This window comes from Malaya genurostris, chromosome 2 (genome assembly GCF_030247185.1).
Source record: "Malaya genurostris strain Urasoe2022 chromosome 2, Malgen_1.1, whole genome shotgun sequence".
In the NCBI taxonomy this organism is placed as follows: Eukaryota; Metazoa; Arthropoda; class Insecta; order Diptera; family Culicidae; genus Malaya; species Malaya genurostris.
This window is the reverse complement of record NC_080571.1, coordinates 125,477,755-125,617,269: the sequence shown is the minus strand read 5'-3', so window position 1 is coordinate 125,617,269 and position 139,515 is coordinate 125,477,755. Positions and strand designations below refer to the sequence as shown.

General features: G+C 35.7%; 2 protein-coding genes across 2 annotated transcripts in view; one reads left to right on the top strand and one right to left on the bottom strand.

Moving 5' to 3' along the window:
- The first annotated feature begins 22,008 nt into the window (after positions 1-22,008).
- Positions 22,009-129,717, top strand: LOC131432533 (homeobox protein SIX3). The gene is made up of 5 exons (XM_058598867.1): positions 22,009-22,958; positions 32,986-33,104; positions 35,198-35,447; positions 127,350-127,630; positions 127,748-129,717. Exons 1-5 carry the CDS (start codon positions 22,672-22,674, stop codon positions 128,209-128,211), a joined length of 1,401 nt encoding a protein of 466 aa, XP_058454850.1. The 5' UTR covers positions 22,009-22,671; the 3' UTR covers positions 128,212-129,717.
- Positions 129,718-133,963: 4,246 nt separating this feature from the next.
- LOC131432537 (uncharacterized) overlaps positions 133,964-139,515 on the bottom strand; it is a 6,398-nt gene continuing 846 nt past the window's right edge. The window contains exon 3 of the mRNA XM_058598873.1: positions 133,964-134,283. Coding sequence (XP_058454856.1) covers positions 134,098-134,283 — 186 coding nt within the window. The 3' untranslated portion in view covers positions 133,964-134,097. The remainder of the gene's footprint in view (positions 134,284-139,515) is intronic.

Below are 139,515 nucleotides of genomic sequence, written 5' to 3'. Positions count from 1 at the left end.
ATTTTCAGTTTTTTTACAGTATCTGTCACAATTGACCTTGAAAACAGAATATATTTTCAGACTTAGATTCCGCACGGTAATACCTATCCAACAAGCAATAGATTGTTGAAATCCGTCCATTTTCAACGGAGATATCGACATTTTTGTATAAGCGACTTTTCCCCCTATTCCAGCAGTAGAAGTTTTGAGCGCTGTATGACAAAGCAATGCTTGGGAGCAAACGTGAAACACATACAATTGTTTCTAAGTATCAAAAAGACTGTGTACAGCATCCTTTTTCATGACAATTTGCCTCGGACCGTTTTTAGCACGGTTCGTTTTTGGCAACATAATCGTTCTAATATGGCATATGTAAACCAGATGATATCAGCATTTTCGAGTTGAAAATAATTCCATAATTATATTGATTTAAATTACTTACAGCAATAAATGCTGGAAGAAAATAACTTCCATATACCATACGACTCAGTTCGTCGAGATCAGCAAATGCGTGTGTGACAAATAATTTCACTCAATTTTCTCGGAGATGGCTAAACCGTTTTCTACAAACTCAGATTCATATGAAAAGTAGTATGCTCCCAAACAAGGTTCCTGAATTACGTTTGGATCCGACTTCTGATTGCGGATCCACAGGATGATATGTGGAACGAAATTAAAATAATGCAATTCATATTTCTCGTAGATGGCTGAACCGATGTAAGATTCGAACGAAATCTAAGAATCACATATGATTCAAATGAGAGGTCTTAAAATCCTATGAAACGTCGTACTTTTTAGTCAGATCCGACTTCTGGTTTAGGAGATACAGGGTGATTAGTATAAAAATGTCCATTTCATATAAATTGGATTCGGAATGTACTCCCAAATTTTAATTCGCACTACAATTTCTCAAAGATGTCTACACTGATTTTCAAACAGTTTGAATCAAATGTAAAATATTCAGCTCCTGGGGTGGATCGGCAACACCGATTATAGAATTCCGGTTCCAGTATCGAATCGTTTCTCAAAGCTCAATCATTTTCTCAAAACGGCCAAATCGAGCTTTAAAAACAAAAATTCAAATTAAAGGACTTAAGGTCCCATACAAAATTAGCGAATTTTATCCGATTCTGGAATTACAGGATGATGAGTTTTTGAAATTCATACCGATATAGAAGATGTAAATTGTTTGGCGTATTAATTTATGGTCATTCGAATCATTTTGGGTTATGCTAGTTCCTGAATACTGGCTCTGGAAGTAACATAAATAATGACGAAAAACTCTAAAGTGGAACTTACTTCGACAAATCATGGAATGTTCAATCGATTGTCACACGTTAAGATTGAAATTCGATACGATTTGCAGTTTCGACATTACAGGGTAATGAGTGATTAAAATCTCAATTTGCCGTTTAAAACGACGATAAATCAAATGATGTCATGAGAACTAAACACCTAAGAATATCCATGCAAAAAACACATGCGGATTGATAAAAAAAAGGTATCATCTCACTGCTAGGTGGATTAATCACGTTTTTTATTATTATTTTCATTATTATATTTATTGTTATTATTATTATTAATTTGTCATCAATAATAATAACATATATTATTTTTATAGATGTGGATATTATTATTGTTATTAAAAGAGAAATATTCTTCTTCCTGCAGTATTGCGAAGATAGAAGAGCATAACTGACACTCTACATTAACTGTTATTTTATATATTGTTTTATAATATATTATATTATATTGTATGGCATTGTATTATATTATATTAAATTAAAATATATTATATTATAGTATGTTATGTTATATTATTTTGTGATCTATTATATCATTTTATGTTATATTAATTTCATTACACTATGTTTCATTGTATTTATCAATATAAAACATTTTGCACGAGGGCGTAAAGGAGAGGGAGCAACAGGGCTTTGGACGATTCGATGACTGGACGAGGGATTGTGGATAGCCAGCCCAAGTCACTTGAAGGAAACTTGTTTCCTTCTGAAGGTTTGAAATGAGTCTGACGCGCCCTTCTCAAACAAACCATCAGGCGGGTTCAAGCATGTATAGCGATATGCTTCATCCATGCACTGGATATTATGGTTGGAAGAGCATCTTTTATTCCCGCGGAATACGAGTAAGTGACTCTACTTACATATCCGCCCAACCCTTTTTGTTCGCTTTTCGGTAACAGCTATAGTAAGAAGATGAATGGATAAGTCATATCGGAGCTACTGTGAGTCTACCCGCATCCACTGGCAAGTCCTTGAACTGATGGTGGCTTCACTTCACATCATATCACATCACGACGCAAAGCCTCCTATGCCGAACAAGAAAATGACGTCAATTTGGTCAGCTGGGATTGGTGGATGAAAACATAGGTCAATTCAAACCATTTTTTCAATAGTATGCTATTAAAATACTGAAACGACGTTACCACACATATTTAAGTTAAAAGTTTCCGAATCGATTGGTTGTTAAATTATATTAATCCATCAACAAATGACTGAGGTATTAACGTTCAAAATTATGACAGAAAAAGATTACGCGGCTACTTTTTATTTAAACTTTTAATTTACACCCGGCCCCGTATATCGAAGAGTAAGGCATTTTAAATGCCAAAACTTTTACAAAACACAAGGGGTGTACCGATAATAAATAGTTCGCGCTGTTCAATATAGGTGGAACTAGTGCCCCACGAAAATTTATTTTTAGAAGAATTTACTCATAGTGTCATGTCTGTTAGTCTGTGGTTCAAGCATGACAACGCAAAAAACGGGAAAAAATCTTTCAAATTTGGCGAAAAGATTATGCTATTTAATGCCCAAATGAATTTTCTTGCTTTTATTCAAGATTGAATGAAACGTTTTTTAAAGAATCCCTTAGTAATATTTATGAAAATTTGATCAACATATAAAAAAGCATAATAACACCACTAGCTGAATCAACCTTCATGTTTTTAAGATCGAATTGGCCTCTGCTGTTTCGAATACCAGAGGTGCCACAAATTTATGAAATTATTTTTGCAATTTGAACCGAATTGCAATTTATCACTAAACCGGCTCATTTTTACCTGAAATAATATGAGAATTTCTTGATACAGCATGAAATAAATAATACTTTAGTTAACCCATTTCATGACCTCCAGAAATAAATTTTTATTATAATTCTCACGTTACCTACACTCTTGGTTTCAAATTTCGGAATATTTTCCTTCACATCCGAAAAGCAGTCAAAAGACAGTGTGTCTCATTTTCCGCTACCGAGATGAGAGTGACAGGCCATAAACTCGTTCTTGCCACAGCATGCCCGTTGTTAGACAGAGCGACAATTTCTGTTCTACAGTGTCAACTTCATTTGACTTGAAACATCTGCCTTTGAAAGAAACGAATCGAAAATTGTCTCAACAAATGGTGTAGCTAACTCACTGCCGTCAATTCTTACAGATAAGATGAGATGAGAAGCGAAGTTTCATAATATAGATTAAAGTAAGTATGATCGGCGCGGTAAGGGACCTGTATTGTTGACCGCATGGGTGAAAACTTTGCCGAGAAGTTTGCCAGTATCAAACGAAGCCGATCACACGATTCCATGAACTACTCGACACACACTTTCTTGTAAAGGTTTATGTTAATTTTTCAGTTACTGAAGTAGTTGCCAGCAAAGAAGTGTTCTCCATTTCCATTGCGCCATGCGAACTTATGTGCTGCGCTGAGCGTGAGTGGGCTATATTTTAATATCTGACGAGCTCATCGAAAACCTCTTCACTCTGTATACATACTGAATTATCCATTTTTAACTACTGTTTCAAAGAGTTCATTCTCACTACTTATAAGTGAATATTCAGTATACGGATATTTGAACAGGTAATGCGGCTTCTCAGATGTTTTGGGACTTGGTGTGTAGCTCAATGGGATGTCGGCTTGAAACATATGATGGAGTACAATAGAGGAAATATAACATTTATGTTGTTGATTCTTTGGATGCTTCAATGTTAAAATTATGGTCTGTTGTTTTGTGTTAATCTTCAGGTACACAAGAACATCTTGTTCTATATTACGCATTAGTAATACAACCTAATTTCAATGACCGTAGTAAATTTGTCGTTAAAGCAAGTACTCGTTTATGATGTTTTGTAGAAATGAATAGTCCATTTTACTTGATTGATTGTTAACTTTTCTTGTTAAGATGGTGGTATTTTAATTTAAAAAAAAAGGAATTATCATTTGAACTTACATTTTTAGGATTTCTGTTGAGTGTTGACTTAACTTCAAAGTGAACCGTAGTAATTCAAAGATCGCTTCGATTTATTTCGGAATTAGATTATAATACTAGAGTTGTAATATTTGTACTTTTGTGTAATCCAATTGCAATGGGATGACGTATCAATGTAAGCTTGGCTTATCTCAGAACTTGCTTAGCAATTTTTATTTGTGTTAAAGCTTAGAATCTCTAACTTAAAAGTTATTATTATTATTTTTATTTGATATATTATCAATCTTAATTTAGATTAATTACATATGCTCCTTGAATGTGAGATTTTCGCTTGATTCCTCTACCCAAGTTATGTATAATGTTGAAGTCAAGGTATACACAAAAAATTTGCTGGTCTCATATCATGTTGAAAACGCACGTACAATTTGAGACGGTAGCCGATTGATGTAGAAAGTAAGATAAGACGATACTCATCATTTCCCACTTTAAATTTTTTTTCTTGAACCCATCAACGCTCTGTCCAGTATAGAGATCCGTTCCTTTTATTTATTTCGCTGCGAACGGATGAGACCTGACTGACGAGCTTCTTTTACGGGTTGCTACATTGGGTTATGCTCCACCAGCTAGCGCAGCAGAAGAAGAACATAATAATAATGCTATCATTAATGTTATGAATTGAACGGTAGCTGATTTATAAGAAAAAGCATCTGTCAAAACAAAATAATAATAACGATAATATTCATCAACACACATTTATACAGCAAAGTTTTTCTTTTCTCCTTTTTCCTTATAGTACTGATCCTTGAACATCTGCAGACGTTATTTATTTATCTTGGGTGCTTGGTTAAGTGAATGAACAAAAGAGATGTTATCATCGCTTCCATTAGTGTCGCACAAAGCGATACACATTGTCTAACATATTGATTGAGGGTATTTTTCTATAGATGAACTGTGCTATACAGTTGGTCTTAATTTAAATATTTCATATCGTTTTTCTCTTTTTTCACTGAAAGGCTTGACAATTATAGCGATTTTTTTAACCGATGGCTTTAATTAAATTAAAACATCTCATGCAAATTATAAATCATGGTTCGAGGGGACGTCTGACATCGAAACATAAGTTCTGTTTTTGGAATTTCAGCGTGAAAAGTGGGACATTTCTAAAGATGCCAAAGCCTTTAGCAACAATTGCTTTGCGAAATTCGATGGTCATCATTTCCCAGACAACCCATTGATATTTATCTCATCTCACCTAGTGGCCTCCCTACAAGCCCGAAGAAGATCCCCATCAATCGAGACATTCTAGATTGTCGGGATATCCATTACATGAGCCTATTGTTTTCTGAAAGACGTCACAAGCTTTAATTCAAATTTAAAGAATATACACTTAGTATTCTAAACTTTAAATGTTAAATGATGTACATCAACAATTTGAGCTGTAAAAAAAATTAAGAAACGTTATATTATATACATTCTATCTGCCGATATACATTAAACAAATATACATACATGGTTGAAAATGAAGAGATAAAATATGTCGCCTCATTTGAAACATTCGCGATGATAAATAACCTAACTTTTTTTTTTAAAATAACTATTTATTGGAATATGAGTTTAAATTAAATTATTAAGATTTAAATTGGGTGTTCAGCCACAAGTGGTGACTTTTCAGCCCTGTTATATATATATGATTTGGTTATTACCATGAAGACATCATTTGCTTCCGCAATTCTGAGATTTTTGTGTAGGGAAAATTCTAAACCTACTTGTATTGTGTAATGGGAAAAAGGAACTTATATACTAACTTACTAACTAATACAGAGAGCGAATCGATTCAATTGAAGATTGCATCGATTTTTGTCGGAATTTGCTTATAATATTATGTGACATTACATCTAATGGTTCTATATTTGTGAGTCTGTCTAACTCATTTGTACTAAACCAGGGAGGACGCTTCAGAATCATTTTCAGAATTTTATTCTGAATCCTTTGAAGCGTTTTCTTCCTGGTGGAACAACAGCTTGACCAAATTGGTACCGCATAAAGCATGGCTGGTCTGAAAATTTGTTTATAAATTAACAATTTGTTTTTTAGACAGAGCTTAGAATTTCTGTTTATAAGAGGATATAAACATTTAATATTTTTATTACACTTTGCCTGGATTCCTTCAATGTGATCCTTGAAAGTGAGTTTTTTGTCATACGTTAAACCTAAGTATTTAGCTTGATCAGACCATGTCAATTCCAAGCCATTCAATTTGAGAATGTGATTATTGTTTGGTTTACGAAAAGAAGCTCTTGGCTTGTGAGGAAAGATAATTAATTGCGTTTTTGCTGCATTTGGTTTAATTTACCATTTTGACAGATAATCACTGAAAATATTTAAACTTCTTTGTAGGCGACTGCAGATCACTCTTAGATTTCTACCTGTGGCTAACAGACTTGTGTCGTCACAGAATAGCGATTTCTGACAACCAACGGGTAGATTTGGAAGATCAGAAGTGAAAATATTATACAAGATTGGAGCTACACTCGAACACTGCGGAACACCGGCTCGTACGGGTAGCAATTCAGATTTACAATTCTGATAGCTAACCTGAAGAGTACGATCAGTTAAATAATTTTGAATCATTTTGATCAAATAAATAGGAAACTGGAAATCAGACATTTTTGCTATTAAACCTTTGTGCCAAACACTGTCGAATGCTTTTTCTATGTCTAGAAGAGCAACTCCAGTGGATAACCCAGAAGATTTATTTGCTTTTATCATGTTCGTTACTCTGACAAGTTGATGAGTAGTTGAATGTTCATGACGAAATCCAAACTGCTCTGGTAAAAAAATTGAATTCTCATTTATATGAGTCATCATTCTTAACAAGATAATTTTTTCAAAAAGTTTACTGATAGAAGAAAGTAAGCTAATTGGTCGATAACTTGATGTTTCTGCTGGGTTTTTATCAGGTTTTAGGATAGGAATTACTTTAGCGTTTTTCCATCTTTTTGGGAAGTAAGCTAATGAAAAACACTTGTTGAAAATTTTAACCAGGAGTCTCAAGGCAACATCGGGAAGATTTTTAATAATAATATTAAAAATTCCATCATTACCAGGAGCCTTCATGTTTTTGAGTTTCCTAATAATTGATTTAATTTCATCAAAATTCGTCTCAATAATGTCATCGTGTGATAACACTTGGGTTGAAATATGATCATATTTCAGTGAGACTTCATTTTCAATAGGACTCACAACGTTTAAATTAAAATTGTGGACACTCTCGAACTGCTGAGCTAGTTTTTGAGCTTTTTCACCATTTGTAAGAAGTATTTGATTTCCTTCCTTGAGAGCAGGAATTGGTTTCTGAGGTTTCTTAAGAACCTTAGAAAGTTTCCAGAAAGGTTTAGAATATGGTTTAATTTGTTCAACTTCTTTAGCAAAATTTTCATTTCGCAAAAGAGTAAATCTATGTTTAATTTCTTTTTGTAAATCCTTAACTATGTTTTTCATAGCAGGATCACGAGAACGTTGATATTGTCGTCGACGAACATTCTTCAACCGAATGAGCAGTTGAAGATTGTCATCGATGATAGGAGAATTTAATTTAGTTTGAGCTTTGGGAACTGAAAGATTTCTAGCTTCGATAATATAATGATTCAAATTATCAATTGCTGTGTCGATGTCCGCAGAATTTTCTAAAATAGTTTCATGATCCACATGATTTTCAATGTGAGATCTGTAATCCAACCAATTAGCTCCATGATAGTTGAATATATAACTAATTGGATTAATTATAGCTTCGTTGAAAAGTCTGAATGTTACAGGAAGATGATCTGAGTCAAAGTCAGCATGAGTAATCGGTTCACTACAAATGTGACTTTGATCTGTTAGAACCAGATCAATTGTAGACGGGTTTTTCACGGAAGAGAAACAAGTAGGATTACTGGGATGAAGAACTGTGAAGTAACCAGCTGAGAGTTGATTATGAAGTATTTTACCATTACTGTTATTTTGCCTACAATTCCACTGGACATGCTTAGCATTTAAGTCCCCTATTACGAAAAATTTCGATCGATATCTTGTAAGTTTTTGCAAATCGCCTTTAAAGAAATTTAATTGTTCGCCGGTGCATTGGAATGGCAAATATGCTCCAGCGATGAAATAAATTCCATGAATGGTTTCAACTTCGATTCCCAAGCTTTCAATAACTTTAGTATTGAAAGAAGGTAAAATTCGATGTTTAATTTGCCGTTGGACAAAAATGGCAACTCCACCACCCATTCCAGTAAACCTGTCAAATCGATGAACCACATAATGTGGATTACTTTTCAATTTTACATTTGGTTTAAGAAAAGTTTCTGTCACAATGGCAATATGAATTTTGTGAACTTTGAGAAAATTATAAAATTCATCTTCACTCGATTTCAAAGATCGAGCATTCCAATTTAAAATATTCAAATAATTATTTAACATCACTGTTAAATTTTAAATTCATTATAATATTATTTGCAAATTTCCATCCGATTTGAAATGCTTCAAAAAGTGATGAAGTCGAATTCATTTGGATGATCATTTGAAAAAGTTGATCTTGTAGGTAGATCATTTTATTTTCAGTTATATCGCCTAAATCGACTTCATTTAAAGAAGCGAATGGTATTGAAGGAATATTTGTAGGTAGACTGCCATTAGAAGAAGATGATTTGGCCGGTCTACCTATTAATAAATTGTTTTCGTTAGAAGAAGAACTGCAAGGCGGTCCTGTGTTTTGATTATTTACATTAGAAGAAATAGGTGATAGATTTCTACCTAATATACCAGCATAACTGACATTAGAAGAAGATGATGACGAGGTCGATCTACCTGTCAATAAATTGTTTTCGTTAGAAGACGAATTGGCAGGCGTACCTGTTTTTTGTTTCGAAGAAATCAGTGCCTTAAAAGAATTAGGCGTGGCACCTGTAACGGTTTTCTGATTTTCAGGTATGTTCTGTAAATTTAAGGTCGTTGATTTGACTTGTTGTCGAAGCGAACGAGCGTTTAAAATTTTTTCCCTGACAGGACATTTCAAAAAATTGGATTTATGATTGCCATTGCAATTTGAACATGAAAATTCATCAGTGGTTTCATTCATTGGACAAACGTCTTTCGAATGCGATTTACCACAATTCAAACACCGTATATCCATATGACAATTTTTGGTTCCATGACCGAAGCCTTGGCAACGACGACATTGCGTTAAGTTTGCAATACGATTATGCCGTTTATAATGTTCCCAATGAATTTTAATGTGGGAAATGAAACGTACTTTTTCTAAAATTTTCAAATTGTTTACATCACTTCGATTGAAGTGTATTAGGTAAAGTTCGTGGGAAATTCCAGAGCGTGGTTTAGAAGTACCATTCGCTCTTTTTTTCATAAGTATTACTTGGGAAGGGGCAAAACCAAGCAATTCTTTTAGTTCATTTTTAATTTCATCAATACTTTGATCATTTGATAATCCTTTCAAGACAGCCTTGAAGGGTCTGTCTGATTTTATATCATATGAATAAAATTTATGAAGTTTCTCGGACAAATATCGAATAAGACGTTCGTAATCTTCCAATCCATCCACCAAGACTCGACATTCTCCTCTTCGTCCGATTTGAAATGAGACTTTTACTTCCGGGAGAAAAGTAGAAAGCTCAGTAGGAATGCTTTGAAGTCGGAAATTATCACCGTCACTGGTGGCATAGATTGATGTTTCTTCCCAGAACGACAAGCGTCCATTTTGGGAATTTTTGAAGAACTTTCTTCTATGTCGCTACAATCGGATTCAGGAAGAATCTCGTAAATATTGTTAGACGGCATAGGATCAACGGAAGGGAAATCCGTCCGTTGTCTTTTATTTTTACATTCAGATTCTATAAGATCGTGAATGTTATTAGATAAATGTTGAATAACGGATTGTGATTTATTCCGTATTGAATTATTTTTAGCCTTAGGCTTGTTGCCTTTCCGGTTGGACGCAGGCATTTTTGAAATTTTTAAATTAAATTAACTAGGCCAAATTAGTCTTCGATTAGACTCCTAGCTAGCCTTAAAAAAGGCTGATTAATTTCTTAGTCACTCTAATATCACTCTTTGTATCACTTAGTCACTCTAATATCACTCTTTGTATCACTTAGTCACTTAGTTAGTGATTCAGGTAGCCTTGAAAAAGACTGAAGCCTTGAATCAATGAAACTCTAGGTAGCCAGAAAAAAAATTCCAGGAGCCAAGAGCTATACGCGTGCGGTGCGAACGACTGTTCAACACCGACTCGAATAACCTAACTTAAACTTCTACTGCAGAAGACGTAAAGTAATGTAACCAAAAGTTTTTACTTGTTCATATGATCTTTAGATTGCCCGGTATTTTAGAGTTTATTTTAAATAAGTGATTTATAAACTTGTTTTTTACTTCCTAATAAAAATATTTTGAAAGAAAATCTACTTTTGGAATCTGGTGTAGTTTAAAATCCAATATTGATTATAACATATAGTAAGATTGTCCAGATGTACTATACTATATTATTTTATATTGGAGCTCGATAGTTCAATTGTTAATAGTAAATGGGCATGGGCTGAAAAGTCTCGGGCCTAATACATAGATGGCGCTAGTTTTATTGCAGTTTTCAGTTAATACTAACCTTTAAAAGACAACTGATAAAATTTCATGATATTCTATTCATTATAATGTGAGTTATTGTGCTAAGAGTGACGCTACTTTTGTTATTTTCAGAGCAATGGATCAAAAACAATTACGTATTTTAATTTTACACTGCTTCATGATGGACAAAAATACTGTTCAAGCGAAGCAATGGCTTGAAAAGTGTCATGGAGACTCCGGTCCATCAGAAACAACAAGAAAACGTTTGTTTACTGACTTCAAACGTGGTCGTAGAGACACCGATGATGTAGAAAGCAAATGAGGCGGTAACACCAGAAAACATTAAAAAATCCACAAAGTCGTTTTGAATGATCGAAAGTGAAGTTGCATGATTTAGGTGACATCGTAAAGATATAAAAAAGAAACGTGTTGGCTTTTTTAACAATTTTTATTCAGACCAATTTGCGTATATACAAGCTTTACGTGGCCGATTGACCCATGTTTTTGTTACACAATATTATTTTTTATTGTTGGATCTCGTTGTTACCCTTCTTCTAGGGGGAGAAGAGCTTCCATTTCCTTCTAGCGAAGATTGGAGGTCACTTTGTCCGTGGCTCATAACATCCATTGCTACATCGTTGGACTTGTGAGTAGTTTCCGTTTCCTTGTTTTCATTATTGATCGCAGTCTTGGGTTCATTGGTAGTTGCTGTAGATGCGCTTTATACATTGATTGCAGTTGATAGTTGGTTAGATGGTGAAGGTGTTTTTGAAACAGGAGAACTGCATTCACTAGTTTCCGTTGTTGAGCGGTTGACCTTGTTTTTGTTTAAAGATGTCCTTTTCGCAGTTTCAGTACAAGGTTTGCCGTAGTGTGCAGGTTGTTCACAAAACTGACATGTAACCAGTTGATTTTCATACGTAATCAGCGTTTTACACGGATGTATCCCGTCTTGATCACAAATGATGTAAGATATAATGGCTTTACGTAGTGGCATACGTACCACTCGCACGCCATTCCGGATACCCGGGAGAAAATTCCGCCATACTTTCCTTTCGATGGAAAGAACTTCACCATACTGCGACATACTTTCCCGAACGAACTGATCGCTGGTCTGCGGGGGAAGGTCATGCACGCGTACTTCTATGGCTTTGTCCACCATGTACACAGGGATTTTATATTTAACATTGTCATGATCAACACTGCGCACCCCGTTATTAACCGAAGCAAATGCAATTGCATCTGAACATAATGTACACACAGTTAGACGCCTTGTTGAATTGAATCTCACTTGCATCATTAACGTTTAGATGCATTCGTTCCTTAAGCAAGATTTCAATTTCGGTTGCTACTGGTCTAACTATTCAGGGCTTGAAATCAATACAAATTTAATTTGGTCTTGTAGGCTAAGTTTCAGGCTTTGTAAAATCGTATTTGCCCAGTTCGTACACTCTATTGTTCACTGCACTGTATTGTCTTTGTTTCTGTCGTCTCGACCGTAAGAAATTTTCGACTGTTTCGGATGAGATGCGAGCACGAACTGAAACGTGTTGGCTTTATATGATCATTTGACTACGAGGAAGCTCTTTTCAAAGTGGATGCCGCGTTTGCAATATGTTGAGCAAAAACGAGAACGTGTTGATGATTCTGAGCAGTGTTTGGCCATGTATAAACGTATTAAACCGGAATTTTGCATCGATATATGACAATGGATGAAACATGGATTCATCACTTCAATCCGGAATCAAAACGAGCGTCATCTGAGTGGACAGCAACTGATAAACCTCGTCCAAAGCGCCTGAAAGCACAACAATCAGTTGGAAAGGATATGGCCTCGGTATTTTGGTATGTGCGTGGTGTAATATTCATCGACTATCTTGAGAAAGGAAATACCATTAACAGTGAATATTATATAACGTGATTGGAGTGTTTGAAGGATGAAATTGCAAAGAAACGACCGCATATGGTGGAGGAAAAAAATTGTTTCATCAAGACAACGCACAGTGTCACAAGTCAATCAAAACAATGGCAAAACTATATGAATTGAATTTCGAATTGCTCTCACCTTCACCGTATTCGCCAGATTTGGCTCCCAGCGACTACTGCCTGTTCGCAGAGTTGAAAAAAATGTTCGCCGGTTGAAAATTTCGCACGAATGAAGAGGTTATTGCTGAACCTGGGGCTTATTTTTAGGCAAACGCTAAATCGTTCTACAAAAGTGGTATTGAAATGTTAGAGCGGCGCTGGAATGGTTGCGTTGCTCTTGATGGAGGTTACGTTCATACATTTCATTTCAATTTCATCCGGATCCCACTTCCGATTCCGGAATTACAGGATGAAGAGTTCAAACAGTTATACAGAGCGGTGATGCAGAACATGAAAATATATTTCAAAATTGGGCTCAAATCAATTTCAATGTGTGCCTTGTCAGTTGACTGCCAGTCCACGACTTCCGGTTTCGGATTTGTTCACAACCTTTAAAATCGAACTCAATTTTATCAGCGATGGCTTGACCTATTTTCACAAAATTAGTTTCAAATGAAAGATCTAATGATTCCATACGAAATTTTTGAATATCATCCCGATTCGACTTCCGGTTCCGAAATTACAAGTGTCATGAGTGTCGAAAATTTAAAACCTTTATATAAAGCGAAACGTTTACGCACTGGTACGGAAGAAGAAAACACAACACCGTCTCTACGAACGAAGCATAGAGCGTTCAGATATTCGGATGCGTCTCAAGAGACTGAAGTTTTTTTGAAAAGACATGCATCGGACTTCCATGCTTCGTGATGTATAGGAAATTTTTGCAGTCGGTATAATAGAAATCCAATCACAAAGCATATTATATTTTTCAGGTTCAAAAGTGTTACCCTATATTGCATATACAAAACTAACACGAGCACAGGATTTCACTCGTTTAATTTGTTTAATCGAAATAGTGCATCAGATGTAAATTAATATTCAGAATGGAATATTATTGCCTTTTTTATAGGTTATGCAATCATTTGAAAAATCAAGTAGTGAAAATTGACTCGGAGGGTTATGTGTCCTATACTGTTCGACACAGTTCGTCGAGCTAAGTGAAGAATGTGTGTGTGTCTTGAAGCTTCAAAGCAAAAAAACTCAAAAATATAAACTTGCCTCAAAGCTATTCCAATTGGTAGTCATTATCAGTAGACGGCCAAACAAACCAATTTCGACTCTCCTGGTTCTTGGTTTTCGATTAACGAGCGGAGATTGTAGTCATATACTCAAAAATGAACCTCACTCACATTTATCGAACCGACTTCGATTATATCGGTTCCCGGATTCCAGTTTTTTTGGTTTTTCAAGCATCAAAGAAAACTATTTAAAGAATACCATACATTTATATATGAGAATATGAGAGATATGAGAAAGGGCTTACATTGCACCGATACGATTTTGATATTAAAGCATCTCTTTGCTAAGCTTGTGTTCAAGTTTTGTATGCAAGCAGTAATTTTTTTAGCGTTAAGTTTCTCTACCATTCTGCGATTTCGGTTGAAGAGATAAACTTTTTCTCATTATCAATCGAGTTCATCTTATATAAGTTAGAAATTAATCGCACTCAAATCTTATCCTGGGGTAGTTGTCAATTTCTCAGGCGAAACGACATAACATGGAATTTCATTCGAGCTAGCATGACACAAGATCAGAGCGAAAAGTTGATCCAGATCTGACTTTCGGTTCCGGTATTACAGTGTGATTAGTAAAAATTTTCAATTTCGTGAGTATTTTTTCACAAGCGATGGCGATACGAGGTGCACATTTTTATAAAATTTATTAGTAAATTCATCTAGTTGGCAGATCTTGTTAGTTGGTGGATATATAAATCTACTCTGCCCGGTTTCCGCTTCCGAACGCACCGGTAATAGTGAAGAAAAGCTCCAAAAACGGAACTTACTTCGATTTCTCAGCAACGGTTTTCACGAATCATGATTCGAATTAAATCTCTCAGTGTCTTTAAAGACGCTGTGCAATTTCATCTAGATCCGACTTCCGGGTCCGAAATTATAGGGCGATGAGTATCAAAACTTATTCAAACTGTCATACAAAATGATGCAAAATCGGTACGCATCGGTACGTGCTGGTACGGAAGAAGAAGAAAACGCACCCACTTAGCATGCTTAGTTCAATTTTGTATAGCGTGCAGGGTTGTCACATTTAAATCTATATTAACTTGACATAACTGTTTACAAATTGGAAAGATGATGGTAGTTTACACCAAAGAAATTTTTTGATTTTATTCAAATTTGAAAAAGAAAATCTTGACAGAATCGTCTAGTGATAAAAAGCATAAGTAATATGAGAAAGGCAATAGGTGGATTAAAAAGCTAAGTTATGAAGATACTTTGCTCAATTGGTGTCTTGATTGTTAGTATGCAATATACTGGCAAAACATTGAAGAAGCTAAGAGTTAAAGACGTTCTCGCAAACTGAGCGTCTGATGATTCAGATAGAAAAATAACATTCTTATATTACTACGCGGTAATTTAGAATATGTTTGAAACTTTCCATTGTCTTGTCAACTGACAATAAATGAATGATTGAACGCACGCCCGTACCCAGGATTTCGTTTCGGGAGGGACCCAGATCAAAAATAAAACAACTAACTTCTTCGTGTATCTAATTCTCGGTACGCCTTTAGTACCTCTTGCTTCTTGGATGCGTGAGAGCAAACTCATAAGTTATTAACCAATTAAGAAGAATGTTCGTATTCGCACAGAAAATTACTAGCCACTTAAGTAAATAACTATTCATATATTCTATGTGTTAAAAGGGAAAAAATTGATTTTAACTTTCCAGTATCATACAGTCCCCTAGTGCGGATTCGACTTCCGGTTCCGGAATTACAGAGTATTGAGTGTGTAAATGTAAAAAGAGCTTCTTCTAGTCTGGAAATTTTGCTGGTTACGATTCGAATATAGCGGTTGCGGAAGCACGGGAAAGAGCGTTCAAAAATCTCGATATAGGTATAACTCCTATCGGTTTCTCAAACAATCTTCTTAGCAACTGTCAAAAACTTCAAAATAAAGCCCACGAAGATTTCTCAAAGATCTTGGACGATTTTCGGAAGAATGGTTTCATAGATTTCTATAAAATTTCAGCTAAATCCGACTTCTGGTTCCGGAAAAAACAGGATATGGTTATTTAGGGGTTAACCAATTTTGGTGTCTAGGGCACATAACCGTTTCCATATACTTTATGTTAACTGATGTTATCATTCGATGAATTGAAAACGAAAAACCGCTGAAGAAATGTCCATCTATTTCACAGAATGTGTTGGTTGATGAGAGCTCAGAGATTCTCGAAACGTAACATAGTTGTTGAAGTCGATTCAGCCAAGGTAGTCTTCGAAGAGCAAATAGGACGAAACACTTTTGACTTTCGTACGCTTTCGATCCGTTCTATGTGAACATTGTGATACAAGGCGTATCCAGAATACTAGTTACTAGTACAATGTAAACATTCTAGAGAAAATACACATAATTGAAATCTTGAGTGTGGCGTTTAATGAGCACCAAAATTGCATAAGTTTACGCAGCAACAAAAACAATCTGGGTGTCGTTTCGATTACACGTGTCTTTGAATTCGCTGCAAAGATCATTTATGAATAGCATAAAAATGAGTGGTCCGAGGTGGCTCCAATTTGTTAGTCACATTAGTTGAAAGCCATACAAACTTATTTCGACGGTTCCCAATTTAAGGTTCCGGAAGTAGCGGTTGAAAACTCCAAAATGAAACACACATCGATTTCTTAATAGTTTGAAACAAATAAGCGCAACGAGATCCTGATAGAAACCAAGTTGGCTGAATAATGTGGATGAGGAAGTAATTGCACGGAACCACCCGCGATCCCATTTCAACCAGAATATTAGTTGATTTTCTGAATTCGATTGGTTAAAATTTGGTACAACTAATCGATTGTTGTTTTAACTAAACTGTCATTTTTGTTTTTCGATTAGTAGAAACGATGGTTGAAACAACTAATTCAACTGTTTGAAAAAAAATGCTGTCAATTAGTGAGGACACATACCTTTCAATTTCAACAAATATTTTAGTTGAAATAACTGGTGTTGTTATTGAAACAAAATTCTGTTAGTTGAAAAATAAAACGGTTTTATTTGTTTGTTTGTTTGTAGACGAGTAAAGATCTAAATTCTAAAAAAATACTTCTGATTCGATCGGAAATGATTGATGTAGAAAAAGGTTTTTAATCAGCAATAGTACCCGGAGGGACGAGTAAATTAGCGAAATTATTAAATTTACCTAAAATGATGCCTTCAAACGGTTTAACTAAAGTTATGCACTGATAATTTTAGACAATTTATATGAGCTTGGGTGCATCAACCGCTGGGAATTGGAATTTTGCGACGGCAATTCAAACGCGCCATTCAATCGCAGCGCGTTCTGTGCGTTTGAAACCCTTCGCTCCTGTTACTTTTATAAATTAAATTCATGACAAAAAGCGTTTTATTGCTAATGCATGAACATCATCATCGGTAACAAACAGTTGGAAATGAAACAGTCTGCTGGAAGTAAATAATGATCGAATTTGAAGCATAAAATGTTTGCGCATACCTGAAAGATTGCGAGATGATCATTCATTAACATTTGTCACCAAATCTTTTTCATCTCAAACGAGGTTAACTTTATCACAACACCGCTGTTAGATAAACACTTGTTATCATAAAATTCTCAAATCGAATGAACACAATTTCATTAAACGCTTTAACCATCGATGTTGTTTTCATTGACATTTTGAAGCGACGCGAACAGATTTCAACTAAAAAAGTTGTTGATTTTGCATTGCGATTATTGTTTTGCTTTCAACTGTCTCCGGCATTTGACAGCATTCAAAACAACATATTTTTCAACTACTTGAATATATGCAAATCAAAAACCATTTTGGTTGAATCAAAAAGAAATTAGTTAAATCAACTATCGCAAAAATCAAAAACTGCGATATCGCAATTTTATGATCGAAGGGTTCTCCGTGTGGAATCCTAAATTGTTGATGGTAGCGTTCCTCCTATGTACAGGCACATTGTATTCAATCGCTCCAATAATGCACACTAACATTCACTGTCAATGGTTTATTGTTCCTTTTCAAGGCAGTATGTCATACCGATCCCAGATAATTGACGTCATGTCGACGGCGTGTACCAGGCGCGTAGCCAGAGAAAATTTTCGGGGGGGGGTTTTAGAACATGGTGATAAATCAACACATGTACAATTTATATCACAATGTTTCCCATGGGTTATAATTTTTTGTTTCGGGGGGGGGGGGGTTTGAACCCCTAAACCCCCCCCCCCCCCCCTGTGTACGCGCCTGGCGTGTACTAATGGATTCGGGTTTCGTCAACAGTTACCAACGTACACAAAAAGTCTAACAGAACAATATAGCCTAACATGTTTCCAAAGTGCGCTCGTGTTTTTTAGTCCTGAATTTGCATCCGCGACATCTACCAGATATCTTTATCATCTGCAGAATCTTACTCAAACTATGGTAAGTACGCTCAGTACTATTCCTTCCATTTCGTACAGTTTTGACATTGTCCTTTGTAAGCGCAAAGAAGGACCTGCCGCTGGGGGCTTCATCGGAAGTGAAGTTTCAATCACCATGAAATTCCCTAAACCACACTTTCTCGGTGCAATACAAAGGAGCACTAGACTCATGATATCATATCATAACTCATGTTTGGCTTCCTCGCCGTTTTGACTCTCATATTTTTTTTTCTTTAACCAAAAAGTTTTCTATGTATAAAAAGTAAATGTGTGAATAGCAGCAATGCTTTTACGAATTGATGGGACCGTGGAAAAAATTAGTTTTGTGCCCCTAGCTAACTGAATGATCCTTTTTCTACTCGGTGGGTCTCGTCAAGGGCCCTCTACCTTCTGTAAAAGCGGCCTTGGTGAATAGTATGTAAAAATCAATCTATAATTTCCGATTTCGGGAGAGGCCAGAGTTGAGAGGCCCCTCTGGGTACGTGCTGGATTGAATCCGAATTTCACTCGAGAAGTACTTGTACTCACATCACGATCAATGCGTGATTGTCCAAATTCCTCAAAATCTCACTTCAATTGGCCAGTCGAAAATGTGGTAGCATTCTGTGGAGTGATGAGATCAAAGAGATATTATTTGACTTAGATGGCAAGCGTCGGATGGCCTCGAAAATCTTCAATTTCACTACGATTATTATTGAGAACGGTTAAATACTGAATCTCAGGCACCGTGGATGCAGGAAATTGCGTGGGACTACTAGAGAATGTTATGTTGTCTTTTTAAAAAAAGACACGTCCTTGAAATAATACTTTCAACTAGATAATTATTCGAAGTCAGTGGAGTTTTTGAACTCTATACCTCGGTGAGGTCCAGCTGTGACCTAATATTATGGATAATTTTCAGAGTTCTATCGAAAACTAATAATTTCTAATAGAAAAATTAATAACTTATACATTATCATTTGTTTCATGCTGCATGCTAAACACTCCTATTTTTAAACTTTTCAATTTTAAATTTGTTACATTTTCTTACAAACTGTCATCATTGTTTTATAAATGTACTAGTCTAAAACCGTTAAAAAAATACGTATGTTAACACATGGATCAATAAGTCCCGAGACTAACAATGGAAACAACATTTTTTTTGCAAAATTTTTTTTATTCATCAACATAATCACCTTTTAGGGTGATACAATGGTTCCAACGTATTTCCAATTTTTCAATACCATGTTTATAAAAAAGATTATCTTTCGCTTCAAAATAAGCTTCAGCTTTATCGATGACCTTCTCATTTGAGCCAAATCTTTTTCCCTGGAGCATTTTTTTAAGATCAGCAAAGAGCCAGTAGTCACTGGGGGCTAAATCTGGCGAGTATGGGGGGTGGGGAAGCAGATCAAAGCCCAATTTGTTCAATTTCGACATTGTTTTCATCAACTTGTGGCAGGGTGACTCGTTGCTGTTTTTGTTCCATCGAAAGCAATCGCGGCACCCACTTGGAGAAAACCTTCTTCATGCTCAATTTTTCATGAAGGATAGTAAATACACTTCCCTATGATATCTGTGTCATCTCAGCAATCTCACGGAGCTTCACTTTGCGATCTTTCTTTATAATTTCTGTCACTTCACTCACATTTTCCGGTGTAACGGCTTCCGCAGGTCTACCCGAGCGTTTCGCGTCATTTGTGTCGGTACGATCACGTTTAAACTTGACGAACCACCGACAAATCGTTGCTTTTGATGGACAAGAGTCCGGATAACATTTTTCAATCCATTGTTTCGCTTGCACGGTGTTTTTACCCATTAAAAACAATGTTTTATCAAAACACAAAACTAGTTTTTTTTCCATTTTTTAAACAAACTACAAAACGACTTTACTCCAGCCTCGATAACTCAGCTGTTTCTGGTCGGATCGACTTAAAATTTTGACCCGTTTCAAGCAAAGGTTAGTACTCTAGAAAGGCGTGGTTACTGGTTTACTACGAGCGCCATCTCTGCTTTAGTTTCGGGACTTATTGATCCATGTGTTAGTTTACGACGCAACTCACGAAAAGAAAAATTGCGCTGCTATTATTTGAAATAGAACTGTGGTACTCTTTATATTTCATATAAAATTCATGTTTTACTATATATTACTAGTTTCGAAAGTTTCCTTCACAGAAGTCTGAAAATTTTTGCTTGAATTCAAATTACACGTAGTGTTGGCGTTGGATAGTTATAGTAAACATCTTAGCATTCCTACAGCTATTGTATTCGTATGAATGAATTCTCACTACCCTTATATATATGATGTATTATAAATTTTCGATTGAAAAAATATTGGATCGTCGAATATGCTTCTAATTCATACAATATTGCACCTCGCTTGAACAAGTGTAATAAATAGCATTTCTCGAACTTATCAGATGTCACTGAAACGAATACGTATACCGATTTTATGAAGCAAGAGATGGGTATGGCTAAAATAATATCGATAATTACACTTCTGTTAGAGCGAGATACTCACTTCTATTGAGCTACAAGCTCTATACAATAATATCATTTCATTCCGACGGTAAAATAGAAACCACGATTTGCGAACGCTCGTGATTCGAGATGGAGCGAGCAAACGGTGACATCCTGGCAAATAAAGCCACAGACGTGTTTTCGATACGTGAAACATGTAATTGGATCCCTGTGGTGTGGTCACGGCTCGGAGTGTGTGGGTGAGAGGGAAAATTCAACCCATCTTCAGCGAGCCGGCTCATATGCTACGAATCATGGCTTATTCCGTTGCCTGTACACCTAATAACGTGCATGCCTACGTACACACGGTTCATCCCACCAGACAACAAAACGGCTTAGGATTGGGAGTGGGTGTTGTACAATTTTCAGAGTGGGGGGCTTCGACAGTCAGCCATCGCTATCGCTCACTTGCTAGCACTGTGGGGGCACAACACTCCACCAAATCGTGTCCAACACTACACCCCTTCTAGGGCACCCGTGATCGAAACAACGGGCACATATCTCATACTATACGTACGCTTGTGTATATGGATACAGCTGAGCTTCTGGCTTCTCATATAGCTTCTCAATGGCAGAATTCCTCTACAGTTGAAATATATACGCGTACAAATAGAAATTATACACTTTTTTGTTGGAAAAGGTTAGAAAAAGAGAAAATTATCCGTTTCACATGTATTCATATTATTTCCCTTCGTATAATGCCAAACAGAAGTAGGAAAACTTATGTACAGAAAATGATCATCGCAGACAAAGAGAGAATGGGATACATAAACGAAACAGAAGGGCACATGATACTTTTACTTTGCACTGAAAACCAGTTTGAAATACATACACAGTATCGATACAAACACATCGTACCTTTTCTTACTACAAACTTTACTTCAACTTTATCAGGGAAACAACACATACACTGCCATCGATCGAAAGGTTGCCGTGCGTCTTTATCCCCTCTTACTATAATGCTAGTAGTGGTAGTAGTGAAATCGATGCGCATGACGTTCAAAATAAAAATCGTAAAAAAGATCAACGCCCCTTTTTTACGATGATTGGTGTTCTCTTAGCTAATCAGAAACAACCGGGGAACGCGCCTTGCTCATTGTAACGAGAGGGATTATGTATTGAAAATCAAATAAGATATCAGTAGCTTTACAAAATCCATACGCGATAGATGATACACGCTGCTGCTGAGACGTGTCAAAATAAATACGCGCTATTAGAGGTTCTCGCGTGAGGAACTCGGAGATTTTTTTCGAATGTTGGCGCAACTGTTGCAGGGGAAAATAAGTTACTTGTCAGTGCCGGTTTTGACCGTGGGTTTTCTTGCGATTTAGACTTTCACCGTCGCACAAAGCGAAAAGATTTTCTCGTTTGCCGTCGTTTGCTCACAGTTTCGCGGTGAGTTGGAAAATATGGCGCGCATCATATCGTCTTGGAAATTAACTATCGAGTGCTTTTAGTGATGTAAATAAACTGAAGTGATGGTCAATTTTCAGTGATTGTGAATCAACGGAAGAATGATTTGTTAGTTTGTTCAGTTTACGAAAAATACACCGGTGAGCCGGTTATTGTGATCACTAGATTGGATTAACACACTCTATTGAATTGTATTTTCTGCTTCCCTTAATAAAATAGAGTGAAACTGTAAACAGTGCCAACTTCAACAGATCGAATGTAGTATGTGTTATTGATAGTGTGGCTCGTGTAGTTCAAGATTGCTGGTCTTAGAGTTTGCTCTCGCACAAGTTGCAGTGAAGGCGCCACCATTGGTTCAAAATTGCACCTAATACAAACAATCTGGCGGTGGTTAGACAACCATCAATGGCCGTTGGGCCACCGACGGGAGGATCAGGAAATCCTCCGCAAGCACCAGTTCAACCACATCCGATTCTAGCACCGAGCCCACTGTTTGCCTTACCGACACTGAACTTTACTGCGTCGCAGGTAGCGACTGTTTGCGAAACACTGGAGGAGTCCGGGGACATCGAGCGGCTGGCGCGGTTCCTATGGAGCCTCCCGGTAGCTCATCCGAATGTCTCAGAATTGGACCGTTCCGAGGCAGTATTACGAGCGAGGGCTATAGTAGCCTACCATACGGGACACTTTAGGTGGGTTCTCGTTCGATCGCTTTGTTTTTTTATTAGGGTAAACCGGGAAGAAATGTTGCATCGACTCATTATCACATTTTTAAAATATTTCTGCAGTGGAAATCTTCTAAACTTCTGCATTTAAGTCAAGTGCAAAGTTTAAACTAAAATTTAAGAGTTTCTAGTGATTTGATAACAACGGAAATTGCATTATAATGCTAAAAATAATTTCAGTAAAGTTAGTGTCCTAGTTAGTGTAGATTTTTTTTTTAGTATTTTAAATTCATCTACCTGGGATTTTATAAAGTTTCTTTAGTGTTTTTGCTATCGGAATGCTACGGAAAATGAAAATGAGTGAAACTTAAAATATTATTTGCTTCAAAATACACTGAGGTTTTGTTACACGTTTTATTCTTTTTCTTATCACGTGCATTTCCGAAGTTACGCGGCGTTTTTCTACGCGGATCTTCGAAGTTGCGCGTGTTTATTCCTACGTTGATTTCCGAGCTTACGCGGTTTTTTACGAGGATTACTTTTTTCTTAGTATTTTAAATTCATTTACCTTAAGCATTAGAACACTGGGATTATATAAAGTTTCTTTAGTATTTTTGCTATCGGAATGCTACGGAAAATGAAAATGAGTGAAACTTAAAATATTATTTGCTTCAAAATACACTGAGGTTTGTTACACGTTTTATTCTTTTTCTTATCACGCGCATTTCCGAAGTTACGCGGCGTTTTTCTACGCGGACCTCCGAAGTTGCGCGTGTTTATTCCTACGTTGACTTCCGAGCTTACGCGGTTTTTTACGAGGATTTCTGAAGTTACTTGTTTTTTACGAGGTTATTCGAAGTTGCGCGGTTTTCATGCGAATTTACGAAGTTCATTTAATTGTCCTGCGGTATATTTAGCTTACACAAATATTTTTCTACACATTTAGTTGAAAGATGTGCACATAAGGTACCCATTCTTGGGCGAGTTTAGCTATTCACTTTGAACAGGTTAGAACTCGTGGTATTCAAGCAGAGCAAACTTCTATGTTTGCTTAGCGGTTCGACAAATAGGGTAACAGTGTCCCCATTCATCAATACAAACAAGTCAAACCTTCTAGATAACTGACTAAAGCATAAGAAGTATCATGAAATTCATAGTCCTTATTCCAGAAAAATACGTTTGTCACATTCGGTTTTAGTCTTTATCAAATCGTTGAGTTGTTTCAAGACCGTAGTTTTTATGTCCGCATGAATTAGTCTTTGCTAGCTAATAGTAGAAAAAAAATCAAAATGTGGACACAATTGTTGTTAGAAAATTAGTAAATTAAAAATATACCGTGTCATGAGATCTGCTGCCTCTGTTCGATAGATTTAAGAGTGAAATCACTTTTTTAAGATTCGATAGATTTAAGAGTAAATTCTCAGGTTCTTTAAGAGTAAAATCGCTATTCGTTCATTGGCAGTCGAGTATTCGACAAAATAACATGGTGACTCTACTAATAAGATGACTATTGGTATAATAGCTTTATATACTTTTATGTTTATAGTATAATGTATATAATATAATTTAATATAAATTGTTTTTGCACTCTATTTTATTCAAGGTGATGATGAGAACATCATATGTGAATTCAATACTCGATCTAATGTAGCTGGTAAATTTTTATTTTTTCTTGTGTATTTCGCAATGAACATGATATTTTCATGTATTCCTAAGAAAAACGAGTTTGATGTTTTGATCTATGATGTATATTTGATTTGGTGTACTTAGGACACGGTATATTTTTAATTTACTAATTTTCTAACAACAATTGTGACCACATTTTAATTTTTTCTACTATTAGCAAGCAAAGACTAATTCATGCGGACATAAAAACTACGGTCTTGAAACAACTCAACGATTTGATAAAGACTAAAACCGTATTTTTCTGGAATAAGGACTATGAATTTCATGATACTTCTCATACTTTAGTCAATTATCTAGAAGGTTTGACTTGTTTATATTGACTTTTACAAATCTTAGCATTAAAATGAGAAGTAATTCTTAAACCAACTGTACAAAAATTAAACAATGCATATTGTCTGCTTTGTTTGATCACTGTTGATCATATTCCGAGTGTTTTCATGAAAAGAAATAACACCTTTGAGAGTAGCCAATGCTGAATGCTGAGTGTTATTTGGTTAAATTAAATTACGCATCCGAGTTAATGGTTAAATACTGTGGTTGTAGCCTAAAAAGGTCGTAATTTTTTGTTATTCCTTCAAACGGACAGCATTGCCACATACTAGAATAGCCTGTTTTAATCCATCTAGTCGTGTTATGATCCATTTGTCATATAACTCATGTTTTCATTAATATTACTAAGGAATGAAAAAAAATTTGGCATGCATTAGCATAACCTTTCCAATTTTTAACAGTTTTGACCCAAGTTAATAAAAAATCTTCGTTTTTTTTTTGCATTTTCGCTTCAAATGACGATTTAAAATTTAAACACATCTCACCTTGTTGTTCAGGAACCGGAAGTGAGAAAACATCAAAAACAGTATATTTTTATAGACGTTGACTCTTTTATTTGAGTCTAAGTTTATGAAAATCGAGTTTCGTTTTTCGTTCGTTCGGGCAGTAATAGCTTTGAACCAAAATTAGAAGAATTCAATCTTAGTTTGCGAAGATAGGTCTGGTCGTTTCTGACCAAATTTGAGTAATATTTTCCGGTTCATCTAGAACCAGGAACGATGTTCCGTTATAGCCAAAATCTACGTATTCATTCATTAACTAATCGTACCTGCCTGGTTGAAGAATCATACTGCTATTTGAATGTATTTGGCTTGATTGTCATATATGACGTGTCATGTGTGCTCCGGAAAATGGAATTTTTATACTTACAAGCCTGTAACTCCGGAGCCGGAAGTCGTATCCGAGTTTTAAGACCTTCCATTTGAATCTAAGCTTATGAAAATTAGATGAGTGGTCTTTTTTAGTTCATTTTGCATATTTTACCCCGTAACTCCGGAGCCGGAAGTTGGGTCTAGATGAAATTCAACAGGAGCCTATGGAGCTTTAAGGCCTTTGATTTGAGTTTAGGTTGAAGAAAATCGGTTCAGCGGTCTCCGAGAAAATCGAGTACACTTTTTCTTCATATTTTACACATTTTACACCGTTAAGGGGCTGGGGTCCACTAGGAGATTGATAGTACCTATTAGCTCTCTCCGGACTGTACCAGCCTAGATGCCGTGAGGAAACCGGCGGAAAAAAATGAACCAAGAATAGATCCACTGGGTTCCTGCTTCCATGTCGTAAAAGGCGACAATTGCAGGAGTTTCTTTTTCCTTTCAGTTATCAGATATTTTCAATGTTTTACTTCTGATTACTCTATTTTACTAAATCATCTCTTTATTCAACCTATCAATTTCAGTTTAGCTTCGTAGAAAAGTTTTATTAGGAATGATTTCTTCTTCCATGTTATTGATTGTCTTTCAGGATTATAAAATGAATGATAAAAATCAACAATTGCGCAAATCCGTTTATATTACAAAGTTAATAACAGAGATGACATGTATCGGTATATTGAATACATAGTAAAAAACACTTGATATTAATATTTCAAACAGTAAATTAATATTTTTCTCGGTAGCCGGCTGCCCAGATCAACTAATATAACCAATTAATAATTTTAATAAATAATTAAAATAATAAAGCGGAAATAATAATGAATCAAGACGCGTGTGAAATCTGTTGACCTTTGTTTGGTGATTTAAAATGATTTTATAATAACTGTTTAGAATATTTCAATGCAATGAATCAACTTTTTTGTCTAAATCCTATTCGCTCGTTTATTTTGTATCACGTAGTTTCATTTATAAAAACGTGCTTAATCCACCTAGCAGTGAGATGATACCTTTTTTTTATCAATCCGAATATGTTTTTTTTGCATGACTAAAAAAACGCGAAAGGTAGATGCATAAACGAGTGACTGCATACTCGACAGCCGGCTGTCCGGAGTTTTGTCAATTTCGGAGATTGACTGTTTCGTGCATTATATTGCCAGCACAAAGTAACACATAAAACGATAATACTTTAAAACATTCTTGGTAGCCGGCTACCCAGAGCAATAAACACATGATAACATTATTAAAACATTTACTAACAAAGTATTCTCTCCTGTGATGCATGTGGGAATGCAGAGGATTCCTCGGTTCTTAGTAGCAACATGCATCGAACTAACAATCCTTTCCCTCCCAAGTGGATCTGCTTTCGGACGTGGCCGGCGTCGGTATTGATCAGCATGCATGGTTCAATACAGTTTGCACAGTGTGAAACAATGTGTTACTCCCAAACATGTTACTTCAAAAAATCATTTTGCAATCTCAATTGGTCCAGATCAATAACGGAGTAGCAACACACGGGCGGTCTCTAATACTAATGCTAATGCTAATGCTAATGCTAATATTTTACACATTTTACACCGTTACTCTTGAACCGGCAATCCGATACGGGTAAAATTCAATAGCAACCTATGGGACCAAGGGACTTTTCATTTGAATCTATGTTTGTGAAAATTGGTAAAGCCGTCTTCGAAAAATCGAATGTATTTGACGGGGTTCACTTCACGTTATTGTAAACTACCCATTTTTTTTTCATCAGTTATAATAACATGTAAAAAAAGAATCTCATACACTTACAAAACAGTGGAAATTCATTTTTTTTAACAAGTACAGTAAAAATATTTAAAAGGTGTTTATAACAGAACTCAAATTTCAGTGTAATATAAATTTCCAAATAATAATTATTATATTTGTTTTCAATAAATTCTCCAAACCGCATTACCTGCAAAATAAATTGAACGTAACGCTTTTCACGTAGGGAAAAGTAATACAAAGCGTACCGACTAACTAAAATGCCCCCTTATTTTTTAAGCATTCAAGACTTTTCTAACCCGAAGCTATTATCATATTATCATTAACACTATCTTTTAGCAGAATCTTTTTGCTGTGCAGGTTTGGCAGTTTTCGTCTGCTGGAAATATGAATAAACTATAAATGTCATTAGACAACTTTTAGACGTAAGATTTTGTGTCGACTAAATAAGCACTTTATTCGTATAAGACGCCTTATAGTCAGTTGCTAAATAGTGAGTAACTTTTATAAGTGCTCTATTCATGGTTCAATCATAAAAAGATTTTTTTTTTCATAACAGTGGACATTATTCCCCGCTCTCGAGTCAGCAGTATGCTTCGATTTAAAATATTATTTTATACATTCATTCATTGTTTTATTTATAGCATTAGAGCAAATTCAGTAGCTGCAAGATTCATATGGGTTGTCTATAATGTAACTGAAACTGAAACAAACGTATCCCCAGCAAGCCGTTTTAGTTTTATTTATTCCAACAGTTCTACTGTCAAATTTAAAACTGATATACGCTGCCGTTCTATTTTTTCCATATTTGAAACACAGATAAAACGCTGCTGGAGCTGCCAGTTTATTTTGTTATAAATTCTAGATTTAAATTTTAAAACTGACATAAATTATGCATCTAGAACTAAAACACTCCTGAACATGCCCTTAGGAGGATCGAAAATGCTGGCACCCAATTGGCTCAAACGATTAGTTGATTACGCAAATAATTTCAAATGCAAATAATATTTTATTTAGAAAAAAATCGTTTAATGTCACGCCTTTATGGATGCACATAGAAGGAACGTCGTAATTCGCTTAAATTTACAATTACAAACATGTAAAGATAAACCAAACATTATTTTTACATGTTAATAGATGTAACATTATGTCAAAACCGAAGAAATTACAGCATGCTCAAATTTACGTCAAGCCTAAATTTCATTTTTTCTAAGAGTTTAGAAGCATGATAGGAAGAGAGACTTTGGTCTACTACTTGTAATAAGTATAATTCTTCATTACAATGTGTTACTGATGCCGACCAGCCATCTTATGCTACAGGACATCTAATGAATTAGATAAAGTGAAGAATCTCGGGTCTATGTCGTTGGAAAGATTCGCCAAGAAGTAAAGTCACGAACCTGAAACGAATTTTGATCAAGTGGGATTTAATTTCGTTCAATGTTACTACACTAAAAAAAAATAGAATTTTACAAGTGACTTAATCCCTCATACGATGTAATTCATAAAGACCTAATTTGTCAATTGACTGAAGATTTTATTTGTAATGACTTAATGTTAGATGAGCTTGAATTTTACTGGTTTCGATTGTGACTTGCGTTCTACTAGCAGGTGCGACTGTATGAAAGGTCTACTAGCAGGTGCGACTGTATGCACCTCACAGAAAGAAATTATGAATTCTACAGGTGACATAATTCTTCAAACGATACAATTCATAACTAATTAACTTCTCAAATGACACAATATTCCATTCGTGCAGAAATTTACTGGCTCCGAGTGTAATTTGCACTCGGCTAGCAAGTGAGACTGTATGAATTTATATGCACGATTTACCAGCCAAGCAGATATGTGCTTCTGTGACTCAGTCGACTAACTAGTGTGCTTTGTGATCTAATGTTTCTCGGTTCAAGTCGCGTTGTTGATGTCGATCTTTTGATTTTTAATCCTTTCGTTTTGAAGCCATGTAATTTTCAATTCACACAATTTTACATGTTCTTGAATATAAATTTGTGTGAAATATGATGCTCCGTTTATGTACATCTGATAAGAACACAAGAATTTTTCGAACTGTGCTTTTACCAGCCAAGTAGATGCATGCTTCTGTGGCTCAGTCGATTACCAGAAGTACTTGTGATCCAATGATTCTTGGTTCAAGTCGCGGCGGTTGCTATCAGTATTCTTTTTTTTATTTAAATGAATTTCATGTCATGGAGTCTTAGACACAATATTAAATGTACTTCGACGTAAATTTGCGTGAGCTGCGACGCTCCATTTATGTGCATCTAATAAGATGTAAAATCACAGGATTTTTTTTAAGTGTGTACATTAACTTTTTCTATATAATAACGTTGAGTGTATTTTCTTTACAAAAAGATTTGCTGAACAATGAATATAGTTCATATTTAAAAACATAGATCAGAAATGTTCGAATAAACATAGAAGTAGCAGTTATATGCTTTCGGAATTTCTAGTGTTATATACCATTCCACTCAGCTCGACGAGATCGGAAAATATCTGAACATTTTAAAGAAAAGATTTTCACAAACTTAGAGCTACTATTGAGTTGTAAATTAAGTTCAAAGATCAAGTGGCTGTCATTTCTGGTTCCGGAGACATATTGGTATAAGTGATGCAACCGACAAAACGCATTTTTTTCTTTCCGCAAATTTTTTCTGGGAGATGACTTAACCGATTTTAACAAGCTTAGACTCATTGGAATGCTAATATTGGGTTGTGAATCAAGTTCGAAGATCAAGTGACTGTCACATTCGGTTCCGGAGATATAATGGTATTTGAGATGTAACCGACAAATCGAGTTTTTTTTTCTATCCGCAATTCTTTTTCCAGAATGTAACCAATGATCAAGTTCATATGTATAATTGCTGATACTTCTGGTTTCGAGAATGTTGTCGAGTATGCGAAGTAACCATAAATACTCCGTTCACAAAAAAGCATTAATACTCCGTTCACAAATATGAATAAGTCTGATGAATCATCGTCCTTCCATAAAATAGATATCACCAAAATATATTCTCTTCTTCTTTCTTGATATTCAATTTGAGATGAAATTGTATCAATTTTCAATACATTTTCCTTTGCAATAGCTCTTATGTGTCAATCAACAGAAAACATGCAACTCGCCTATTGTATCAAAACTAATCTCATTAGTAGAGTCGCCATATTATTTTTCCGATTACTCGACTTTCAATCAATGAATTGTAATATAATCGGATACAATATCTTTGCTTCGGCTCTAAAAAGCAACAACACAGAAAACTCTTATCTTACTCTTACCTCACTCTAACTTCGAACTCTTCTATCTTAATCAATGGCGAACTAAGTTTGTAGAAATCGGTTTACCCATCTCTGAGAAAATTGAGCGGAAAAAACCGCGTTTTGTCGGTTACGTCACTTATACCATTATATCTCCGGAACCAGAACTCACAGTCATTTGATCTTCGAACTTGATCAATGACCCAATAATAGCTCTTAAGCGAGCATAAGCTTGTTGAAATTGGTTCAACCATCTTCTAGAAAATTGGGCGGTAAAAAATTCGTTGAAAGATGCACATACACACACAGATATGGGTTTTCCAGCAATTCTATTTCCTTTCTATGGAGAAAGGCAAAAATTACCTCCCATTTACAGTGCGTGTGTAATTATAATCGGATATCATTTCATTAATATAACTTCGTGACTTATTATAGTTAGATTTAAATATTATTTGAATAAATTATACGCAAGTTGATCGGCGGATTGTAACAATCGGATGGGTGAAACTTAATTTGGAATCTCCATTTGAGTGTTTTTAAACGGTTTTAGAACAAAAGTCGTTGAGCAACATCTCCAGGCCAAGAATCGGATAAAATCAAAATGAATCCTACAACCGGGTTTTCTAGCACAAATTTTTCTACCCGTTTTTTAACTGAAACTTTCTGTGTTTTCTTTTCTTAGAGGAAACAGGTGACTAGGAACTATGGTTTCATTCTGATAGTCAAGTACCAAAGTATTTGTCAATAGAACAATCTTACAATCATTTTAATTCCATTTATACTTATCATATGCTCGAATAATTGAATCTGTAAAACATAATTGTAGAATTGTGCATGATGTGGCAAGTTTTGCTCATTTGTATTGTTTAACACGCGTCCGTAGTAAAGTGTTTATTGGTTATTAGACTTACCGTGACTTCGATTACTTTTCCTGAATCAATGCGCGTTTAGCTCGTTTCGAAATTATCAGTATAACGTAATTATTGTTACTCCAATTGCGGAAAACTCATCAAATTAAAGAGATAAATGATCGACCATCTGCTGCTTGTAGTTTTGTTTCGTACTTCAGGAATTGGCTGTCATTGCGTTGGTCGGATGGATAATTCGCAGTCTTATAATGTTGCCAAATTGTTCGTTCACATCAGTACCATGTGAAGAGCTTTGGCCGAAGATATAAAAAAGAGCAGAGTGTAAACGGTTCAAAATGGGGCTTGTTAGGAACCTGTATGAACGAGCCTACCACACATGTTAGTGGGCAAGCGTGGTACTGGAACATCAATACCGAATTACTGTTTAGGAAGCACACGCAAACCTTTCGAGCTCCATCTGATGGAGTTTAATGCTCATAACCGATCACGTGGTGTAACAATTTGATAGCTTGTTATATGTCTGCATACTGGGGCTGTTTGACTGCAAGAAAGAGAAGAACAAACAGTGAAATCTATAATAATGATCTATCGAGCTCGGTGGATAATTTGGAAATTTTCTCTTTCTAATTTTCGTTAAATAATTTTATTAGCTAAACGAGCTAAAAGGCAGCTGGGATTAGCAATAGTGAAAAGAGGAAGGAAAATCTGCTAATAATTGTAGTTTATAGTGAGTTAAACGTAATCTGGTATGTTGGCTGCCATTCGAGTTTCATTTCTCAGCATTTTCTGAACACAAAATTTGTTAAATATGTTATCGTGCACACAAATAAAATCAACAATAAAATAACAAATACGCGAGCTAGGAAAATAGAATTCCGATATTTGATTTTGATATTTTGACTATTGGTTAGAGTGAGCCAAATACTATTATCGTTTTAAGTGTGATCATTTAAGATTGGTTATCTAGATTGTGAGCGAGGCAGGAAAACGCAATTATTGACAAAAAAAACTTTAAAGAACTTTCAAGACTAGGTCACGAATGGTTGATTTTTCTTACAATGCGCAATGCTCTACAATTATGTCTCCAATTAGTGTGTTGGTGGAAGTTTGCAAAGAATGTTTGATTCTTTGGCGAATTGCACAACTTCCAACAAAAGCTAAGATATTTCTATTCCTCTAGCGATAAGCAAGCTTTCTGTTCATTTATTAATTTTCAAATTACATTGGGTTTCGCATACCTTTTCAATAGTTTATCCATATCTTATTTATTTGCAGGGAACTATACACGATATTGGAAAGGCACAAGTTCACCAAGTCGTCACATGGAAAACTTCAAGCGATGTGGTTGGAAGCGCACTACCACGAAGCAGAAAAACTGCGAGGACGACCGTTAGGTTGGTATTGATTTTGTAGCAGTCCCTTTCTTGCAATACGATAACTTTTTATTTAGAATACACCGAACATTTGTGATATTCGATGTTCAAGCGATGATGCACGATTAAAAAATGGAAAAACGAAATAAATTCATACAAATAAATCTGTCTGAATAAAACATGTATATTTCATTATAATAATGATCAGCAACGTTTTATATTTTTTTTATTTAATAACATATTTTAAGGCACATTGCGTTAAGCTATAAGATGCCGAGGGCAGCAACGTTTTATAGATAATTGAGTGTATTGAAATCACATCTGGAACCATGAAATCTGATTTTTGGTTTGTGTTAACTAGAATGTATACGCGTAGTAAAAAGTATAACCGTACCTGTATTGTAAATCATCGTAACATAGAGTTAATTCACAACTCACAACAAAATATAAATATTCTGATATGTTTTATCTATATGCTTTAACATTACGTTCGATTCCATATATTGAGCTCTCCTTAGTGTCTGCATTGGAGGACGTTATGGAATGCTCGGAAGATTGCAGTTTACAACGTTGATGTTGTTTTCTACATATCACACTAAGCCGTTTTACCATAATCGCAAGGTACCAAAACAAAACAGTACTCGTATGTTTTTGGCTGAATGACAGTAGCCGTTTTTGAAGAAACTCGTTCACGTGAACTTGCTGATTAGTCGTGTCTTCGAACCATAACTACAAATAGTCTGCTGAATCATGTACTTTTAAATGAAATTCGACAACTTTTTCACCTTAGAATGATCGTCGATCTTGCCACGTTGTAATGGTGTTTAAAACTTAAGACCACAAAGTGGCTTGGAATCAGCTTCGACATTTTTTCCATCATCCATATCCACGCAGTCAAACAGCATACGCGTTCTAGTTTTCGAACAAAGTTTCCTGCTTCTCGTTTCGTTTTGAGTTTTTATTACTTTAAACTACGTATATCCTGCCACTTTTTTATTTTTTTGAACGACATAATATGACGTTTTAACCATTTTAGTCACATCTCGGATGGAAAGGTTCAGGTTTCGTTTATCCAGTCTGCGCACTGTATTCCGTTACGATTTAAATTAGACGTTCCGCTAGATGCCAGATTCTGCCATCTTTCGACTCCATAATTAAAACCACACGTCAAAACGCCTACAAACCGTTTATCAAAACAAATGTTTGACAAATTGAAAATGGGTGGGTAATGAATCATGACTTTGCTACACGGATAAAAATACCGGCAATGGATTGATGATTAAGAAGATATGAAAATCATGAAACGAGTCTTCTCATGAGATCATACCTGTTAGTGATATTATGAGCAAAATGATTTAAATCATGGATTTTTTATGAAATTTGCTCACAAAATTTGTGGGCCTTAATACCAATATATTATTGAGACGCATACAAAATAATTTTCTTAATTAATTGATAAACAATGAACGATTTGTTATATTTTCGATGCCATCATATATGCAACTGCTTCTATATAAACATAATCACATAATCATAATAACTTATTATTTTTACGTTTCGTCTTTGACTCATCAGTGCAGAGCAGTTCAAATTGAGCTGCTTAGTGCTAAACTCGGCAGTTCAATTTGAACCGCTAAACAGACGTAAAGTTTCTGCTACTTACAGAACACATTTTGTTTTGCAACGGTGTGCAATGTTTTTTCTGACGTGCCGAACGAAAACGTGTTTTCGACTATTTCTGGCCGATGCAGGTTTGGTCATATAAGGGTTAGCCAATAATAACTTAGTTAACTTATCTAAGATTCGCCGTACATAATGGTAAATCAAAGTTTTTGTATATAGCACGATGATAAAATATCGCAGACGATTGATCATTTTCACAGAAAATATAACCAGTGCTACCTCGTGGGGACATTCCGTTGGTTGCGCATTGCGGTTGAAGTAATTGATTCACAATTTCCGCTAGCACTAGCAAACTGTTCTCACTTCTCCCATTATCCATAGAACGGAAACTACAGAATACATACCGATGCCATTTTCACTTTTCCTAACCTTGTATTTTTTTACTATCTACCTTCCACGATTTCTTTTCCCGATCACCGCCTATGGCCAAGGTCCCGTCGATAAATATCGCGTCCGGAAGAAATTTCCGCTGCCACGGACAATCTGGGATGGCGAGCAGAAGACTCACTGCTTCAAAGAGCGAACGCGGAGCTTGCTTAGAGAGTGGTACCTGCAGGACCCATATCCGAATCCAACAAAGAAGCGGGAGCTGGCGCAGGCCACCGGTCTCACGCCGACACAGGTGGGAAATTGGTTTAAAAATAGACGCCAACGAGATCGGGCTGCTGCGGCCAAAAATAGGTAAGTCATTTTTTCTCAACTTTTTCGCTGCCATGAGACTTTACCATCGTCATCGTACTGGTCGCACCCGAACGACGTACAGCACAGATTTCTTGTGGTGAAAAAAATGCGACTTTTTATCGACCTACGTCGGCTTTGCCCCGTTTAGAGGGTATTTTTTCCTTTTTACTGCGGAACAGTCAGGAAATGTATAAACGAATCTCTTTTATTCGACTTCCTTTTCCAATGGAAGACTCAGACTCCGAATTTCCTACACACCTATTCTCTTAGCTTGGCATAATCAGTGTAACAAACCATCATGCATTGAAAGAGAGGGAAATTGTATCATTTACCGGATTGGTATTGGTGAAAACGTTTTCGGTACACAAGCAACAATGAATCGTAGACAATGTCCTGTGGCAACTGGTGCGTTTCAAAAGGGACAGTAGAGGATTAAAATATATTTCGAATGCAAATTTGTTGGGTATACAAAGCCGTAGAATAGGTGACAAAATGCGTTTCCAGTAAGCTGTTTTAAACTGTTTGTTCCACGGTAAGATGGTATTTCGATTATCGGTATTCGCAGTATCGTTTTATGATTATTTTTAAGTAGGACAAAGTAGCCTACATTCTTCAATTTTTTGTCGTTGTTATTGATTGAATTATTAAATTGATTGTTGAAATGACCGGAAGCTTTAATTCAAGAAAAAATATTAATTATTTATTGAGTTATAGATTCTTCAAATCAATTAATTATTTGGTCTGTTGATAAAATTGAGAATAGTGGTTTATTCCCCTAAGAAACAACTACTATTTTGATTTCTAAATTGTTTCTCTATGTAGAGCAGAATTGAATTCCGACCAGCTAAATTAATTTGTTTTCTGAGCGTAACCAAATTGAATTCAGATGATTTAGCCGTTTAATTTACTTAACATTTAGGTATATTATCATACTACAAATCATTTTGATCATATACACTTTTCAGTGAAAATAACATACCAGTTTTCGTGAAGAACCAATATTCACATCTTGCCGGATGAAGCGGAGAATGGTTACGGAGTAGATTACAGCAATGAAAACCACTAAGTCAATTAAAATTATGTTCATGGATTATGTTGCGCTAAGCCGGTGTAGCAGTGATCACTCTCATTACAATGTAATTGAATTCAAAGATTCTGATCCATAAAACCTTAATCTGAGTATTGGTTAACTCTTTGTTTCATCTCTTGTCTATTTGTTTAAAACGGTATCCTTCAAACCCACTCGAAAAGAAATCCTGGACGAGCATTCACCAATCGAGTACTATCGATATAAAATAACAAAGTACTTTGAACTTCATATTTAAATATCTCGAAAATGGTAACTTATAGGAAAAAAGATCACAATGTTTAAAAAATTTTATGTTTGATCTAGTATTTAAAAGAGTAGTTTGCATCTAACTCTAGCTAAACTGTAGCTGAAAGTGTTGAGAACACTCAGAAACTGTAACTGCTTCATTTTTGAAAAGACGCAAATCGTATTTATATCACGTGTTTATTTTTCTGCATACCTACAAAACAAATTGTTCGTCGTAGTGAATACGCGTGCAAAGTTTCATCCAAATCGAAACATGTCGATTCTGATTTTTCCACCTTTTCTACTGTTACTTACAGGAATTCCTCATGAATTCCATAAAAATGTCACAATTTTTTCACTTATTTCATAACCTAAGTGGAATGTGCATTGATCTATCCTGTCATTTTGTTTATAGAATGATAGAACTAAAATAAAGAATCTGGCATCTGTAGTGCTACATTGAAACAGATAAATGGATCAAAACAGAAATATTTTATTTCAAATTTATCAAGTGAAAGTGAACTTATCACTGTGTGAAATTTCATTGGTCAAAGTCAACTTGTTCGCCCTGTGGTGTACTTGCCGCAGACGATCAAGCAACGTATGATACGAGATGCTTTTGTGATTTTTTCTCAAGGCTACTACCAGAAGTTCAACACTTTCATGTTTTAAGAGCAGTCTACATGGTTCAGGTCCGGCGAACTCGCCAGTCAATTCAAGTTTAGAATATTCCCTGGGAAATAATCCGCCATCTAGAGTTGTGGGCCGGCACCGAGTCCAGAAACCTAATTCCTGGAATTAAAATTACGAAGTTTCCATGAAATTTTGTTGAGCTAGTTTCCGATTTGATATTTTGGTTGATCTTCAAAATTGTCTCTGAAGTCCAGCCCGAGCCATTCCGGTGAGAATAAAGTGTACATTTGTTTCCAGCGATCAAAATCAAGTGTTTAAAGGTGGGGGTACACGGAGAACTGTTATGGTGCAAAAGGGGTCCGCGAAATAAAAAGGACGGAAGCCACTGTTGGAGATTGTTACAAAATAGCATTTTATGTGCACAGTTTACATTTTTTTTTTCGAATATTCATGTGTAACTGTACAGAAGGAATTTGTTCACCAAGCAAACAAATTCAGTACAAATTTGTGTCGGTACATAAGGCAGATTACTTTAATATGTCGTTTGAGAAAATAATCCGTCCGTTCATCGCCTGACTCTGAAAATCCCAGGATTAGATCATTATTTTTGTAAATATTGTGGCTATTAGTGGAGATTTTCGTCCATAATTGTTATTTATACCTGTAGCTGGAGACTGACCTGCTTCGCTCGGGTTATAATTGAAATCATACGGTTAGAAGTTACAGGTTTCTAAATTTCTACTTTTCGTAGATATTTGCTATTCTGTCTTTCCTGTACATTCGTTTGGTTTACCAAAAGCAATCAGTATTAAATTTTTCTCCTTACTTTTACAGTATCGCACGAAGTGGCAACAAGCAGTTCAGAATTGTTATTATTTTCGTGTTTACCACATACCTTTCCGCCTTCGTTTAATTTCGTACTCTGAACATGAAAGGAAAGGGACACATACACAAGTTGAAACCATGACAGCCAACGGGTCCGGATGATTTAGACGTCTATTACTATAAGGCTCCCTGCTTACCCAGCCTGTCCGAGAGATGTGGACAATCACTACGGTTTTATAGACTGTTGCCCTCCTTCAATCATAGCACAAACTGTGGTGCACTCCCTGAGATCCATCAAGATTCTGTTGTGATCTCCGGTTAGAGGTCTATCTTTTCCTAATTCAACTTTTGTTTGCCTATTTGTATTCTTCAACAACTCAATTTTCAGTAATATAATTGATTGGAAATAGCTTCTGAATTACTGGGCTCCCAGACGTGCGCGAGAAACCACGGTTTGTCTGCTATAAACACATTTCAAATGTGTGGAATTCCGAGTCTCGAACCTCAGGCAAGCTACTGAAAATTGCGTGAAGAAGCTGGTGTGCGGAAAGAAGTGTGGGAGAGAAAGATGTGGAGTTAATTGAAAAATCCCTCACTTTTGGCTATGATTCCAGTAATCGTGCGTGTAACGTGTGGTGTGCCTTCGGTTATTGGTATCTTTTCCCTACTTTCTGGCTACGAGTTTCGGTGCCATAAGCCATGGGCCAGCAGAACCTGAACACTCCTGATTGACCGGACTTGACTCAGGGAAGGGAAGACTTGAGCAATCACAACTTGCATCCACAACTGCTACTGAATGAGGAAGATGGTCGTGATGATGATAATGATGTCGGATGATGCTGATTTCATGATGAGCTTTGTACGATAAGTGACCGTAATCTAAGAGAGAGAGAGAGAGAAGATATATATAGAGAGAGACACATAGAGAGAGAGCGTTGGTATATTGCTTTAACCGATTGCCATGGCAGACAAATGCTTTCTTGGAAATTATCATTTAAAGTTATGAATAATAATTACTAACCAAACGATGGTGTGTAGATAAATAGGATGATAAAGTATCATCAATCAAACGAAATGAATCTGTTCAGCTAAATTAATCTATCAATAATTGTGATGCTGTATTTAAGCTTTGTGGGAAAAAGCTGCATTACAAACTTTGATACAGAATACAAGACTTATACAAAATATACGTTATATTGTCGTAAGTTTACGTCTTCTGAGTCAGATACAAATAAACGTAATCGTAAACAAATGGCATATTTACACAATTGCTTCAAAACATAAGCTATGCATTCTACTATATTTTGTAGTGCTGTACTTTCGCGATTGTTTTGATAATTATGGCTCTTCTATCTGTAAAAAAAAACTTTGGTATCTGATACTACTTTAAATTTCATTTGTGCACAAATCGCACTTACACATTTTTGTTATTCAATCATTTCATAAAAAAAACAAAGCATTCATTACAACCAAATATCGTTTGAGAAACTGCGTTGGATATAATCATGAATAGGTGTATAACGAAAATCTCGGCTTTCATTGAGCCAAGCTTTCACCCACAATAAAATAACTTTCTTCCGGATAGTTTTTATTTATATTTGATCTATTGTGAAACTGGATGAAATCCTAACTCTATGATCGTTTCAACAGAAATAATCTATCCGTAGTAGATTGAGCTGTAATCATACAATCTATGCAAATCAAATACTTCACGGATCTACGGGTTTCGTTCCCGCGTCGATCTTGTTGATGGTCGGTGATGTTTAATTAATTAAATTGCTCTTCGGCTCGACGAGAATTAGCGGTGGAGTCGCTTTTTTTCGAGCAATATTCGCTGAAAACTCTGATCTTCCTCAATTGAACTCAATTAGTTATTTAGAGCTTAATCAGTACGATTTTCGAATTGATGTACAAGCGAGATTGGGTGCAGGCTGTCATAGTTTTGTACTACCCCACACGGAGCATTCTCTGACTTGTTGGACCTCACTGATTGGTCGAATAACTCGGGATCATCGCGGGCAGCTTATTTTTGTGAATTCTATCCCGTGATATTACGAACGGAAGAATGATAATTGGTCAGGACTGTTTCGACTGCATGAAGAAACAATCTATGAAACAGTCCAGCTAGTCATGAATTGATCGTTCTGGGAGTCTGAATATGTTTCATGGAATTGAGTAACACACTTCGAAAAAATCATACAAATTTACATCATCTGACTACGATTTATTCGTGCGTCTAAAATGACACATTTTGACGTGAATACGTTTATTTTTATTATGGGGCGCCTTTCCAAAATTCACCCTGTGGAAGAATGGTAGAACTCAATCGTGAATATCTGGTAGAACTTAATCGTGAATATCTCGATAATTCTTTCTCCATGGCATCAAAAATATGATCAGTAATTTCTTCATGTGCGTTAGACGTCGTTGCAAGAACCTATTACCGATAGCAACAACAACAGACCTTTTGCGCTTCAAACGTTCAGGTTGAATTCTCATTCACTTCTAAAGCTTCGTTTGGATTGGATTCTGGAACTGAATTCTAAAACTAAACTTAAAACATGGATTCTGGTTCACCCGAAAGAACTTAATTTAGAGGTTTATAATTAAGTTTTAGAATTATGTTCCAGAATACAGGTTCAACAGTTAGAACTAGGACTCTGGAACTGAATTCTAATTGTAGATTCTGGAATTGCCATAATTTAAATTCGAAACTTCTAGAATTCTTTTTCAGGAACAATTCTGGAAGAAAATTCAAGATAAGAATTCTAGATGTGGATTCTAGAACAACATTTTAGAGCTCTACTCCGAACCAGAAATACTGACTTCTGATCAGAATTTAATTCCTGACTTCAGTTTTAGAATTTGATTCCTAAATTCAGTTTCATGATTAATTTTCAGAATTCAAAACTGCATGCTAAATAGAAATAGAAATCGGAGCTTGGGTTCTACAACTAAATTTTTAAACTAAATTCAATTCCTTTATACAGTTTCGAAAATTAAATTTCAGTATTCAGTTCTAGAATTAAATGCAGAACTTGGATTCTGAAAATAAGTTCAGTTCCAGGATTCTAAAACTCAGTTCGTGAACTGAATTCTCGATTTGGACTTTGAATTTAGTTTTTTAACTCAGTTCCAGTTCATAAATTAAGATGAAGATGTAAATAAATAATGACAAAAAATACTTAACAGTTTTAAACATCGGACAAGTTCCACACATCGGTTGCTTTTAGAATCAATGAAATATTCGCAAAGAACTAAGTGAAGTTTTCTTCTACTGTAGATCTACAAAAAACTGTAGCATATTTTTGTTGTACTATTTTACTCTCATTTGTTCGGAGTTATTTGTTTGGTAGAGTATGGTAAGTCTTACTTTAGTATAAATGCATCGTTACAATTTCGGAAAGTAGTAGTAACAAAAGTGGCAAAGATACCACAACCAATTAACTAATACGAACGATTGTTTATATTCCGAAGTGTGAGAAAAGTATGTCAGTTATGCTCCTATTCACGTTCTTCAATTATGTCTCTGGCATTATCCACTTCTCTTTTTACAATTGATCTTTATGGTATATGTTTAGATGTTGAATCCTTTCAAAATCCAGTCATTTGACGAACTAAGTTTTTTAATTGCGTCATACATAAATTTGAGTCACATTTGAATGTCTGATGTGTAACTATAAATAGTGTTTAGAAGTTGTCAAAAGTGAAATAGAATTCAATTCCTTCGAAATTTCAATTACACCGTCTAAAACGAGAGCGTACTGCATGTCAGTGTAAACTTCATCGTCATAAAACCCGCCTCAACGTATTCAATGTTTATCAATTTGTCGATGCGTATAGAATGCTTAGTGCTAGATCATACAAATATTATTAGCTTCGAATATCAACTAATCTACGACGAAATCCACGAAGTTTTTGGTGGTTGTAAACCCTAAAAGGAAAAGTAAATCATTAACGTTAAATGTTTTTCTTGATCTCGCGGTTGTCCTGTCAGCTTCTGATCCGTGTGATTTGTTTGCCAGCCATTTTTCAAGCGTTTTTTAAAACAGTTAAACGTCAATGAAAATGCTACTGCTGACTGCTGACATGACAATATATAATAGAAAAAAAAACTAAAATGCTCGTTTTCATTCGAGACAGATGGTTTACCCGTTTTTTTACTTCGTTGTATTACTGCATTGGCTGAACCTCTCAGTACTAACTTTAATCGATCATTCGAAAGGAAAATTTCCTTGTGTATGGAAGTAATTTCATGTACCCTGTTTTCAAGAATGGGGATCGGTGAAACGTGCAAATCGCTTGTATGAAAAATAAGGCACAAATGGATGTCATCTAGATGGATCTGAAAGCATTTGACAAAATTGACCACAAAATACTTCTGTGTAAATTACTTCGTCTTGGACTTTTTACACAGCTTGTGTTTTGGTTAAGCTCGTACCTTTCTAGTAAAGTTTTAGGAGTGAAACTGGATAGTGGCATATCATTGTACTTCTCGAACAATTCAGGAGTAGCTTGGAACCCTTGTTTTACTACATGTACATTGGGGTTCGAACTATAGAGCATTGTTGGCTACTACAAAGTCGACTTCAGCTTTTCGTTCATTGGTGTTGCAAAATAAACTTATCATCAATGTTTCAAAATGTCAGGTAATTACGTTTCATCTAACCTTGAGCCCTGAAACATTCGATTACAATATAAGTGACTCTGTCCTTATTAGAGTTAACGAGGTTCGACTTGCATTTCATTTCGTTTCATTTCAAGAGTCACTAATCTTTAATCGATTTCCAAGATCCTCATTGTCCGACCAATTTTTGAGAATTCAATAGTATTTCGTTTACCTCACCAAATTTGTGAATTGAACGAGTTAAACAACGCTTGACATTGTGAAACCTACCATGGTAACCTCCCGAATCTGCCACTTATCCGGCAAGATGTCAACTTATAGGAATCGATACATTGCAAAGCCGCTTAAAATCTATAGTAAAATTAATTGACCATTAATCATCCGATCAGTCTATTTGAACTTTCGATAGCTAGTCTATTCGAATTTTCATTTCTGCAGGAAATGATTTCGAATTCGTATTGAATTTGAAGAACCATATAGTAACTTTGCTAAGAAAATTAACCGCCTGTTATCATTTGACTATATATTTTACGATGCTTGTTTTGATATTATTTATGATAATTATGTCAACAACCACTTTTATTTTTGTAATGTAATTATGGTTATTTAGATTTCCTGTTAAAAGATATGGTTTTTGCACACATTTGAGCTTGAGCGATCACCCCTGGTTGCTACTCCGTTACTGATCGGGATTAGCTGCAATTGTACAGGAAATTTCTAGATGATCCAACCTGGGACCGGTAAATCATCCTTCAATGTACATCTTCTGGTAACCCCAGAATTCATTGATCAGTACCGGCGCCGGCCAGGCCCGAACGTAGATCGTCTAAGGAATGGGAAGGGATGTTAGTCCAACACTTGTTGTTACTAGAGGCCGTATATACTACTGCGTATTCCAGAAGTGTCACGAGAGAAGGATATTTGTTAGTAAAAATTTCAGTATTGGTATTATTCTTGCGCGACTCAGTATGTTCCGGTTTCATTATTGTAATTATTTACTGAAATTATTAATTGGTTATATTGGTTGATCTGGGTAGCCGGCTACCGAGAACCATATTAGTTTATTGTTTGAAATATTAATATCAAGGGTTTTTTTACCGATATATGTTATCTCTGTTATGAACTTTGTAATGTCAACGGATTTGCGCAAAAGTTAGTTTTTATCATTCAATTTATATTCCTGAAAGACAATCAATAAAATGGAAGAAGAAAACATTCCAAATAAAACTTTTCTCCGAAGCTAGACGGAAATTGATATGTTGAATGAAGAGATAATTTAGAAAAATAGAGTAATCAGAAGTGAAACATTGAAAATATCTGATAACTGAAAGGAAAAAGAAACTCCTGCAATTGTCACCTTTTACGACATGGAAGCAGGAACCTAGTGGATCTATTCTTGGTTCATTTTTTCCACCGGATTCAACACGACATCTAAGCTGGTACTGTCCGGAGAGAGCCAATAGGTACTATCAATCTCCTAGTGGACCCCAGCTCCTTGTGGTTTTTGCGCACATTTGAGAATGATAAACTAAGTTCAACTCAATTCAGAATTTAATATCCGATCAACATAATAACAATAAATAAATAAATAAAATAAGAAACAAACCGTACACAGAAGCTGTTTTCAACAACAATGCTTTACAAAAACTTTTTTTTTCGAGAACCTCTGATAAGCAAACTGTTTTACTTTGGATTTTGAAGAAGAATTTATTCGTCGCCCTTACCATGCCTCTGTTTATAACAAAAAACAGGTAGCTGTTTATTATAGCATAGATGTAGTCGATTTATTACCCAATCATTACTAAATTTGTACTGATCGGCACTACTGGAGCTTTGGAACAGATACAGATCAAATGTCATCCCAGATACATTAGCTGTTATTGTTAGGATCCTACCGCATTGTTCTTTTGCTTTACTCATTGTCGAAGAAAGGACATAAGGACAAATTGAAAAAAATATATTTGAATTACACGTGAGAGATATATTCACATAACTATGGATCGCTCCTTTCTAATTATTCCAAACGGATATTCGTGAAGAGTATTTAGTTGACCATAGGGTTTCCGTATAACATAAATGATTTTAATGTACAGTAAAAATTCCATGATTAAGGTTATTCTACGAAAAATTATGATTTATTGAACTATCGGCACAAGAGAACATGGGCAAAAACCAAATCGAGCCTTTTTTTTCTAACAGTTTAAAAACTTACTATATTCAGATATTTTGTGTAATTAAGTTTGTTTGTTTGTTCCATTAGCGCCTTTAACCGTTTATCCGTTCATATAATTCAATTAAAAAAACTGCTCAACTTGTTTAACTGTAAAGTATAGCAAGCTTACAATATCGAAAATATTCAATAGCACTCACTAATTGCTGCCAGTTTGTTAATATGACATCCTGAAAGATTTGTAAGCATCTGTGCTAGCTGTGGCGAACAACTAAGGAATGCTCAGCATGGCACCAGTTCCACATTCCATGCATAATACATTAGAAGGGGGCATGTGCAGCTACTCCATGTTGGACATATTTTGTCGTTTGTAGCAACCAATTATTCTTTATTGTTTATGCTTTCTATACTGATGCTCCTGTCAAAGCCAGATCTATAGCACCCATTACTCGATTTGTGACACATGTTTGGCGACCGTAATATAGTATAGAGCTTGCTAACCAACATCAAGGGTGATGAGTCTTATGTTGAACATGAGTTTCCTATACCAATATGTAACGAGTCTCGGATTTTGCTAGATGTGTAATGGAATACTGTATTGGTAAATGGTATGTTTAAAGAATTATTGAATTTCCAACTGAACTATTAGCAGAACCGGTTTGTATTAGTATTATATTCCTTTTGTGGAATTTGACCATGCATGCTTTAACAGACTTCGCAACCGATTCTTTGCGTGGTAATAAACGCTTACACACCTTAAAAAAATTGTGCATATTTACGCCTTCTGAGACCGACATATGTGAGTCCGACACTCAAATTACTCATTTTTATATCAGATGTAATCAAAATTTAATGTTCTTAAGGGCTGAAAGATGTAATTTTACACGTCTGCTAGAAAGGTAAGGAATATTTTATACATATTCTAAACATTATTGTAAATTTCAGTCATTTTACGAATTACGTTCTTATGAATTGTGTTGCATGTAGATTTGTGTAACCTGTAAATTTCATTTTTTTTGCTGTGTATAATAACTGCCTATGTGAGAGTCAATGTACTCTTACACGAATAACCAGTTGGCAATTTGTCACCTGAATGTGTTCGTCTGTAGCAAATAATACCCATCTGTAGAATAAGTTCCTTCGCATCATATGGGTGCGATTACCAAATGTTCGCCCTCGGCATCAAAATATTATATGTTGCATTATACTATAATCAAATGAAAATAACAATAATATCACTACAAAGCCTGAAAAAAGCTGAGCATGCTCGCGCAGTCAGCAAAGTGTCAGAACAATTATCATTAGTGTGAACTGAGGTAGCGGCGGGCAGTGTTTCGTCATCAGCCGGTTTGCCGTCGAGAATATAAGGCTCTAGGTATCCAATGCATCAGTGCCCTCCGAGCAGGAGGTCACTCAGTTGCAGTATATTTATTTTTTCAGTCGTTTTTCGTGATGCAGTGTTAGGTCGACTGAACAAAAATGACAAAAGGAGAGACCGTTGAATGATGATCACTATAAATATGTCTGAATCGCATTCAACACGCGTGGCGTGTAACAGTTAAGCTTCCGTCGGTCATTACATTTTAGTATTGAGTCCTGTGCATGTTTTGTTAATATAGAAGGCATGAGTTTACTGGAGTGGTATCGGTTTGACGGAATGCTATGCTGTATCAATTGAGAGGGATTATTTTTATATTATACCAAGCCTCATGCTAACTTTAAACAAATTTTTAGTGGTAGCTTCATACTAAAAGTGAGTGAATATGTCTGTTAGACAAATGTCTTATTGTGAGTGTTATCCTGAATATCATCATGACGGATTGACTGTTATAACCTTTGAGTTTGCTTGAAGTTATGAATCTACCATGGTTTGGCGAATGAATGACCAATAACCGATTATGTTTTATTTGATTGTTTAGGAACTGAGTAACACAAAATTTCATATCATTTTTTTTGTTTCCTTTAATAAAAACTGCACATCTTATAATTTTCCTAAGTTTACAGATTGTTTTCTGCGATGTTTCTAATGTTTTCACAAAACGTTATGTAATTGCAACCAATTTAGTCTATTATTAATTGACGCATCTGTTAAAACTTTCATTCAGGCTTGAGAACGAAAAAAAATGAAATCGTGTTTGTGATTTAGTTAACAATGCGTTATATCCTTTATTATCTCAAAACAATTAATCCTAAAGGCCTCATTAAGCGGAGACATATTTAAGATTCAATGCAATTTATAGAATTTTAGCTTTTTGAATAAAATTCTCGCCGTTGGGTGATTCTGCTCTTTTTGTTTTCACATCAACGAAAAAAGGGAATGAAAGAAAACAACTTAAAATGTATTCAAACATTACCGTTGTCACTTTGTTCTCTGTAATTTGTGATTTGCAATTCATACTGTATATTGTATTTTATATTCCATCATCGTTATAATGAGAAATGGATGAATTTTAGCCAACACTTACTGTGTTAAATAAGCAAGCAATCAATCGATAGATATGTCTCAGAAGATTAATGCAAAATTTTTAAAGTCGAATATTTCGGAAGATACAGATCGTTGAACTGACGCAGATCATACATTCCTTCGAAGTGCTTAAACATTGAAATGCGTATTCGTCAAACCACTCGTCCATTCGATCAAAACAAAACTACTGAACCAATCGACCAATAACAAATTACTGAATATTTAACATTATTACTATCCGAGGCTCACGCACTTGAGACAAGTCTCCTGATAAATTCAGGCGCGTACCCAGAAAAAAATTTCGGGGGGTGTTTCAGAACATGTTGATCAATTTCCATACAAATGGAACTTTTTATATAATCATTTGAAATTTTTTTATTGTGGAGTCGTTTGTTGAAAATTATTCATTTTATTTTTTACTTATTTGAAAAAAAGAGTTTACATAATATCATACTTTTTTGAGTTTCGGAGGGGGTTTGAACCCCTAAAACACCCCCCTGTATACGCGCCTGGATAAATTCAATATATTATTCAGATGTATCAGCATTCAACCTCGGACGATATCGTGTTAACGGGGAGATTATTTTATAAAAACCAGGCTCGGGACATGTCCGCTATTTAAAATTTCTAAATTTAAAAAACAAGTTTTCTTACCCTCAATCGTATATCTAAAATAAATTTTCCTGCTTTTTTCTATTTTTGTATAATAAAGTAGAGAGCCCTAGTTTTCAACTTATAGTGAATTTGGTGTTAATTACGGCTCTTTGAGAAACGATTGCTAGTGGGTCATTTGATGAATATACAATATATGATTATTTAAGAAAAAAATTGTATTCAGACCTATTTGCGTACAAGCTTTACGTGGCCGATTGAGCCGATTTTTTAAATAAAAATTTGTTTTTGTACTGGATCTCGTTGTCACCCTTTTTCTAGGGGGAGAGGAGCTTCCATTTCCCTCCTGCGAGGATTGAGGGGCACTTTGTTCGTGGCTCGTCTCGTCATCCATTGTCACATCGGTGGTATTGTTGTTGATTTCCGTCTTGAGTTCGTTATTAGTTGCGGTAGATGCGCCTTGTTGTACAATAGTTGCAGTTGCTGGTTGGTTGGAGGGTAAGTTGTTAACTGCAGCTGGTGTAGTTTGTTCTATAGGGGATACTGATGGTTTCGTTGAAGGAGATGCTTCATTGTTGTTGGTGGCTGTCACATTTGTACTGAGGTTGCTTGGGATTGATGTGAAGGAAGCACTGTTGTCCTTTGTTGTAGTTGTCTCCTTGTCCAGTTTATCAAATGGCTTACCGTAGTGAACAGCTTTCTGGCAATATTGACATGTGGCCATCTGATTGTCATAGGTAACAAGTGATTTGCACGGGATTTTTGTATCCTGACCGAAAGTTACATAATAAGTTATAACACTCTTCAAGCGCATACGTATCAAACGTACGCCATTTAGAATACTGGAGAAAAAGTTCTTTCAGTTTTCTTTTTCGATAGAGAGAATCTCTCCGTATTGGGACATAGTTTTTCGAATATAAGGATCAATGACGCTTGAGGGAAGATCATGCAGACGCACTTCTATAGCACTATCTTCCATATATACTGGAATGTTGTACTTAATGTTTCCGAGCTCCACATAGTGCATATTGTTATTGTCTTTTGCGAATTGAATTGCATCCAACTCTTTATAAAACTTGATGTAAACAACATTATTTGTCTTACTGCATTGAAGTAAATGCACACGTTTAATGTCAAGATGCATTTGCTCTTTAAGCAAACCTTCAAGTTCTCGTATCGACGGTCGAATTTTGCACTGCCTGAAGTCAGTTTGGTTCACTCATTTCGAGATCGTTCTATTGTTCACTACACAATACTGTACTTGGTTTTTTCCGAACGTAAGCGGTTTTGTTTTATCGACTGATTTGGATGAGATGTGAAAGCGAACCGATACAATATATGATGATTGTAGTATGTTCTAGCCCCGACCTAGAACGATTTTCAGTTTCAGACAATGCTTTGTATCGAAATGTGGCCGAAGACTACTGTTCCCGCGTTTGACAATATAAACTTGTATAACGTATAAAGTACAACCTGTCTATGGAGTGTTTATAAGAGGCTTGCGTTTTACGGTGACTAACAGTGATTTTTGCTTTAGTAGTATTAATATCATAGATTAAATTAAGAAAGAAAACAGGTAAATTCCAACAAGTATCTTTTTATAGTAGGAAAAATAGGTCAGGAAAATAGGTAAGCATTAAAGGGGCGAATTCACAAAAGATTGAAGAAACTATTTGAGCTAGTGGTCATTTAATTGACACCAAATTTGGGCTAAAAGCACATTACTAATTTGACTGTTTTTCTACGTTTTTTCTTCGACGTATCAATGCATTTTATTCAATAGAATATGATTTGTAAATCACAAATTATAAAAAAAAACTTTATGAGAAGATTAAATAATTGGTTCTATGATTTTTTAGTCATGACAACGGTAATGATTTTTTTCCGTGTACCTTTGAAAATCCTGAGCTTCGTTTGCATTTCGAAATAGTACTATTCGTTATGATTTCCCCGTTATTAGTGAAACTTTTTTCCATTAACTTTTAGGGCTTTGGTTATAAAGTAACGGGTTTGTGCCGAAAGTACACTTTTTTATTTTTCTTTACTTTTCGCTTGCGGCTCATCAGTGCCGCGGTTGGCGGTTCAATGCATAGGCCGTGGTCTTACAAGCCAGTTGTCGTATGTTCGAGCTCCGACCTGGAAGAATTCTTAGTGTCAGTAGGATCGTAATACTAGCCATGCAATGATTCTGTACGCTATTAATTGGCTGCGAAGTCTGTTGAAACCAAGACTTTGCTTTGTTCATCAATGTTTTTAGCAGTTCAAATTAAACGGCTTGAAATATCTTTGCTTCGGCTCTAAGAAGCAATACTACAGAAAAATGCTTCTATTGTCATTTTAAATTTTGAAGTCAAACTATCTAACAGAGAACAGATCCGGCTCTAACTAGATGTATGGGAGTACCGTTACCATAATTGCATCTATTTGTCGCAGTTAAAAGTATGCATGCAAGTTGTTGTAACTGTATGAAAGGTTAAACCGATCGCAGCTATTTTTTTAATCGTTTCGAATTTTTCAGAGTTCAATCCCTCACTCGAATGACACCTAAAAATATTTACTCGTTTTCAGCAGCATATACAAAAGGGGTTACGAATGACATTAATCTTATATACCTACGCCTGTGTCAAAACTGCATTGGTAATGCATCTATTTCAGCTGCTAAATGTGATCAAATCTATTATACCAGACAGCCTGAGATTATATCCTGACTGATACAGTTGAATGGTAGGTACCAGAATCTCACCATGATCGTTAATACTGCACGCCTCTTCAATGCTGTGCCATCTTTGTCATTGACGGGTATGGGTGTAAAATGGCAGGACTCAATGGATCATTTCCACAAACAGATTGTTTCAGTTTTGTTTTGATTACTGCCTGCCGCGCAAGGAAAAGTCGAAAAAAAATGAAAAAATAATTCATCAGCAGCTCTCGGTGGCAGCTAAGCAGGCTAAAGCAGGCTGCAGCAGTCTGAGGTTGCATTGGCAGATTAGAGACCGACTCTAATCCGGAAGTGTAGAAACTTTTGAGGGATTTGCTTTTGCCACTCTCCTTTTGGTTTATGTGTTTCAAAACACTGTTTAGTTGCAGTTTGGGTTGCGGGATAATAGGCATTTAAAACCCAATGTTTATGTTACGGTTATTAACGTCAAATCCTCCTTTGCCCTGTCTGGTCTGTTTCTGTCTGCTTTAATGGCTGGTTTATAGGTGACAACAACACTCTAACTTTTATTTTCTAACAGAGGAGGGATCGTTGATGAAGACATTATGCTTCGACACATTAGCCGTCAGGCTGGATTGATTTATGAAGGGAAAACCGTTTTGTTTGTATTGGCAGAAGCAGTCCCTTCCGATTTTAGGTGCAACTTTTATTGGTGTTTCATAAAAGTGAATCTGATTTTACCACTTTATTGGTTCTGCTACTGAATTTTTTCAAACGTTCCAGTAAATGGTTGAAATCCGAATTATGGAAGCAAACGTGAGTTTTGACGATACGTGTTCCATTCGCTTTTAGCACAGAAATAAGGTCAACGTCTTTTTAGCTGAACCCTGATACAACGTACCTACATTGTAAAACAGATCTTTAGTCTGAAGAAAAACATTCGAATAAAGACATCACATCACTCGGTTCTGTTGATCATTCCATATCCTGCGTTCGGTTTACCGTTTCGTCTTCAAGCTTTACGCTACATTTTAGCTAAAGGCACTCTTGTCTGTCTTGCAGCCACCGTGAAGCAAATATATATTGTTGTATGCGGCTTAGCAGAGAGCAATTATTCACCAGAGTTTACGCTTTCTTGAAGCCCAAGAAAAGGTGTTTTAAAATCTTAAAAGCTCTTGAAGAACACATTCATATAATAAGGCATCTCATAACCCGAGAAGATTCGACGTAGCAGCGTGCTTCTCCACAGTTACATGCGGTTTTGCAAGAGGTAAAAGTGCAAAAGGATATGTACATATAAATCTTGTCCTCCTCGAGCGCTCGGCGCACGGTTAGATTCATTGGAGCCGATTGCTTCATCAAAGATAGAACCTTGTCTTGATGAGTGAATAACAGATAACAGATGAACGTTCTGCGGTCTCGGCCGCCGGTGGATTAAATTTCGCTCTGTCTATATGATTGATTATGTACAGTATAATTTACGTCTAGCGCACGTTGAAAATGTAATTAAATATCATTAATATGTTCGAAGAATATTGCATTAGTGTAGCATCAGGTGTTAAGGACACATCAGGGCTATGTATTTGGTAGTGGATGTTGCAAGTCAAGTGTTTATTGACAGTTAACATTAGATGAATATATCAACACTTGGTCGCTGTCCGTCATAGTATCCATATGCACCCACAGCAAGCAACAATTTTGAGTTGAGATTGCAATAAAAATTCCTTATGAGCAGACATTTTTTCAAAGTTACTTATTGAAGAGTTAGCGTCATATCAGTATTATAATTAGCGCCATATAATTATATCAAGCTTACTATGGAGCTACGTCACTACAGGGCTTTTTTGATTTCATATATATATGGCGTAAATGCAATATTACTGTTGATTTCATGTAAGTTTACAGTTTTTACTTTGTGCTTATCGTTACTGAGATGAAAAACTTCGAACTCAGCTGCAAAATATCTCCTCTGTTGTAAAGTATAACTAGGATAACGGTACCATAATACCGGAATAAGCAAAGCAAAGATATTGTATCCGATATTATCACAACTCATTGATTGTAAGTCGAATAATCGGTAGAATAACATGGCGACTCTATCAATGAAATGATTGTTTGTATGTGTGATAAGAATTTTATCGAATTTTGCTTTTGTTGTTGATTTGTATGCCTTTTTATTATTCAACTTCAGATATAGCTTCAAAAGTTGTAAAAATATGCTAACCAGGCGCGTATACAGGGGGGTGTTTTAGGGGTTCAAACCCCCTCCGAAACTCAAAAAAGTATGATATTATGTAAACTCTTTTTTTCAAATAAGTAAAAAATAAAATGAATAATTTTCAACAAACGACTCCACAATAAAAAAATTTCAAATGATTATATAAAAAGTTCCATTTGTATGGAAATTGATCAACATGTTCTGAAACACCCCCCGAAATTTTTTTCTGGGTACGCGCCTGATGCTAACACATACTTCTATACTATTTCGCGTGTGCAATAAAGTGAATTGTGATGCCACTTTAATGGGCATCTAGTAAGACGTGAAGTTAGATATTTTTTGTGCCACAGGTGAGGTCCACAACTCTATTTTTCAATTCCGTTTTCATTTCCATTGAAAAACTGGTTTTCAAATAAATTTGATACAACTTTTTCACCAAAATTGACAAATGAAAAATGCATATCTTTAAACAGTAAAATAGACCATTTTTTACAACGAGCTCAGAACTGTCGGATGGTATTTGATTTCCGATCAGTTTGATACTTGTTTCAAATTTACTTCTGATTACAATGATATGAGAACCTGTTTTAATATACCTAGAAGTATAACGATTCTGTTCTCACATGCGTACTGAAAGTTTTCTTCAGAAAACTTTTCCATGACTTTGACCTTGAAAACAAGGACTTTGGAATGACTTTGTAATCAGTTTGGTAAATTTCGCTCCCTTCATTGTGCCCAGACGGTTCGAAATCTTTAATTCACACAGATAAAAACGTTTTACCTATTTTTATATATATAAAAAATAGGTATAGAATTCGCTCAAACTTTCGAAAATTTTTCCGAGGCCCGGAGGGCCGAATGACATATACCAATCGATTCAGCTCGACGAACTGAGCAAATGTCTGTGTGTGTGTGTGTGTGTGTGTGTGTGTGTGTGTGTGTGTGTGTGTGTGTGTGTGTGTGTGTGTGTGTGTGTATGTGTGTGTGTCCGTATGTGTGTTGTCAACTAAGAGGTCGAGATCTCAGAGATGGCTGGACCGATTTTCATCAAACTAGTCGCAAATGAAAGGTCTCCCCGTCACCCAAAACGCTATTGAATGGTTTTGAGATCGGATGTTTACTTTTTGAGTTATACAAAGTTTTATGTCAAAATTTTCAGTTTTTTGACAGTATCTGTCACAATTGACCTTGAAAACAGAATATGTTTTCAGACTTAGATTCCGCACGGTAATATCTATCCAACAAGCCATAGATTGTTAAAATCCGTCCATTTTTAACGGAGATATCGAAATTTTTCTGTAAGCGACTTTTCCCCCTATTCCAGCAGTAGGAGTTTTGAGCGCTGTATGACAAAGAAATGCTTGGGAGCAACGGAAAACACGATTTTTTATACTATTACATACAATTGTTTCTAAGAACCAAAAGGATTGTGTACAGCATTCTTTTTCATGACATTTAGCCTCGGACCGATTTTGGCACGGCTCGTTTTTGGCAACATAATCGTTCGAATATGACATATATAAACCAGATGATGGCAGAATTTTTTTTAATTATTTTGTTTTAAACTACTTACAGCAATAAATGCTGGAACAACATAACATCCATATACCATTCGAATCAGTTCGTCGAGATCAGCAAATGCGTGTGTGACAAATAACTTCAATTAATTTTCTCGGAAAATTTCTTTTCTACAAATTCAGATTCATACGAAAAGTCGTATGCTCCCAAACAAAGTTCCTGCATTATGTTTGGTTCCGACCTCTGGTTTCGGAACTACAGGATGATATGTGAAACGAAATCAAAATTGTGTAACTCATTTTTCTTGAAGATGGCTGAACCGATCTAAGATGCAAATGAAATCTAAGAATCATCTAAGATTCAAATGAAAAGTTTCAAAGTTCTATAAAACATCTTGCTTTTCAGTCAGATCCAACTTCCGGTTTCGGGGATTGTATAAAAATGTCTATTCCACATAATTTAATCAGGTTTATCGGGTTAGCAGATTTGTATAGTCGATAAAAAAATTAACTTTTTTCAGTTTTAGTGGTATTCAGTTGTCGATCAGAAGGCACCTAAAAATTTAATTCGTGCTATGATCTCTCAAAGATGTCTTAACTGATTTTCAAATGTTTTGAAACAAATGTAAAGTGTACAGCTACTCAGGTGAATTTATCTGACTTCGGCCATACCGCTTTTAGAATTCCGGTTCCAGTATAAAATCGTTTCTCAAAGCTCAATCGTTTTCTCAAAAAAAGCCTAATCAAATTTCAGAAACAAAAATTTTAATTAAAGCAAACTTATATACAAAAATTAATTATTTTATCCAATTATGACTTCCGGTTCTCGAATTACATGATGATGAATTTTTAAAATTCAAACCGATATAGAAGATGACAATCCCGAAAAGCTTCAAAGTTGAACTCAAAATTGTTGTAATTTATTCGTCATATGGCCATACGAATCGGTTTGGGTTATGCTGGTTCCTGAATACCGGCTCTGGAAGTACCTTAAATTACCGTAAACTCTAGAGTGGAACTTACATATCATGGCATGTTTAATCGATTATCACACTTCTAGATTCAAATTCGATCCGATTTGCAGTTTCGACATTACAGAGTAATGAGTGATTAAAATCTCAAATTGTCGCTTAAAACGAGGGTCATTAAAATAATGTCATGAAAACTTAAACACCGAAGAATATTCATGCAAAAAACACATGCGGATTGATAAAAATAGGTATCATCTCACTGCTAGGTGGATTAAACACGTTTTTAAATGAAACAATCGATACGAGTATTTTCTTGTTTAGTAGGATGTTGAACAGAGAAGTGAATGAAAAGTAATGATTTATTTTTAATTTTCTTTTAATAAAAATTATAAGAAAAACCCATGTTGTTTTTGCATAAGTGCTTGTATGTTTATATGTTGCTAAATATATTACATTATTATAGTATCTGAGTTTCACGAACTTGAGACAAGACTTATGATCAATTTGATATACCATTTGACTGTGTCAGAGTTCAACTTCGGACGATATCGTGTGATCGGAAAGACAATTTTTTCAAAACCTCCATATCTTCAGGTACATAAACCAATGGTGTCCAGCCATCACGGTTGATTCCAGCCCAAACCATCACCGATGCATGTTTTGCATCGATTGACGGTCTTCTCCACGTTGGCAGAGGTTCGTGATTTTTGGGGCAACTCGGTCGTTCTACTTAGTCCCGAATTGTTGTACGACAAGAAGTTTCTCGTCTGTGAATACGATATTCTCCAAACAGTCGGGACCCTCTTCAGCAATTCCTTCGCCCTTTTTATTCGTTTTTGTGTCTGTCTCACTGAAAAGTCTTGAACCTGCTTGGATATTATGGGGTTTGTTCTGAAGCTTATCCTTCGGGATCCAACGGAGACTTCGATCCGATATATTGAGATCCTTCATCAATTTGGTGACACTACGTCAAGATTTTCTCTCAAGGTGTCTCATGAGGCTACTCACTAAGGTAGATTTCATCAAAGTAGCTTGGTATCTTCTGACGAGGGGTTGTCCAAAACAATTTCGTGTGTAACGTAATAATGACTGTCAAATTAATGTAGCAGCTCAATTGCTGGACTTTGTCTTCGTACATCCAATTTCCATTATACATTTTTCTGATGCTTGGGTCCTTCAACGTATAAGCTAAAAAGGTGGCGCCAAACTGGAAAATGACCTTGCCTCAACTCTTCCACCCGAATTCACAATCCGATACTCATCGTTCTGATTCGACCAGAAGCTTACTTTGCTGAACCAAACAAAGACTTTCTGAACGATTAAGCATCATAAGTTTGTCAGTTGCACCGCCACACAAAGCATCTCAGGATAAATCAAACCACTTTCAACTAGTTCTGAACAAAAGAAAGGTAAAAATAAATAAAACTGATCGATGAAATGGATATAAATGTGTACTCACTGGCGTGCCGTTTGTGAGCATTCGATGACTTTGTCTGCGAGTCTCCCGGGTGCTCTAACATCCCATTTTCATCTTGAGACTTAAGTTCTTGTTTTCTGCGCGCCCTCTTCAGCGAAAGGCAGATCGGTTGTCGAGACCACTGAAGACGCAATGACTTGGCAAGATCCGGGTGTAGAGCGTACAGTAGAATGAATATGCTCGAGCAGTGGGTCCAAATTGAATCTTCATCAGAATCGAGGCCTGCTGTGATTGCTGTTGATATTGTTCCGTTCTTGAACTATAGGGAGACAACAAGCCGCAGAGCCACTTCAACACACCAGGCAGCGCCATTCAAGCTGATCGGAAAGATGTTCCGCAGAATTTCGGAATGTTTAAAATGAAGTTTTAGATTTTTTTCTCTTCCAGACTGTGCTCATAGAATTAAGTTGGATATCAATACACTCGATTGAAACCGAAGACAAGAACAAAACACATGGAAAAATATTGACTTTGTTTTTCCTCTGAACTTGATCCGTCCGATCCGTCGCATTGATTGCTGTGTTGTTTTTGTCCTTTTTTGAGTAAACAAACTTAATGAAATGGATTCTAGTTGGCGAAACAAAGAATAATATCACCAGAAGGTAAAATACATTTGAATGATAGTTTGTGTGTTGTCTATCATCTTTCAAAGCAAATATGAAACTACTTATAACCCAGTTCGGAACGATCATTTGAAAAAAAAAATTAGAATTTGAATATTTTTGTAATCAGTTGTTCAATCCTAAAAAGTTAACGGTTATTTGTTAGAATGGCTCAAAGTGTGTTTAATCTTGGAACATGAATATTGTTACGTGAATTTATTTTGTCTATATTCACATTAATAGGTATGCTTTCATAAATCCGTAATTTAAATGAAGGGATTCAACGCTGGAAATAATTTCAGTTAGTTACGCCGTCTAGATTGTACCACCGGAAGTATTGTAATGTAAAATGTGAAATATGATTAATATTGGTGTCCGAGGACAGCTCAGAATATAAGGCGATGGTTTCGAAGATCACATGTTGTATGTTCAATCCTGACATGGAAGGATTTTTAGTGTCAGTAGGATCGTAGCAATTATCATGTGCACTGTAGAATAGGCGGCAAAATTGAAACAGATGATCAAGCTCCACATCAAAATAAAGTCCTCTTAATTTGCTGTCTAAATTGAAATTCTAGATCGGTGCACAGATTTGTCTACAGCCACTTTTTTTTAATTTTGCAAACCAAACTGTAACCAAATATTTGTTATCTTATTAAATCCATGAAATTTCAAACAAAATTATTCGCATGCGCGAAATATTGCCATAATCTGCACTAAACCGTTTCCATTGATTTATTCTATCGCGGAATATTAAGCTAAAACTGTGTATCAAAAGTTTCACAGACATTGGTAGGATCAATACGTTCGAATGAATTGAGCATCCCGTCAAGTGCAGTAGATGTAGTATATCACGTCATTAGCAATTATTTGCGTGACTAAATTTTCTCGGAAATGTCCACCCTCTTGTCCCGAATCGCCTCCGCTCTATACCGATGCACGTATCACACCCAATGGACTCATCGATCCACTTAACAGCGGGAGCCAATTTGAGCTTGTCCCAGTTCAAGGAATGATATCAATATGTCTCATCAAACAGGTCCAAACCGGCAACCCCACACGATAACACGACAACAGCGCAATACACGCGCATAATCCATGTGGCAAATGTGATCTCGGCTCGATGTCTGCATATAACTGCTGCCAGGTACCCTCAGCGTAATCCAATATCGGTCGTGTGTTCGGTAAAGTTTCTTTTGTTCATTGAAGTGAAAAATTTTCATTTAGTATTGGTCGTATTTTTTTGTTGTTGCTGCTTCACTAACCAAACCACAACAGCATCGACCACCACCGGACAGATTGCCTCCGATTTGGCATCACACGTCGTAATACCAGTCAGCGCCACTGATCAAACGATAGTGTATGTAGTTAACCTTCGCGCGATGATATTCGATCGGTTTCCTGGTTGATGGAGAAAGACGAAGGGAAAGCTTTAGGAAGAATGAGCAGATGGACACTTTTTGCACACTGTAATTCAATATTTTAATTATACACCACTAATTCTAAAACCGAACGCTCATTTTTTGCTCACTTCAATAATCCTAAATGCTCGACGGCTGCAAACCAGTGTGACATAGGTGGCGTTTGATACATTTATGTGGGTAAAAATGACTATCCTTATTTTCAGGCAAATTGTTTTAACCCTGGCGCTACCAACATTATAAAAAAATAACAACGTTAATTTGTCTTAGACTGGAATATCTTCAGATCACCTTGTTTTGTTTAAAACTTTAAGATTGACGCAATGATCTATGCATTTGAATACACCGATCAATTCTTGCTTGAAAATTTGGACAACATTATTTCATAACAATTTTTGAGAGACTGATTTTGTATACTACAAAAATTATGGAAAAATATAAAACTATGGAAAATTTGGTCTTAGATTTTCCAAAGCAAAAACATCATTCAATAAGCCATAGAATTCCTGAAACAATAATGGATTGAAGTTATTTTTTATTAAAACAACTGAAAGAAGAACATTATTCAAATAGTCATGTTATATTGCTGTCTGGTGTGTTAGAAATATTTCTAAAAGACTATCCACGAATTTCTGTTGAAAACTTTTGCGATGCAAAAGTCAGACAAAAAGTGTTGTTCAATATTGGAAACTAAATCTTCATAAGCTTTTGATTTAGATTCACGACGAGCAACTTTTCAATTGAAATAAAATTTCTTACCTAATGTTTCAATATTATTTATTGTGAATATAACTTTTCATAGAAGTGACAAAAAATTGTCTGATCTTACTGTTTGGTGAATAAAGTATGTACCTTCCAACATAACTGAATAGTGTGTGGATGGATAAAATTATGATATAATTATGACAATAAACTTCATTCGGCTTAAACACAATAAATAACATTTATAAGAAAATGCGAATGTCAATAAATTCTGGCCATTCATAGGTTATTTGGTTATGAGTTGAAAAGATTGTATCAATTACAAAGTCATATGGTAAATCATTCAATCGCCGTTCCGATCGACCAGATCGATGGTTACCGACTGCATCGCTCGATCTCGGTGGGCTCTCTGGTGGGGCTCTCGTTGCTGCCACTATAGGTACTGACACTGGGTCACTTTTTCGTTTGGTTCCTTGCGGCGTTTGCACGATTTGACGTCTGTAATAAGATACCATTCCAACGATCTCATCGGCCGTATAAAATATTGGATATCAAGCCTTTATCCTACTTGTTGCTGATGATTTTACAGCAGTTGTGTGGTGTTGTAATTTATATTTTATAGTCTGTTAGAAGGGGTAGTTTTCGGCATGAGTTAATTTGTTCAACGCATAAAAAATATCCCGAAAAAACGGTAGAAGAAGGTTATTAGCAGCTTCGACAAAATCAAGTAACAGTTAGTCGTAACAGATGTTACATTGAAATAGTTTGATCCCAAGTTAATTTATTCCGGTTTTCTGAACTATAAGGTCTTTTATGTTTACAGAAAAATCCGTAAGGCATAAACTTATGATTTTCTTACTCCACCTAGTGGAGTAATAATGCTTTTCTCTTGCCATATAAATAGTCTTATTTGTAAGATTCTATCCTCGGCCATTAGTATTGTGAGCTTATCAAATAACCTAATCGAAGATTTAAAACGAGATTAATCATTTGGAAATCGATTCTTTCATCTCCGAAGAATTTTGTTGTGTTGAAAAACACTGGGATTCGTCGGTTACGTCACATTACATCTCTCGAATCGGAAATGTTCACCATAACCCTTCCAAATTTGATTGACACAGTCAGCTTTCAAATAAGTTAATCGAACTTCGTTGAGTCGTCTCAAATTCAAAAATGAAAAAATACCGATAAAAATGTGCGATTAGTCGGTTACGTCGCTTATACTATTATATCTTCAGAACCGGAAGTGATTAAATAAATGTAATGTAAATTAAATATTAAAGAATATTCTCGATAGATATCTCCACAGAGGTACGTAGGGGTTTTTTAATTAATTGATTTTCTGTAAAATGGCTGAATGGTAAAAGGGCTGAAAATAAAACCGCATTGTTTCATCACGAAATTGTTCATAATTCACAATATTCACAATTTTCAACCTTCTCTGTGGAGATAACTATCGAGAATATTCTGTAAAATTTTTGAATCGATTGGTCAAGATTTACTTGACTTATGTTTCCGGCCGTCAAAATGCAGCACTTTTGCGGAAATGCCGCCAAGCCGCCGTTTATCAATTTTTAAAACTGATAATTTTTTTGTACCTAAATATACATATTAAAAAGTGCTTTATACGAAATTCGGATTACTCCATTTTTTGGATCCCAAAATAATTCCCCAAAAAAGTCCTTCTTTTTTTTCTACAGTGGTGTAACCCCTTAAGAATATTGGATCAGTTGTTAGATTTGTTCAAATTAATTTCGTTTCCTGCTATCCGTAATAGCCTAAATAGTCGCCGATGTCCTTTACTTTCCATTCATTCCACAACCTACTACATGAGGCATTTCGAAGCGAATTTATACATTTTTTTCCATTTGAACTTTATCAATGGGTTCTGGGACCTTTTCAGAACTCATGAGACGGTTGAATTATAGATAATTATTTATATTTTATAGAGTATTTTACCCAAAGCACGATGTTTCCACTTGATCTTCTCGACCCATCTTGACCACAACAATTCACAAGTTGAAAGTGTAGCGATAATTTCGTTTACCCACTTTAGTATAATTTGTTCTCTGGATGCTCGGCAGACATAAAACTCGTAGGATTCCCGAATGAACGTTCCTACAATATATGATCTTGAAGTATGGGAGATCCAGAAATCTTGGTGCACAGTTTTTATTTATAAGTACTCAATTCACATATATCAAACTCAGGATAATCACTAGGGGTAATCGCGAAGCAAACAAGAGCAATTGACTTCTTCATAAGAAACGTGTCAATATGATTTAGGTAAAACTTTTGATTTCGTTCGTAAACATATTGAAATCTTTCAATACCTATACGAAATAACGAGTAAGAGTCAAAAAAATAAATATTGAACCAATAAATGAGTCACTAGGCAAAGGTTGACGAAATTGATGTGCGTATCTAGTTTCTATTATTTTCAATTCATTATTACCGCTTGTCACGAAAGAAAAATAGTTTTAAGGTTATATTGGTAGTCGACTACTTAGACAACCGAGTAAATTTTATAATTTATTTTATATTAATTCATGAACAATATAAAGCATTTACGATTATATAATCATATGACCGATTTATTTATGATAGTTACATAATAGTAACTTGATTGTTATCAAAATTATTCATTTGTCCTGATAGATGAGAAATAAAATGAAAAAAAAATAGGAAAATCAAGCGAAAATATTTTAGAAACACGAAGAAATACATAAGCTGGATTTCTCCTGAAGAATTAAAAATAATAATATTTGGAGATGAAGAGAATAGTAAAAAGAGAAAATGTTATCGGATAAAACTGATGCGAAAGTGTCGAGACTTTGACTACAATCTTTGATCCAATGCATGTAAACTGGCCTTAACACATGTATAAAACTGCCCTGCAAATTCTGTTGCTTTCCGATAAATATATTCCAATAGATATGAGATTCCACAGTGATTTAACCGTTTTGAAATAATGTTCGCCCTTAGTCCGTTCAATAAAAGTGTCTTTACTCGGGTAACAGTAACAGATGGCTGAACCGATGAAATAAACGGTCTTACGGTCCCATACGGAGTTCCTGAACTTCAACCGGATCCGACTTCCGGTTCCGGAGTTATAGGGTAAAGTGTGTTCAATATTGTACACCGTCACTTAAACCGGCGAAACAAAAAACGTAAAAAATTTCCTAAACTAAACAAGCCGATTTCGGGTATCCTGGCTCCCGGTATCCGGTTCCAGAAGCACCGAAAATAGTGGTCGTATATACCAAAATGGATCTCACTCACTTTTCTCAGCTCAGAACCGTTTAGATTGGTACGAAAGGTACGACAATAAGAAAACTATCCTCTAATTACCCGATTCATCAGTTTTTACTTACTAATGGGAACAAGCTAGGTAGTAATGAATATCTCAAACCCTTGAGATGAATAGTTATCGAAAGGTACACTCTACGGGTTGGCGCGACGCGACGCGGGCCACAAATACTACATATATATTTTCACGAGCTATAGAATCATGAGTCTGTCTGTATCATAAATCAAACTGTGGGAGATGAAAACATAATGCGTGAAATCGATTTGACATGCTTGATATTAATATATACCTACCGACATTAGAGGTTGAATATCTGCCTGTTCCTTTGATTTTTACGCTTTACACGTAGCGATCAACGACGACAAGATGAATTACGAGTCGAACGTTGATGGTTTAATTCGGTGGGAGAATTATGAACAATTACTGGAAACGTTTCGATGAAATACCCTCTCGGCAAGTTCGAAATAGTGCAGTAGCACTTGTAGCCTCATCGGTTAAGAAAGCTATCGAGATTTCTTGAGACCGAACGCGAAATTGTCGCCAATTGTAGCACGAAAATTCCCACGAGAAATTGATTTTCCACGGTAAGGGAAACGTCGGAAGTTGTTCGATAGCGTCTAATTGAAATGTATCAAAACAATGTTTAAGTCTGAAGTACGTGATGCTAAAGAGGCGCTATAGTTTAACTCGATTGCTCTTGTCGAGTAAATTCGTCAAGAACACTCGAGCGATGTTGGTGTTTGAGCGCAGGAAATTATGCTGAATGAACCCGAACGAGACTCCACGATAAGTTCAAGTGCTTGATTGTGGCATCATAGCTTGTTCGCATAAAAGGGTAATCGTGAAGGGGTTTAACAGTCAACTGGAATCGCATTCGTGAGCAAATTTAGTGTGTTCGAATTTTCTGCCAAACTCAAGGGCCTTTCCGCTTTCAAATACTTGAAAATTGCAGTCTGGTATTGAACTGCTTATTTAATATTGTAAGCACAATGCTCTCATAACAAAAAATCAAACTGATATTTTCCGAAAATTGTAATAACAAACATTCTTTGACTTTCCATCACGTTCTTAAACTAAACATCGGTAATTAAATATATTCATAATTTTCTGATAAGTTGCAGCTACTTGTTACATGCGTGAATACAACATCTATTTTTCGCGGATTCTTTTCTCACTTCAATAAGCAGCACACAAGCGACTGCACAGCAAGAAAAAGAAAAGCATCCAATGATCGCCATAAAGTTTAAAGTACCTGAAAATTATACTCAATTATAATCACTATTTATACCTATTCCATTATATTACTTGGATTTTTTTTCCTTTTGGTGTTTTTTTTTCTTATGACATACCATGTACAGCATAATGAGCTGCGTAGACTATTTGATCGCCGAAATGGTCCTGTGAAATTTTTCAACAAGATGCACAATTTATCTACCGATCAGATCGTGCCTTGGTAAGCATGAAACAAAAATGATTATTATTAGATCAATTTTCATTGGCATGTGCGGTCTAATTTATTTGTAGAAACTGGAGAAACCGAAATGTTCAGAAAACGATCTACTGCAAAGCGTGCTTCTTAATAGGTCATAGCTCATGATGAATTCGTTCATTCGTTCAGGTACTTTTCGAATTAAGTGCAAGATAATCCAGCATCCAATCATTATTCATTCATTTTCAGATCCAATCTGTAAACGTTGAATAGTCCAATAATAATATTAATAATAATAAAACAAACTTGTGAATTACCGCTGAAAGATCTAATTGCTTCAATTCAATGTAACTGTTCTATTATTTATATTAATTATTGAACACAATTAATAATTGGGCATTACTTTGTAGCTTTACCAATGTTAGCTATTAGACAGGTATTTGTTTTCAATACGATTGGCGATTTTTCACATTAACCTGTAACTCTGAAAATGAAACTTGGATTGTCATACATGTACAACACACATAGATACTTTCAGATTCCGAGGAGTTGACTTGAATGATACTCTCGGAGACTCTAAGTTATTATTTTTGACTTGGTTTCACTAGTTGACTAAGTTCTGAACTAATATCAACATTCATCAGTCAAGACTAGAAAATGTCAGGACAGAAAGGGGACATTCTCCGACAAAATGTACACCAAATATCTTGTAATATATTTCTCCCATGAATATTGTTGTCCACATTGGTTCCCGATACTTAGTTCCGGGTTTCCTTTAAATAGTGTACGAAAAGGTCTACACTTGCATCGTTTTGTTGGGTATGACCCGGAAGGCACTAGGCGAACTCTTCTTGCATTTGAAATGCAATTGTAGGTTCTGCATTAATGTGTCTGTTAAAAACACCCGTAAAGGGCACTTCGAGAATTAGATACATCAGCAATCTTCAGTAACATTTTTTTATCTTTGGGCCCCTCCCGAAACAAAATCCTGGGTACGGGCCAGCAAGTAGGCTGATATGGTCATCAACTAACATGACCTACCAACTTTATTATGTCGTTTTCGCTTGATGCCAAACCTAACCCAGTTTCCGCCCTAACTGCTGTCAAACTCTTTGTTTGAAGCTAGTTTCGAACCTAGTTTTTACGTTGTTGAACTCAGTTTCAAACCGGTCAAGCCATATGAAAATCGGTGTAGCCATCTCTGAAAAAAGTGACTGAGTTCCATTTTTGAGTGTATGACAACTATTTCCGATTTTTCCGTATTTGCATCTTCCGTATAAATGTCGGTTCGAATTTCAAATGACGGAATCTTTTCTCATTTGAGCCAGAATTTGTGTACCGTTTTACAGTCTTTCACCTCTATTTCCGGAACCGGAATTTGGAAACCGCTATAGCCGAAGTCGGTTCATTTGACTAGCAACTGTCATAAACTACAAGATGAAACAGTTTTGAGCAAAATTCAGAAGAAATTTTATCCTTTTTGCTTGGTCTCTCTGAATAACGGAGGTGCTTGATCACTATTTCCGGGAATGGAAAATCTGAAATCAAATTTTTGGTCATCAACTAACAAGACGTACTCAACATAAGAATGAATAACATTTGAAATTAGGTTTATAAAAATCGGTTCAACCATCTCCGAGAAAACTAAGTGCATATTTTTGTCAATTTTTCGTGCATATCTCTAAGAACATCGAATGGATATTTTTGTCACAAACACACATACATATACACACTTACACATGCAAACATACCGATACACATACCAACACACAGACATTTTGTGATCTCGGAAAACTGTTGTAAATGGTAGGGGAAAGTGATCCTAGTTTGTCACTGTGGGCTAAGCCGCCACCACTGCATTTTTCAGACATGAGTGTTAGCTCTACAATTTGGTAGGACAGGTTGTTAGTCATAAATCTAACCTAACAATTATCATAAGGGTATCGTCCCGGGTTGGCGGTTCAATGCATAGGACGCTGGTCTTACAAGCCAGTTGTCGTATGTTCAAGCCCCGATATGGAAGAATTCTTAGTGTAAGTAGGATCCATAGTACTGGCCATGCAATGATTCTGTACAGTAAGAATCGATTGCGAAGTCTGTTGAAACAGAAAGGCCAAATTTCACAAAAGGAATGTTATGCCAAGACTTTGCTTATCTGTTTGATAGCGTCAATACAGTTGAAATTATTTGTGCAGATTCCAATTTTTTTCCAATTTGCTGGAGAAGATATTGGTATGTAAATACTTCGGATATTTTATAACACTAGGTTCGTTTGTTTCTTTGTTCCTTAAGCGTTAGTGTTGTACAATCGATTGTTGATTCAGATATGTGTTTTGTAGGTAAAATCGTAGTGGTCCTGAGTTGCCACATTTTTTCATGTTGACACTAGATAACTTCTGAATTTCTAAAGTTATGTTTTACGGTAGTAAAAAAAGAGTATCAATAATAATGTTTAATTAATAAAGTTTATTACCATATAATTATTATTCTATACATTTTTTTCACAAAATAATGTCAATGCGTATATTTTCTCCCTAAGTCTACTCAACTCACTGTTTTCTTGAAATTAAGTGTAAAAAACTGGGTTGCGCTAAAGACCACCGTTTTGAGAGATACAAAAATTCAACTGTTTCAATATGTATACGCTGTTGAGCGACCGTAACCACTCTGAACCGCTCTGAACGTGCATGAAATTCTTTACATTTCTATATTTTATGATAGCGAACACAAAATTATGATAAATACATGTATTTTTCTAAAAATTCAAGGTGGCATGGGGTTTCGTTTTTCAACAATTATTTTTCAAAAGAATTTCATAAGATTGATGCTTAAATATGCATGACCAGATAAACGAATCAGAATAATATTGATACAAATCTTGGTGATATCATCTCTGTTTTTGTATCATCAACCACATCAAGGTTGCAAATGTTTAACATCCATCGCCCTACAACTTACAAGACCTGAATTTTGAGGGAGTTTTAAGATCAGATTAGAAAATTTCGTTACTTTTTAGGTTGTCGCTTATATGACTATTTGAATTTTTAACACTCACCTTGTGATTTCTGAACCGGAAGGCGGATCCGGATAAAATTCAGCAATTCCGTATGGGATCACAAGACCTTTCATTTGAGTTTAACTCTCCTAATCAATGCTGTCCATACCATAGGAGAATACCATAGAATTCATTGAGCGAATTCGAGAGAGGATTTTCGCAGATTAACGTAATAACGACTCCACGATAAGCTTCTCTTCTACTAAAAACGTTTCAATCTTGCTGCAATTTATACAATTGTTACCTTTTATGACATGGAATCTACTTTACGCCGGATTTCATACGGCCTCTAAGTTGGCCCTACTGGTCGGGAAAAAATTTAAAAAAATACATCAATCTCCTTGTGGACCACAGTTCCTTATAGAATAATTTTTGTTTCAATATATAAACCGGATTAATTATAGGAAGATTATAATAAATTTGGGATTTCAATAATCATATCAAGAGAGGCGTTTCTTTATTTCTCTCTTTTCAGTACTTTACTAACATCAGTTGGTTTGACATCTTTAATAACATACATTTATTAAATCATTTAAAATTGAGTTTTCCAGGGGAGGCAGAAAAAAATGTTGGTTTCAAATAGATACATTTTAGTCTGACTTCGGTTGATAGTTCCAATGCGTTCAATGCACCATTAGCAACATCTGTTTTAATGTATTTCTCACTCCTGGTAGATAGAATCATATTTCATGTCAGAAGTTCTTACTGTTTGTGCTTTTTGAGTAACAAATTAAGGTTCAATTCACTAATGTACTGATACAATAGACCCCTATTGAGATTTTATCATAAAACAAATTAATTTATAATTCCAATCACGACTGTCACATGTGCAGGTGTCAATGTTTCAACAGTCATTTAAGCAATCATTAACAGGTACTTAACATTCAACATAGAGTGTGGAACCTCACGCCACTGGTCCATTCTGCTGAGCAGCGATTAATATCTGAGTTCGTGATTGATTTTAGACCTTCTTGTGATCTCGTCTTGCGCACTCCGGGCATCATTTTTATTAATATATTCAAATCCGCTGATCGTGTCATACAGCAAACTGTCAGTGCCAACGATGAGGAAGAATAATAAAGATATTCCCAACAAATCCATCTTCTTGCTCACCCGTCTCTTCTCAGTCTCTGCAACGCTGCGTGGTGTCCATCCATCCGGACTAGCAGCAACTCAAGTGACGGCCAATCAATTACTGGCACGTAAATGAACGAAACCGTGAATCCTAAATTTGGCGCCTCGTTCCTGATCCAGATCGTATCAAAAGTATCTCTTTAGCTATACTACTCGACTGTTCCTTTCCGCCTGATCACTATTTGAAAATCTTGTTAATCTTATCACATTCTTGGCTCTCTTACTCTCTTTTTCTGGTTTTCGGGTCCAGTGATTCAGAACACCGTTGCGGACGCCCCCTCCTCCTGTTAGGCACATACGAAGTGACACAAATGCTGGTGTGTTCATTGGATCTGTCCATAATATTCCCCACTGATGATTTAGGCAGGAATACAGCAATCCATTCCACTTTCTGGCACTACTGACCGATGGTGTCAAAATGTCCAATTGTGCTCACTGACGGGGGAAATCGTTTCCTCTGTGGATTTGGTTAATTTCTATATGAACGAGCTTAAAAACAATGTTTTGTCAGCTTTTTTATCTTTCTTTCAGCCATAACGCAGAGCGCAGTAGTTCGCGAGAAGTGAAAGGAGCGTTTCAGCGGGAGGGGAAATCATTCATCAATCATTGATTTATGATACACCTCGTATGATAATACCATTCAATCTTGAAACGAACAGTGTTCGACTCGTATAAGGCGAAGGTCCGCGAGCGTTCCGGTGCTTGCTGCCGTTTGAGTTTCAGGCACTACCAACATACCTACCACCGACTAAGCAAACAGATACGAAGCTAGGAGGCACGGAATTACGAACAGCTTTATTATTATGAGGAAACGATTAAATAGAATGAGGTGAAATTTTTTTTCAGAAATAATTTACTCATGTGAGCTTGATCACTTTGCCTTGTATTGTTCTGTTGGTCTGATCAAGTCTCCAACTCATCCAGGTCCGCGTCTCGTCAGACCGACTGGTCAGACGGGTTGCTCCATTATTCAGCCACAGCTGGCGGTGGCACGCATCGGTGATGGTGACGTTCCGAAAGCGTATTTGTAGCTTTGACACGATTCGACTGTGTAAAGCAAAATAAACAAAAGTGCATCGAATGGTATGTCAATGCCACCATACATAGTTACCCGATGCAGGAATTGGCGCAAATAGGGGAGGCCATATGCTCACGGTAGATTGTGGTGTCAGCACTGATGATTGCGTGTACCTCAATATTAGTGCTTTCGAATCCAGCGGGAACAAGTGATTGTACATTGACGGGAACTCATCCATATAAGCAAATGGTACGGCAGAACACGCTAGAGGAAATGTGACTCGGGTTGATTTTCCTAGTGTATAATTACAGTAATGTGACAGGTAGATAGCGATCTTGACAAATGAAGATTTAAGTTGATGATGAGTGTTTTGAAATTGTACTATTGATTTGTTTCCCATGTCAATAAGCAGCTAAAGTTGTAATATTTTGCAATGATATTGCAGCCATCTGAATCCCCAGACAACGTTCTATCAGGCTGTAAAATATAAACATCATATGTTCGTATTTCATGGTCAATATCAGAAGGCTTTGTGTGCTGTGCACTTAAAAATCAATCTACTACTATTCATATAGAATAAACAACTTCAAACCTTATATTTCTGTCCGAATTTTCGTTGCATATCATACAATGAAATGTTATGCATTCTATTTCAACCAGTCGGTCGGTATCAAAGAGATCGTTGTAAACGTTAATTGCTCAATCATTGTATAATTTCACATTGATACTTTCCTCCTTGACGTGTGAGAAGCGCGTCAGCTCAACGGAAATCAAGCAACGTTGAGACAACAATCAATCAGCAACATTCATCAGTTTATTTCTCAGCGCGATAAGAAACGTTTCTCGCATCCAAGTAATTATTTGCCGTCGCGGGATATCACATCGAATATAGGCGACAACCACGTTTTTATTTCATGTCGCGACATTCCGCATTTTTATTTAATGTCAAATCCGAACACGTTTTGCCATGAGTTTTGACAATCAACTATTCAACATTGATTTTTTGCCTTTCTCACATAGAAAGGCTACACAATTACTGTGAAAATCGATTTTTGGTTCCATAACCTGCTATTGAATTTTGTTGGGAACGAACTTCCGAACTAAGCACCGATTTTCTTCAACTCAGATTCAAATTGAAGGCCTTATAGTCTCATAGCCTGCTATTGAATTTCATTTGGATCCAACTTCTGATTCAGAAGTTACGGAATAAAATGTGAAAAATGAACCAAAACAGTTCACTCGATTTTTCCAGAGTCCGGTATAAACGACGACTTTCTATAAGCTTGGGTAAAAACTGTTAAAATTTGAAAAGGTCTCGCTAGTGTATGCACAAACAAACTTTTTTGTTATTATTCAAGATACAAAGAACATAAACTGCTACGCACTGATGAGTCTAAGACGAAACGTAAAACCAAGTAAAATTGGTTATGTGCACCTAGCATAAATTAGGGGGTAAAAACCCTTTACCTCTTAAACTTACCACAATCTGTACGGCTAGCAAGCTGAAACTCGTTTCGTTCGGGACGTCAGTTTTTATATTACACTTAGGTGTAATATTAAAGAAGTGTTAGCATTAATTTTACGTCAGGTCGGAGGTAGCAGTTCAACACAAACTGCTACGTACGGATGAGTTTAAGACGAAACGAAAAATCAAGTCAAGTTCAAAGAAAAGTTTTTTTAAAGACTCTCTTATTTATGGAAACATGAATTATATGAGAAAAGCATCATAGCACCAGTAGGTGGATTAAAGGACTATTCACACATACCCGGTTCGGTTCAGTGCCGGCACGACACCGTGCACAGATACTGATATTATTTCATTCGTTTTCTATGCGCGCATTCCTACCTATCCGGCACCGTGCCGTTTCAGTGCAGCTCGTCGTCACCGATATTTTTTATTTTCACTGAAGTCGGTATGTCACTGCATTTGCTGTGCCGGAACGGAAGCGGCACGGAAACGGAACGGAAGGATTCCGACAAAAAAAGAACACTGACGGCGCACTGAAGGCACTTTCACTGAACCGTCACGGAACTGAAATGTGTGAATAGTCCTTAACACAGGTTTTTAAACGGAAATTTTTTGCTGGTATCTTTTTGGAAACACTGTTTTTGACAGATCACGTGTAAATCGTGTCTTGTGTCATTGTCAAACTTGTGCAGTTTTGTCTGTAATTCAATCATGAATCATCTTTTGATCTATAATTTAATCATGAATATCGTTTTTGCCTTTCTCATATAGAAAGGTTATGCAATGACTGTGAAAACTGACTTTTGAACCGAGGCCCGGAGGACCGAGTATCATATATCATTCGACTCAGTTCGTCGAGTGTATGTGTGTGTATGTGTGTATGTAACGTTTTTTTGCACTAACTTTTCCCGGAGATGGCTGAACAGAATTTCACAAACTCAGATTCAAATGAAAGGTCTTTTGGTCCCATACAAAATTCCTGAATATTATTCAGATCCGGCTTCCGGTTCCGGTATTATGGGGTGAAATGTGCAAAAAATTGTGAAAATAAGTGCACCAACTTTTTTCGGAGATGGCTGATACGATTTTCAACAACTTAGATTCAAATGTAAGCTCTTTAGATTCCATACTAAATTTCTGAGTTTCATTTAGATCTGACTTCTGGTTCCGGAGTTATGGGGTAAAATGTGCAAAAAGTGAAAATATGTTTTCTAACTTTTCTCATAGAACCGTTAGAACCCACCGATTTTTACAAACTTAGGTCAAAACTTTACAAACTGAAAGGTCCTGCGGTCCCATACGGAATCTCTGAATTTAATCTGGATCCGACTTCCGGATCCGGCAATATAGGGTAAAATGTTTATACCATCACTGAAAGGGCAAAAAACCGTAGAAAAGATTTCTAAAAATGACCGCAAATCTTCTCCTATTGATAGTTTTTATCAGTAGACGGACAAATAAACCGATTTCAGTTATTTTTTCAAGAATCGAAGAAAATTATTTTGAAGAATACCACAGTACTATATATGATAGTATGATTGATATGAGAAAGGCATCATTACACCACTCGGTGGATTAAAACAGATTTTTGTCGAACATTTGTGTTCAGCGACGAAGCTCATTTCTGGTTGAATGGATACGTCAATAAGTACCGGGAATAAACACCAGCCAGAAGCATTGCAAGAGCTACCAATGCATCCCAAAAAATCACTGTTGGGTGTTGATTATGGTGGTATAATTCGTGAATAATACCGGCCGATATGTTGGAGAGAGTGTGCCAAAATTGGACCTTTCGCATGGGCTATCTAAAGCGGAGCCGCGGCCAAGATTCGACTCAATTCATCTTCAAACATTAAATTATATTGATTACTCTGTCGATTCCAATAAAGATTTCATCAATTTACTCACTTTTTTGTGTATGTTTTGAAAATCAAATCTTTCACCTCTTAAATCACCCTTCAATTAATCTATACTTAATTTTTTAAGTTCAGTAGATTTTCAACAAAAATGTGTCATATTCTACGTAATAAAATGACACGAATCTGAACACTGTATTCTTGTTAAAGAAACACTTGCCAAGAATGTGTACGAATGACAAGTTCCTCCTAATATAATGTTTCAAGGCATCATCGATCATATTTGCAGTTGAACAAACCGCACACTTACTGCATGTAGCTGACTACCCTTATTTATATACTAGCATTACTTCTGGTGGTGCTGCTTTTGATAAATTAGTTTATGATTATTTGAGATTACCTTCGCTTATAAAATAAATTATAACAATTTTTCACAACACTCGAAGCACTTTTCACTCCCTAGCTGGTAATCTGGAAATGAAGTGAGAACAATGGGTGTCTGGTTGGATTTCTCTTGTTGCCTCCTTGGTCGGTCGTAGTTTGTTCCATCATTCACATTCACGCGTGTTCAGAAGAAGAGCGGAAGCGAGCCTACTGTTCAGTCGTTCGATTCGGCACATCAGAAGTTATGCAACAAAACTAACGTGCCGCGAAGCCCGGCTACTTTGATCCGTATCAGCTGGCAAGTAGGTAGGCAGGAGGTTGTAGTTCGCTAAACGCGATGCTCACGCTATAACTTCATTAATCATTTTAGCACTTCTTCGGCGCGCCCAACCTGATCACTACGGATGAGGTTATCATCTGCACAAGAGCTTTTATTTATACTTTATTTTGATTATCATTATTATTACTCACCGCAAACATATTTTTCATTGTTGTATTTTGTGACGTGCTATGATAGTAATTATTGTATCTTTTCTGCTCTAGCTTCTTCCAATACTTTGACGGCCCTTCCGCTAGGGTTGGATTCACTGCATTCACCTCATCATAAAGCTTTCAAAAATTAAAAAAAACAAGAAATGGGATAAAATGTTATAATAAGCAAGAAAACAAAATTTATTATCTCATTTACGAATCTACCTAACATATAACTGATAGAGAAATAGAAAACCATTTTTGCCTTCAGAGACTTATTCAGCTACCGTCAGTTACACAGTTTTTCTATTCTGAACGAGCCGCAATGGTAATGGAATGTTTATGATTTGTATGATTATAATCATTCAGTTTGGGTAGCTACCGTTTGGTCGTGTGAAACTGACTAATGGTGTTTGAAAAGTGTTTGTTGTTTGTAACTGGTTTTAATCCCTGTCTTAGAAAAATTCTCGAACTAAACTTGACATTGGTTTGCATTTCAACATTGCAAACAAATATTTGTGTGTCTGAATAGTTCCATTATGTTTCATAAGAAACGAAAATATATCAGTTTACCCCAAACCAAAAGGAATATTAAAATCAATGTTAAATGAAAGTGAATTATGTACGATGTCCTAAGAAAATCGTAAGGAGATATAAAAGAGTAAATTAGGGCATTTGGCGGATTTGAGGATATGCCGTTTGCTCCAAAATTTCCAGCAAAACAGTGTATTAATCCACCCAGTTGCGGAACCATGCATTCTTCAAAAACTTTTGTTTTAGATGTGGATGTATTACAGAGTTTTTGACCTTTACTTGCGGTGCGACTGGAAACCAAGACCACCGTAATCGAAGTGATTTTGTTTTGTCATCAAAAAACAAATTCTGAATTTTTGTTTTGAATATTCAATCCATTTTTGAATTGTTATTAATATGAAAGATTGAAATTTAAAGCACTCATTATATTCAATGGCAACTAGGTGTCGTTACTTATATGCCGGTTTGAAGTCTTTGAGGGCACTTTATGACCTCTGTCGTTTCGTAAAGTGTCCCCGTCAACACTCATGACCCTATGGATCCAAACCTGGAAGTCAGAGCTGTATAAAACTCAAGTGTAATTAATGATATTTAACCTATCTTTTGAATCTAATCTTGTGAAATCCGTCGAGCAATCTCCGAAAAATCGATGTAATTTCTTTTCGAATACTTCAAGCATCATCTGATTTAATCAATCAAAATATATGTGTGTATTGAGTTTTATACAGTTTGAGCAGCAGCTAGTGATGAAATAATATGCAAAGCATCGAGTATTAGAAACCATTATCATCATCAGAGCTGAGAACCATTATGAACTAACCTTATCAATCAATTATGCACTAGCTAATGGAGCACTGAATTTATTTTATTATGCTATTATTTTTAGTTTTGAGATTGCCATATGAGATCGAAATTTTTTTTAATTCGTTATTCCAGCATACCTTGTATATTATATTGAATACACTAATAATTGCAGAAATTTTAAGAACAATGAACGGATTGTAAAACAATGTTTAATGTTTATGTATAAAACAGTGTGATTAAAACATCTTTTAACGAATAATGTTGGTAACAAAAACCAAAAAAAATATACTTTTTTTGCCTCGTTGATTTCTTATTCATGTATGTTATTTATATAATAAAAAGAGGTTTTAATCTTACGGTTGTCTAATATTGTGAATAACTTAAATATATTTAAATATGAACTAAAGCCAGTCACTTTCGATTTTGACGACTGACTGTAAAAAATAATTTATTAACTTCAGGAGCATTCTTAGTTATATTACTGTTAAAATTCAAAACAAATTAAATGAATAAACTCACTATTCGATAAAACATTTTCGAGTCTCATATACCTTTCGGATCAAATCATCAATGTCAGCGTGTGTATGTGATAAACAATGGGCGTGAGGTTTGATGCCAGGACCTTTTCTTACCAATTTCGATTCAAATAAAAAGTCTCGTTCATGCTACTTTGTATTATTTAATATAATGTAAACTGCGGCGACGGTGATGCGATTTGTCGTGAGTAGTTACAAAAAAAGCAAGTAGATCTTTCTACTGCATAATTTCGCGGGCCACAAAAATCAATCTTACTAAACTCATACGTCGCGTCTCATACTAAAAGTTGGGAATCTGAAAAGTGTTTTCTGTTTGTTGGAGTTGTATCGCAGTATCATTTATGTCAAACTTTGGATTCATTAATCTAAATGAAACAAGTCCGATGAGCCAGCCAATTCTATTCCAAAGGAAAATATTCCCGCAAGTGAGATACTCTGATACTCATACTCTGCATATCGTGGAATCACATGTGCTTCGTATATCATACGAACTGCTTGCAAGTGATCGAACCATTAAAATATCATAGTATTGATCCATTCATTCGTATGAATCGTATATTGAAAGAATAACAGCATGTATAGGTATATATGAGGTTTGACGATTGTTATGCGACGATCCGATTCAATTATGGCTATCATTTTGTCATAATCAATTTCAGAAGATCGACTGGAGTATTCAGAACAATTTTTCTAATTCAATTCTGGTAGACGTGTTAAACAGTTACCACAATCTATCACATTCTGGTTAATGTCATGACTCACACAACTACGTTGTCTTACCAGTTAATTTGCCTTGTAGTCCAATGGAGTTTCTTTTAACTGGACTTGAAATCCCATGTAACGATTCGAATGTCTTATGGTTCAGATTATAATTTATGAGAGTTTTGTGCCTCTTTTGACAAGCAATATAATAGTTTTTAAAGCTTCTATAAAACCTTATACCCAGACTAACAACTGAACTAAGAATAAATCAACATTCTCTTTAAAACATAATTGTCAGTTTAATTCTTTCATAAATCTAGTTCTGTACGTGTGCGTGTTTATTGGATGACAGTTTCACAAATTTCATGGTTCTAAAGTTCATTTATGATGCATTTGTTGTGGGCTATTTGATTTATTACTTCTTAGGTTGAGTGTAATTTGCATTAGGGAAATCTCAAGATCGCTGTTTTGATGTTCTATACCGTAGAATTTATTGAATTAATAAAAATCGAAATACAAAAACGAGGAGATATAATGGGCTTTTATTATTCATTTTTTTAACGTATGCACAAGCTTTGACGCAAAGAAACAGATTTATACAAAAATGTCGATGAATCACCAAAATTGATTTTTATAAATCATGGAGTTTTTCGCAAAAACCGCATTTATACACACACAGACATTCTGCGTATTCGACGAATCGAGTCGAATGGTATATGACACTCGGCCCTCCAGAAGTCGGTTCAAACAGTTTTCACAGTGATTACATAACCTTTATAAATGAGAAAGACAAAAAAGTGTAAAAAATGTTTTTTTTCCGTTTCTACAGAAAATGTTCGTAAATTGACAGTATAACAACACAAAATTACACGATAATTGATTCTACAGCAACCTAAACGATACCATATTTGAGTAAGCGTAAAAAATCACATAAAACTAAACTAGCTCCTTTACTTCGCTATATTATCGTAGTAGTGATGAAAAAAATTCAAAAAGATCAACGTGTTTTATTCCGTCTTTTACAATTAAACGATTCTATACTAGTGCAAAGAATTCAAAAGCCTCGTTTTCGAAAATGACTTCAGTATTCTTATCTTATTTGATCGTCACATATTTTCGCAAACACGTTTTAAACTTGTTTGCAGTATCCTGATTTTATTATATTTTATTATTATATTTGGGATTTATCAATAGTCTATCGTCCTTATCGCTGTTTTAGTATCCTATTTGAAGGAATAAGTTTGTTTTATATGATGACGTTCTTCTTTTACATATTTGATGTATTCCATGTGTGACGTCTTATATACAGTCGCTGATTATTCTCTGAATGTACAACATCATTTACTGCTAAAATCAGCGCATTCAAAAACAGATCATATAGTAAATATTCAGTATAGTTATGTGTCGCTAAAATATCACTATTTGTCACCTATTTTGAACCGATTGTAATAATACAACAATACACATGGATGATGAATAGAAGAATGTAACAATAAATGAACATGCATAAAAACCGTTGACTATAATGGCAGGAAATGTACAATACGATTATCACCCGAAACGTCACTCCAAGCCAGTGTCATGAATGGCCGCCATCTCGGGCTCTCGTATCTCAGACGAGACGGAGTAGACAGTAGCAGCGGCGAAATAAAATAAAATTAATTAGTCTGGCTTCGAGGCTATTAAGTACCTGGCGGCACAATACGCTCACTGCTATTATGGGCGAGTTGATGCTAAAAAGTTGCAAATTCATAGCCATAAACCACACAATACCGTAACCAATAGCGATTGATGACAATCAACTACTGATATATGCTTTTCTCTGTTGGCTTTAATGCACGTTGCAACAGTTACGGAATGTTAGTTAAATGGATGAAGTTGTGAATGAATCATAATTTAATATGACTTCTCTCACTTCAAAAACATGAGAAATGTTTTCCATCCTGTGCATTCTGATAGAAATAGAAGCGAAGTGAAATCGTAGTGCAACAGACCGGTGTGAAGCTCAAACTTTTACTTCTGTATGTTTTGAAAAACAATGCCTGGGTCACAAAAAGTGATATGAATAGGAGATCTCTTCGATTTCGTAGATTACTTAAAGTCAGATATTTTCGTTATAGAATAACTACAAGTTAATTGGAAATTTTAAATAATGAATGAAACATAAGCCACAACGTAAAAAAATTCTTAAAATATTTGAATCGGAAAATTCTTCTCACTTGTTCACTATCTTTGTTAGTTAAGTTTTATCAAAATGCATTTCCATTAGCAATCAAAGATATGAACGTGAGCCCAGAGTGAATCAAATGCTATTCTGAATGAGTGATCTTTGTGGCGGATAAAAGGTTCTTAAAACTGCAACATCATTCAATTTGTTTCCTTCTCCGACCAAACCGTAAGGAGCGGAATTGAGTCACCAGCAATATAATTGGAAGCCGTCCAAATAATAGTAATAATATAATGCAGTTATATGGGGAAATACGGTTGAATAATAAATATGAACTTAATCGGTCGATAGATGCCGAAAAACGCTTAAGTTCGGCACGTCTTAGCTGACGGTGTAAAATAATAGTGTTCTGAAAGTAGCGGAAACATTCTGTCTGCTAAGCGGTTTATGTTGAATTTCTTAGTGGCATAACAGTTCAACATAAACTGCCATGCACTGACGAGTCGAAGACGAAACATAAAGTATATATATATATATATATATATATATATATATATATATATATATATATATATATATATATATATATATATATATATATATATATATATATATATATATATATATATATATATATATATATATATATATATATATATATATATATATATATATATATTAAAAATTGTCGATATCATTGACATTATTTCTCTACCTTAGTTGTATGTTCATCATTGTCGAGCATTTTTAATTTGAGAATAATTTGAAAGATAAAAGAAAATTTTCAAAAAACTTATCATTTTCGTTGCATTAATCTAATGGGAAAATGAATTTACCGATAGCCACCTATCAGAATCAACCGATTCCATTTCGAACCGATCCTTACTGTTGAACAAGAGACTATTTCTAATTTTTCTATGTCGTATTGTGCCATAGACGTATTTTCTACAGTTTTGTGCACGTTTCCTTACGCACTTGTTCCATCGACTCCATTTTCAAAACAATACTTTTGTACCTGCGAACCGTACGTCAAAACATTCACACACACAGTGACATTGTATTAGTAGTGTTGGTTACATCTTAATAATGACAAAAAAGATGTGGCTAATAAACCATTACTAGATTTTGCTGTGCACATACCCTAATGAGAGTCTAATGACCATTCACTAGCTAGTATATTTCGGGCGGTGGTATAATTCTTTAAGTATTTCTCTCATATATTAACGTTGTCAGTACTATTTTCACGTGTGCCGATCACTCAAAACTTGTTTGTGTGAAGATGCGCTATGTGAACTTTTAACTTTCATATACTTTCTAGCCCAAATCCAAACAAGAAAACGAAGGATACAGGTCAAATTAAACTATTTCGCCCTTAAGTATAATCACTCGCCGAAGACGATCAAAGTACTCACCATATTCCAGATAGTCAAGCCTGCAGGGCTTAGGCTCGGCAAACTCGCTGATTACTCCGAGTTCAGAGCGAACCCTTGAAAATTCCCAGAGTTTGAGTATCTCCGGTTCAAATATCGACCGAAATCCGACCAAATTTTTGAACCCGAATCCGACCCGTACCCATTACAAATGGAAAAAATCGTCACCCGCTCTCGACCCTAACCCGACAAACTTTTTTTTGAACCCGAACTCGACCATTACCCGTCGGGTTCGGGTTCGAGTCAGGTTTCAGGTACAAATACCTGAAACCCAACAATCTCTACGCCTGGTGGCCGTCAGCACGTCGTCACATTGTCGTGATTTTGCTGGCCACCAAACCTGTCGCTCTATTTATTCTCGATCTGCTATACGTTGAAGAGTTTCTTGACGGTGGTCACGACGAGGCACTCTGGATTTTCTCGAATAACACTCGATTACAAAAGTAATATATACATGCAATGACTGCCAAGACAGTTTCCGTTACAACATAGTTATGTCTGTTAAAATGATGTAGCAGTTCAATTGCCGGACCATGTAAATTCTCGGTTTTTGTTATTGACAAAGTGGACATCAAACTGCTCCGAGCAGTTTTTTCAACACATCATGATCACTTGCAGCAGTGGTGCTATATAGCATATTGAATAATATTAATGTTATTAGGGCACTCGTCGTTAATTTTTAAAGACAAAATGTTTTTTGTTATTGTCAGTTTTCCTATTTTAAATCACATTCAAACTTTGAACTACGGGCTTAATAGGTTAATTTGACCGATTAAGCTCAAATTTAGCAAAATTCTTAGTTAAAAATGAAAAATTTATTGAAACTGATATCTAAATTTGATCCATCCACAGGCAAAATTACTTACCCAACGAAAACTTTTTCTTTGAAAATTTTGCTAATTATCCGAATTACGATGTTTACTCCATCGTTTAAAATGGTACCGTTTGTTGCGTCTTGTAATTCATATTTCAAGATTACAATCTTTCTGCCTTTCTCATATAGAAAGGCTATACAATCACTGCAAAACTCTCTTTTCTCGGAGATGGAAGTTCTTAAGATACCATAAGAATATCCTAATTTTTATTCGGATCAAATCTCTGGTTTCGGAGTTATCGTGCTCAGTATGAAAACGTCAATTTTAGGAATACTTTGTTCATGAGCTACCTTTTATTGGCTAGTGATTTTCTCTAGTTTGCAGACAATGAGACTCTGAAACCAAATAAACCATTGATAGTCCAATAAATGATTTGCTAAATTTTATCCAAGTCCGACTACCGGTACATTTTTTTCCAAAATTCAAAACGGCATAGAGAACCGTAAATAAATTTGTAGTTCATGTTAGTGTATGGTTGAATGAACCGAATGTCACTATGCCGATATTCAGCTTTCGGTTCCGGAAGTACCGGCAATAATAATCAAATATGATAAAATGGAGCTCACTTCACTTTCTCACATATTATTAAATAGATTTTCACTAACTTAAATTCAAATGTAGTGTATCAATGGGTAGTATTATGAAACAGAAATCTTCAAAAGTATTTTCTGAACTTTTCAAATTGTAGTATTTCGGGGAATTTCTGCTGTAATATACAGGAAAAAGTGAAAATGAGAAAGGCATCATTATCATGCAATTTTAATCAATTTTAATTTTAATCAAAACTAACAATAATAACAATTTTGTGAAAACCGTTAGTTCTCTGCTCATAAGACTTAGCACGAGTGCCAAAAAATTTCTAGTTCTTTTTTTTCTTAAGAATTTAATCAAAAAATGTTATTGTTGTATGTATGTATGTATGTATGTATGTATGTATGTATGTATGTATGTATGTATGTATGTATGTATGTATGTATGTGTGAAGCCACCATCAGTTCAAGGCATTACCAATGTATGCGGGTAGACTTACAGTAGATCCGAATTTGTTTATCAGATAGCTTTCATATAATTGCTGTTAAGAAGGCCAAAATGGGTTTTGAGGACCCGGCGCCTTCCAGCAAGAACATCCGGTTATATAATAAAGAATTTCGCTGTACCAGCTTAAACCCGCCTGAAGGTTTGTTTGTTAGAAGGGTGCGTCTTACTTATTTCAGACTTTCAGGGAGAAACACAAAGCTTCCCCGCGTGACTCAGGTTGGCAATCCACTCCATCATCCAGTCATTCACTTGTAAGATACCCTGATGCACTCCCTGCCCCTCCCCGTTGTCGATATACTTGAGCATAATACAATATAATATAATATAATATAATATAATATAATATAATATAATATAATATAATATAATATAATATAATATAATATAATATAATATAATATAATATAATATAATTTAATATAAAATAATATAAAAAATAATAATAATAATTATAATAATAATAATAACAACAACAACAATATGTAATACAATGTAATATAATTCAATTCAATATATAACAAATAATGCAACAAACAACATGTTACAATATACTATGATAAAGCACTTTAGAATGGGCTTCAAACTACAATCCATTTCGCACCCTCTCATTCTGCTACTAACGCAGAAGGCAGCACCCAGTCGACGCCGTTCTATTGACCAAATGTCATCATAGACGCTCGGGGAGGCATGAGATAAGAACTTGTGAGGACTTAGTTATCTCACCATTTGACGACCTTAACCAAAAATGTAATTGTTATGGCGAAACTAATAAATATGAATAAGTCAATAACATCAGTTTCTCTAGATTCCTCATTTACATATAGCTACATCAAGCAACGGTATATTAAAAAACAACAAATTGAACAGCTTTTGAAAGGAAGACCAACAGCGTTTCATATTTAATGTCTCTTTCTACAAAGTGAACTGCACGCGTTATTAATCGTTAATTACGCTACTCGAAGAACGTACGCGCGCCAACAAAGTATCACATTACCCTTCAGTTACGCTGTATCATTTGCGTGCCATGCGGTGTCAGCAAACGCAACGAATTGTATGCGTACTATAATTGTGGGTGGCATACAATATCCGTCTGGCTGATATTTTAACCATGGATATGACATCAGCGTCTCGACGCTCAAGGATGTAGTTGACATTTGGTCAGCATGAACAAGCACACCTGAGTTGTACAAAGAAAATATTATCTCTAAATTTAGTTGATGCTCTGGAAACCACCCAAACTATGAAGCATTCTTTGTTTATCCGCTGCTCTGAACCAATCAGCCGTTTCAGTAGTATCATCATAGCAAGTTTGAAATGACAATTACGGTGGTCACAAACAGCGAATCACTCGACTAAAATAGCACCAGGCTTGTTAGACTCGCTCGAAGGCATCTGTCATTCTGTACGCATTACGCGACTGCAAGCTGACGAAATATCCTTGTCAGAAAAGAAAACATATTCTAAATGCTGCTCATTATTCGATACTGTAACATATAAAACAACAAATTGTGCGACAAGTTTTCCAAACACCTCTTCTCGACTTTCATTTTACCCCAAGTTACAGGACAGCGAGTAAGCCTAGACCATCATCTACTGATGTCAATCTCGATGCTCGCTCATAACGACCCGTCAGGCGGCGAAGTAACTCTCAAACGCTTCCCTGACGTAGCAGTCGGAGCTGAATGTATAATTCAATTTAGAAACGTTCAGTTGTTTATTTATTTTTTCGATTGTTCCCGGGAAAAAGTGGGGTAGCTAAAATAAACAGTCGAGCAAAAATCGACCTGGCGGGAACGCTATTAAGCACGTTAGATTTGAACAGGAGGGAAATTTGTAACGAAAAAGTTTATAAATAAATATATACATAGAAGAAAAGTGGAAACTCCTTGCTCTGGTGATCGGGGAAGTAGAAGCACACACAAAAAGTACAAGTGGCATGCAAGAAAGTACTCTCCAGGCCGGTTCAGTCTTTCAAGTTACCCCGGTTTCGGACAATGAGCACGGCAACCGATCTGTGAGTTTATTGCGTGAGTCTATAAATTAATACTTGAGATATGTTTATAGTGTACTTGAGGTATTCAACGATTTCTACTTTCGGCACCGAGTAGTCGGTTTGGCTCCTTTATTTTATACCGGTTCAAGTAACGCAGTGATCGCAAAACAAGGTTACCTTTCACGTTGCACATCAAGCATCTTACCTTATGGTCTGTAGTATTTCAAATTGGAATCGAAAACTTTCATATGAGAAGTTGGACTACAAGTTGCATTTTGTTGGTACGCTTGTAATATTTGTGCGACACAAATTGTATTTGTGTTCTAGATGTTTAAATAATACCAGGGTCCTTTTATATTAGCCCTAGAATGGTCCCGTCGGATACATACAAAGTATCGGAAAAATCCACTTTCTTGCACCTTAAAAGTACACTACAAACCTTTACAAAACCTACAATTTAGAAGTTCCAAGTGAACTTTCTCAGTGCTTAAAAAACACGTGAACATTTGGCAGCTTGGAAGTACAGTTATTTTTTTTACTGTTTAAAAGTAAGCTTTTATGAACTTAAAAGAACACTAAACTAAAATTTTGAGCGAAGCTGAACAAAGTATTCCTGAAGCTCCTTGGATGTTCGTTTAGTCGCGCGCGAACTTTATATTGTAAATAATTTGCTTATAATGTCATTCTTGACCTTTGTAAGCTGTTTACTTTGTAACGGTATAAAATGTGCAAAAACTTGAAAAAGTTCACTCGATTTTCTCAAAGATCGCTAAACCAATTTTCACAAGCATAGGTTCAAACAAAAGGTCGAATAAACCGTTCGAATTTCATCATGATATGACTTCCCGGTTCCGGAATTGCTGGTCGGTGAGCAAAAAAATTCATTTTCAAGAGCGTATTTTTATACCGCAAAATTGAGCCAAATACTTTCAACTAGCCGTATAATTCTTCATTTGAACAGGTTTGGTTCCCAAGTAACAATTTTTGTTACGCTATCTTATTTATGACTGGTTTGCAACCAGAAATTTGAGTGATTGCAACTAACATCTAAGCACTTGCGTGACTCAAAAAGCGCAGTTTCTACTAGTTGCTAAGTTCGCTAAGAATAAGTTGTCGTTACGTTGTAATGCCATACTGAAATATCTTATCTTTCCAAAACTTGAAAATAACTTGTTACTAGTTACTTGAACTAGTTGAAACTTAGTCAGACATTATAAACATTGAATAATTGCAGAATGCTTTTCTATCAACAATAAAAAGGCATTAAAGTACGTGAAATCAAAAATTTGATAGGAGGTACAGATTTCAAAACGATTTTAAAACTGTCTAGCGAAATTCAATTTTAATGAACTGTTTTTTAAGCGCCTTAAATCAAAATCTGTTTATGAAGATATGAGAAATAAACAACGAAATAACCTTGTTCCGATTGCTAAAAATTAATTCAAGTAGAGTGATTTCCATTTTTTTTAATTTATGTATCATGAGAATTATAATATTATCACAATCGATGTTCAATCCCAATATTTGTTTTCTTTGTGTTTGTCATACTTCATAGAACAAAAATGACTATTCCGGCTTTGATTATTTTGGCCAAAAGTGGTTTTGAAAAAAGTAATATTCTGGTTTTTTTATGTTTCATACACTTCTTGCGACTCCATTGTGTGTTCGTCATAATGACGCTACAAGAGTTCCTTTAGTTGTATTTTCGTTTGCATTACGTTGAGAAAACCAACCGATAGCTATTTGAATCAATGCAAAAATTGTATGTTATAATCTTGTAATATCTATGTTATTGCCATATCATTTCACAGTAACGAATTTCACACTCGTTTACGTATTTATAAATGTTTCGCAAAGGAAAATAAACCTTGTGTTAACTAAAGATATGTTAGAATTAAGTAGCGATAACTTACACATGATAGTTAGTTCAATGTTTATGTAATAAAGAAACATTGCTGTCACCTTGGTTTAACCAATGTTATGTAAAAAACATGTTCGCGCTCTTGTTACAACATAGTTGGGCTAAGTGGTATCAGAACTAGTTACGGGTTGCTACGATTGAAGTCAAACAAACTTATTTTTAACTAGTAGCTAGAAGCATAATTGTGATTAAAGATATGTTTGGATTTAGTAACGATAGCTTATAAATTATAATTAATTCAATATGACGAAAAGATGTGGTGATTAAGAACCTACATAACTATTTCGTAACTAATCATGTTGGGAAGAAATATTGCTGTCATCCTGTTTTAACCAGTATAACATAAACAACATGTTCTTGCTCTTGTTGCAACATAGTTTGGACTTAGTCGTATCAGAACTAATTGCAGATTGCTACTTGGGTTAGGTTATGACCAAATACATTGATTTTGGGAATACCGGATCTTTAGAAGTAAACCTTGCTTCAGATAGAATTGGAACAAAGACGATTGCCTGTATTTCAGTTATTTATTATTGAATTCAAGATCTTGTTTATACAAATGTAGTGCTTTCTTCATACTTTTAAGAAAAAATACGGATAAAATTATTCGTCTCGGTTTCGAAGGAATTCTCGAATTTTTTCTTGTAACACGGCTCATTAGGCGGCGCACACCTTCTTCGTCCATCGTTTTAGCTATCTTATTCCATCAGGTCGTCATCTGAATGATGTCTTTGACAACCTTTCTCTTTGCCTTGAGGCTCCTCTTCATGAGAGCCTAGTATTTCACAATAGGGCGGAACTGGGGGCAGTTGGGTGGGTTAAGGTTTTTCGGAACAAACTGGACCCCTTTCTCTGCACACCATTCTTGAACGACTTTGCTGTAATGACAGCTTGTCAAATCTGGCCAAAACATTACGGGATGGTCGTGGGATCGAATGAACGGCAAAATTCGTTTTTGGAGACACTCTTTTTGGCATAGTTCCGATGTAATGGTGTTATTTGTAACGAAAACTTTCGTTTTTTGCCACAGCTGCAAATGCCCTGCCAAATCATAAATTTTCTTGCAAATTTGTCGGCAAAAACAAATTTAAATTTGGCTGGAACATCTCCCGGAGCCGTTGCGAAGTAAAATTTTTGACCTGGGATTTGCCCGAAGTCAGCCTTGACATAGGTTTCATCGTCCATCAGAAGACACCCGTCGAAATTGGTCAGCACCTGGTCATATAGTTTCCGAGCACGAATTTTGACCACACTATTCTGTTTTATGGTCCGTTTTGGCTGTTTGCTAGCTCGATACGACTTGATTCCTTCCCGGAGCCGAGTTCTCCTCACGGTTCTATGGGCAGCATCGAATTTTCTGGCCAAATCACGGTCCGACAGATTAGGATTCCTCTTAATCGTCTTCAAAATCTTACCACGCAGTTTCCGGTCGATAGTTCCACTGCGACGAACTTCCAAATCCGTCCACCAGGAGCGCCACAATGTGAGCAAAAGTTTGTTCCAATTCTAAATAAAGCAAGATTTAACGGAAAAGTGTACTCCAAACCGGTAATCACTTCAAACATTCCACAAACTGTAGAATTTTGTCCGGATCTGGTTTCCGGTTCCGGAAATACAGGGTTGAGTGTGTATAAAATTGCAACCCGTAATTTCAAGTGATAATGTAAACAAAAGAAAATTCTTCTAAATTTTGCTCAAAATTGTTTCAATTTGAAGGTTGTGTTAGATGCTGCGGAAATAGTGGTCGAAAACTCAAAAAACGGAACACTTCATTTTCTCAGAGACGGCTGAGTAAATTTTTATTAATTTATACTTCAATAAAAGGTTTTACGGTTTCATAGACTGCTCATGATCTTTGTTCATATCCGACTTACGGTTTGGGAGCAAAGTGGTGATGTGTGATTAAAACTTCAATCCGTCATGTACAGCGAAAATGCAATAATCGAAGAATTCCTACAAACTTGACTCAAAACTATGGGTTTAAAAATTGAAAAGGTTATGCTAGTATATATCCAAACAAACTTTTTTTTTCTTATTCAAGATCCAAAGAAAAGTGTTTTGAAGAATATTTATGAAAACATGAATTATATGAGAATAGCATCATTGAATAAGGTAGGTAGATTGAAGTAGGTTTTTTAAAATATTTTATATCACGTTTGAATAAGACGGCAATGCAAGTGTTTGATTGACAAGATATGCATTTCGAATAGGTTTGAAAGCAGACTATAGACAATGGCAAACTATTCTTATCTCGACGATTGGGAATTGAGGCCGGTTGGAAAGTCTTGATTATAGCAGTCAGCTTATATGAGGGAGACAACAACAGAGCAAACAAGAAATTATCTTTTTTCCATTTTGCTTCAAATATTTTTATTATCAATACAGCAAACAAAGTCTATCAATACTAAAATTCACTTTTATTTCGATTTATTTACAGGTGAGTATGACGTAAAAAGCGAAAGTTTCCTGAAACTAGATCAAGCATGTATAAAGAAGAATCATGAAAACACAATTCTGCACAGAATAAAAAAAACCTTTCCATACCTTCGTACAGTCGTACACCAGAACAGCGAGTTTAAATACTTCCAAATAGGTCGCTAGGGCCACCAGAGGTAAATGAGAGTAATTTGAAGGTACGTGACGACATGTAAATTGAAATATAATTGAGTTGTGAAAGATTTTATGCGGCGCAAAGTTCCATCCGACTGTACACTTCTGACCATAGCACGGTCTGCACGAAATGTATTGTGAAGCAATAGCGTTTCATAAAATGAAAAACGAAAGAAAGACTGAGAACGGGATATTTCAATATTGACTTATGTGGTGGGGTTAATCAGAATTTCATCAGGTGTAAGTTTCAATTGGTAGACGTAACTATGCTGAACATCTGATCTAAACAACCATCGATGAGAAATACGGTGCTACAAGTCAAAAACGTTTTTTAGAACCCTTGTGTGTATCGTCTGAGTTCACTTTTTCGAAAGTAACGGAAACATTAAAACATATGTGAAATTAGAAAATACCACTCATAAATTGAATCTAGCAAATCATTTGAAAAAATCATGTTGTTCTTCAATACCTTCCGTGTAACGATGTTCGATTGTGAGAGAAGTCCGTCTTGCTTTAAACTCAAATCGAAGAACAGTAATAAGAAAAATGATAATGGAAAAAAGTAACGATAAAATAACGATTCCTTGCTTTGAGCTTTTCGAACCTAATTACATTAAAAATTTTGCGAACCAATATTTGAGTACACTTGCTATACCTGCGAAAGTTTCAAGTCATTATTCGGTACGTATACTCAGATTTTTTATTTGTTTATTATAATTGTTATCGTGTGATTATAAGGTCCAGACAATAAATCATTGTTATTAAAAGTCTGTGATCAATAGTTCATGTCCCGAGGATTAGCAATGATCCATGTTAAATTCTTGAAGTAATGATGATTATCAATACAAGCTAATCAGAATGCTACAAACGTCATGTAATTGTTATTCGATCGACTGCTGTAATACGATTTTATGCATGATCATACAAACTAACACTTACGTTTTGTTCCCGAATCCAGCACAACTTTGTCGAAATCCAAACAACCTACTTCTGGCAATGATCTCGGTAATATTTAGAACTTCCACAATTCCAACACAGAAAATCATAATCATTTGACTACTTTTGACTCAATGTTGAGTTTTATTGAATCTTTCCTTTCAGTCACTGTTGTCAAAACATAAAAAACAAAATCAATCAACAGTGAAAGTTTCGTTTAATTAGAAAGACCGCTTTCAACCTTAAATTGAGTCAGTGGAACTCAAAAGTTTATTAATGATAACTTAATAGTAATATATCAGTATGATTTCATTTGGTCCTTTTGTAAACTACTATGAACCATCTTTCCTAAAATTTGGTTATTGATAGGAACCCCCGAAGTTAAGGAAAGTATTTAAAATTACACTCAGAGAAAAATAATGTAAAAGTAACTAAATTTGGGTTTTACACAACGAATTTTTTCATTGAAATAATGACACAAGTACACAGTTTGATATAGTCTTTAAAAAGTGTATGGTTTGGCAAGCCATGATACATTTATGTATGTTTTAAAGAATAAAATGATTTCTTTCAAACTAAGTGACAATGTAATTTTTGATACTACTTCTATTTCGATTTATATTCCTTTTCAAATTTTTACAAACCAAGCTTATGATTGATATTGCAAACTTTCAAGATATTTGGCAATTTTGTCGCGAAACAATCGATTTATTCACATAGTACAATCAAGCTCTGGTATTCTACTTATGTCGTTTTCGTTTTTAAATTGCACTACACCGGTGTAGCGAAAGCTGCGCTGAAACCGTTCGTTTTTGCCAATTGCACTGCACCAGTGCTACACTTTTTCTGCACCGATACCACTGGTGTAGCACTCATCAAAAGTTTGGTGTAGTTCTGTGCAATGGAATCGTTTATTGTAGTCAATGGTTACTGTTTATGTTTTCGTCCTTTTTGTTCGTTTATTCATGCCTCAGTGTAGCACTGCACCGGTGTAGTGCAAATCAAAAACGAAAACGCCATTAGTATCCAATGATTCGGTGCTTCATCATTTCGGTCATGATCTCTGCATCAAATATTTTTTATGAAGAAAATGTGTTATGCAATTTTCAAAAATATTAATTATCAAGCAGATAAAATTTTGCTTATGAAACACGTGCGGGAAAAAAATTACTCTGGTTTATCCGCGAAGAATTAAATAGCTCTGGTTCATAAGAAATGAAAACAATACAGTTCATTTAAAATCTACTATTTTGTTATTTTAAACATCCTTAAGTTCTCTGCGTATAGGTAGATTTTCAATTCCTTGTTTATTTCAAATTTGACAGATAATTAGCCGCACAGCAAAATCTAACCGTGGTTTATGAAAGACTTTTTTTATTTGTCAGTATAAATATGTAACCAACACCGATGCCGTAATGTCTTTTAAGGTAAATGAAGGAACGAGAAGCAGAAAACCAGCTAAAAAAATTTGACTGCGTGTCAAAGCGGACTTCAAGTAGTTTCCTGGTCTTGAGTCTTATATCGTATTACAGAGTGGCACGGTCGAAATTCTCTATTAATTATGTGGTTTGGCAGGCCAATAGAAGTTGTAGTTCGAAGAGTAACATTTTCGTAATTGCGTTTAAGTGGATTTTTACGACATTGAACAGAAAACCAGTGGATCAATATTGGTTGAAAAAATTCCACTGGATGCCACACGGCGTATCTGTTTGGTGTACTTATAGCACTACAAACAGCGTAAATATGTTGTCAATCAAAGCGATTCCATATTCTGCTGTTTTGCGATTATCATACTACTTGTTAACATATAATTTTCTATGCTAAACAAATTGTAATTATATTCCATCTAGTAAATTTGGAAAGGGGTCATAGTTTTAGTGAAATTCAACTATCAATGTCAAAGTCATGGCATTACATTCCTTTTGCGGAATTTGGTCTTTTTGTTTCAACAGATGAACTATGAACAGCCGATTCATAGCGTACAGAATCACTTGCGTGGCTAGTAGAGATGGGCAATTCGTTCGCGAACGGTTCAAAAGAACTAGTTCTTTTTAAAGAATGAATGACCAGTAGTTCTTTTTTTGAGAACGGTAGTTCTTCAGTTCAAAGTCGTGGACCTTTTTTTTGCTCTCTCAATCTTTTTCGAGAGCGGCAGGCTCCGGAGAGAGCGGTGTCTCGGGTAGTCTTTCAACAAGCAAACTAACTATGGAAAAAACGAACGAACGACTCTCGAGAACTAGTTCTTTTAATAGAACTCTGCACCACTGAACGGTTCTTTGAAATGAGCTGTTTTGCCCATCTCTAGTGGCTAGTACTACGTTCCTACTTACATTAAGAAACCAGGTCAGGGCTTGAACATACGATAACTGGCTTGTAAGACTTTATGCATTGAACCGCCAATCCGGATCAAAAATTCAACAATACTTGATATGAAATAGCCAATCGTCAAAACTGAACCGAAACTTCAAATGATTAGCGAAATGATTCACAGCTTTACTGTTATTTTCAGGTCATAAATATTTACGATGACTGAAGCCAAGATTTTCATGACTCAATCCATTTTACAAATCTCACTTACAACCAACCTTCAGGTTGAAACTGAAACAAATGTCTAAAAGCTGTATAAACATTTCTGCGTATAAACATTTCTACGTGAATTTTTCCATATGTTAATAATGTAAAAATTTGTATACATATATAAAGTAAAATAGCATGTTTTGAATGCTAAAAGAATAATTACAAATATTTTATTAGTATCGCAGATAGAACAGTCAATGTTACTGAATAAATTAAACTCAGCTGCGTTTATGCTAGGAAGTGTTTTTCAATGATAAACGATATTATTCGCTAATTAGTACAAATAACTCGAGGAACGTACATCTTTAGCCAATTAGTTGTGATTCGGATTATATTTTTAAAAACTCGTTTTGGTTTAAAATATAAGAATGATGTAGCATACAATGATCACACATCATCAGTAAACTATCACCGCAATTCAATAGTTAGAATCATACAACTTTTCGGATCCACCGTGGTCTTTTGGTGGCGGGAAGAAGTGCACTCGCTGATTGCTTAAATGATCCTTCTGACTTACAAATCACTACCGAACAGAGAGCAAGAAAGCCCTCATATCGAAAAATTAACACAATCTGTCTAGCAGAAGCCAAGCTATCAAATAACACCATGATATTAAAGAAACAGCAGGGCTCAATTTGATCCCTTTCTGATCTACCAGTGAATCTTATGCGAATACAGTGCGATGGTTGCACGCAGAGGGTATGCCTAACTATAGTCAAACTCACTGAAATTCGAAACGACCTACTCATGCTCTAAATTACCTGAAAATGAACTCAACTTCCACGAATCTCTCTATTAACCCCCATTATCATTACAGTCAACTTTGGATCGTGTTTTGCGTTCATGTCGTGTTAGTTGCTCTGATATGTGCAGATTGCTTCTCTAATACACACTTACATTTCAGTCATCTCATCATCGGGTGTCGAGCAGACAAAAAGAATCAAATTTCTCAGACCATGTTCAGAGCTCCCGTGTGAGTTTATTGAAATCGCTGACAAGCTGACTCGGGAGTGGTCCTTGTTATCCCTTAAAATACTGTTTTCTGATTGAGTGATCTTCATAAAGTCTTGAGATAATACCATCGCTTAGATCGGTACACTGATTTTAAAACTTTAGAAAGCATAATGGTGGACTATTCTGTTTAGCATATATATCTTGGGGTAAAGAAGGGCAGTATGGTTTCTGATTAACAAAAAAAAACAAAAGAAGTCTTGCTTCTGTATCGTCACGGCCGGTGGTCGATTCGCTTGATAAGGAGCCTTCCCAATACACATTTGTTGTCGTTTGCTTCCATGATTTCGTGTATAATAGTTATATTTAATCCTGAGGTAGCTCCACCGGTTGCTTTTTAGTTTTTGGTATGGGATTAGAAAACAGAAAATATAATCTGACAAGATTTCGTACTCTGGTTTCGTGTCTACGAGGGAAGATTTTCAGCCTCGAGTAGAGGTGAGGTCGAAAATGAGCGATAATTCTCCCGGGAGATCGATTCCAGTTTACAGACCGCACTGTAGGCCATAATCACCCTGACATGGAGAGGTGTATTAAGACCAAATGCGTTAATGTTCGGTCTATGTTTTATGTGCAGGCAACGACTGAAATCAAATCCAACGGAATAGGATTATAACCGATGTTGCTATAATGCATGTAAATGGTAAAAATTTAATGGAATCAATGTGAGAGATTTTATATCATATTTATTATTTGTACGATTTCACACCTTGATTCTAAAATCCTAGAAAAGTGTATGTTGATGACTAAATATAAGATAATCCCAAAAGATTACCTTTCAGTTCGAAATGCACAACAATGATGTTAGCGAGTACCATATATTGCTGCGAGATGTCAATAATGCAGTGCGTCGTAATCGTTAACCAGCTACCTCTCAGAATATCCAGTTATATATGGTTCTAGAAAATACAGCGAAAATGAGATAATTGCCGATGTTATAAATTACATGTTACAGTTTAGCGTTGATACTGTTCAACTTACATCTATGACGCGTGGTATTCGAGTTACGTCTGAACGGCAATTACGGAGCTAATTTTCCCTCGGAATGTGAGGATATTGTATCAAGTTCAGCGTGTCGGTTCGCCATCATCGACAACCCTATCGTTATTCGTTATCACCAAACCGTATTGAATGATATTCCAATTGTCACAGATCCCGGTAAATTCTTGCTTTGTCCATTAATGATTGCCAAATTACTCTCAAATTACAGAGAAATAATTCGCAAGCATACGCCTGACGTCTGTGATTCCACCCCTTTCGGTTCGTTCGTTCAAAGAGTGAGGGTGAAGTTATATGACCTTCGCTTGGTTCTAGTACTAGTCGGTGAGGGAATGTAAACATTTTCACAATTCAATTGAAAACAGGAGATGTCGGCACGTGTTCTACATAATGCTGAATTCAAATTTTATAGTCACCTTATCACCTAAAGGTTTTTCAAGTTAAAGGGTGTAAGGCGTGAGGATTTGATGGAGATACGAAACAATATTTTTCTCGTGCCATCATGCAACTGGTGCGTCTGCAAAGATAAGAAAGCCAGCTGTCATCTTAAATTTGCTACAATCCACTAGAACCTCTCGACTGACACTGGATTAACAAACGATAAAATCAAAGGGATGGTGTTTGTCCCGTGTTATGTGTTGGGCCAAAATAGAACTAATTTTGGTAATGTAGCAAAACATTAAAAATGTGTGTGCTCTAATGTACGTACGAGACTTGCATTGAAGAGAATCAATTTTTTAGTTATAAAAGAAACGGAGAGGTTAGGGCAAATAACAACCAAGTTTAGTTCCTCTTCCGAATGTTTTGACACGATCACAAACATTTTCCTTACTATTCTAGTAATAACAAATATTCGAAAGTGGTAAAGTATAACACATTTCACATTGTATAATTTACTAATTTAAATATTTTAGTAACTTAGTTAAGAAATATGAACGATTACGGGGATAACAGGAAAAGGTGTTATATCATTAGATATTTCTAGCAAATTTTACAAATATTTATTCCAGTTGCCAAAATATTTGGAGGGCATGGCCACTCCAATAACTCTTTTAGAGAGGCAAACAGTGCTTTGCCCCCTCTCTAGTTGCCGCCCCTGAACGAAGGAATAAAATGAACCATGCTTTAAAACTTTATAATACCATAGTCGCAAATTTTAAATGGCCGCGCCTAGAATCAGTTTTCAGTAGAGTAAAGCGAATGACGCTTTTTACTAGTCGGGTATGGCTCATGATACTAATCCCTAGTGGAATGGAAAAACTCCTAACAAGCGTTTAATTCAATATTTGATCTGTTGTTTGAATTCTACTATATAAAATGGAACAGCTTATTCGTTCAGATCGAATAAGAGTTCGCATTCATCTATCTCACCTTGTCGGGTAAAACTGCACAGAGTAAAAGGAAACTGTGTCTTGTAGTCTTTTGAATTATGTACAGAAAGTTGGTACGTACAGCTTCCGTGGATATCTAATGATGAAACGGGATTTTTAGGAGTGGATTTGCTCTTTTCGTCGTGGATTTTCTTGTATTTTTTTACACTTTTCTAATTCTTATTCTTTCTTGACTCGAATATGTAGATCGCTTTGCCACCAGTAAAATTACGTTTCACCACCCTTCCAGAAAGTAACTGCGTCGGTGGGAATGAAGGGATACAAACATTTTTTGAAGGGTAAATAGCATGTAATCTGAATTGTCGTGAATTGTCAACATTTCACAATCTGCTACTGAATTCGAAATTTGTACAAGTCATTATCGATTGAATGCACAAATCAAGTCTGTTGGCGTCAAAAGGGAACAAGAAAAAAATATTTACTCATCGAATCAGTCATTAGAATTAATGAAGTTCCTTTTTCTGCACTGAAGATTTTGCAAGCAGAACCGATAAACAAATTCAGTATTTATCTGTACACAATCGACTTGTCTGGAAAATTGGGTATTTCACAATTTTTGGGTTGATAGATTTCATTGATATTGTTCCAACTGGGATCCGTAAACATGGGTTGCTGGTACAACCAAGCTCAAAAAATTATTCGTGTCGTGTGGATGTAGCAGAAGTACCGTTGTCCGTGGATGTAGTTGTAATCCTTGCCCTTGGTAGAGAGATGCTCGCGTTGCTATCGAATTGTTGGAAACATCGCTGTGGGTTTTTTTCCTGTGTTTTAGTTATTTTTCCAGGCATTGGATATGTTAGATTGAGAAGGCGTTCCTTGTTGAACATTGTTAGCAGATGATAGTTTTGTGGATGATGATTGTTGTATTGTTGTAAAGCTCTGTAGCTGAAATACTGTCGGCTGTAGAAGAAGTAACGTTATCTTTCGATGTAGATGACTTATTGTTCATTATCTTACAAGACTTACGGTAGTGAACAGTCTCCCAACCAAAAGTCACGCTGGTATTATCAAATTGGTCGACCGGTACAGTTCTAATTTACTGCGTCAATCATTCACGTTACAAATGGGTACAATAGATCGCCTCGATCTCTGTTTATTATGCAAAGCTGATTTTGCACCCAGAATCGCCAGGGACAGACAATGAGTTCAATCAACATAAGTGCCATTTCCGTAAAAAACAGCAGTCGCAAAAATGAAATCTTCATGCTATCCTAGACCCGATAGTATCCCGGCGGTCATTTTGAAGATATGCTCTAGTGGTATTATAGTACCTCTATGTCAACTTTTTCGACTGTCACTCATGACTGGAGTATTTCTTGTTATCAGGAAATCTTCTTATATGTTCCTTGTGTACAAAAAAGGAGACAAGAAGGATGTCGACAACCTCTCTTAGTGCCATTCCTAAGTTGTTCGAGCTGGTCGTTCTGGAGCCCATTTCTAATCACTACAAGCAGTACAACGTAGAAACTCAAAACTGGTTCATGCCGAAACGCTCAACTTCCACTAACCTACTAACTTTCACGACGCTTTTAACGGATTCTATGGCTAAATGTTATCAAACGGACGTTACCTACATGGATCTCTCTGCTGCTTTTGATAAAATTAATCACGCTATCACAATTGCCAATTGGACAAACTGGGCTTCAGTTCCGGTCGATAGATGTGTTACCTCTAGAGTAGAGCAAACAAGGACCAAAATAATACACTGATAAAAATCCATTGCCGGTATCATGATTAAGAAATTACGAAAATCATGAAACGTGTCTTCTCATGAGACCATGCCTATTACTGATGATATTGTTAGCAAATATCATAAAAATTTTCATGATTTAAATCATTTTGCTCATAATATCATTACCAATAGGAATGATCTCATGAGAACGTTTCATGATTTTCATAATTTCTTAATCACAATACCGGCAATGGATTTTTATCCGTGTAACAAATTTTACCATATTTTGTCTTGATGTTTCTGTGCTATCATAGCGATACTTGATATATTCTTGATATTCCATCGAAAGATTCAAGAAATTGTACAATATCTGTTTAGCATCAAAATTAGTAATTATAACTTCTTTTGTTATTGATGCAATAACAACCTTCTCAGAATATCTCATTAAGTACAACTTATCCGGTATTTCTATCTTCAAATAAAATACCATTCGATAAACTGCATCAGAATCAGATAAGAGATATATTTATGATGTTATTCTGTTCTGAATGTTAGAATTTAAAATAACTGAAAAATCTTTTATCAATATTCGGTTCTTGGTTTGATATTACAATGTCAGAATTTTACATTTTGTTGCTATTTTCTCATGCAGGTTTTGTTATAATTTTCGATATTTTAACTCTTTTTTTCCAAACTAAATAATGTTAGTTTTCACCATTGAGAAGTTTGTTTTAATAATATAGTTTGTTATTGGTTCGCAAATCACTTCTACCCGGGCTAAAAACAAAATTACAAGTTTCAAAGCCGAACTTCAAATAATTTCGGAGATATAGTTCTTCGCGTCAAGACACGTGCCTATACTGAGAGACTGGAAAATATGCAAATTATTTAAGAGTAAAATATTTCGATATTTCGCGGAAAAATAAGCGGTGAATATCAAATGACCTATCCAATAATTGAAATTAAAAGAAAAGTATCTAGAGCTGTTGTAGCAAGAGTTATATCGTTAGTAGAGTCGCCATGTTATTTTACCGATTACTCGACTTTCAATCAACGAATTGTGATAGTTCGTAACTTGTTCAATACCAACGATCTATTAATTTTAATTGGTTTGACGTAACTAATGCAATGACAGTGTGGAAACATATATTGGAAAAGTTAAATTATAGAAAAACTCACTGAAAAGATGATTTTTTGAAAAAAGACGCTCAGAGGCAGGACTCTAAACTGCGTTTTTATGCATTAAGTGCATACGCGTTTTACCATTTCCGCCACCCTGTGTTGTAGTATCAACAGTTCTACAACGGCGCCGAGTTGGTACAGTATACATCGGACATGTTCTAATTCTAGCCGCCTCACAACCGACACCTTCTATCCAAGCATGTTCTCTGTTCATCACACATACACCGGTCTTCGCGCTTTATCTATGTTGCAAAATTGTTCAATACTGCTGAAAGACAAACTATCGAACAGTGACAGCAGATCTCCCTCTAACTAATGGTTTACATATGAGAGATGACTACTAGAACCGTTACCCCAAACTTCGTACATTACTTTTAGTACTTATTTACAGGCAGATGCCTTGAGAAGTACTAGAAACAAATGTGTTTTTTAATGTAATTATTTAGGGTCTTATTTCTTTTAATTTTTGGATAAAAAAAGGATTATCAATACATTCACATTCTCTCACCCTAGTTGTGGTATTCATTATTTCATACAACCTTACCTTTGCTCATTAAGTAACTGATGTCTCGGTAACTCATGATTTATTTTCGGGTGTTTTGCCGAGAGTTTTTGATAAAAATTTCGGTAATAATTGACATCAAATTTAGGATTGCCTAAATTTTACGTAATTGTAAAGAGTGTGTGATTATAAATTTTGCCGATATGATTAACGAGCCAGTAATCTGACTGGTGGTGCCAGTCTCGGCTATCTTTTCGCTGAGATTCTACACTAAAATTTAAACGTGTGTACCTATTTTGAATTTGACAGTAATAAACCGAATAAATCAAACGTTTTAGTCAACGCTGGGGATAAATTTGTTTCAATTTCATTTCAACTATCCATCTCTTATATTAAGCTGTATATACGAAAAAATTTTCGATTGCCTGGAATTCGTTTGCTGGAAGTTTTGCTGAAATTTCAGTTAAATATCGTTTTTTTGTTTTCTTTTTCACCGAGATGAAAATGAAGTTTAAAGCGTAAAATTTTAGTAAAACCTATCATACTTTGATTCCTTACTATCCAAAAAAAATCTTAACGAAAAATTTATTACCTGATCAAAACATTAGAAAAATTCTCCTAAAAAATTTAAACAGCTGGTGAAATTATTCAGTAGTTTAGTTCATGAGGCTAAGTGTATCATATTAATCCCTAATGCGTTATTACCTACACTAGTAGTTGGTTGATACGCAGAAAAATCAACTTGAAAATTAACAAAAAGAAACTGCCATTCCAACTAAATAAATGTAGCTTCTGCTTTCTTCCGAAGTAACCTGCACGTCCGTTGGTGGATTGCTGGTAAAAAAGTAAAATATATATCAAAGTTAGTGTATCATTAAGATTTAAATTGAAAAATATTTGCACGTAGTCAACATTCTCAGCAAAACAAAGAATTAAATTTATTCACTGTAATGATCTATTCGGCAAAATGACAATTGATAAAGAAAATTTCGAAGATCAAAATTTGTCATAATGACAAGACTCCGCCAAAAATGGTGCATGGTATCAAAACTAAAACGCACTTATACTTGTCAGTGGCGTTCCGTTAGCTCGAAAAAAGAACTTGCAAAACAATTATGACGCTTTGATCAACTAGCTTGTCATCACTATCAACCGCTACAGGTCGTCATAGCATAGAACTGACAAACATCAATCAAGTTACTGCCTTTTCTGCTACAGATGAACACATTTCGTCGATTCCGTTCAGCTGTATGCATGTTCCTGTCGCGCACTTCGCACGGACGTTTATTAGTTTCCTCGTTTTATGTGAATGATTGCTGATGGGTCCGTAAGAATGCAACTCTCTAACCATCCTCGGTGACGCATTCCAGCATGTTCCGTACTACGATTCCGGGTATCATCAGTCATCAATTTTGTGCCCTCTGTCGTTGACGAATAATTCGACATTCAGTGAAGATATGTTCACGGCAGCCACTGATTTTTCTTTTCGGTGCAGTAGAGCAACGGAATGCTCTGGACGCCGCCGCTGTGTCTGAAGACAACATAAAAAGTGATTTATGCATAACTGATATATTTTTTTCGAAAAATTTTGAAATGATTTATGAATCGTTCGAGTTCTTTCATCCTGGTATACACATTTTGTAAGCAGAAGGTTGATTGAGTTTGTTGTTTGAAACTGTTAAAAGACCACAAAAGAGAGTGGTTAGATCATTAAAAAGTATTTAGCAGATTCCGATACCTTTCCCTTGGTCATCCGGTAGACGGAAGGAGAAAAATTGGTAACTCATCATTATTATTTTACGTTTATTATTATTGAAGTTCATTCTTTCCCGAAATGGTGCTACCCGTGATGCAACCCATCAAAAGCAGGGCACCGCAACGTAACGCATTACTTGTCAAGGGAGTATGTCCTTGCCAACACTCACCTATTCTTCAATCTGCTGTCGCTGACGATCGTATGCCACATAATTTGTAACTACTTTGTTGTGCCAACGGGCAAGCCTCAAAGTGTGAAAGATGAAAGAAGACGCAAACCACGGGAGGCATATTGTTTTACCGCTTCTGTTTTTACGATAAGCAACATCTTCGCTCGGGAAGCAATACGACGGGATGAACAACTTTATTCAACAGAAAAACCCCAGGGAAGCTATCAGAAGACATCACACCTAACGCCGTAGCTCGAATGACAAAGCTGCGGGAAATGAGAAAGTTTTGTCACCATCAAGAAAAGATTAATAAGCTTGTCTTCCACAACATGATTGGATCAAAAAGAAATCGACCCTTTTCTCTGGCATCAGGTACTATATGACAGAAGTGAAGGTTTTATCACAACCGTGATTAGAAATCCATCGCGATTTTTTTTACGATATGCTTTTGTTTCAGATTCACAAAAAGTGAAAAACGCGTGAGCAAAAAAGTTGTGATAAATTACAAACACCGACAGCGGTGCGTTTGAACTTCAAATGTAGAACTTTTTTCGTAGCCGCTTTCATCATGAAAAGCAATTCCGTGATATAAAGTTAGTTGCCACCGTAGAATAATCAACCAAAGAGTGAAACATGAAGCAGCAATGTGTCAATCATTTTGAGTTTGTTTTTGACAACTAACCCGAATAGCTGTAAAACAAATACTGTTTATACTAATTTTAGTCAAAAAACCTATTGTGTTAATTTCATTTGTGAATAATTCATTCCTCTTAATAGACAAACAGATTTTAAGCAGTCCGACTCAAATAGATCGATTTCATATTTATGATCCTAAATTGCAATTCAATCTATTATGGATCTAGTCACGTTGTCAACGTGACGTTGGTTGGTAATTGTCTTTGATGATTCTTACAGTGTCTTTTGTCTAAGAACGCCTATCAGTTTGCATTTTCTATGGGATAACTGCAGCCTATTTAGGAGGTTTCGATAAAGGCACGATTCTAGGATTTCGACTTTTATATGTTTGATTTCCAGACTCATGTCCTGTTAGAAGCACATCTCCATCGTATCTCGCTTGCAGACGGTAGTTTATTTTGAAGATGGATATCACGATGATGTTTGAAAGTTCACTGAATGTTGTGATATTGGACTTCATCTAGAGACCTCCTAACAAGCCTGAGAATGAAAACAAATTTTCAAACTAATTGGATTATACCACTCAGATAGAAAAAAATGAAATGATTTGAACATTTTGGGGTTTTTCACTTTTGTACGTAAAGTGCATATTTTGTTTCGATTTCTTCACGTTTCGCCTTCGGTTCATCAGTGCTTAAAGCAGTTCAAATTGGCGGTTCAATTTAAACTGCTTTAAGCACTGATGAGCCGAAGGCGAAACGCGAAGAAATCGAGAAATGGTTTTCAATAATGTAAAAAATTTATGAAGTGTGCAATGGGCTTCTGTATGTCATCATATGACAAGTGAAGGTTTATTGGTGGGAAAATGGAATATTGATTCATATACTTCTGTGGGCAACAAATAGTAAGACTGTTCATAATTTTAAAATTCTTAATTTTTTCTTGCATATCTATTTCGTCCCCCTCAATGTAATTCCCCCCGGCTCCAATACATTTCTGCCAATGTTTTTTCCAATCCTCGACACAGTTGTTCAATTCAATTTCCGGAATAGTCTTCAATGCGCGTAGCGATTCACGTTTGATGTTCTCAATTGACTCAAAACAGTTTCCACGGAGTCGATTGAGTTTGCTGAATAGCCAGAAGTCACACGGAGCTAAATCAGGCAATCGATATTGGTTGATTTTTTGGCGAAAAAATCACGAGGAGAAGTCACGAGGCGTGAGTGATTTTAGAACAAATCGTGCTTTCACTTTTCTTAGGCTCATCTTTCAAAATGGTTTTTACTGATCTTTCCAATATTTCAACGATCCCAGTAAGGTCTCTGACTGTTAATCGTCGATTTCACTAATTCCTTCATTTTATTGACGTTGTTCGTCGTCAACGTGTTTTCGACCCTCTTTGAACAACTTGTACCGCAACATATAATTATCACCGAAAGTCTCTTGCAATTCGATTCCGCACACAAAATTCAATGGAACTTCTTTGTTGAATAACTTATTGTAAAAATCACCGATTGCACTTTTAATACTTTAGAAAGACAGACGTATACTAATGAATATCTTGACGCGACACTTGGCACAGATGGCACTGACAGTCATACCAACCCAGAAAAAAAAACATTCTGACGAATAATGTTTCCGCGCGAAATATAATTCAAAAGTCTTACTACTTTTTGCCCACAGCAGAAAATTCACATCACACTTCTTAATTCACAACTCCGACAACAAATCGACAATCTAGGTAAAATTTTTGCATGGTTGGTTTTGTTAAGGGGTTTAAATCGACTTGAACTTATTTAGAATTTTATCAGTATCCAACGAGGATATGAATATTTGCAAAACATACTCTTGTCAAGCGTCGACACCTCGCAGGTAGTATTGATAGTTGAACCACACAGCGGCCGTGCAAAGCCTGAACATGTACGGAGGTTCTGTTCAATTTGATTGCTTTTTGAATTGTGTTTCACATTCAGAGTATAATAAATGGCAACAAGAGCAGTAAGTTACAGATTTGAGTCACATTTCTGTGGTATTTTTCTCGCTAGTAATCATTTCTGTTATTTCAGTCATCCGTTCTTTTTCTATTTGTTTTCTCGTTGGTTGTTTATAAAAAATAAATGTTTTCGAGCTCATGAGTTCTACGTTTTCGGAAATTATGTTATTTATTCTCGCGAAATTCCATTTACAAGGTTTTCAGGCACTGCATACTTAATTTAATTCTACAACTTATCCTCTTCCGCAAGTTTTCAAGTTTTCATTTTATCCTTTGATCCTAAGCACTGAACAGAGATAATAGATTTTGTCCTAACTGAAAGTTTTCATAGATTATATGAATTACTTCCGGTCACTACACAATATTGTCATACGAGAAATATTGTTTTCTACGACAATATCTGATTCACAACAACATTATATGTCTGCTGAACCATACGTCTGTCTTCGGATAGGTAAACCAGTGCGGTTAAATTGAATGTTCATTCACGCAACCAGTGCAGCAAAAGCTAAAGGGAGCAGAAATAATTGCTGGTTTATCATGTCATGCGAAAGGATTTACCGCATATTACCCGTATACGTTTTACAGTTTGCCCGAAGCAGTAATATTTTTCATTATTTCCGGCTCGGTGTTCAGGCACAGAACGCCAGTATCACTGTGGTTGCCGGAGGATTTTTTCGGCATCCTACCAATGGTTGACCGAACCAAAAGTAATCTTGGAAAATTGCTATCTAAATAAGTTTTGCAGTTTACATAATGCAGATAAAAGAACTCGCTTCATGAAATATTTAGTCGAAAACACGATGAGTTTCTTCCCAGGTTTAAGTTTCTTCCATTTTATCCAGCACAGACAGCTGCCTAATCCGCTTCCAGTTTGTTGTTTATCAATAAACAGATTCGAAATCGTGTCGCCGCCCTACATTTTCCATGTGTATTGATTGTGATAAACATATAAACATGACCCATCTCGACTGTTACTTCATAAACGTAATTTAAAACTCAATGGCAATAGAAAGTTCTTGGACAGAAGAAAAGGGAACAAATTTGGTATAATTTGATTTTTATAATCTCAATACACGCATCGCCCACACTATCGAGGGCTAGAGGGTACAAGTCGCTCCATCGCCTGCAGTCTTTTCAAAAGGAATCGAATGTGCTTGGTGAGGGATCATGAGCTAGCGTAACAACAATCAGTCAAATAAAGCGTCACTTTTCCCAACTCGATAAGCGCAGTCTATTATAAGTGAAAAGCTAGAGTAGACTATTCAAAGGGCGAAGGAAAATCCTGAAAGCAAATTGTTTGTCTATGACGGATTACGTTTCAGACTTTCAGATTCACATTAGATGTACGGCTCTATTTGAACGACCTTTTCCGGATGCACACAGATATACAAGAGAAGCGTGTTCGACATGACCAAAAGGACGTAATCGAGTCGTTATTTTTGCTCGTCCCGCGCCGTCACTGAATATAGGATGTCAGTGGGCAACCGAAAGATGCTGTAGAGATCAGTGTGCAAGACTGAAACGAAGGGTGCGTGTATGTTGAATGGAATAGTCCACCACCGTGGATGTGGATACGGAAGGGAATCTGGGGTAGCATAAACGATGTTATTCAAATTGGAGTAACAATAGCAATCGACTTTTGATATAACGAACTTAGGGGCGATGTCGAAATCAGTCTGAAAATCTTATTAGAGATCCTTTTTTCCTAGGTTGTACCTTTACCTGAATGGCGGTTATGAATTTGAAAACTTTTCTAATATTGTAATGAATAAGTGATCAATTTATAGGCATTCTAGTAATCTCTCTCTTTTTCGATATTCGGAACGAACGAATATAATTTTTGTCTTTCTCCTTAGAAAGAATATAAAATTTCTGGAAATATTACTATTGATCGGAGTCCCAGAGACCCGTTGTGTTATATAACGTTCGAGATCAGAAAATGTATGTGTGAAAGTACTTTCAATTTTCTCGGAAATGATTGAATTGGTTTAGACAATCTTAGGTTCGTTTGAAAGCTGATAGATGATGATTGATCATAGATCAAGTTCAAAGAACAAATGTCAGACACTTCCATTTCGTATCGTATATAATCATATAAGTGACATATCGTATATTATCATATAAGTACTACTGGAACAAAACATGAAATTTCATGAGCAAAATGATTGATATCATGAAAATTTTCATGAAAGATGTGTTATATTACAAGATATCAATCGTTTTGATCATGAAATCGTGACTTATTACTCATGATAGACATGATTCATGATTTCATGATTTTTAATCATGGTTCCGGGAACAGATTTTTAACCGTGTATATCATTACCCACTGAACATATTGATATAATCTGTGTATAACACGGCCGCTTTTACGTAGGGCAGTGGGAGCAAGTGCCTCGGGCCCACGGTCTAAGGAGGCCCCGGACAGGACCAACTGAGCAAAAATAAAAGACATTCAGTTAGTTAGGGGTACACAAAAAAATTTTACCCCCGGGCCCTTTAATACGTAAAAGCAGCGCTGGTGTGTAATGAAAAATATTTGTAATCCACAATAAGCCCAATGATCTGAAAAAATAACTTTTTTATATGCTATGCATAACGATGAATAATGAATTTGATTATCATTTTAACAACAATATGGTAAAAAGTGACGAATATGTTTATGTGGAATGTATCAAATATATCATATAGAAATAAGAGCAAATAATCATTCAGAATTTTTTTTGAGATGATACTGAATCTCGACGTTTCATGCAAGACTTTTGGAATAAAAAAAATCGATTGCGGAAATCTCACGTACTCCCCCCTTTGGTGATTTTTCAAGATCGAAATGTTAACCGCCGGGCAGCACCTCTTACCCATATCCGACTTAGCTCATATTTTGCATGGGGATCAATGGCCTAACAATAGTTTTCAAACGGGCCTAGACTTGTTAAAATCGGTTCAGCCATCTTCGAAAAACTTGTGCGGTAAAAAAAAACGCGTTTTATCGATTACGTCACTTATACCATCATATCTCCGGAACCAGTAGTCGCAGTGATTTAATCTTCGAACTTGATTAATGGACCAATACTAGCTTTCAAATGAGACTAAGCTTGTTGAAATCGGATAAGCCATCTCTGAGAAAATGGCGAGTAAAAAGGTGCACATACATACACTCCGCTCCGTTCGATAGTCAGTTTTTCCATCAATTCTAATACCTTTCTATAGAAAAGGCAAAACTGTCATTCTCTTAGCGTTTTTGGGTCGTAGAATATAAGCTTTATATAATTTATTTCTTATAGAATACATTTTTTAAGAATTTTCAGACTAAATTTTCGTTTGCTACACCTTGAAAAATTAAACTAGTTGTAAAATTTGTATCGCAACAATATCATGTTTTGTTTTAAGAAACAATATTTACAGTATCGAACCAGATTTTCTGCCTTCACTATATCAATGAAATAAATCGTGAAAATCCCAAGTTTAGTTTTCTTCATATTTTTTTCTCGGCGTGTACTACCGCTATCAATGTTTATTGTTGTCATGAGCGAAGCGAATAAAATTACGAAATTGGAACGTGTTTTCACGTGACAATCTGTCAAGAAAAAATAGTGATGTGAAAGATCTTAACACATGGATCAATAAGTCCCGAGACTAAAGCAGAGATGGCGCTCGTAGTAAACCAATAACCACGTCTTTCTAGAGTACTAACCTTTGCTTGAAACGGGTCAAAATTTTAAGTCGATCCTACCAGAAACAGCTGAGTTATCGAGGTTGGAGTAAAGTCGTTTTACAGTTTGTTTAAAAAATGGGAAAAACCGAGTTTCGTGTTTTGATAAAACATTGTTTTTTATTTTTTAATGGGTAAAAACACCGTGCAAATGTGAGTGAAGTGACAAAAATTATAATTAAAGATCGTAAAGTGAAGCTCCGTGAGATTGCTGCGATGACACAGATATCATATGGAAGTGTATTTACTATCCTTCATGAAAAATTGAGCATGAAAAAGGTTTTTTCCAAGTGGGTGCCGCGATTGCTTTCGACGGAACAAAAACAGCAACGAGTCGATGATTCAGAAAGCAGTTTATCGTCATTTACTCACAACAAAAAATATTTCTTGCGTCGTTACGTGACCATGGACGAAACATGGATACATCATTTCACTCCAGAGTCGAAGCGGCAGTCATCTGAATGGCGCACAGCTGGCGAAAGCCGTCCGAAGCGTCCGAAAACGCAGCAGTCAGCTGGCAAAGTCATGGCGTCAGTTTTTTGGGATGGCGTGATTTTCATTGACTACCTCGAAAAAGGTAAATCGATCAACAGTGATTATTATATTGACTTACTGGTGCGTTTGAAGGAGGAAATCGCAAAAAAACGACCGCACATGCAGAGAAAAAAATACTTTTTCATCAAGATAATGCACCCTGCCACAAGTCGATGAAAACAATGGCGAAATTGAACGAATTGGGCTTCGATCTGCTTCCCCACCCCCCAAACTCACCAGATTTAGCCCCCAGTGAGTACTGGCTCTTTGCTGATCTTAAAAAAATGCTCCAGGGAAAAAGATTTGGCTCAAATGAGGAGGTCATCGCTGAAACTGAAGCTTATTTTGAAGCGAAAGATAAATTTTTTTTTAAACATGGTATTGAAAAATTGGAAAAACGTTGGAACTATTGTATCACCCTAAAAGGTTGTTGTTGATTATGTTGATGAATAAAAAAAAATTTGCAAAAAAAATTTTGTTTCCATTGTTAGTCTCGGGACTTATTGATCCATGTGTTATGGTTCCATACAAAGTTCCTGAATTTCAGGTAGATTAATACAGGTTTTTCTCTCTTCAGCATTTTCGACTTTCTCATATAGAAAGGTTATGCAATCACTGTGAAAACCGATTTTTGAACCGAGGCCGAGTTTCATATACCATTCGACTCAGTTCGTCGAGTACGCAAAATGTCTGTGCATGGCTGTGTATGTATGTGTGTATGTGCGTATGTAACGTCTTTTGCACTAACTTTTCTCGGAGATGGCTGAACCGATTTTCACAAACTTATATTCAAATGAAAGGTCTTGTGGTCCCACACCAAGTTCCTGAATATTATTTGAATCCGGCTTTAGGTTCCGGAGTTATGTGGTAAAATGTGCAAAAAAGTAAAAATATGTGTTTTAACTTTTCTCATAGATGGCGACCGATTTTAAGTTCAAATGAAAAGTACTGTGGTCCACGCAATTCCTGAATTTCATCTTTACCCTATACTTCCGGATCCGGAAATATAGGGTAAAGTGTGTCAAAAATTATATACCATCACTGAAAAGGGCGAAAAACCGTAAAAAGTTTTCTAAATCGACCTCAAATCTTCTCCATTTGATAGTTTTTATCAGTAGAAGGTCAAACAAACCGATTTCGGTTATTCTTTTAAGAATCGAAAAAAATGTTTTGAAGAATATTACAGTATTATATGTGATAGTATGATTGATATGAGAAAGGCGTCATTACACCACTAGGTGGATTAAAACAGGTTTTTTTAATGTACTATACAAAAGTATGGTACATCTGTAAAACGCGTTCGTAGAGTAATGCATCTTTATATTAGCGAATAACTGATAACTAAAGATATCACTAGAATTCAAGTATAAAAAGACGTGAATACACTGTTCCCAATTTGTTTAGGATATCCATTTACTACGAAATGTTATTCTATTAGATCTAAATGTTGCTTTTTGTGTGTCTGCCTGATCAGCAAATATTAACATGATCCGAGAGTTATAATACCGACTAGATATGTTCTTAGAGTAAGTCATTACGACATTCAAATCCCATTGGACTAGAGGTTACATACTCGTAACGAAGAAAAGGACACACAGGTAATTGAATACCAACAACATTTAAGCCGGTAAAACTAGACTAAAGTGACGAGGGTTTTTTTTCATTTGAATTCATATGGAATGTTCACACGCTCACCAGAGGATAGCAAATACGTGAAAATATAAAAGGTGGAAGCAAGGGTAGAAATGATGCTATTAAATCACTTCAACAGCACAAATGTGCGTATCATATGAACGGATAAAAAGTGACGCCAATAACAAAATTACTATCCTCTTTGGACATTTTTTGATTCAATAATAAGACAGTCGTTTTTTTCTCTATCGTGTTCAGCAGTAGCTGTCTTTACTTACAAAAATATTTGAATATATTTACGGCTAAATTTAATTTGGACAACAATAGGTCTATTATATCACGCCTCCGACAGCCACGATTCGAACATTGATCTGACTGACGACGACATTATACTCTGTGATAGAGATATCCTCAGTAGCATCTAGTAGATGGCAAATTGTAAAGATATTACGAAATAATGAATATAAATTAGCGTGAAAAATTAAAAATCGAGCTCGTTTCTTCTTAGTGAGTGTACCGCGTGGAAGACCAGCAGCTCGGGGGAATGTAGCTGCTTTTTGGTCGTATCTGCATAATCGACGCCCGATTGTTCTTCTTCACGAAAGTCAGTGAAGGTTATGCGCCATACTATCCTACTTCAGTCTCACAGTGCCTCAGGGCCGAGACAGCAAACCAAACAACAGAGCGTGGAATCAAAGAGAACTCCCAGTTTTCCCCTGCCAGTTGCCGACCATAGCTGGATGCTCTTATGCCTTGCCAACAAGAAGATCAAAACCGCACACAATCTGAACTGTGACGTTCTATTCTCTGTTAGCAGCCTGAAGGCAAATTAAGCTGTTATCAAATTATCATTTGCTATACAACAATATCACCATGGTATGCTTGTGTTGTCTGCGAGAAGGGTTGCGCAGCTGATCCAATGGAGGTTTTTGACACAGAACCCTATTTATGATGTTGGTGTACCGGAAAGTAATCCACTCGGCTTACAACGGCGAATGTCTTCAGATGAACGATCAAGTTCCTAATTGAGTTCGAGAGGGTCTGGCTGTAGTATGATACCTTTATGCTACAGAGGTCTATTAACTTGGGAAACTGACTGTTCTACACAACGGATGAATGATTATGAATGAGTTGCAAAATCTCTGGGGAAAAAATTATGTTTGATTTCGCATTTTCGATTTCAACGAATAATGAGCAGGTGTTGTTACGGACGTTGTAAAATGGAATAGCTCTCACTCTTGAATTGATTATGAATGTTTTTTTTTGCTCTTATGTTCTGTTACCATCCCCTGTAAAGTTTTCGAGTCCTTTGAATCTAAATAAAATACAGAAACCTTATATGGGAGCATAGGACTGTTCATATGAGTCTAATTTTGTAGAAATCAGTTAAGCTGTTTCCAAGATAAATTATTGACATTATTTTTCACACACAATTTGCTTCTCTCGACGAACCTATCTTTCTAATACATATGTGATGTTCGAACGATTATGTTGCCAAAACAAACCGTGCTAAAATCGAAACGTCATGAAAAAGGGTCCTGTGCATAGTTTTTTAGGTATTAAGAAACAATTGCATAAAACAGTCTTGAAAATCGTGTTTCACTTTGCTCCAAAGCATCGCTTTGTCATCAAACGCGTACAACTTCTACTACTGGAATAAGGCGAAAAGTCGCTTACACAAAAATATCGATATCTCCGTTAAAATGGACGGATTTTGACAATCTATGGCTTGTTGAACAGCTATTACCTAATTACCGGAATCTAAGTCTAAAAACATATTCTGTTTTCCAGGTCAATTGTGACAGATATTGTCAAAAAACAAAAAAAAATTGACTTAAAACTATAACTAATAAGTAAACATCCAATCTCAAAACCATTCAATAGCGTTCAGGGTGACGAGAAGGCCTTTCATTTGCGACTAGTTTGATCATAATCCGTCCAGTCATCTCTGAGATCTCGACTTCTTTGTTGACAACACACATACAGACACACACTCAGAAATCGCTATTCTGTGACGACACAAGTCTGTTAGTCACAGGTAGAAATCTAAGAGTGATCTGCAGTCGCCTACAAAGAAGTTTAAATATTTTCAGTGATTATCTGTCAAAATGGAAAATTAAACCAAATGCAGCAAAAACGCAATTAATTATCTTTCCTCATAAGCCAAGAGCTTTTTACCTTATACCAAACAATAATCACTTTCTCAAATTGAATGACTTGGAATTGAAATGGTCTGATCAAGCTAAATACTTAGGTTTAACGTATGACAAAAAACTCACTTTCAAGGATCACATTGAAATGTTTATATCCTCTTATAAACAGAAATTCTAAGCTCCGTCTAAAAAAACAAATTGTTAATTTACAAACAAATTTTCAGACCAACCATGCTTTATGCAGTACCAATTTGGTCAAGTTGTTGTTCCACCAGGAAGAGAACGCTTCAAAGGATTCAGAATAAAATTCTGAAAATGATTTTGAAGCGTCCTCCTTTAGTACAAATGAGTTACACAGACTCACAAATATAGAACCATTCTATGTAATGTCACATAATATTATAAGCAAATTCCGATAAAAATCGATGCAATCTTCAATTGAATCGATTCGCTCTCTGTATTAGTTAGTAAGTTAGTATATAAGTTCCTTTTCCCCATTACACAATACAAGTAGGTTTAGAATTTTCCCTACACAAAAATCTCAGAATTGCGAAAGCAAATAATGTCTTCATGGTAATAACCAAATTATATATATAATAGGGCTGAAAAGTCACCACTTGTGGCTGAACACCCAATTTAAATCTTAATAATTTAATTTCAACTCATATTCTAATAAATAATTATAAAAAAAACATACACACACGGACATTTGCTCAGTTCGTCGAGCCGAATCGATTGGTATATGACGCTCGGCCTTGGAAAATTTTTCTAAAATTGGTTCAGCCACTCTGAGAAAATTGGGCGGTTAAAATATCTTATTAAAGTGCACATACACACATACATTTTCCGATCTCGTCCAACTGAGTCGAATGGTTTATATAAATATGGGTCTCTGAGGCTCCGTTCGAAAGTCGGGTTTTCTAGCAATTCTAATACCTGTCTATAGAAAAAGGCAAAAGGGTAAAACGTTTCATACACACATACACACATACGCACACACAGATATTTTGCGTACTCGACGAACTGAGTCGAATGGTATACGATACTCGGCCTTCCGGGCCTCGGTTCAAAAGCCGGGATTGCATTACCTTTCTCTATGAGAAATGCAAAAAAAATTGAAATAAAAACAATTCATGACAAATATTTTTATTTCTGTCGTATCCATCTCAGTCACCTTTCTCCTATAGTTAGAAGTAATAAAGATTTTTATTTCAACCTTTTCCAGTTTACACTTGATTGTAAACGTGGCTCGAGCTTGTATTCTTCAGTGTGTTGAAAGAAAATAAGGCCACTAATGACTTTATTATGTTGCACTCCTTCTCCTTTCACTCATGCTCACTCGGTATAGGTAAGCATTGCCGTAAGATTATGGACATCATGGCAGTAAATATAAGCTTAAAAATTACACAGTGGCGTATCGGTTGCTGAAGCGAAGTTGTATTAGAACTGAAAAGTCATTGTATTGGAAGATGTATTCATCTTCAAGAGGCATATGTCACTGGGTCATATGAATCGCAGCGATGCATAATTTGTCCCTGGAACTTTTCGGAAGATCCAATCAACCATGTTTACTAACTACCAGCATCGGAACCGTGTCGGCTTTTTAAGGAAAACTATTCCTTATATTACAATTCATACGATTCATACGAGTGAAGGAGTAAATTGCTGTATCAAAATGTGTACAAATAATTAATTAACTTATTGTTACACTTAATAAGATAATTAGTTACACTGTACCGACACTATATGCGCAAATCATTATCGCATTTCTTTGTTGTTGCGAATGTTCGGATCTTGGCTTTATGCTTCAATCTGAGTACGTAAGTAAATTTCAAAAGCAATAAAAACTGCCGCACCATGATCTTGGTGCCTTCCTCTTTTGTGCGGAGCCCTTTCTCTGTTTTTTTTTCCTTCTCTGTATTGTGTTATTAACAGCCGCCACTACAATGTGTTGCTTTCAGGTATGTGCCACGGAAGCCAAGCGGTATAACTATAAAAGAGATTGAAAATGATACCATCATCTCTATTTAGCTGGGTGCGTATTTCATATCTGGTTAACCCTTGAAGAACTGACATTGCGGTACTATGGCTTGCTGATAATTTAAAAGTAGTAGGATAGATAAAAACATTATTGTAATTGATTTGCTCAAATAAAGCTCAAGCTGCAGTTGCAGATGTGATACCGACAGCAATATTTTTCAGTGCATAGCGAAACATCCTAAATATGTTGTCAAAAATGGTATGATGTCTTATTCTGTCTTACGCGATCTGCTATCTCGAGAGGTATCCTTGTAACGTAATCAGTAACCACCAACAACAACAACAAAAATTCATTTGCCCCTCAATGTTCGCATTAAAAAAACGAATGTTTATAATTAATGCAAAATGATGCACTTTGTTTAGCATGCAGGATTTTAGGCTGAATCAATTAATAAGAAAAATAAATAAATGAAAGATAAAAGTATGAAGTGATTTGAAGTTTTTTTGACGAAACTCGATCAACACTGAACTGCTAGAAGTCCACGTGAGGTCGCGATTCTTGAGTTATGCTCGATGACTAGAATAGGTTGTATATTATACAATTGTTCGAAAGTCATTTCAAACCTGTTTTTGATGCAAGGTGGGAGCTTGAATAGGCCATAAGGCTAATGGTGAACATGATTCGAAATATGTCCTTTCACTCAAACGTGTTACACGAGTTTTATAATAGCACAGCGACAAATGTTGCAATGCTAAAAATATATGGCCATAACAGAACCATGCCATCAGTTAATATTTTGTACATATAAATTCATAGGAAACAAAACAGAATTTTTTGCATCCAACTAATGGTGACATGAGCATTTATAATAAAGTACCTAATAACAGATATTATAATTCTCGTTTTTGAAAAAACTGGAAAAATTTGTGTGTTTGATGAACATCCCCTGTTCAAGAACTTTGCCTAGTTTTATATACAGAGACGAATTAAAAATGTTCAGATTACCCATTTTTAAAGATATTTTACATCCATTTTATTCGATTCATTTATTACTATAAACAGCAGTACTTGTAGGTGATAGTCGGCAGTCTTGGGCCGGCATATGAGTTGAGCCACTCGTGTTTTATCGAAAGCATTGAAGGAATTTGCTGTTTTTTTATTATCAGTAAAGCGAGTAATTTCTGATACCTCCATCCAAATTTCATCAAAATTACTTGATGACTTCAAAACAAACAAAAAATAATCTCATTTTTGAAATGACAATGTAAATGCTCAAGATTTTTATCATTGAATTTCTTCAGTTTTACAAAGTTTTTTATTCAGTTTTACAAAGAATAAGGAAATTATGTATCAGAAAATATAAAAAAATGTACATATAAAATATGTACACCAGGCCCTTAACGGGTTATCCTCAGAAAACACTCTAGCGCATCGGTCGCATTCAGCGCCACGTTCAAAGTATTTGATTTCTTTTGCTCGCTCTGTCAGCAAACCGCAATACTTACTAAAGCAGCTAGTGATTGCCGCAAAGGTGGTTTTTGCGCCTGCTATCATACATGTACAAAAAATAAAAGAAGGAAAAATTGCTCGCCTCGAAGAAATACAATGCGATAAATTCCTCGGTGGAGCTCAGCTGAAGAGCATAACCGTAGTGCAGAAATACCTTCGAGGAAGAGAAACAGTTGCTTTTGTGATAATTATACCTACTGACAGTTGCCAACTTCAAACCTCAACCCTCTTCGACGACCGCGATGGAGTACCATCGAACTTTACGGGTGCGATAACACATTGATGACCGAGCATGCCGCCGAAATGATCTCTCTTGTTTCTCCTGCCTTTGTGGATTCAACAACGGAACTTGGCAAAGTTAAGAGAATTGTGTGCCTGGCCTTCAGATGACTCAATCAGCATATGTAATTCTTCATCTCGAACATTTGTATATTTTCGCCCAATCTTCTTGTATGGGTTGATTACGTCGTTAAACGTCAACATTATCGGTCGAAACGGGTATAAATGGGCTTCAAATTGACAATTATCTTGATTAATTACCTTGACGCTCCGATCACCAGACATGCTTAATTGTCCAACGTGTGTCTTTCCACCAGCGAGTTCTCCGGGAGAAGCTTCAAACAGTAGCCGAGCAGGACGACGTTCGAAATGCTCATTCTCGAAAAATTTGTTATAAATGTCTCAGTTCCATACACGGTAAAAAGTTGTTCCTTGAAGCTTCTGTGTCATTTCTGATGTTTACAGTCGACTGGCAACAAATGAGCGACGACAACGTTCCACAGTTGAGCATGACCAACAAGCACCATTATCGTAAAAAGATGTCCAACGTAGACAATAACAACATAATAAAGATAAAGATAAAATTTTATGCGTTTGAAATTTGCAATCCTATACGGATAAATGGTTGAAACTGGTTGCAATTAAAAGGTCCAGCGTGATTAAAATATGGATCGGTTGACGGTTGACAGCTTGTCGAAGGTAACAGTAAGGTTAAACTGGTAAATGAAAAAAATATCTTGTATCGAAAAGTAGTTTGTTGCAAGCAGTTTAACGGTAGAAGTAATTAACGCACTCAATTCTCAATACTTTAGAGCGAACGGCATATGGACGTCCACGATTTTACTTTACGAAATTGAATAGATCATTGTTATCGGAATTGTGGCAATAAGTCTATTTGATCAGGTTTGATCTTATACATACACATATTAAAACAGATGATGGTTAGAAAACGCAATTTAAATTGAATAGTAAAATTTTCTGCACATTCATGAATTTCGTTCTCCGGTGCACAGTGGGGAAAAATAGCCCAAAAAACGCGACGATTTTTTTTGGTGGCATGCTACAACTGACCACAAAGCACTTTTTTGGTGTAAAATGGTCAGTACAATCGATTCCATGTATTTAGATGGACCGCACGAAACTCTATCATGTTCATTTTACCCCAAGTTCCCGAATTACTTGCAGAAGAGCGAATAGAATGTTTCTGATATAAAAAAGTCTAACAAATCGATTGCATATAAGGAGTGTATCGAAAATAAGCTATCCACAAATTTTTCTTTCAAATTATGATAAAAAACGATAATTTATTCAAACTAAAAATTGATCCTTTATTGTACCAGGTTAAACTGGAGCATAATGAAAACCGGATGAAATTTAAGTTATTTCTTCACGAATTTTATAACTTTTGATCGAACGCTCTTCATCAAGTTCCGGACAAGTGTTGCATCTCATTTTTTGGACGCTTGAGCTGAATTTTTTTTTGAACTCCTGCATGTTCCCAGCGGCCTTATTAGCCTTCTTGAAGACCCTCTTCACGATTGCCAAGTAACGTTCGATGGGTCGAAGCAGAGGGCAATTTGGCGGATTGATATTTTGCTCAACGAAATTTATATCCTTTTCCGCAAGCCAATTGGGAATAGTGAGCCGACGCTAAATCCGGCCAAAACAGTGGAGGTGTACTAAGCTTCTCATATAAAGGCAACAAACTCTTCTGGAGACACTCAGATCAATAGATTTCTGCATTTATAGTTCCGGTAGTGTGATCCAATTAAACACAATGGGAATGACAGTACTAGTCTGTTTAACCCGTTTTACTACAATTTATATCAAAAGTCGTATTTTTGGTTAAACTTTCTTTCGCATACCGAAAGCATTCTGATTACGGTTGATGAAAATCGATTGATATTACGAAGAAAGGCCTAAAAATAAGATAACAAATGGATTCAATGACCGCACGAATCTTGATATACCGTTTTACCCCAAATCTGTATCAATCTGTCGTAGACGAATCACTGTCAGCATAAGACACTGACGATACTGATGAGTGGTGATGAGAAAATAGAGCAATATTTTTTTGTGCAAAAACACGAAAGAATGAAAACATGTTTGTTAGTGTCCTTCGAACACAAAATTTTTTTCACTTTAATTTTTTTTTAATAATTTTTCAAATCAAGGTACATTGACCAAGTTATTGAGAGAATGTTCAAAGAGCTGCATAAGCCACTGCGTATTTTCAACAAAATGATTATACTAACATTTTGTTGAAAATAAAAATGAAATGAAAAAAAATGAAAATAACCAATCAGTTTTATCAATAATCGATTCGAAACTGTTATAAAACCTTCAATGACAGTTACAAACCATAAAATGTATTTGGATCGCTAAAGTTTTTTCGTAATACGGACCAATATTGATAGTTAGTATTGGATCTACTTCCGAATTGTAGATCAAAAGGTTCAATTAAAAAAAATGATGCTCAGTTCAAAATTCATGCGGTCATTGAATCCATTTTTAGGTCTTTTTTCGTAATATCAATCGATTTTCATCAACCGTAATCTGCCTGTTTTCGGTATTCCAAAGAAAGTTTAACCAGAGATACGACTTATGAAATAAAATGGGGCAAAATGGTATTAAAAGATTCCTGCGGTCATTGAATTCATTTGTAATCTTCTTTTTAGGTCTTTCTTCGTAATATCAATCGATTTTAATCAACCGTGATCAGCCTGCTTTCGAATTACGAAAGATAGTTCACCCAAATATACAACTTATGCTATACATTGGGGTAAAGAGGGTTAAACGGACTAGTACTGTCATTCTTATTATGTGTACTTGGATCACTGTAGTTTTCTACGTATTATGAACCAATATTGGTAGGTCATATTGGATCTGCTTCGGGATTGTAAATCTGAATTCAACATAAAATTATATATGTGGTAAAATTGGAGTAAAACGATGTAGCATGAAACATGCGATCATGGAGACTATCTGTTAATTATTTTTTGAGGTTATATGCGAAACATAGAACTGTCTTGTTTAACCATAATTGGTCCAAACACCGATCAGTAGAACTTTTTTTTCTGTAAATTCATGGAAGAAGATAAACATATAAACATGCCAGGAATACCTTTCGATTGGTCGAATTCAATTTTTCCAGAGTTTCACAGTTAGTTTTCGAAGTAAAGTCAGAAAAAAAGAAATTTGAGCAAAACGGGCATGATTTTGTGGATCTTCTAACTTTAAAAATATTTGCTTAGGTTTTTATAAAATTATTGTGCAAAGCCGCGTTTTTGATCGTTTTTTCCCCACTGTGCGGTGGTTGACCTGGCCAAGCAATCTTTCCTGATCCCTTTGCGCTAAATGAGACCGAAACAAAATTCGTTCTTAATCCGGCTCAAAACTATTTCAATTTGAAGTTTTTGATAGATACTTACTAAACAAAACGACTTCGGTTGTACCAGCTCCCAATTCCGAATGTAGTGGAAATAGTGCTCAAAAACTCGAAAACGAGATTCACTTGTTGTTTTTTGCAGAGATGACAAAACTGATTTTCATTAACTTAGGCTTCTAGTCCCATAGGTTGCTATAGAATTTTATTCGTATCCGGATTCCGGTTTCAGAACTACAGAATAAAGCGTGTTTAAAATTGCAAACCGTCATTTAGACTAACCGACTTCGGCTATACTAATTCTTGCATTTTCTAGATGGTTTCGGATGTACCAGAAATAGTGCTCAAAAACTCCAACAGACCTTAATCGATTTTCACAAATTTTGACTCAGATGAAGAGTTTTATGGTCACCGTAAGCTATGGAATTTTAACCGAATCCCACTCCGGTTCCGGGACTAGAGAGTGAAGTGTATTAATAATATAGAATGTGCCGATTGAGCCATTTAGTTCTGAAGGAAAATTAGAAAGGCATTATTACATTAAAAATGGTTTTAAAATGTTTTTTCTGATGCCTTTCCTTGACAGGACATAAGTCGCTAGCTAAGAGCCAACGTAGTATTTACAATTCCAAAAATTATTTTTGGGTAGATTTTGTTATCTTTCTGTGTGGTAGAAAAGCGTTCGCAGCATCCCAAATGTCTTTGCTGGTATTGTCTAAACTTTCATAAATTCTTGACTAACTTAGAGGTATTTAGGGTCTCATAATATGGAAAAGTTACACAAAAACATTAACATTATCCTAATATAATTATTCAAAATAACTTTACATAATGATCAAAATAGAAAAAAGGTTAATTGCAGCTTAGACAACGGAACTATCTCCCCGAACTGAAATGATTTTCCCAGGCAGAAGTTCGTTAGTGAATGACTGAGTGCCATCTAATAACGGCTTCCTTCTGAACCCTCGTGGTTCTTACTAATATTGCAGTTATTCCAATCCCCGATGAATGTTTCTTATTTAATATTTGGTTTTGTTAATACTCACGACAATGCTAATGGTGTATACACAGTTTATATGACTACCAGCAAAGTAAAGCCATGTTATTACATTCCACCCATTCATAGCGTACAGAATTATTGCATGGCTGGTGCTATGGAGCTGGAACATACGACAACTGGCTTGTAAAATTAGCACTCTATGCATTGAATCGCCAGATCTTATTTATCTTTCATATAAACATTTAAGTCGCTTGATTTGGTTAAATTTTTGAACAATTTTAATACATATGATCAGTACAAAATTTAAATGTACATCGTCGACTATTGGTTTTATGTATTTCCTGTCACAGGCATTTTCTTTGAACACGAATCAATCAATTATTCTTCCTGTAAATGTTTGAAGAATGAATGATCTGTACACTTAGAAAAAAATCGTGTATGCTTACGACTCTATAGACACACATAGAAGGAGCTCAATAAATAAATTTACAATTCAAAGCATATAGCTCAATTCACATAAATAACAATTCAAAGAATTCACAGCAAACAAAACGTATTTCTGCTCGTTAATAGATGTTATACTAAGGCATTAGTAACTGTTTTTCTTTTTGTCTTCACTCTATGTGTGAATAGCATTATATCATCTTCGATGATTCCTCATTATATCCTTGTTGTAAAGCTTGCTTCAGATAGAATTTTTAACAAAGACAGTTGCCTGTATTTCAATTATTTATTATTGAATTCAAGATCTTTTTTTATACAAATGTATCGTTTTCTTCATACTTTTAAGAAAAAATACGGATAAAATTATTCGTCACGGTTTCGAAGGAATTCTCGAATTTTTTCTGTAACACGGCTCATTAGGCGGCGCACACCTTGTTCGCCCATCGTTTTAGCTATCTTATTCCATCATGTCGTCATCTGATTGATGTCTTTGATAACCTTTCCCTTTGCCTTGAGTCTCCTCTTCATGATTGCCCAGTATTTCTCAATAAGGCGGAACTGGGGGCAGTTGGGTGGGTTAAGGTTTTTCGGAACAAACTGGACCCCTTTCTCTGCATACCATTCCTGAACGACATTGCTGTAATGACAGCTTGCCAAATCTGGCCAAAACATTACAGGATGGTCGTGGGATCGAATGAACGGCAAAATTCGTTTTTGGAGACACTCCTTTTGGTATAGTGCCGATGTCATTGTCTTATCTGTAACGAAAACTTTCGTTTTTTGCCACAGCTGCAAATGCCCTGCCAAATCATAAATTTTCTTGCAAATTTGTCGGCAATAACAAATTTAAATTTGGCTGGAACATCCCCCCGAGCCGTTGCCAAAGAAAATTTTTGACCTGGGATTTGCCCGAAGTCAGCCTTGACATAGGTTTCATCGTCCATCAGAAGACACCTTGGTCAGCACCTGGTCATATAGTTTCCGAGCACAAATTCTGACCACACTATTCTGTTTTATGGTCTGATTTGGCTGTTTGCTAGCTCGATACGACTTGATTCCTTCCCGGAGTCGAGTTCTCCTCACGGTACTATGGACAGCACCGAATTTACTGGCCAAATCACGGTCCGATAGATTACCATTCCTCTTAATCGTCTTCAAAATCTCACCACGCAGTTTCCGGTCGACAGTTCCACTCCGCCGATTGGCTTGAGGCTTCCGAATCGTCATCAATGTTTCCTTATACCGTTTGATAACGCGCCATACCGTATTTCTGGGCAATTTCAGCTGTTTAGCTAGCCTAGATGCAGACCACAATGGATTTTCCAAATACCTGTGCACAATTTTTTCCCTTCTTTCGGCTTCCATGTTGATTGTTTACAAAGTACAGTCGATTTACGGAATGTCAAAAATCATACGTGAAGCTGACAAAATTCCCAACACGTTGGCGCCAAGAACTTAAAAATCCGTCCACCAGGAGCGCCACAATATGAGCAAAAGTTTGTTCCAATTCTAAATGAAGCAAGCTTCACTCTCAGCTTCATTCGATAGAAAAATTGAACCAACGTTTCCTTCATTCAAGAAAAACAAAACAGCCAAACAGTGATGAGCAGTTTGCAGAAACCGATTGCCTATAGGGTTTTGGTACCCTTAAATAACTACAACCAACAAGCGTAAGCATTAACGACACAGACCAGCGGTCAAAACAGTGAAACGAAATCATGAATGTCTTTGTAGTTTGGATAATAAATGAAAAATTTAAGTATCATGCACAGGTTGGAGTGATTGCTAACAAAGCTGTTGGCATAGTGTAGCGGGTGAAGGTTAACAACATGAACTAGACACCAGCGTCTCGAGAAACAATCTAAGCGTCATCATGAGTGTCCGTACCAGCACGGCCGTTTGTCAATGAAGTTTTGTTTGTTCGTCTGTACAACAAATGTACTAAAGTGTTTGATCATCTTTGGTAGACTATTCTCGACGAGTGACACAAATGTAAAGGATTTAAATAACCTGTCTGGAGCAAATTTTAAAATATATATTCAGTGAGTCCACGTACGATACTAATGTCTACATATTTCTTGCACCAGATGTGTAAAATACAAAAAAAATGTCAATCGGGATAAAAAATAAAATTCAACAAGTTATTATTCTAAGCTATAAGGCAATTATTGATAATATTACTTATAATATTTATTCATAAATTGCAAGTAAGAATAATTGATTTTAAAGACACTCGCTATTATTTCAAATGATTGACTTAATTTATCAACGATTCCGTTAATTCGGTTGTATTGTATTGTTACATACAGCTGCTACTTAGTTCGTACTGGCATCCAAGTATTTAGCCTTTTGTTCTTACTTTTTTCTACCACAATCATCACGATGGGGACAGACAGTCCAAATGACAGCACTTGGAACAGTGAAAGACCCAAATTCAATTATCATTAAACTCTTTATTTTGTCTTCTTTTGTCTGTGAAACACAGAATGAAATAGGGGAAACAAACACGAGATTCACTTTGTATCTTCGGGCACTGTTTGGCTGCGAATCGACAAATATGCGAACCAGGAGTAATACCAAAAGAGAGGGTTACACGCTTTCATGAAGCTCCTGCTGCTGTGACTGGAGATGGATGCTTCCGGCTAAAATGAGGTGTCGAAAATGAGCAAACATAAGGGTGCCAATGTGGTGACATGAATCTAAATATCGACTATTTGCTTTGCTGTTTAGTACGACAAAAGGGGGTAGTGAGCGGGTGACTCGAGCAGTTCATTCGAATGCTCAAACTTGCTCAGGGGCGAGACAGTCCACATGAAATTGTCATGATAATGAATGCAGGGCAACGTTTAACCATGTCATCCTGTAACGACGATCACAAATTGGTCCTGAGGGATCCAACATACAGCAGACAAGTCGCGCCTCATTTGCGGTGACCTGATTTGCATATTTTATTAAATGTGAAGAATTATGTGGTTTTGTTGTTTTTAGTCATTATGACTGTTTCAGATGCTTGGGCAGATGAACTAACTGGATTACAGAGCAGTGCTTCGATAAATGTTTGCTTATTTTAACGCCTAGTTTGAAATTCTAACAGCGTTAAGTCAAACATGTTGGGCTTGAACTACCAAGCCTATGACATACACAGAAAGAAATAATGAAATTTACACGACATGTAAATCAATAGCAACATGGAATAGACAAGGGTTGAATCGAAAGTTTGATTGAAAACCATCATCGATGCAAAATTAAATTGGATTGCATTGAAATTTCAATGGATAGAACTGTATCTTTCAATTAACGCTTAGTTTTGCGATGAAATTATATTGAAAAGTACAGAATTGTAAAGTAACTTTATGTTTAAATGCCTGCTCCAAATATGTGCATGAAAATAGATGTAAAATCACAAAATATTTTTATCTGTGTAGACATGTAGATGAAAAAATGAACCTTTGAATCTATTTTAGTTATAAATCTTGGTCATAAATGATGACAATTAAGTGAGTGAATGTTTTTTTCAATCGATTGATAATGGTGATTCAATGCACAGGGTGCTGGTCTAAATGGGTGGTACAAAAAAGATCGTAATCATAAAAAGTTTTGAATACTTAGAATTGGCTGCGATGTCCAAAATGGTCAATGCGAACCAAAATGGTCAAACTACACAAACGGAATATCATACCAATGCTTTGTTTTTTTTGCATTAGAATATCGCTGACCATGTTTAGACAACGTCATTCTCCGCACCAGAGATTCTCATATCTAGTCAATTACAGTAATCTCACCGAACTATTACCGAACCATTACAATGAAATTCCGACAACGTCAGTATAGTGACAGTAACGTTATAGTAAAAAAAATTAATATAGTGGAATGAAATGAAATTTATTTTCTTGAAAAGCAATGTTTTAAACACAAAAACTCGTGTATATTTATAGCTAATTTAACGTATGATTAATGCATTCTGATATGTTTTTATGTGCTCAAAGCTTTACTTGCAACCACGAAAAAACAACGGGAATCTTTATGAAAAAAAACTGTTTTAATCCACTTAGTGGTGTAATGATGCCTATTTCATATCAATCATACTATATAATACTGTGGTATTTTTCATAATAATTTTTCTTGGATTCTTGAAAGAATAGCGGGAACCGGTTTGTTTGTTTGATCGTTATTTTGTTTCGTCTCTTTATATGACGGTACACCATTTCTAACACACTTTACCCTATAATTTCGGAACCGGAAGTCGAATTCGGATGAAATTCAGGGACTCCGTATGGGCTTATTTTTGACACCAATTAATTCAGATTGATTCGAGTAGTTCACAAAAGCATGCTTCAGTGTTATGTCACATACTCGGCTCATTCATAAGGAGGGGTACACGAAATTTCCGAAATCGAAAAAAAAAGTTTGATGTCCAAAGTCTTAGAATTGCATGGAACGTCGAGATTTAGGGTCTTCTTGAAAAAAAAATTTTTTTTTTGAAAAAATCGACTTTCTGGGACTCATCTCAGCCATCTCTGAGAAACTTGCGCGGTAATAAAACAACGCGTTTTATCAGTTACGTCACTTATACCATCATATCTCCGGAACCAAAAGTCACAGCCATTTGATCTCAGGAACCCGATCAATGGCCCGACAGTAGTTTTTATACAAACTTAAGTTTGTTGAAATCGGTTCAGCCATCTATGAGAAAATTGAGCTGTAAAAATATATTCGTGCACACACAGACACTTTTCGGTCTCGTTGAGCTGAGTCGTATAATATATAACACTATGGGTCTCCGAGGCTCCGTTCGAAAGTCGTTTTTTCCAGCAATTATAATACCTTCTATAGAAAAAGGTATTATAATTGATGTTTATCTTTAAAATTTCCGTTTAACGACAGCAAATAGAACTTTTTTTACGTTTTGCAACAATGGCTGTGTACATAATATTGTTATTTGTCTATTAGACATTGTAATGCGAAGTTTCAGTGGATGTTTGCTAGAGATTTTAATCATTCTAGTATATACAAGTCATAAGACGAATTATGTTCTTGCAGGCCCGTACCCAGGATTTCGTTTCGGGAGGGGCCCAAAGATAAAAAATAATGTTACTGGAGATTGCTTATGTACCTAATTCTCGGTGTGCCTTTTACGGGTTCTTTTAACAGACACTTTAAACTTTTCCACTGGAACTGTTATTGTATTACATTTCTTTACGTTTACTGTCTTGTTATTTCTGCAACACATGTTTTTGATTTCGGGAGGGGCCCGGGCCCCCGGGGCCTCCCCTCTGGGTACGTGACTGTGTTCTTGTGAATTTTGTAATATATGGATTTACGTCACTTGTAAATTCTGCTGTGTATGTCACAGTTCCGAAAATATACATTAGAGATTGAACTACAATTATTACACATTTCTACCAAGCATATGTATCTGTGAACGAAAGCATTCCGATGCTCGCTTGTTGTTTTAAGCAAAGAGAATTTTAGTGTGCACAAATAAATATAGAAAGAGAAGAATAACAATGTTGTATTGAACAGTCATCCGACACATGATTCCAGTACAAAAGCTATCCTCTATCCTAATTTCAAATGAATTTTCCTTCTCTAAATCGTACTTCCTCCCACGGCTCCTGATTTGAGCTTGACTCAAACATCCCAAAAACCACATCGATTATATGTTTACACTTCCTTCTTTCATTTTCATTCTTGTCTTTCCGTTGACCATGTGCAACCACTCTCTGGCCATACTTCGTTTTACCTTCCCCACAACCAACGGTTGAAATGCTATCCACTTCGTCGTTCCACGATAATCCGAAAAGTGTGTAAATATAGACACACTGTATTTTCATTTCCGGCGCCATCGGTGATGGATACTTGATGTGGTATGGTATACTTGTGAGATCCTCATCGCCATCGTCGTCGTTGTTGTCGTCGTCGTCGTTGTCGTCGCATTGTTCTCGTAGTCATCGTTGTCATTACTAGATATCTCCCAATCCTCCTGTTGTACCTAGCTGTGTGGTGTCATAGCCGTAGAAAAAGTTTAAATATACAGACAACGGTTTTCCAATACATCTCTTCCTCAAATGTAAGCTGTATTTTAAATTAAAAATGACTGTCAAGTGGTGCATTCCACGTCGTACGGTATCACTTTATTAAGATTGTATTGCTAAGAAATTCTATTGATACAACTCTTTGTAAAATGTTAATAGTGCACATTACATGAAAATAGTTTTAGACTTCAAGTTATTACTGTGAACGCACATCATGGAATTTAAAAGTTTACTATCATTCAGTTTCCATTTGCATATACGTCAATTTTATATTGCACTATTTCGTAACATTCATGTATAATCATAATAATAATAATAATAATATCTATCTGTAATCTCTAGCCAAAATAGGCATTCATCGGACTATCGATGAAATATAAAAATTTGGAAAATGAAATACAAAAATTTCGGAAACATTTGTCACACTTGCAGTTCTGAATAAAAAATGGCTATGTTTCTAAATTGGATTGGCCTCTCAATAGAAAATACATTTATAATTAAATTAATAATATCGTCCTCCAGAAATCGTTATTGAGATTTTTTTCAATCTATGTTTCAGTTATGATGCAAAAGGGTAGACAGTGCTAGTACAAATATTTTTTTGCGAAAGACAACGACCCCAAGCTTTAACATGCTTCGTTGAAATGATGGCAAATTTATTTATAGTCGTTTGATTTACAAAATCTGTGCAATTCAATAAAAACCAGGGTTCTTTAACATTTATCTGCATCTTTGAAAATCTTTACTATGAGTTTACGTTGTGAAACTCATTTGATTAGTAGGTTTATTTTTTTCATAATTTGTCTGATATTTTTCCTAGAATATTCAACGTCTTCTACGTTGGCGGCTAGGAGCATAAAATTTATTTGTGAAAGCAATTATTCAGATTGTACTCGTTCGCGGTGTTCATCGAATGGTTGTAAGTGTATGAGCTTACTTTACGAATTTTTTGCTCGGTTTCCTGAATAAACACGGATAATGTTTTTCAGTTTCATGCGAATCAAAAATTATTCATATTGAAAATAACTTTGTTAGGTCACTAAAAATGTTTCATCGAAGAGCCGTACGGAAAAAGTCGGTAGATCTATGGTGCATTAATAAAATGCGTGTAAAATAGGTCATGAAGAGTGAAGTCTAATGACCATGTCTGGAATTGTTCACATAGTAAAAATTGTCTTGAAAACATAACAAACTGTAGGCAAAGGTAGAGTATTCTCAGGTGGTAGGTTGTAGACAACTATCCTTATTTTTGTAGAAGCGAACTTTATTTGAATATACAAGATAGCAGATATACCATGCACTGAATACTTCAGTTGAATTGTTCTTTTTTTATGGTCATCGAGTGATATCCCTTTTGACTTTTCTATGCAAAATTTACGTACCGTTCGATTGGATCGGATGCATTTCTCAAAGCCTAATTTGAATAATTTTTTTAATGAAATTTTTGCGTTTTCTCATTGCAGACATAACCAACCGCCTCTTTCTGGTTCGGGGGCAACCTCATTAACACCTCGACGGGGTGAAGCGCCTATGTCGCCAACGGATACGGACTCCGATTCTGATATCTCTCTTGGCACTCATTCACCTATTCCAAGCATGTCCCTCCAGCACAGTCCCAACTCATTGCCCGGTTCCAGCGAAGACCGACTCAACGACGAACGGGATCGAGAAAAGGAATTTCGTAGCTTTGCGTCGCTTCACACGTTTCGCTTCGGAGACCATCTGGCGGGAGGATTTTTACCTGGTACGTAGGTCACCTTTCCGAGCTTAGGTTCAATCATAGAATGTAAAACCCTGACTCCATTTCTATAAAGACTACTTTTTCCCAACTATTAAAGTTTACTTTTGCTTTTATTCACAGGCTCGTTCAACAACAGATTTATGCCTTATCGTCTCGGTGACAACTCGCCCCCGATCAATACTCATTCACCTCCCATAGGACTGACACATCTTCCAATCACGCCGACCGTGCTGCGGCCACAACCTCATTTACCATCGTCACTTTCTGTCACAGCTCCGACGGCCACCACCACGTCGATGAGTGAATCTCCCAACAGCAACAGCAGTGCCACCACCAGTTCCATCAACAATAGTGGGCTGGGGGTCAGCAGTAACACACCTCTGATGGCACCAATGTCACCGCTCAGAATACGGGTCAGTTCACCGACGCGGCTCAACTCGGATCTACTACAGCACAGTTCGCACCATCAGAGCCTCATGAATGGGTTGAATGCGAGCGGAATTGTACGGATTGTTCCTAACACAACGACCAGTCTCCTTCACCGGCCATTTTCGCCGTCACCGAAACCGAAAGAGACGTCGTGATAAATTTTATTGTTGCACCATCTGCCATCCGAAAGTTGTTCCGAGTGCGTAATTCTTACTAGTTGATTAATGTAGAAAAGGAACGAGTGCTAAAGCAAAAGCTGGAACTAAAGCAAATAAATCTCCTAAAAGTTGTTACTAAAGCCATAAAGATAAAGCAAATTGTATGCTTTTAAGTAAGACATATTTCTATACGAAAGCACTGGTTTGGTAAATTAGATTTACTTGGAAACTTTTGGCAAAATCGCGTCATATTTATTTCACTTCTCGGTCGATGCTACATAATGTAGCACAAAAGAAGAAATAATGCTCCCTTATGTAAACCAGGAAACTCGAGCAGTTCTGGTTGTATGTTGGGCGGACCAAATACTAGTTTACCAATACTAAGAAACTAGCCCGAGCGCACACAGTCGTGGTCGAAGAGCTGCAGCGCAGACGTACTAACACTTTGGAACACGATTGCTGGCAACACTGCGTGCGACATTCTCCCATTGCAATGTGACACCGAATTTTCGCTGTAGAAGCTTGTGAGCATTCCATCATTGAGTTTCTCCTAACTTGCACGAGCACAACCTGTTCATAGTCATTAAAGTTTAAAAAACAGGAAAAGTATCCACGTCACAAAAATCAATAATATGAACGTTCATAGGCACTAGTTTAAGTATAGAAAAAAATATTTAAATTAAATTTAAATCGATCTATTGTATATACTATGGAGGATTAAAGAAAATAATGTAAGCCCAAATATCACCTCACCGTGCTGACTTGCGAACCGCGTATGCAATTCGTGATTTAAAATTAAAAACAGAGCGAATAACACATTAAGGGGCAACTAAAACAGTGCAAAGGATATATTCGCAAAACACGTAAAGTGCATATCTATACGAATATAATGCTAACAAAAGAAAATAATTGACCTAAAGTAGTGCTAATTACTCATCGACTTCGTGCCACCACTACCAAAACAAGACACATTAGGCATTTCTCTTTCCCACATACAATCCATCGTTTGAGTTCATCCTTCTTGAAAAAGAAAAACAAATAACGACCCACATTTTGTGCACATTTCACAATGTGCCGCGAAAGAAAAAGTTGAAAGTAATGGAAAGGGAGAAAACAACTAAATTTATATATCGGAACGTTAAACAGATGAGCGAATCTAGCAAATGCACAATAACCAAACATACTCCTGATGATTCACAATCGTCATGAACCTCAGGCACAACTATGAAAAAAGAATAATAGAAGCAAGTCTGGTCAAGCGGGTAGGCAAACTTATTAGCACACTAGTAAAACACAAAATACTTTTACAAACTGCTGTCTAGATGAAAACAACACTTCGCGACGTTAAACCAAGCAAATGCTGCATCAGTGGAAATAAGTAGTTCACAAATATGAAATAAAAACATGAAAAGGAATACGAACAAATTTATCCACATATATTGTAAATAAATTGCTGCAATCAAATTATATTAATTATGATGATAATAAATTAATTAAACTGAATGACTTGTAGTTTTTCTATCTTTTGAACAAGCCTGAACACAAAGTGAATGCAAGTCAAAGACTAAACTGTTGTGATATTGAGTTGCAGTTGCAGTTGAGTATGGAAATAATGTAGCCTCTTTCGTATCACCAATTGCAACGAACCAAGCATCCCTGTCAATTTGAACGGAGTTGTGATAAAGCCTAATTGAAATAACATATTTTACATTTCTTATTTCACCATCCGATTTTGATGATGCAGTCATATAAAAAACTAGAACAATGAATAACAGACTTCAGACTGGACTCATCATAGTAATTTATTACAAAAACAGTACAATACAAAATAAAATGAAATTTAGTAAACAGAAATAATTCTTAGAACATATTATTCTTTTGTTGTTTGATTTAACATTGTTTGGTGCACGTTAACTTTGTTCTGAATTGGCAATTCTTTTGTACATACATGCGAAAGAGCAATAGCGATTGCAATGTTGTTCGCGGTCTACTGGCACATTATGGGTCACTTTTGCAGGTCGGAGTGTAAGTATAAATTAGGTGTTATTTCGTTTAATCTCCAGATCTTTTTAGTATATTTGTTTATTTAGTCCCAGCTGTAATCTGTTCGGTCATTCACCGGGGATCTTTTTGTCCTCTAATTTCTTTGAGATACTAAGCGACAGAAATGTTTAATGAATTAGAAATCACATTGTAGGAAATGTTGAATATTGCCATCGTAGCTATTCTAGCTTCGATGTATTGACTAAACCTTGAAAAAAAAGAAAATCCTTCGTGGAGGTGAAACAGCTTTTCAATAGGTTAATTTGAACAAGAAATCCATGCAATCGTCCGTCCATTACAGATTACTGTTAAGTAAAAAAATGCCGACCTGGAGATACTGCGAAGTCTGATGAAACAGAAGAACAAATTTCGCATCTAAATGCTATTCCCATCTTCAATATAATCATGAAAAAACTCTGAAGACAATATTTGACATGGGTAAATTAATAAGTTATGATTACGGTTTCCTTGACAAATTGATCATTTTCGAATATCTGGGACGCTTTTAAAGCGACGCGAAACTCGTTGAAACTTAATATTACATTGGAAGGTATGATTAAGAAAGCACGGATCAAGTGAATCGGATAAACTTTTGAGAGTAAGAGGTATCGAACATGCCTGACGACTAGATAGGGGTTCACTACACACTTGAATGAATGTTCTAATTTACGTCTTTTAAAACCGACTCAATTTTGCAAATTTTTCATGCATTCTGATATATTCTTAAGTGCTGAAACATATAAAGGTCTATGTGAATGGCTGGGTATGTTTGACACATTCATTGTAAAATTCAGTCACATGACAAGTTACATTCTTATGAATTTTATTAAAGGGTTATTGTACTGATAATCATCTCATTGGTGAAGTCGCCTTGTTATTTTGCAGTTTAATCAACTTTCAGTCAACGACTTGTGTTAAAATCGAATACAACAGCTTCTTCTTCTTCTTCTTCTTCTTTCTGGTTGGCGTCACCTCACTTGAGATGACGCCGAATTGATGGCACAGCAACTAAGGCTATATTGCCAGTTAATTTTCGTTTATAGTCCAATGGACTTTATTTTCACTTGACTACAAGCGAAAATCTCGCTGTGTGGCTGCGTCGAATCATCAAAGTACGGCTGAAAATTCTTTCTTTCTGGCGAAATACTCGAATTTTCTCCGGACTAACACGATGCTATATTGCCAGTTAATTTTCGTTTATAGTCCAATGGACTTTATTTTCACTTGACTACAAGCGAAAATCTCGCTGTGTGGCTGCGTCGAATCATCAAAGTACGGCTGAAAATTCTTTCTTTCTGGCGAAATACTCGAATTTTCTCCGGACTAACACGATGCAACGTTGAGAGTTTCACCGGAAGTCGAGCTTCGCTTCGGCTTCGGTGCGATAATACCGCAGAAAAAATTGTTCAATACTGGTGCTATAGCAACGTAAAAACTCGAAGTGAATGCACCTATTTTCATGTTTTTCTTAGAGTTAATGAATCGAACAGAGATAGCACCTTATTCTAACTACACAGAAAGAAATAATGAAATTTACACGAGATGTAAATCAATAGTAACATGGAATAGACATGAGTTGAATCGAAATTTTGATTGAAAACCTTCATCGATGCCAAACTAAATTGAATTGCATTGAATTTTCAATGAATATAACTGTATCTTTCAATTACGGCTAATTTTGCGATTAAATTATATTGAAACGTACAGAATTGTAAAGTATTTTTATGTTTAATTACCTGCTCCAAATATGTGCATGAAAATAGATGTAAATTCACAAAATATTTTTATCTGTGTAATGTTTTTAATATATGAGATGAATAGTGGAGAAAACTGTGTTGACAATTTGCTTTATCAGTTATAAACATGTTTCGACATTGATGGATAAAGCTGATTGCCATCCGCTTTCATTCAGAATTCAGTTCTAGATTCGAAAGTTCTTGGTAACTAAGTTGATTATTATATAAATAACCTAAAAGAATTCATTTTACCCAGATCCAATATTTTGTAAAATTCAGTTAGTGCTAATTATTTTTATTCACATTGGACCACGATTTTGCCAGTTTTATTGCGAATAGGACTGGAATTTGAACGAAAAACCAATACGCCATTATTCAGAAAAAATACATAATGAATGATTACTGGCAACTTATTGTCAACAGCACACAGAAAGAAAAGATGAAACTTACACGACATGTAAACCGACAGTACTATGAAATAGACATCAGTTGAAACGAAAATCTGATTTAAAACCATGATTAATGTAAAATTACATTAAAATTCATTTAGTTTTTCATTGAACAAGACTGTATATTTACAAACCGCTTCGTTTTGTAATGTAAATTTCCATTCAATTGCCTGCTCCAAATATGTGCATGAAAATAAATGTAAAATCACAAAACATTTTTATCTGTGCAAGACGCATGGATATATAGAAAAACACAGCAATTCAATTGCACGAAGTTTTGGATTCTGTGCTTGTACAGTTCAAACAGCAACACGAAACCATTTCAAAAAATAATAATATACACAGTGTAAGACAGGGAAACGTCATATACAAGATTCCAGTCAACATTGCCTTTATGTGCAAACTTGTTGGAAAATGTATGTTTCACAATCTATAACCAAAGGTTTCTAAACAACTTTTTCAAAACTTTTTGTACAAACCTTTTATATGAGTTCCATTACTTGTTGTAAAACTTCTTCAAAAATATGAAAAAGTTATGTTCCATATCGGTTTCTAAAAATGGCTGTGCTATATGTCGATTAGTTTCACTTTCGATATTCACAGAATATAACTGTTTTGAAACATATAGATCTTTCGATGGTGTACTATAAGTTGCACATTTGTTTTTAGAAATATAGTAAGATACAAGTAGTTTATTGCAAATTCAACAACGTTTGCTACATAGGATGATGACGAATTGCCAGTATTTGCTCTTCATTCGAATTAGCGAGAAATATGAAGATCTGTAGAATTTTTCCTTTCTACCTGAAATAATTTCCACCTATTCTTCACAAGTCGTGCTACCGTCTGGTAATGTTTTTTTTTTCAGATCAAAGAGAAATTTGTGTACAAAACAATGATGTTCTACTGAATAATTTTGGTGCGCAATTTTAATATTTAGACCAAATAAAATGAGCATGAATGTCATAAATGACTTATTTCGATCAAACAAGCCAACTAGCATTCGCTGACAACAATAGAAGCCATGCAACTAGACACTTAACGCGGAAAGGCGTGGCTAGATTAGGCCAATAAACTTGTGTGTGAAACCAACTTGTCTTGGAGTAAAAGTAACAAATAAAAAATCTACCGCATGGCCATCCCAATTCGTCACGCCATACTGCCATGCTGCGTCAATACAAGAGAATGGGCGGTGATGGTGTCAGACAACAGTGTAAGTGTAGTGGGGAGGATCGTCAGTCGTCTTTGTATAAATGAGGGAAATTGTGTATAACATTATGGCTCACGATCACCCTGTCCACGTTCCACAATCTCGTGCATACGAAATGAACCGAACAAATAAGTGAAACGAACAAATTAAACGGCAGAGACAACGTCCAAATGCGATGATAGGAGATCATTATACAACGAAACAAGCACTAACAAACATCGGTTGGCTACGCATGAAGTCCGGTGCAATCGTGATTCGAAATTATAAACACCGTTCATATGCAAACACAATGAAAAGAAAAACAAACAAAATTACATTCGAATATGGCCGAAGCCGCCCATGTTTTCTTCAGCTTGAAATACGTGATACAAATAAATGATTTTAGCTTCACCGGCTGTCTCTGTTGTTGAGTCTGAGCAGTAATTACGAACGATCGATGGCGCCATCACTGTGTGTCCTTACTAAAGCAGGCGCCGTATGCAACAACTCCTGTAGTAATGGGTGGCGAACTATACAAAAATTCTGCAGGGTGCATTTGCAAACATCCAGGTTGAGATTCTATGTCAGGACGCTTTTTCAGACGGTAATATTTTTCACATTTTTCGAAAAAATTTATGTAGTCATCAGTACTCTGCAATGAATGGAAAATGGTTTATTGGTAGCGCATCAATCAGTTTGAAGTAAATAACATTTTAATTAATCATTTTTGTATCTATGCATGAGTTTTCGAAGAGGAATCCTTTCTTAGCTGTAATATTGTTATTTTACTTTAAAAATTTATATGTTTAGTTAAAAAATTGATCAGTAATATAAAAACAACCGTTTTAATCATCCAAGTGGTGCCTTTCTCGATCTTTCTCGACTATGCTGAATCCGAAAACCAGGGACCGACAAAACTAGAAAGAGTTCGATTGCTACTCGGATACGTTTTGAAGATTTTGTTCAATTTTTCGATCATTCAAATCTAACATCGTTTTCGTTTATTGATCAGAGCAGCCCGAGAGCTGACCCAGAGTCGCCCACACAACTTTTGAGATGTTTTTTTTAGCAACCTGGGATCGCTCCAATCGCGTAGCTTCGATCTGAAAATTTCCTCGGGTAACATCACGACATCCATGCGAGTTTGTTTATTTTTTTCTTTTTACCTTTTTTTATATATATATCAAAAATAGGTATAGAATTCGCTCCAACTTTCGAAAATTTTTCCGAGGCCCGGAGGGCCGAATGACATATACCAATCGATTCAGCTCGACGAACTGAGCAAATGTCTGTGTGTGTGTATGTGTGTGTGTCTGTATGTGTGTTGTCAACTAGAAGGTCGAGATCTCAGAGATGACTGGACCGATTTTGTTCAAACTAGTCGCAAATGAAAGGTCTCCCCGTCACCCAAAACGCTATTGAATGGTTTTGAGATCGGATGTTTACTTTTTGAGTTATTCGAAGTTTTATGTCAAAATTTTCAGTTTTTTGACAGTATCTGTCACAATTGACCTTGAAAACAGAATATGTTTTCAGACTTAGATTCCGCACGATAATACCTATTCAACAAGCCATAGATTGTTGAAATCCGTTCATTTTTAACGGAGATATCGAAATTTTTGTGTAAACGACTTTTCCCCCTATTCCAGCAGTAGGAGTTTTGAGCGCTGTATGACAAAGCAATGCTTGGGAGCAACGGAAAACACGATTTTCTATTCTGTTACATACAATTGTTTATAAGTACCAAAAAGACTGTGTACAGCATCCTTTTTCATGACAATTTGCCTCGGACCGATTTCAGCACGACTCGTTTTTGGCAACATAATCGTTCGAATATGACATATGTAAGCCAGATGATGGCAGCAATTTCGACTTGAAAGCAATTCCAAAATTATATTGATTTAAGCTACTTACAGCAATAAATGCTGGAAGAACATTACTTCCATATACCATACGACTCAGTTCGTCGAGATCAGCAAATGCGTGTGTGACAAATAATTTCACTCAATTTTTTCGGAGACGGCTAAACCGTTTTCTACAAACTCAGATTCATATGAAAAGTAGTATACTACCAAACAAGGTTCCTGAATTACGTTTGGATCCGACTTCTGATTGCGGAACCACAGGATGATATGTAAAACGAAATCAAAATAATGCAATTAATTTTTCTCGTAGATGGCTGAACCGATCTAAGATTCAAATGGAATCTAAGAATAATCCAAGATTCAAATGAGAGGTCTTAAAATCCTATAAAAATTAGTCAGATCCGATTTCTGGTTTAGGAGATACAGGGTGATTACTATAAAAATGTCCATTTCATATAAATTAATCAGGTTCATCGGGTTTGCAAATTTGGATAATCGATTACCAAATAAATTTATTTCAGTTTAAGCGGTATTCTTTTTTGGATTCGGAATGTACCCCCAAATTTTAATTCGCACTACAATTTCTCAAAGATGTCTACACACTCCTCAGGTGAATTTATCTGATTTCGGCTACACCGATCTTAGAACTCCGGATCCAGTTTCGAATCGTTTCTCAAAGTTTAATTTTTTTTTCAAAAAGGCCAAATCGAACTTCAAAAAAAAAAATTCAAATTAAAGGACCCAAGGTCCCATACGAAATTGGTGAATTTTATCCGATTCTGGAATTACAGATGATGAATTTTAAAAATTCATACCGATATAGAAGATGTAAATTGTTTGGCGTATTAATTTATGGCCATTCGAATCATTTTGGGTTATGCTAGTTCCTGAATACCAGCTCTGGAAGTACCATAAATAATGACGAAAAACTCTAAAGTGGAACTTACTTCGACATCTCATGGAATGTTCAATCGAATGTCACACGTTAAGATTGAAATTCGATACGATTTGCAGATTCGAAATTACAGGGTAATGAGTGATTAAAATCTCAATTTGCCGTTTCAAACAACGATAATTAAAATAATGTCATGAGAACTAAAACACCTAAGAATATCCATGCAAAAAAACACATGCGGATTGATAAAAAAAGGTATCATCTCACTGCTAGGTGGATTAATCACGTTTTTTAATGAGTTGTTGTTTAGGGCGCGTACTACGTGTTCGTTTTACTCGGAGTCAAAGTCGCCCGCGTGTAGGTTCAAAAACGAAAAAGTTTGTGAAAATCCGTTCTCCTGTCCCCGAAAAATTAATGAAAGTCGGACCTGAATAAAATGTGATATCAGTCGAAAAAGCTGTAGGGCCATTTATTTGAATCTCAGTTTTCGAAAATAGGTCCTCCTATCTCAGAGACATCAATGTAAGTTCCATATCGAAGTCTTTTATTCTGCTACTTCCGGAGCTTACAGAAATGAAATCGAACACCGATATAGCAAAATTTATTTATTCGACCATCAACTAACAAGTCTGGCGAACTTAAAAAATTGGTTGGCCAATTTGAAGATATTCGTTAAAAATAAAATTTCAACATACATGACCTTGCACTTCCTTAATCGGAAGCTGGAAAAAATTCAAATTTCTGAAGTTTGTCAAAATAAGTTCAGCCATATTAGAGAAAATTTTGTGACATTATTATCCAATTTTTCACAATCATCAACCAGTAATTCCGGAACCGAAGGTCAAATCCAGAGTAAATTAAAAAAAAATCTAGCCTACCATTTTAGAGAATAACAAGTAACATATACTACATACATACATACATAAATAAAGATAAAGATTTCGTGATCTCAATGAACGAAGTCGAACCGTGGAACAACTTGAATATGCAACTTTGTATGACTATGAAAAAAACAAACTGTTGTTGATGGGCGTAACATATGAAAAGGGTATACAAATAAAATAAATTGTTGGAATTTAAAATATTATGTTGGGTAAGACTATAGGATTTACTTTTGCATTTTTAATTCATGATAATGCATAGAATTCATGAGGTGGTAATAATTACAACCCTAAAGACATTCATTTCAAGGCTGTACTAAAATACCTTATAGTAAATAACGAAGTTACATCATCAACACATTCAAATTGCGTAAATTTTGCTTTAAAAAAACATTAAATGTTCTTAAACCCTATTTTCAAGAGTAAATGGGAGCCATACATTCCGTTTAATAAATATTCCAATTTCAGATGAAATTTCCGAACCTACTCAACCATGCATAGAGCAGCAGATGTAAATTAAATTATTACATTAAACCAAATGCGATCATTGCCTATTCGAAATTTCCAACGGTACCAAAAGCATGGGAACTCATGCAGGAATAGTATCAATCTGTAAAATAACGGAAATTGGGATTAAAAAAAATTATCTTACATAAAAGGCAGTGTAGTTCCGGGTATTGAAAGACATTCCAGGTGTATTTAATGGTATATCTGAACACATATTAGATAAAAATACAGCGACCAAGTACTAGTAAAACTATATATAGATTATTGCTGTAAACTTTGCGAAATTTTTACTGTGTGCTGCAATTAATGCAAGTTGTTAACCGGTTGAATGGCATATGACTATCGGCCCTCTGGGCCTCGGTTTTTCACTCAATTTTGTTAGTGTCTGAAAAATCTTCTGCATCAGAAAGGCTGAAATAGTATGATTTTTTCTCTCAGATCCAGGCCCGTGCACAGGAGTCATTCCAGGGAGGGTTGGGAGGAGATGTTATTCATGTTTTGGAGCACGGTTTCTCACACGTGCCATCCTGAATTCGATCCTTATTTGTGACGTTATTACGTCTTACTTTACTATGGGGCGTCTTTTCAATATTCACACTGTGGAAGAATGGGTAGAACTTAATCGTGAATATCCCGCGTTGTATTAAACGCAAAAACTCAGAAATTTATGATTATTGATTAAACGCAAAAACTCAGCAATTTATGATTAAATTTCCAACAGTGTGAAATAACCATGATTAACTTTAACTTTGCTCATTTTTTTGAAAATAATTCAATTTAAGATTTAGAATTTAGTTCAGAATTCAGTTTTAGAATTTGAATCCCGCCAAAAATTCAAAACTAGGATTCTGGAACTGAATCTCAATTCTAGGTTCTGGCAACGAGATTTTTGGTTTTGGTTTCTTGACTAGATTTTGGAACTGAAATTAGTATCTTAATTTAAGCTCGCAATTCTGATTCATGAATTCAACTTCAGAATTTTTTATCAAGATTTAAGTTATGGATTACAGAAAAAAAAATTTTAGATCCGAACTAGAATTTTATAAATTGACTTCTGAGCCAGAATTGAATTCCTAAATTCAGTTTTAGAATTTACTTCTTAATCCTAAGTTTCAGAATTCAATTCCTCAATCAGTTTCATAACTCATTTCTAGGATTCAGGTTAAGAATTCTGAACCTGCATGCTGGAATTGAATTCGGAATTTGGGTTCCAGAACTAGATTTTTGGATATTGCAACTAAATTCGAAGCCAGTCCCAGGTTCTACGATTTAGCTTATTAATTCTGTTCCAGTTCCTAAATGTACAGAATTAAGGCTCTGGTGTAGATAAATAAATGATGGCAAAAAGTACTCGACAGTTGTAAGCAGTATAATATTGTATAATTCTGGGTTATTTGTGAGGTAGAATATGCTTGTCGCTGATAAGTCATACTTTGTTGCATCGCTTAAGAGCATCTTCCATGCAACTGATAAACTGATGCATGTATTATTTGGATTTTTATTACTATTTTCAAGTTTTCTGGAACCAGGAAACAAAATGGAAAGTTACCAAGATAAATTAAAATGGCCATCAATCAAAACTGTTACTGTTTAACGTGCAGCAATATGTTTCAAATTCTTTATATTGTGATTCTATATAAGCACTTGCTTACTAAAATCCGAAGGAGAAAAATCATAATCGGATCGGTCCAATATATGTCAACCTTAAACAGTAATTGCAGAGTCAATAATTGTTC

Coding starts and splice junctions, on each gene's coding strand:
- LOC131432533 (XM_058598867.1), top strand. CDS start 22,672: ATGGCCGTTGGGCCACCGACGGGAGGATCAGGAAATCCTCCGCAAGCA. Junction 35,448..127,349: donor GCTGCTGCGGCCAAAAATAG/GTAAGTCATTTT, acceptor TTCTCATTGCAG/ACATAACCAACCGCCTCTTT. Junction 127,631..127,747: donor GGCGGGAGGATTTTTACCTG/GTACGTAGGTCA, acceptor TTTTATTCACAG/GCTCGTTCAACAACAGATTT.